The sequence below is a fragment of the Podarcis pityusensis genome (assembly GCF_964106645.2).
Source record: "Podarcis pityusensis genome assembly, chromosome: 1".
NCBI classification, from domain to species: Eukaryota; Metazoa; Chordata; class Lepidosauria; order Squamata; family Lacertidae; genus Podarcis; species Podarcis pityusensis.
The window spans coordinates 19,855,937-19,999,386 of NC_138028.1; the positions used below are offsets into that span (position 1 = coordinate 19,855,937).

The following is a 143,450-nucleotide window of genomic DNA, read 5'->3' on the forward strand; positions in this document are numbered from 1 at the left end:
AATACACATCCTTGACCCATTTTCAATGCCCTGGCTGAGGGAAGGAGGTGCTCACCCAAGATTTGACGATACATGGTCCTGTCCATCATCCCTTCGATGCAGTGAAGGTGTCCTGTCCCCTTAGCAGAAAAACACCCCCAAAGCATAATATGTCCCCCTCCATGTTTGACGGTGGGGATGGTGTTCTTGGGGTCGTAGGCAGCATTCCTCCTCCTCCAAACACGGCGAGTTGAGTTGGTGCCAAAGAGCTCGATTTTGGTCTCATCTGACCACAATACTTTCACCCACTTCTCTGGGTCATTCAGATGTGCATTGGCAAATTGCAGACGGGCCTGTACATGTGCTGTCTTGAGGAAGGGGACCTTGCGGGCTCTGCAAGATCTCAGTCCTTCACGGCGTAGTGTGTTACCAACTGTTTTCATGGTGACTATGGTCCCAGCTGCCCTGAGATCATTGACAAGTTCCCCCCGTGTAGTTCTGGGCTGCTTCATCACCGTTCTCCTGATCATTGCAACTCCACAAGATGCGATCTTGCATGGAGCCCCAGACCGAGGGAGGTTGATAGTTGTTTTTTGTGTTTCTTCCATTTGCGAATTATTGCATCAACTGTTGTCACCTTCTCACCAAGGTGCTTGGCAATAGTCTTATAGCCCATTCCAGCCTTGTGCAGGTCTACAATCTGGTCCCTGACATGCTTGGACAGCTCTTTGGTCTTGGTCACGGTGGCTAGTTTGGAATCTGCTGGATTGATTGCTTCTGTTGACAGGTGCCTTTTGTACAGGTACTGTAACAAGCTGGGATTACAAGCAAGACCTCTCCCTTATAGCAGGTGCTTCTAATCTCAGCTCCTTACATACAGTGAAGATACCAGGTAGCCTGACACCTGGCTGGTTGATAGGGGATCAAATACAGTGGTACCTCGGGTTACATACGCTTCAGGTTACAGACTCTGCTAACCCAGAAATATTACCTCGGATTAAGAACTTTGCTTCAGGATGAGAACAGAAAGCATGCAGCGGCGGCGCGGCAGCAGCAGGAGGCCCCATTAGCTAAAGTGGTGCTTCAGGTTAAGAACAGACCTCCAAAACGAATTAAGTACTTAACCTGAGGTACCACTGCATTTATTTCACTCGTTATAATGCACATCAATCTCTGACTTTTGTCTTCTGGGTTTCTGGAGGTTTTCCTGTTGTTATTCTGTCTCTCACAGCTACAATAAACCTACCATTACAATTATGGACTGGTCATTTCTTCGTCAGAGGGCAAATGGGAAAATTTAGCAGGGGATCAAATACCGTATTTTTTGCTCTATAAGACTCACTTTTTCCCTCCTAAAAAGTAAGGGGAAATGGGTGTACGTCTTATGGAGCAAATGCAGGCTGCGCAGCTATCCCAGAAGCCAGAACAGCAAGAGGGATTGCTGCTTTCACTGCGCAGCGAGATTCAGAAATTCAGAATATTTTTTTTCTTGTTTTCCTCCTCCAAAAACTAGGTGCGTCTTGTGGTCTGGTGCGTCTTATAGAGCGAAAAATACGGTACTTTCCCCCCTCACTGTAAGAGGGCTCCAGCCTTTCCAATATCTTGCTCAAATAGGGAAAGAAGGGGAAAGCTGTATGCAACCAGATCATACTTAAACTCACTAAAATTGATGACCATTGAAATTAATGGGTCTACTTTTCATATGACTCTGTGGCAATTGTCCAAGATCATAGATGGTTTAAGCTTGATTTTTTTTCTTTTATCAATCCAAAGTACACTTGCATTGAGTAAGTTCCTCTGACCAGTGAGAATTACTGCTGAATAAAGTCGCATGGGATTGCACTGTAAAAAGAACTTGTAGTACGACGTGAAAGGGAATTGCAAAGTCTTCATGCCCACTACTTCTGGAGCTTAAGTACATGCTACATATAAGCATGTGCAACCAAACATTGATCTTTTCAGGAAAAGGGACTTTCATATTTAGAGCAAATAAAATGGTGTGGAGACAGTGCTTAACACTTTATTGCATGTGGCTTATCTGCTCTAAATACAAATGTGGGCCTTCTTATGCTATCAGTTGTCAGAGCACTTTTGAGGGTAAGAGGATAATATGAAACTAACCACAAATCTTGAACAATCATGAAACTTTTTATTCCAGTATTATTTTACAGTGATAAAGAGGAAACATAATAATCTGAAACTACACCTGATATTGCAATGAGGTTGCATACTTCTTAGTCAAATTCAGGATTATTCTTGAAGAGATATTCTGCCTGTTGATTTAAAATTTACCAAAAAGAAGTCACAAATTTTTCATACCGTAATATAGGTTTGTTTCTGTACATATAGCACTGAACAGTGGCTTATACTAACATCATTGTATTTATTGAAACCCTCCAAAATTGTGCGATTGTTCACCATTTTCCATTGCTGTGCACTGCTTCTTGACCGCTGGACTCACTATTGGTCTCACCCACTCAATCCGCCAGAGCGGAGTGCAGGGTTGGGACCAAAATAATACTAATAATAATGTCAACAAACTACCCCAGAAGGAGCACGACATGTTTCTCACCAGAAGTACTACCCCTCACCTAAAACCCATAATTAGAATGATATTGCAACACTATGCAGCCAGTTAGATTTGGCTAAGTGACAGCGCTATTGGGGGCAAAGAAAACTGATTGGAGAGTGAGCCAAAAAGAAGCAATCTGGAATCAACTGTAGTGCACAGTTTGATTTTTCACAGTTGAACAAATGAAGCAAATGTCAAAATTTGGGCTTCAAATGAGTTTTACTGGTGAAACTGTAGGTTGCCCACAGTGACTGATGGAATAAAGGCAAGACAGTACAAAAATCTTTGTTGGGTTTATGACAACAATGTAGCATGTCTAGAATTCACAAGTATGTAATAAAAAATGGGACATACTTTTTTTTTTTTACTATAATTGAAAAAGACAGACAGACAAATACAGGGAAAATGCATTTCCTTACCAAAAAGTCAACAGGGTCATCTGGCCTAACCATGCAGCAGTGATTCAAGCCTTGCATAAGTGTTGGCATGACATGCTTCATTAAGTAGTTTCTCAATGGAATGGACTGAGCTTCCAGAAGCTCTTGTTCTTGCCGCTTCACTTCCTCCAAACGTTTATTCTTAAAAAATGCAGAGATAAATATATATTTAGGCTATGCTTAGACAGAATACAAAACTCAAAACAAATTTAGGTCCAGGAAATTTGACTTTATAAAATGCATTCCATTTTGTATTACTGGTTCTTAGTTCTTAAATTCTAAATAGATCTAAATACACATTTCTGAAATTTAACACTGCATACCTAAACCATTATGCACGTGCCTCAAAGAAAATGTTAACACAATAACAAATGATTGAGGTCTGCTGTGATGTTTTCTGCACAAATGCCATTCCATGTGGAGAATTCCATGCCAACTGTAAGCGGATTGTTCCATGTAGCAATCACACATGTATGTGGTATTCTGTGTTCTTTGTAAAAAAAAAAAAGATAAATGTATATCAATCCTCATGTGTGATGCGATGGGACACACAGTTTGCATGGAGTTCTGCATATGAACTTGCTGTGTGTGTAATATCTTCTGTATGCACAACTGTTGAGCTATAGTTCCTTCCCCTATTCAGCTATTATTTATTCGTACCTTAATCTAAAACTTTAATATATTCCAAGTACTATGGTGTACAAAAAACACCATAGACTGAGGTAAGTAGACACAATATTAAGAACTTTTTAAGCCGGGGGGGGGGGGGCTGTTAAGTTTTTTGCTGCAGAAATGTGACATGAAGTTTAGAATTTATTTATAGCATTTATACCCCATTCAGCCATTCCCAGTGTGACTTACATACAATCAATTATAACAAAAATTGAAGGGTACATGAGAAGGAATTGGATACTTATATATGAGGCTGCTATTTAGACCAAACCGATTCATCTCAAAATAAACTTCTGCATTGACTTTAAATAGGAACTGTCAATATAGTTATGCAATCCCAGTGCAGCCTATTCATTGCGTTGCCAATTCTGCTCTTGAGTATATTTACTAGATACACAGAAGAAAGCCATCTAAAATCTTTCAGTAATCTATTACTGTATCTCTTTGCCTGTAAAGTTACATGAGAGAAGCAGTGGTAGTGCCTCATGTAAAGAATTCTCTCCCTCTCCTCATTTCTTCCCACCTGCAATGTGCGAATAGGCATTTGTGTGTGCCATGTTAGCATTTTTTGGTGTGTGTGTGGGGGGGGGGCAATATCTTTATATTAGAATTATCTAGCATTTGGGATTTACTTACCCATTCTTCCCAGTTTGCCAATTTTTGAGCCCTTTCCTCAGCTTCTTTTTGTTCCAAATCAGCCTTTTCTTTAGCTTCTCTTGCAAGGCGTTCTTCAGCTTGTTTTCGTTCAAATTCTTCCAGCTCTTCATCTGTCAAACCATAATTTCGAGGCTCGCCAATAGTTTTGATGATTTCTTTCGCTATAACTCTGTTCTCCAGACCTTCAAACTTTGATACATCTTTCAAGTATGGAGAGAGAAAAATGAGGAAACTTATTAGTTACACCACAGGCACAAGGTTACTTAGTTAAAATCGTTGTCCTACGTTATTATCTTAAACATGACAATAATTGGAGTTGTGATGATTCAAAGCTGGGCATTTTTTCAGCAAATTGAGGCTGTTTGGGACCCTGAGTTAACTGCTAGCACCTTGGGATTTACAGTCCTTATCTTGAGGTGGGTACTGAAGTCCCAGGGTCACTGTGCATTCTTAAGCCACAAGAGACAACACCTTGAGGCTGAGCCTGTCCTAAGGGTCCATCTCCTGATTAGTTTCTGGAATGTTCCAACAATCTTACCTTAAGATTGGTTGAAGAGCAAAAAGTATTCCAACCTAAACTGAACTATTTTCTTGTTATCTTGGGGTGTGTGCTAAAATTATTGACTTAAAAAAAATCAAAAAAATCTGCATTGGGTTACAGGATCTTTGAACTGGTGCTCTTTTTACTATCTCAAATAAATATTGCTCCTATAGATTTCAGTGTGAGTTGTTAGAAATTGCCCTGATTGTTAGTTGCAGTACTTTGGCCTCTTGGTTCACTGAAGCTACCTTTGCAGAGATTTTCCCCCTCCCTTTTTCACTGGGGGATTTCAGGAGAGAGAGCTATTGTGCCTCTCGTCTCTTGGTTTCTCAAAGAGAAAGGGAGATTAAGAAATTAAATGCACTTTCAACTATACCAATATACTGTGGATGTATTTCTATTTCATCGAAATAGTTGAGAACAGTTTCGTCTTCTGTGTTTAACTCCCTGAAAAGATTCAGGGATCTCAAGTACCGGTCCTGAGCATAATGAGTTCCAGCAACAACAGATTCAGGGAGATTCATGATACGATTTTTCAGGAATTCATCCGAAGCATTCAAGGAAATTACATAGTCTGTGGAGGAAAACATATATGAGAATTAATCTTCTGAGAATACCACACGGCTAGTTAAGTTAGATAGAGAAGTTGCAGAAAGGGGGCTGTACTTTCCATCAGTGTACCTTCTTTTGTTGTTAAAAATGGGACACTTTCAACCACCCTCTTATATAACCAGGGCAGATTTTGGTTTAAATACTTGGAACTGCCACCATCACATCTAGTTTGGCCTTAAGCAAAGCAAACTTACCAGAAATTATTACTTTGTCATAGTGATGAATTTTGCCTTTTAGATCATCCTCTTCCTCCTCGTCTTCAACTTTTAAAAAAATGCAATTAAGATGTCATCAATAGAAACTTGCACACTAAAGATTACAGTACTAAAAATGTCTAGTATCACTCAGCAGAGATAGGACTTTTCTATTATGCTCTCTAACCATGCCCCAAACACATCCTACCCTGCAGGCTCATAGGATCTTTCCTCCATGCTCCTCCTCCCTCTCCTTTTCATTTTTGTACCTAACCATGACGTACAGCATTTTCACAAACCATGGCATTTTCACAAGTTACAGATATCTCTCAACCAGTTTGCTACCATATGTAGTTATTTTAAATGAGGTCTGATCTGTTGATTTTCCCCATACAAGCAGACACTCAACCACCCAAGATCCTCAAGGGAGCTCTGCAGATTCTCCCAACTAGGGTTTGTGTGTACAGGGCACAATAGTGTCCTCAATGCATTGTAATACATTTCTGGGGGGAAATCTGTCAGAGGGCAAAACAGAACAGGATGAGGGAGATCCATGACTGGCTCTCCTGCTTCTTTAAATTTTGGCAAAGAAATTGTAGGATGTACAGTAAGTTGTGAGTTGACTATATTTGCCAAAATTTAATGAGATGGGAAATGTACTCACAGATCTCCGCCATCTATTATTTGTTCTCACCCTTCCTGCCCCTAGGAATAATCTTTTATTTATTTTTCATAATTTATCTCAGAGCGGGAAACAGCAGCACAGTATAAGATACAGTCAAAATAATCAATTTAGGAGAGGGGGAACAGCAAAATAGTCTTAAATTGTTTACGCTCCCCACCCCAGAGTTGCACTTTTTCATTATATTTTCAAATATCATGATTTCTAAATCCACTTGCAAGCTACAACACTAAAGCTAGAGAACAGGGAAACAAAGGCAAACAATAAAAGATGTTAACGTAGTTGCAACTCTCCAGTGTTTTCAGTGTTGCCCTTAGTGCAGAATTTGTTGTCTGTCTTGATCTTCTGGATTTTCCTAACCCTCGTATCTCTCATATATGAGCTGCTAGTAACTTAAGAACACTAGTGATCATCAATGGAGAATAGATATTTCAAGTTATAATCATGAACACACTTGTTTCAGCATAATTTCACAGTTATGATAAAACTACTTTATTGTAAATGTGGCCACTAGCACTTGTTACATAGTGCAATGTACAGTAACGACAAGTACAGTAGAGGACTCTTACTTACGATTAAAAAGATCCTTTGCCAAGTCGTAGGTCTTTGGAAACCCATCCAAAACATATCCTTGGTTCTTACAAGGCATAGACATTAGCTTTTCTTTCATGAACCTAACCACAAAGCTATCATCCAGACGACCTAGTTTTACAGGAAAACATTATTAAATTTGCATAATCTTTTATAATTGGGCACGTGAGACATCCTGTTTTTTGCTCCCCTTCCCCCGAATTCACTAACAGGACACTGTATGTCATGCTGAATATTGGACTGGAAATCTCATGGACTAGGTTTAACAAGATTCAGAAGGCAGACATGCATTTCACATAAGCTGCATGCAAATAACTAGACTATCTTTTCATCGCAAACAAGATTCACCTGCATTTTGCTCCATGTTTTCTTTAACTGAATCTAATAATTCCTGGGCTTCTTCTATGTTCTCCCCTTCTTCTTCTGCCTCTTCCTCCTCTTCTTCCTCCTCTTCCACCACTTCAGGCTCTACTATTTCTTTAGGAGCAACAATTTTCTCCTAGGGGTGTAATAGGAAAGAAAATGCCACTCAAATTCTGGACAAATTTTGCCTCAGTTACACAAAAATGATAGCAACTAAGCTGAGCCCCTCTGAATGGAACCACAAACCTGCCAAAGTTACTCTAAAGCAACTCCAACTTCGATTTCTCTTTCCTCCTATCCCACAGCATGACATTGGTTTTTTAGCTTATGGTTTCTATACTCGATTATGTATTTGAGTTAATGAATTAATCTAGTACTTATTGTAAAAAAAATAAATAAATAGGAATGGGCAAATCTGTCAATGCTAGTTTCTCTCTGTTTATCATTGTTCTGCACTTAACTCAGTTCTTAGGTTGTTGTTTTTCTGTTAGACCAACTCAGCAAAACAAAATTCCAGTTTATTGTTGGACAACATTGTTTTCACACATACATCAAACAGGCAAAAATAAATAAAAAAAAATTTTTACAGCAGCTTTGTAGACAAAAGAACGAAAAAGGAAAAGGAAAAAAAAGAAAGGCCCTTTTATCTTTGACGTTGCCATCTCATACAAACCCACTAGTTATGCTACAGCTAAAGTACATATACAGAAGAGAAAGAGAAAGAGTTACTGGAATGCTCAGAATAAAGACTTGACTTTTTTGCGTTTTTTATTTTTATTTTTACAAGGTTGTGTTTTTCCCCCCTTCTCCTTTTGAGATAAATGTTTTTGGACAAGTAAAGTCAGGAAATATTTCAAATATTTCTTTTTGGTTTTTTGTTTTGTTTTTGAGGAACACAGAGACAGAGAGAGATATTTTTAAAAACCCACCACACTTCAAAGCTCCCCCCTCCCCCGCTTTGGTCAACCAGGGACTGCATTATAAATGGCTGACCTCGTCACAATATATATAAAAATAAAAATTGTTAATAAAAAATACAAACAAATTATCCTTCAAAGTCACTTTTAAGAAAGCAAACTGGGCCTTGAAGTTTTCCGTGGGGAGAAGAGGCAGGGTGGGGGGCAGTACCTTAACTTCTCCGCTCCCCCCAACCCTGCCTCCCCCCAAAAGTGGCATAATGGGTAAAGTAGGTGGAGACCTTTCCCCACTTTCACTCCACTCAGAATTGGGAGAAGGGCTGCCCCCCCACTCTACTTGATGACAAGTGACCACAGCAAAAAGGGGTAGGGGGGAGGAAGAGGAGGGGACATTTTACTACAGGAGTTTCAAAGGTGATCTGGTCATGCTGGCATTTTAAAAAAAAATCCTCTTAAGTTTTTTTTAAAAAATGTGTGTGTTTTTAATTTACTCTGCCTCCTAATCGTCTCCATTGGTTTTCTGCTTCTTGAGATCACCGCTTCTTGAGACTAGAACCTGTTATTACTTAATTCTTCTTTTCATAATATTGCTTTACTGTTTGTTTCTGTTTTTATGATACTGTTTAATTGTTTTTATGTTGTATTTTTAAATACCACTTAAGAGATTTTTGAATATTAAGCAGTTTAGAAATGCTTTTAAATAATAAATAAAGTCTTTCCACATCATTTTAATGCATTGTGACAAGATCTTCATACACATTTTCACTGGAGCATCAGCTTTCCAGTCAATGATGACTGAATGAATATAATCCATGAATACTGAATAGCCATACGGAATTACCCTTTAAGTAGATCTGCAATCTGGACACGTCTTTGTTATGACACTTGCCATGTATTAAAAATAATGCACTAGCACAACAAATAATTTCTTTAATTTGATATTCCTTGTCCTTTTCATTAAACTGACATCTTTGTTGGTTGTTCTTGGCAAAAAAAAATTTAAAAATCCCCTTTGCTTTTTCGTTTTTTGTTCCACTACAATCTTACTTCATCTTTCTTATTCACATGCAGTCTGCTCCTGCAGCGGCTTGGGAGGGCCATCCCAGTGGACCCATGTCTTGTGGAGGACCTATAATCTTAGGCTTGACCTTGTCAAGCGTCAGCCCTCCATCAGGAGGCTGAGAAGGCAGATGCACCCAGTGTCTAAGCCAAAGCCTAGTTACACCTGAAATCAGTAAAGCTGTGGCCAATTTTAAACTAGGCTTTCGCTCCTTGGGGTGGGGTCACTGCGAGTGGATCCACAATGTCCCAAACTTTCTTTCTTTGATTTGCCCTAGGGGGCAAGGCAGAAAGGAGGAGTTTCCCGGTACAGTAACAGCACCATCATCCATATTTTATACTCAAAAGCACATCTCACTAAATTCAACTACTCTCGGTAAGTGTGCAAAGGGTTACAGCCTAAGTTGGAAATTGATGACAGAATCAAGTCAAAATGAAGCCTGTTTCAGCACAATTAAGTTAACTTTTGGTGGACCATGTTCATAAATGTCTATAAGCTATCTGAAATTGGATCAATATATTATCTTTATGATCCTTGTATCGATAAGGCTAAGAACGGCACTATAGTGAAGTTTATTATTTGACAATAGGTCTGTAAATATTCTAATATTTCTACTGAAATAGTGCAGCAGAATACCAATGAGTTGTTTACTGGAGGAAGAGATTATATCAAACATCAGAACAAGAAAGATAAAATGCACAGTCTGGAGCTATGTAATGAACCGTAAACAACTTATTTTTAACTGCATCCAATGCTAATTATGTCTCCTGCCCACATTTTGCTAACAACTTTTCAGTTTATTTACAATGAAACAGTGACCTGCTTACCAAATTTTCTATGGCTTTAGCAATCACGTCCTTTATTTTAATATGGTGCACCTTGTAATGTTTACACAGTTCTTCTGCAATGGAAGTTTTTCCTACCCCAGGAGGGCCAAGAATACAAATCTTGACGGGCTGAAAGAGAAGACATGGAAATGTGTTTATTAAAATAGCTAGTCTTTGCATCCCATGGCCAGAAGTAAAACGAATGGCAAAGGGTACCACCCTATACTCAAATATGGCCAGTTGGTGAAACGGAATATATAGTGCCACCACAACAAATATGCCAGTGGAATTGTTGATGGAAAACAATGCTGGTGGTGTTGTTCCACAAGTGGAGATGTGGCGGTGGAATGGTTAAAGCACAGGGAAACGGGACACTAAGTTGTACCTTATCCTCCTTGACTACAACCACCCTTCCTACCATCAACAGCACTACATTAGCCTCAGACCTGGCACAAAGTATCTCTCTCCCCCACCCCTGATTTTAATGAAAGGAAATAGCCACTCTGCTCAGTAAGCCCTACTGAGTCCAATGAAACTTACTCCCTGCTAGCAACATTTTACAATATATAAATAAATAGTAAAGGTAAAGGAACCTTGGATGGTTAAGTCCAGTAGAATTTGACTAGGGGTGTGGCGCTCATCTCCGCTTTCAGGCCAAGAAAGCCAGCGTTTGTCCGCAGATGGCTTTTCTGGGTCATGATGATTGCCAGAGTGCACAGAAACGTTGTTTAACTTCCTGCCACAGTGGTACCTATTTATCCACTCAAGCTTGTATGCTTTCAAACTGCTAGGTTGGCAGGAACTGGGACAAAGCAACGGGAGCTCACCCCGTCACGCAGATTCGAGCTGCCAACCTAACAACTGTTAAGCCAAAGAGACTCAGTGGCTTAGACTGCAGTCCCTCCAAAAAACAAATACTATGGTTTCCTGGGATATTTCACGTTTCCTCTTGTAAGAGCATACATTGCACCACCTATGGATTATAAAATAACATAAAATATTATTTATTTACCAGTAAGCCTCGACTTTGCTTGTATTCCTTCACTACTTGATCAATATGCTCCACTATTCCTGCTTGAGCAACCCACTTAATGTTGAAATTCTCCTTCAAATATACAGCTTCCATTCGCAAGTTCACAAGTAATTCATCCAACTGTTCTTGCTAAAGAAAGTGCAATAATTTATTATAATGATGCACTCTTATTAACAGTATTTACGAATGACCTTTCAACACAGCATTGATGAAAACAATACAAAGTATAACACCACAATTGTAAAACTAATTAAAAATAGTAAAATACACATTAAAAGAAATGGAAAATCTCAGTTTTGAACTGCTTGGCAGCATACTTATTTACGAGTATTTCTAAATAAGAGTATTTCTACATCACCAGCTCATGAGAACAGTATCATGACAGTGCACATAAAATCATTAAAACACCACAAATATGTTTTAAGCTGTTTCCAAAACACAATCAGGGAAAAAGTTAATGAGCTTCTCAAGTGTGAGCATATCTCCATGCCCACCTCTGAGAAGGCCCTGTCCTTGGTAGATGATAATCCAACCTCACAAGAGAATAAAACCTAGAATATGTGGGAAGGTGCTGCTTGAAATAATCAGGGCCCAGATTCTATAAGGCTTTACAACATAAATTTTAAAAAAGACCTTTAACTGGACCGAAAAATAAGCTCATAAAGTATGAAAGCCATTCATTTATTTTGACTCCCACATTCTCTCCAGTAAGTCCACTTCTTCTCTCTCGCATTCTCCCTGTTGATTAAAAAGCTTGACTACTGACCTGATTTTAAACATATAATTTGGCACTGCATACATCTTTTTAAAACTGTAACTAGCAGTTGCTGTGACTCCCAATCCTAACCCAGTCCTGTAAACACCTCCCCGTAAAAAAGAAAAGCAGTACAAGGCAGTCGCCACTAAAGTCATGTCAGGGTTCTTTAATCCATTAGCATTAAAGAGTGCTGTTATCTTCTCTGGCAGAAAATATTGGAAGATTAAACAAATACCGTTAAATCTTTGTTTAGTAAAGCATTTTCTCTTGGAACCTTCTGTGTTTTTCCTGGACCAACATTTCTGCTGATGCACTGTTAAAGAAAAATACTGGGTAAGTTTTAAATGCAGCAGTAATTAATATCACACATACAGAAAGAAGAATAAAAATAGATTATTAATTGTTTTAAGCCATAAGGCCATAACAATAAGAACCAATTATCGAGTAGTCAGGTGCCAACAAAAAAAGCACAGTACACCAAAAATTAATATTTGTTCAGAACAATCCCTGCAACATCGCATCGTATTCCTTTGTACAAAATTGCTGCAAATTTTGGAAGCTGTGATAGTGGACTGAGCCACCTGCTTTGCAGTTAACATATTTTTCCTATTCAGCAATGCTGCAATGCTGTGGCCCTGAGGGGGCAAGAGGATCCATTGGAGCTCCTTTTTTGTAGGTGGAGAAACAGGCCCACATTAAGTAGAAATCTAACTTTGAATGCATCTTATGGGAGGCTGCAGAAGGGTTTGCAGGTGGTTCTTCTCTAACATCAGGGCTCCAAGGTGATCAGTGAGAGGTACAACTGTTTTTTTTTTAATAATGATAATAATAATAATAATAATAATAATAATAATAATAATTAAAAAATAATAAAAAAACACAGAAAGAGGAAAAATGCAGACACTCCTTTCACTCTGCTACACGAAACTGCCAAAGCACAGGAAAACACTGTTCAACCACCTTCAGTTTTCCTTTCCCCTCCCTTTCAGATTGCACTCCATGTCAACTTTATATTACAAAGGCCAATACGAAACATTTTTTAGAATAATCTCCAACAGCCCTTCTCTGGCAGTTTTGTATAAGGGGTATTCACTGCCCACAAATATTGACCTGCAAATAATTTTTCACATAAAACTGCTTTTAGGAATTATTTCAATACAGCTTGGGAAGCTTGGTGCTCATCATAGACCGTTAGTTAATCGAGTAATTCATAACATAATGAAGGTGTTACACATATTCTAGCGATCAGTGTATAACCCCAGGACTACAGGGCTCAGCCGAATTTTGTTATGCATCCACAGCAGATTAGCCTTAATGTGGCTGGATGCGACCCACCACTCACTCCTATGCATACAGACTGATCAAAGACTAGGGATGTATTTGCTAAATATGTCGCAGCCCTAGGTTAAGGGGACAATCAGACAGTGTAGATGTGAGAACTGTTCTTCCTTCAGTATATATTATATGCCACATATTGGCAAGCAGTTGTTCCTGGAAGGTAGGTCATAAGGGAATGTGGCTTTTAGTCTGAAAAAGGTTCCCTGCCTCTGATTTAGGACTGCAGTCCTCAAGATTTGTTGCAGAGGTTCAAAGTCTTTAAGAAAGAATAATAGACACATGACAGTCAAAAGTCTTAAACTGCTTTACCTTCACTATTTCACTAAAAGTTTGTATTGATTCGTCCACTGCAATAAGGTAATGTGTTCTTGGCCTATGATCTGCTATATTCTGTAACACTCTGCAGGGGAGGAAACAAAAGATACAGTTGTCAGTCGCTATATATATTCTATATTAACATTAATATAGAATAAATATACAGAATACAAGTACTATAAGTCTCAGGGAGACAAGTTTATATGATGCCTCCTTCCTTCTGCAACTAACTAAAAATCTGCTCCAGAAGGTTAGAATGGGAGGGGCTACAGGAGAAAAAAGTTGGCAAAAGTTGCCTTTCCCTTAAATTTCTGGAAGAATCCGTCGCCATACTGTGAATGGAATGACTCATGCAATTTGCAGAAGGGCATTTTGGATCCAACCCAGTCAGTCTAAACTAGCTGGCATTAAATGTAGATATCCCTCACATGTCACGGCTGAGACATACCCATGCAGCTGGAATATCAGGATGGCCCAACCCTTTCAAATGGAAGGTTTGCCAAGGATCTGGTTGGACTCTGCCGCAAGGAACTTGGAGGGAGCACAAATGTAAAAAGGTATTTCCCCAAGCCCTCCTCAATATGTAAGGCAGGAGACTTAAAATACAAATTATATGGAAGGAACAAAAATCAGTGGATGTAGTTGTAGTCAGATAGCAGCTTGTGGTGAAGCATTGTTTTGTTTTTATTATGTATTTCGTGTTTCTATCTTGTATTTTTATGCTGTGAACCACCCCGAAATCTTCAGATGAAGGGTGGCATACAAATTTAATAAATAACAATACAGTGGTACCTTGAGTTACAAACACCTCAGGTTACAAACTCTGCTAACCTGGAAGAGTTACCTCAAGTTGAGAACTTTGCTCCAGGATGAGAACGGAAATCGTGTGCCAGTGGCGCAGCCGCAGCTAAAGGCCCCATTAGCAAAAGCACACCTCTAGTTAAGAACAGTTTCAGGTTAAGAACGGACCTCCGGAACGAATTAAGTTCATAACTAGAGGTACCACTGTAATGGCTTCTATCTCATTTTTAAGAAATTTATCTTGCTCCATAGTAACTAACTGCAACTATTATATGGAAGAGACATAGCTCAATGGTGTACATGCTTCTTCAGGCAAAAGGCCCCTGATTCAAGACCTATTATCTCCAGGTAGGGCTGGGGAAAACTCCTGCATGAAACCCTGGAAAGTCATTGCCAGTCAGTGTTAACAACATTGACTAGAGGGGCCAAGAGACTGACCAGGTATATGGAAGCTTCCATGAACTTATTATTTAAAACATAAAATGAGAAAGGTACTAATATAGTTCATGAAAGCTTGCCTCTTGCTAAGGACAATGAAGTCTTAGTTTATTTTACAATATTAGGCATGATTCCTTTTTAGGATGTCTCAAAAAATGAAATCAAATTTAAAAGTCATCCTTCCTGGAACCTGAACAGATAGGCATACCTTTGGGTAACACTGATTCTCATTAAGGAAGAAGATGGAAGCTGAGATTCCTGCTTTGCAGGGGGTTGGACCAGACAACCCTTGGGTCCCTTCCAACTCTATGATACTATGATTCTAACCCCGAAGTGAGGCATGGCTAAGAAGTATACTTACGCTGCTAAGTCAACAATGTGAATGGTTGGAATAGCATTTCGTCCATCTCCAAAAATTGGTATTGCCGGAGTCTCACCAAGCCAAGATAACTGGAAAAATAATTGCAGAGTATCCTAAGTTGGTAACTTTAGTATATGTGAATGAGGAATCACTCACTCCAGTTGCTACCTCATCAGCTAGAGGAGTCAAATTAACAACATGTTTTATAGGATCTGAGTTCCACAGCTTTGCAAGTTTTCACATACTTGCAAAAGAAAATGCAAATGAAGGTGAAAGAGTTCATGGATAACTGCCTTGTTGTGGCGAAGGGGCTTGAATAACTTAGAGAAGCTATGAGCTATGCTGTGCAGGACCCAGATGGATCATAGTGGAGGGTTTTGACTAAACGTGATCCACCTGGAGCAGGAACCGGCAAGCCCTCCAGTATCTCTGCCAGGAAAACTCCATGGACAAAAACAACAGGTATATACAAAGAGTTCAATTGGTGCCTAATGAAAAAGCACATGTTCCTGTGACCTGTCACCACTGATGCATCTTCACCAACGCAAGAGACCGCATATTTCACTGCATTTTTAGGACGCAGAACACATATGCTAATTAACACTGAACAAATTCTTTTGCAAAACTCCTAAAGCCCAGTTTGAGGGGGCCCTGATGGACCCCTTCCTCAGTTGCTAAGCTCTGGTAGTGACAGCAGCAGTAGTTCAATTATTTGAGTCTAGCTGCCATTATAATTCCTCCAGTGCCTCTGGTGTAATGTCACTTAAGGGCAATGTAGAAAATTACAATGGCAGCTAGACTCAGGTGCCCAGTAGTGCTTGAAGCATTAAGCCAGAATATTTTAAAGGGGGGAATCAGTAATGGCTCCTGCTGGGGTCCTGGCCTTGCTTAGGGCTACTCATTGCTCCTTCATTAAATTGTAACTTAGCATTCCGATGCTGTTTAGTGTTTTTTCCACACCTGCCAAATTTTATATTTTAAAGGAGGCAGATTTAGGCCATACCATACTTGGCCATAGAAAGTCAACTTGTGAGACATGGGTACAAGTTCTGCCTCTACCATGGAGCTATTGTGCGGCATAGGGCAAGTCTCCCATGTGCTCCATTGCAGTCCTCCATTCAGAAACATGGAATAGCAGCACACCTCCAATATTTCAAAGAAGAAAATAGGACACTCTTGGGGCACTCTTAGCACCCAAATCTCTGAGAATGCCAATTCCAATAACTCAAATTAAAGACGTTCTTCAAAGGCGTTCTTCAAAAGTCCCCTTGGAAGACAAAATAGGGACTATTCCTGTATAAAAAGAATTGGAACATATCTAATAGTGGTGGTCTTGATCAGATTTGCTGACCGAGGAACACAGTAAGAACTGCAGATTTAAAATGCTCAACGAAAATAGCATAGATTCCATAGAGCAACTCATTTAAATTATTTCCCAACTCGAACACAGTGCTTGCCACAACATTCTCCTCTCCCTCTTATCTCTTTCCGTATTTCCATGTCTACCTTTATTTCTTCCTAGGCTGACTGTGCCTTCTTTAGTGACTGATAAGTAAGCTGGAGAACAGCCTTAATGCACCCAGTAGCACGATCAGGAAAAGCTGATATCTACAGCTCAACCACTTCAGTTCTTATGCTGTTCCTTCATCTGTTACACAGAGGGGAGAACACTGTGGCTGCATACACACCACACATTTAAAGCACATTCCCTCACCCCAGCATCCTGGGAACTGTGGTTTGTTATGAGTGCTGGGAATTGTAGCTCTATGAGGGGTAAACCACAGTTCCTAGTTCCTTTTCTTTCTTCCAGATGCAATATGGTCAACACTGGTGTCCAGGCAGCTGGAAGTCTGCACCCTGCTAGTTATATTTTAATAAATTTTCATATCAGTACATGGTTTTCTGAACCAGAAGTAAATCCTCTGCTAAACTTGTAAAGACCTAATGCCATTTCATTTTACTACATAAGAAAAATTTTGCTGGATCAAATCAAACATCCATCTAGTCTAGCATCTAATTCCAATAGGGGACATCTTTCCGCATGCTCACAGATTTAAGAATGTATTAAATCCACTTTTTGACGAGTTCTGCAATATTAACTATAATCTAAATTACCTTGAAATATATCTACCTTAAAGAAGTAGTGTAAAAGCTTTTCTTCAGCTCCATACTGAACACCAGAAGCAACAACATACGTATTAAATTTGCTTTTCGCCTGTTGATAAGAGTAAAAGTTATTGTGTTAAATAATGAAAAACATTTTACAAACCTAATTTAAGACAAGTTATTCATTTTCTTATTTATTTAAACCATTTATACCCAGCCCTTCCACAACAAGTCGAAGATGACAAATAGCATAAGAAAAGGCAAAGGAGTAAACTCTACACAAATCTGGAATGGAGTTACTAAGGCTATTGGAAGGCATCTTGTACGCCTCCTTCCAGCAACTCCTGCAACCAAGCTGGTATCAAAATACTGCTCTGCTTTCCTTTGGTCACATCAGTGAGGCCGAGGGGGAGGGGGGGCTTGACGTCTGGGCAGCCCAGGACCTCCATAAACACTGCCAAGGCTTGCGCCCCAGGAAGGTAACTTCAGTGCTAACACAGCGGTTTCACTTCACCCTGGGGCATACTCCATTGTCTCTCAAGACAGACAGATGGCAACAAACCTAGGTTACAACTGCTCAGCCACCATGCAATAGTCCACTGTTAACACTGCAGGTCATAGGATTAGGTGCCAAGGATTAGGTGTTTTGCCTCCTTTCCTTATACAGAGAGGGAGATAATTTGGATTGTGGTGTTCAGAAACTGGCTGGTGCCCCCCCCCCCCCAAGTCTCAGAATCCATCACAAAATGTATATAATTTTGTAGTGTAGATACACTCTCCATCTTTCTTTTTAAAAGCCATATTTAATTTATTTTCCATTAACACTTACAATTTTGCCAAGTTTGGTAATAGTTTTTTCAGCATTAGTGTGTTCTATAAAATTAGGATGGGGTTTTCTTCGACGATAGTCTTCTTCAGTGAAAGGTATTTCTGGATCTTCCTGGGTGGAGAGAAGTAAACAGAAAAAATAAAGATTTCTAAAACTGTATCCTTTGGTATCATTCAATTTTTATTTTGACAAAGCAAAATGATTTTTTAAAGTAAATAATTTCATTCCTAATATTAGTTAATTGAAGAGTCATTGTATGGAATAGTAAGAATTAATCCCTGCTTCTTGTGCTAGAAACTGTCAGGAAAAAGCACCAAGGCAAAAGCCAGCTCCAGATGGCTGGAATGCAAAACAGGATGTTGTGGTTTTGCAGATGTACTGTTGGAGAAAAGGTGGAGCCTATTCTCTGTACTGAGCACCGGATGTTAGCTCAGTGTGTCATATGACCTGTGCTGGAAGTACAGGGGAGGAGTGTGACTCTTCTGATGGAGTCTGAAGGGAACAGTCACATTTCTATGTACTGTTGAGTGACAGGAATAAAACATGTAGAAAGGACTCCTGTCTGTCTTTCTTCCCCTCCCTGGGGGAGTGCAGGGAGGGAGAGAAGGAGGAGGGTGTGTCCTGCTCACGTTTGAGGAGGATCGCCGGTTTGTTTACCTAGCCTGCCGGGAGTCGCAGACGGACGGTAAACAACAGTATCTCGCTCAATTGCCTCGGGGGAGGCCAGGTACCTCTGCCTGTGGGCTGATGATATTGACATATGGCAGCCTTCGGATGGTTGCGATTCATCGGACATCTGCATGAGAGGCTGGTGGATTGTCCTCCTCTGCTCCAAGGAGGAAGAGAAGCGTCTGAAAGAAGCCAGAGGCTCCACAGACAGCTGGTGGAAAGAAGAGGTGTTTTCCAGAGCAACAAAGTTTAAGGTATGCTGCATTTCGGGCTAAAAGTGTGAACGCAGATTGATTGATTCACTGGTTCACGGGGAGCTGCGTCTTGGAAAAATACAGCTCCGGGAGAAGAGGCCTGCATTCCACAAATTCTTGTGGTTAAGATAAGAAGTCCTATTGAAATGCATTGTTGCTAAGTAACGGAAAGTTACTGGCAAAGGGGCTGGACTGTGAGTGTCAGCCTGGGAAAGCGAAACAAAACAAGAGAATGTTTTGGCTACAAAGTTTACGTGCCCTTGGAAGGGACTTTCAATAGCAGCCTGAGTTTAGCTGCCAGGTGCAAAAGACCGTAAACAACTTGCAGTTTGCTGCGTGAGAAAGGAAAAAACAACTGTTGGATTTTACAGCTTGTTTGACAGTGTGAGCTGGAGGCTTGGCTTCAAGATGGATGCCAAGAAAGGGGGAGGTTTGCCTTACCCACCTCCCTGACCAGAGACAGTTATTCATCAGGGTCTGGATGGATAACTACCCCAGAAGGGGTGAGCCAAGATGATGCTGGCCAAGTTCCTAAGAGCTCAACGAAAGCTGAGGAGAGCTTTGACCCCAGAGGGGAGAGTGCAGGAACTGTGGCTGTTGGAACTGTTGGTGTTCCTGAACAAGGTGCAATGGGTGTTGCTGACAGGGGGAGGGAAGAACAGAGTTCAAATCTCCCCACTGATGATGCTACTAGGGAGCATGGAGTAGCATTGAGTGCTGTCCGATGCTACAATTGTGGACAGACTGGGCATCTACAGCGAAACTGTAAGAAGCCGCGCCAGTCAAGAAGAGCAAAGAGCAGCTCTACGAAGCCTGAGGCGTCAGGCAAAAGCCGTACCAAGTACCAGGTGAAACCTGCAAAGGCTATGATGGCGAAAGGAACCACGCCAGATGTTGGGAACTCGTTCATAATTGACACGGGCTCAACGGTTCATATGTGCCCGCACAGAGGACTATTTACGACGTTGAAGAAGCAAAGCTTCACTGTGAAACAGGCCAACGGTCAAGAGTTGGAAGCGACTGGAATTGGGACTGTGTATCTTGAGAGTCTGAACTTGACTATAAGTGATGTTTTCCTGGTTCCAGAACTGAGATTTAATCTGCTGAGCGTGTCGCAGATTGCAAAGAAAGGACTGAAACTGTCCTATGATGCTAAAAGCTGCAAGATCTACAAAGATGGAGAACTGTTTCTTACTGCCAAAGAGAAAGATGGACTGTATTTGTTGACTTTTGATCAAAGTGATTACATGAAATGTAATTCTTCTGTTTATAACGAAATCTCTCTTGCAGGTGTGACCAGTGTGAGCACCAGAAACCTGACCAAGAAGGTCGACAGAGCATTTCAGCGGGTGTATGCTGATGTGATTGGTCCTCTAGAACCATCTAGGGGCAATGCAAAGTATTACCTTTTGTGTGTGGATTGTTTCACTAATTATTCTTGGGTTTATATGATGGAGAAACCGCAAGAAACTTTAGAAAAGTTTCAGGAGTTTTGTGACTAGGTTAAAAATATGCATGATGCTAACATTGATTGTCTTTTCACAGATGAGAAGCAAGTTTTTCTGTTACAGAAGTTTCAGAAGTTCCTGGATGGAAAAGGGATAGACCACAAAGTTGCTGTCTCGCAAGAAGCGTGGAACGGGGGGGTCTGTGTGAGAGTGAACAAAGAATTGCAAAAGGGGATGAATGCGCAATTGCTGAGTTCACATTTGCCACATGAATATTGGGCCGAATCGCTAGCGTCCTATCTTCATGTGTGGTTGAGAAAGGTCTCAACAGAGTTGGGATGTTCTCCTTTTGAGAAGCTGTTCAATAGAAAACCTTCTGTTGCCTATTTTAAGGTTTTCGGGTCTCAAGTGAGAACAGAAGCTCCAGGTGGAGTAAAGAATGCCAGAGGCATTTTTGTGGGTTATGAAAAGGGTCTCTACAGAGTAATTTTGTCTGAATCTGGTCAGGTGATTCTCACAAAGTTCCTAGAGAGTGCTCCAGAGCAAGAGCGGGTAGTACAGACATTTTCCACAGGTGACAATTCAAATGATGATGATGATTTTTCTGATGTCACAGATTACAGTGGTACTGACGATGACAGTGATAGCTCAGAGAGTTCAGTTGTAACAGTCATTGAGAGGAAATCTCACACAATGGATAGACCTTCACAGGTGAAGGAAGAACCACTGATTGCTACTGGTTCTCAACAGAGTCCAGAGGTTGAACCAGTGAGCAGAGAGGATCAGAACCTCATACGCAGGTCTGAGAGAGTTACAAAGGGTGTACCACCAAAGAGGTACTCAAAAGAGTTTGCTAACTTAGCTGTTGCATGTGTTGCTATTGTTAACAACTCAAAGCAGGTTGAAGCAGTGCCTAAGTCAGAGACAAAGACACAACAGAGGGTAGCTAGCCAAGGTAATGCAGAAGCACTCATTCCTTGGAAGCCAGACAACCAGAGAGGTACACTGGTGAAACCAGTGGTGGGGAGTTCCAAGGGTGGAACTGAAACAACAGGGGACTGTTATATGTATAACAACTGTTTGTTCTCTTCTCTGGATCATGTTTTGCCAATTGATGCTTTTGGGGGAGGATGTCAGGAAAAAGCACCAAGGCAAAAGCCAGCTCCAGATGGCTGGAATGCAAAACAGGATGTTGTGGTTTTGCAGATGTACTGTTGGAGAAAAGGTGGAGCCTATTCTCTGTACTGAGCACCGGATGTTAGCTCAGTGTGTCATATGACCTGTGCTGGAAGTACAGGGGAGGAGTGTGACTCTTCTGATGGAGTCTGAAGGGAACAGTCACATTTCTATGTACTGTTGAGTGACAGGAATAAAACATGTAGAAAGGACTCCTGTCTGTCTTTCTTCCCCTCCCTGGGGGAGTGCAGGGAGGGAGAGAAGGAGGAGGGTGTGTCCTGCTCACGTTTGAGGAGGATCGCCGGTTTGTTTACCTAGCCTGCCGGGAGTCGCAGACGGACGGTAAACAACAGTATCTCGCTCAATTGCCTCGGGGGAGGCCAGGTACCTCTGCCTGTGGGCTGATGATATTGACAGAAACTATACATATATAAAAAGGAAATGCAGTTCAAATGGAACTGTGCCATGCAAGTTTGAGAAATGAGCCTGTACCATATATTCTGTCACTAAAATTTATGGAAGGCAAATAATTCAAGTGCAGGTTTACCTGCTGAGGTCAATAAATGTCAGAGGTTTCTTGACTTTTTCTACCACTCACCGGATCAAGAGGTTTGCTTCTTGCCCAGGTCATTATTGTTGAAAGCAGAATGAACACTTTCTGCTTCTCAAACTTTGATGATTCCGCTTGTATTGCTGTGTAATTACATTATAGTGTATATGTTACTAAATGTTTTTTAAAAAAAAATCCTCTACTTACATTTTATGACAATGTTCTGCAGGCAAAATGTTTTCTTTCCCCAAATTAAGGTTAATGCTGTACAAAGACTTGCACACACATATCAAGACTTCTCACTTTCACCCCTGATAGCAATCCATTGTTATGCATCCAAAGATATTTCAGAAGCCTGTGGGTGGAGGAGGCTCAGAATGGGAGACATCGAGCTTTTACACACAATTTCGATCCAGCTAGATGGTTCAGCATGTGGATCACTATCTAAATGAGTAACCTGCTTTGTAAACCACTTTGAGGTTTTTTTTACAATCAAGCGTATATAATTTTTATGAAAAAACAAAATAAAATGAATAAAAACCAGATGTGCAAATGGAAGCTGTGTATAGGATTCCTCCTATGATTCAGCTAATAAGATTATATACATGTGGCCCTGTAAGAAGTTCAGTGATAGCACAGATCAGCCATTTGGAATGGTTTATTCTGAGATTAGTCCACACACAGCCATTTCCCATCCAATGGCAATTGCCCATGTTTTCCCAGGCTCTACACCTTGGTTGCTGGGATATACACAGTCAATCCCAGGCAGAGTCTTTTGGATTAGGCCACAGAGATGGGCATAAACTACATTAGAAATCGGCAAATCATCTAATTTCAAATTCAGATATTGTGCACCTATTCAACTTGACCACACCATTTAAACCAGCACAGTCATTTGAGCAAACATTCACCCAACATGCATGATTAAATATGTATGTGTGAGCTAAGCCAAACTATGCTCTTCTAACAAGAGGATAAGAAACTGAATTCCCCCAATACCACCAGGTAAGTCCAAGGCTGAGGGATTTGAACTCAGGTAGTGCCAATTTGAGGTCTCAATCTGCTGAATCACACTAGATCTACTGCTTCACTTCCCAAAGTTGATGAATGTGTCATGCCCATTTCAGATAAAGAACAAATTGTACTAACCAGTAGCTGCCCAGACTGCTTCCTCAATCTGTTTTACATCTTCAGTGATGTTATAAATAATAATGTCACACTCTAACAGGCGAGCTAGCAGCTCTTCTCGAGAAAATGTCTAAAAACAAACAAAAGCTATAAGGAGGAATTATTTCCCTCTATTTAGTAATAACTTTTAGCAATCAATCCTTCGTTTTTAAAGAAGAAGAAGAAAATCCTCTATTTTTTTATCCTCTAACAATTTTAAAAGAGTGGAAGCTGGGGTTGGGTGATGGGGATTTTTGTTTATTTGATTTATAAAAAAGGTAAAGGTAAAGGACCCCTACCTGGACAGTTAAGTCCAGTCAAAGGCGACTATGGGGTGCAGCACTCATCTTGCTTCAGGCCAAGGAAGCTGGCGTTTGTCCACAGACTAAATCACTTCTGGCACAATGGAACATCATGATGGAAACCAGAGTGGACGGAAACACCATTTACCTTCCCACTGCAGCAATACCTATTTATCTACTTGTACTGGCATGCTTTTGAACTGCTGGGTTGGTTTATAACTACCTTTCACTCCAGGAGGATCCTGAAGGGACCTTACAGTATAATTAGATAGGGCCTGCTTTTATTCCCTCCAGCATATATACTCCGTCAAAAAATCAATTTCTTATTAGCTCATTGTGGCTTTTATCTCCATTGCCATTTCATCCCATCTAACTTCCCTGACTGCTGGCACTTGGATATTGCACTGACTGGGTAAACTTAAGCAGTGAATAAAGAGGGAGAGATAAGCAGGGTGAAGCAATGGATAAAGATGAGGTGGCTGAAGGTTCTTCTTTTACAGTGTGAGAGATTGTGATCCACTCTAGTGTTCTGACTGCTGGCTTAACCATGTTCGGAATTCTCAAAAGGTAGACTCAGGCTGTTCTCACATGGCAAATGTCAAAGCCAGGCTCTCAGTCATGATGACTTCCTTAAGTCTCATTGGTTAGCCCTGACAAACTTTAGCTACTGTAGACTGTAGCTTTTAGGTTTTACAGAATTACAGTTATCAAATGTTTATGTGGCTATACATTATACTACCTTCTTTTGATTTATTGATTTCTTTTCCTGCCGTTTAATAAAGGTGACCACCTATATCCCCAAGTATTTTAGTAAATTAAAGAAGTGTAATACTCACTCCATATGCTTCCACAGCAAAATCTGGTTTTGTACTAGTCTCCTGTAAAAGAGTTCCCACTACTTGGTATATTCCTTCCTTTGGTTTCAGAGGTGAAATTTCAACAGCTGATCTACCTTCATCTTCTTCTTCCTCTTCCTCTGCTACTTCTTCCAGAGAGGCTCCAACAGTACAGCTCGCTAGATACTTGAAGTATACAAGAAATGACCAGTGGGATAGTGTGAGAGAATTCCATTCATAGTGATATGGTAATCAGTTTTCTGTTTCATAATTGTGCTCATTTGGACATAACAACATACCATGGTGTGTTGCTATGACAACATGCTGCCGTGAGCTATGGGCTTGTCCACTCCCCCTTCATGTGTAAAATGAGAGAACCTGAATCCTTTTTGCTGTGTCCAAATACAGTGCAAATCAAAGTTTAGCTTGTTAAATGATGATCAGAGCTTCAGTTTCCTTACCATGCATATGAAGCAGGGGGAAATGGGAGCAGACAAACCCAAAGCATATTGTGACACATTCTGGAAACAATAAACCATTGTTTATACCTCTGTCCAACCTTCCTCATAAGATGGCTGTGAGGGCAAAATTAGGGAAGGGAGAAGAATCATGAAAGTTGCTAGAAGCTCCATAGAAGAATGAAGGCTGGGATAGAAATGTAATAAATGTATATATTTTAAATGACCTTTAAAGTCATCTCAGGATAGACATTTTATTTTGAAACTCCAACATCCACAGCTGGACAATATTTTCATTAACAGGACTAAAAGGTAAAGGACCCTTGGACGGTTAAATCCAGTCAAAGGCGACTCATCTCGCATTCAGGCTGAGGGAGCCGGCATTTGTCCACAGACAGCTTTCCGGATCATGTGGCCACCATTACTAAACTGCTTCTGGCACAACAAAACACTGTGACGGAAACCAGAGCGCACGGAAACACTGTTTACCTTCCCGCCGCAGCAATACCTATTTATCTACTTCCACTGGCGTACTTTTGAACTGCTAGGTAGGCAGAAGCTGGGACAGAGCAACAGAAGCTCACCCCATTGTGCGGATTCGAACCGCCAACTTGCACACACAGTTTCATGTTCTCCAGCTGTGGGCTTTGGGATCTGTCCACCCCCTTTCTTTTACAAACCAACATGTTTCACGTGTGTTGCATTTTATTTTAAACGACCAGGCGTAACACCTCATGTTCACTTTTTCTTACCTCCCCCAAAGCAGTTGGAAAACACAAACGGGTTCTTTTTGAGTGTGTGGAGGGGAGGAAGTATTAAAAGATAAAAAGTAGTTTCTTCACACATCAGATCAGCCCTTCTCAACCTTGCCCACCCCGCAGTGTAGCTGGGAGTACAATTCCCAATGCCTCTGAATGAATACCAGCTGCTGGAAACCACAGGTGGCGAGAACACTCCTGCTTGTGTCTGGCTGGCCAACTTGGCCCCACAACTGCCGGTGCCCCGGGGGCTGTGGCTGCATGCGGTGTGCAAGCACCGAAATGTGGGGGTGCCATGGATGCTCGATCACCCAGGGACTTGGCACCTATGTTGGCCACTGCGAGAACAGGATGATGGACCAGGTGGGCCACTGGCAAGGCTGGCCCCAAGACATTTTGACACCAGAGGCAAACCACAAAAGGGTGTCATTCCAGGGAATAATAATAATAATAATAATAATAATAATAATAAATTATTTATACCCCGCCCTCCCCAGCCAAGACTGGGCTCAGAGCAGCTAACAACCAATAATAAAAACAAGTTGATTAAAATACATTTTAAAAAACACGATAGAAGAATGGCAGATGAAGATGATGGATTTTTCGGAGCTAGCCGACCTAACCAGAAGAGTCCGCGACCAGAAGGAGGAGGAGTATCAGGAAGAGTAGATTAAATTTAATGATTACTTAAATATGTTAAGTTAAATTAACTAAAAACAGCTTGCAGATACTTAATTGGCTTAGGATTTTATTTATGTTAAGTGATGAATTAATATGTTTAATTTTATAATGTGAAGATCTAAGGTAGTTAAATGTTTAAGTTAAATTTTATAAGAACTGTGATGTGGAAAACCGTTAAAAGGATATGCAATGAAATTCAACCAAGGGGAAACGAGGAAGTCACTTAACAATGTTAATAAGTGTAATTTTCAATAAGGCTATGATTTATGTTTGTTTGTCTTATGTGTTTGTTTGTTTATAAGGTTGTGAAAACCAATAAAAAAAATTTTGGAATTTTTTTTTTTTTAAAAAAGATTAAAACACAACATTAAAACATTAAGAAGAAAGGGGTGAGTGAAGATATATATGAGGGAAAGAGGGTGGGGAATAAAGAGCTACATCAGGAACTGCGGAGAACCTGCTACCCCTGTGGGTCCTGCACGCCCGAAGCGGTTGCCTCAGCTTCCCTCCTGGGCGAGGCGGCCCTGGCTACCGGGCCGCGTCAACCCACCGACGCTCTGCGACTATCCGCCTCCGGCCCTCACCCTCCCCATGTTGCTGCCTCCGTAGGTGTCCAAGTGGTTCAGGAAGATCCTCTGGCTCCGAATAATCTCCTCCGCCTCCGCCACCGCCTCCTCTTCCTCCGACATGGCTGCGGTTGAGAAGGAAGCGCAGGGGTTGCTAGGCAACCAGGGAAAGGAAGGAGGAGGAGGAAGAGGCGGGGCCTTGGGGAGAAAACAGAACGCAGGAGACGAACAGGAGGGCGGGGCGGGAGGAATCTGGGCGTGGCTTCCTCCTCGAGGAGAGGGGGCGTGGCCAATGGAATAATGTGAAAACAAAGAGATTGCGCGTTGACTTTTTTCTCCCCATTTATCTCTACCGCTGCTTTAGGTTTTAGTTAAGTCAGCAAAATCTGCGAGTTTAGTGCAGAAATCCAAAAACCCCTCTGTCCACTGTTTTATTTTATTCTGTATTTTAAAAAGCAAACTCATTATGCAGACCACTTTGCTTCTTTTATTTCAAGCGTATAACTGCTAAAATAAACACGGCTGCCTTATTCAAGGAAGTACAGTTAAAATGGACAGAACACATTTTCTTCATGTATTTTCCTCGTTTTCTTAACTTCCATGCTATAAATCCAGATTGTAAGTGCACATGTACCCAGTTTTCTTAGAAAATGAAATGCACATTTTAGTCTAATTTTCTATATATGGATAAAGCAAGACATTTCAGCGTTTAAAACAGTAAGAAACAGTCAATGTTTCGTAACAGGTTTTACTATAGATTCTTAGTTATCCTATAATTAGCTGAAATAAGACAAAGCTGTATTAAATGCTTCAACTAAAGCTGGTACTCCTTCAGTTCCTAGATCAGGTTCTCAGCAAGGTTAAACAGCATCACTCATGTTGATTCAGGTTTGCAAAATATAAATTTACATCCATCAAGTAGCTGACGATTGTGTAAATTCACTCACTTTGAGAATTAAAACATCTGTTAGTATTATCTATCACAATGCACAATTACTATAGCTTTGTGAGTGGTTGTTTTTTTAAAAACCACCTTTATCCCAAGAAAATATACTGAGATTACAGCACTGGAAGGTAACTAGTATTGTACTTAAGACCACCTATTATTCTCCCAATTCAAATACCAATTTCCTTCTTTGGTTTTGAATCAATACAATGAACCATTGTAAGTTACAGCATAGTTGGGGCTTTGCAGAAATACTCATGTAATATAGTAAATAAAGATTCAAAAATACTTTTAGATATACTGTACATTATGTAAACATTCAAAGCAATGCAAATAGTTCTCTTTACACAGTATTAATAGTTTAACAAAAGCAATGCAGGATTGGGCTTTATGCAGAATGTGACTTTTTATTTTTTCATTACTGTGCTTATCCCATTTGTATTTCAGCTGATGAATACATTCATTATGCCAACAATGTATCTATTGTTTAGCACTGCTGCTTGCTACCCTCAAGACTACACCAAATACTGCACACTGTTGTTCGGTTACTGAAAAGTACTGGCCTAACTTTTTAGTGGATCATATCCTAAGAGATGTTTTATTTAATGTTTCGTCTTACCACTCTAATGAATGAGCTAGAAAATGTCTAAATCCACATACAAGAAGTTGAGCTAAATACAAAACTTTTCAATGAAACAAAATCCATTTCATTAAATTAGCTATGGCAAATATTTGGTTTTCTTAAAACCAAGTTACTTGTGAAGCACACTACTGAACAAATACAAAAGTTGTTAGAAGAATTTTAAAGTTAAATATCAGAGACCAAAACTATACTGTGTTACATTGTAACTATCTAAAGGAAAGTTTAATAAAGAACAGTAACTCTATATGTGACTTTGTTACCTTAAAAATAAATTGGGTAACTAACTCCGAACAACAGTATCAAGGACATAGTTTACAAGTTGGTGTCACTGCAAGTCATGGAACAAGGGATTTTTTGAAGCAAAGAGTTCAGGTTAATAATTTTTTCCTCTCTGCCATCAGGCCTCAGAACAAACTATTTAGATCCAGCAGCAATTTTTGTTGAAGCCCACTTCGATTGCAAATTCAATCACGACTGCCCATCACTTTTCAAAGCCTCTAGTCTTTGTAGCAAAGCATTTCCAAATGCTTCTCGATACGCTGGGCTAACAGAGTCCAACAGAGAGTAGACAGTCTCGTGATAGGGATTTTGTACGCTGTCATCCACCTGGTCAAAAGCATAGCCAACCACCTGCAAAAAGAGAAAATTTAAGTGACCAAGTGCACACAAACAAACAAAAAGGTTGATAAAGAAACCAAACCAGCTGTTATGCGAAAAACTGTTCTAGTGAGTCGCCCTTTTATGGGGCTTGTAAAGTTTATCAAGATCTTACAATCCCAAGAACTATTTACAAATGGTCCTGAATACATTATACCTGAAAGTTATCGAGTAAAACTTGTCTAGTAAAACTGGTGTAGTAATATTGATACATCGCCCAGGACCAGTATGAGGGCAAGAGCGTGATGGTGGCTTTTCCCAGAAATATCACAAGTAAACCTACCACCACTCCTGAATCCCTCCACTGGGCACTGGGGGCGGAGGAACTCCCAGCTCTTGGTGGGAGGAACAAGCTATCTTGGTCCTGGCCCATGGGGTGAAACCGCCTCACATCCCTTGGCAGGAGTGGCAGTGTTTTCACCCCAGCGCCTTACAGCTTGTTCCTTCCTCCGTTTCAACATCACAATGTATCACCTAATCATGATATTTGGCTGGTGATACATTGTGATGTTGAAAAGCTGACATCTCCCAGTCCTATTTTGATATTAATATTGGGGGGAAACTGAGTCAAAAAGGAAACAAGAACTCCATATGTGTTATTTCAGCTAGAGTAACCATGACAGTTGAGATGCACACTAATTGTATATGATTATAGTACTACAGAGTGATTAGTTGGAAAAAAGACTTGCATTATGATTGCAAGTTCAATTCGTGCAGTTCACAGTTAATACTTACTGTACACAAACAGGCACAGACAAGACTTCAGTTGCATTCCTAATAAAAACCTTCATGGAGAAAAAACTGTCTACAGTGGTGGATATGTATGGAAAATATATGTTTTCTTTCACGGGTGATCATTATGCAGTTTGTTTGCAATGGTTTAAAGCTGTGGATCACCAGAGAAAGAAGACTTCATTTCTTTAATCAAGGATGGTTACCTCCTGTGGTCCTCTAGATGCTGCTGGAGTACAGTCATTGGCTATGTTGTCAGGGCCTGATGGTGTTGGAAGACCAACATCTGCAGGGCCACAAGTTCACCACCCTTGCTTTAATTCATGGATGGCTAGCTTTCAACATAGAAGTTCATGTACATTTAAAAGTATTCTGGCAGATGCAGATGCCCATACTCCTTGCAGAACCATGAAATCACAAGTTGCACCTGCTAATATTTTCCCTTCCAGTATAATTATATGTTGAAAGACTGTTATCCATAATTAAAAGATGAAGTAAAGGATTAAACACAGAATCTTTCAATACATTAATCATGAAAAGAAAACGGAAGTTTTATTTAGGAAACTATAGATAGCACCTTTTAGTGAAAAGGCATCTGGGACAAAAAAGCTGCCTAGTAATCAGAAATTCAAGATTTAGGGCCTTCCTACCATGAACCAAGTGACATGGAACACCTTATCTGATGCATTTCTGCCAGTCAGGATCCCTGCAAAGTTTAAAAAAGAAACTGTATAGAAACCCTATTGCAGAAGATTGGAGGGTCAAAACTGGTAACTCCAAACATCTTTTCTCTTAATTAGACAAACACACACACTGTGTGTTCTTTAGATTCTGTTGGAAGATGCCCAGAGTAGCTTGGGAAACCCAGTTAGATGGGCAACTAATTAATTGTTGTTGTTGTTATAGTAGGTTTGTTTGCATCTTCTATATAAATATAAACATTCTGAAACACTCGGTACAAAAAATAAAAATTGAAGAGAGCTGCTTTTGTGATAAAGTAGATTACTAAATAGCCTTTGGCTAACATTTCTTTTATTACTAATCTTCACAAAAGGAAGAATTACCCTAAGTCCCGCTTCTGTGAGCTCTAGGCAATATCTGTTCCTTTCCCTAGTTTCCACGTTGATGTACGCCACATCTTCTGCGCATGGGAGGCTTTTAGAGACAAACATGTTGCTCACAGCAAACAACACATCATTCACAACAGCTTCCGCTTCTAATCTCATGTCCTTCACGTCTGTTCCTTCAAAATCCTTGAATTCAGAATTGTCTTCAACCCCTGTGTTATTGGATAGGTCCATGGGATTGCAGTCCATCTCCATTCTGCACACACAACACAATTTTTAAAATAAAAATATATTCAGAACTATGCTCAGCAAGACAAATGCTCATACACACTGGGAGTTTGTTGTGTTTTAATCATGTCAATTGTTATGAATAGCAACCCACTAATGTAGTATATCAATATAAAAAAAATAAAAATACAGACCCCCACCACTACCAAGTGAAGGCACTGAAACTTCTGCATATCAGGCTTTAAAAAAAAATGCAAGGTAAAAGATTCTACAATACAGCAATGACAATGGGATTCTGGAATTCCAAGATATATCTAGAAGATCAGCATACAGACCCCTCAAAAGCATGGGTTCTTTAAATATATTATTAATAATCCAAATCAATTATCAGGCCTAAGAAGTCCAAATGGCTAACACTGCATTTCATGCAGCTGTCATTTTACTTATACTCTGTTTTTCTTCTTTAACCAAAGGGCTGCAAAGTAGTTTGTAACAAAATACCGAATTGCAATATAATTCTTCAAGTTACTATAATTAAAACCAGCAAACTCCATAGACGAGAAGTCCTAGTGGGAAAATAAAACTTTTCAGACATAATTTTAAATGCTTCATTTGGGGACCTATTGGATCTCATTGGGGAGGGAGTACCATAGCAGAAGTGCAAACACTGAAAAATTATCTGTTCCTGGTACACACTCAGCTGCTGGTACTAGTGACACCACGAAAATCCAATTTTTCAAATGATCTTTAGTGTAAATTATGTGTGTAAATCCCACCCATGTAGATTTCTGTTAATAATATGTGGATTAACACAAGCAATCATTAAAAAGGGCTAGATAACAGAAAAGTGAAATTTATTTTATTCATTTATTCAATTTGTATTCTGCTGTTCCTCCAGAAATAGTCCAGGCAGCTGACACAGCAATGATAAAAAAAACTTTAAAAAAACTAAAAACGGTTTAAAAACATTTAAAAGTTAAAAGCATTCTCAACCAGTGATCTAAAGGTTGCCAGAATAGTGTCTTGCCATCAAATGCCTGGACAAACTGAAACGTTTTTAATTACCCCCCTGAAAGTCAGAGTAATGAGGGAGAAAGAAGCATCTTGCTATGATGAAAAGGAACCAACACTGAAAAGGCCCTATCACAACTGATACCCAGTGGCGGAGGCATCACTTGCAGATCATAGAATACAAGATTACTGATAATGAGTATGGTGCTCTTTTAGATACTTGGATTCCAAGCCATTAGGAGCCTTAGATGCTAGTACTAACATCTTGAATTTGACCAGTGCAGAGCTTTCAGGACAGGTGACACATGGTCCCATTGAGCTGCCCCACTTACCAGCCTAGCAGGTGCATTCTGCACTAGCTACAGCCCCCTGCAGCCTGCATTACAGTAATTAATACAAATGCATAATGCTTAGTACTTCTTAAAGGCCAATTTAGCTTTTTTTATATAAAAAATTCTGTGCTTTCAATATGCATCTTAAGAAGTTAGAATAATATTATCATCACCCTCTGCCTCTGGGATGCCTTTTACATAATAAATATAATGTATAGCAATGTCAGCAGGAAAAGGGTTCTGATCCAAACAGTATTGACAAGCTGCAATACCTTGGTATAGAAACCGACTTTTTTAAAACTTAGAAGATGAATACACATCTCTGATTGTTAGCCATTTTGTCTAAAATGAGAGAGCAAAAGTCCCAGAAGTTCTGCACTCTGTCATGCTCAGCACCATCGATGCATGCTATAATTTCTCCCTTTCTGCCTTACACCATTTCACACATCTCTACAGTACCACTAAACTCCATACCCTTTCTCCTTGCTTTCCCCTCTCCTCTTCAGCTAGGGTCGCTCTGCCAGGCATTGGCAGTTACAAACCACCATCACTCCAGAAAGCATAATGGAATATTACTTGAAGAAAGGAACATCTTGGTACCCGTTTTGATTCTGAGAAAGCTGATTTGCCAACACTCTACTCAGTGCCTCTTCCTCCTGTTCAAAATTATCTTCTACTATCAGTCTGCATTTCCACCTATGCATGTCAGAAACATCTTCCCCCGCAAACACAAAATCACTAGATGTTGTTGGCCATACCGTTTCGTAGGTTGGATAAGACAGACATCTGATTCGGGTGGTGTATAAATAAATGATGAAGATTCCTTGTACAATCCATTCCACCTGCTCTCCAGATTTACCTAGTAGACATACATCTCCTGCCCGCCCCCATTTCAAAACAGGATTTATTTTTGTTCATTTTGTTCAAGTTTATGCCTGATGAGTTGCCTAAGTGACCGTACACAGTAACAGGACCAACTCTTGCGGGTTCAGGCAAGCACCCACCCACTCACCCAGGGGTGCCAACTTGAATAAAATATCGGGTGGGGGGACAGGGAAGCACCACATAACCGATCACAAGATGTGGCAATTCGAATGGCAATGCCTATCAACTTTGAGGTGGGGAGTGCGGTCCCCTCAAATATTTTATGGGGGGGGGAGAACCGAAGGGACCTCAGCCCTTAGGAGTTGGCTCCTACTCCCCCACCCATAGAACTGTCCTAGAAGAAATTCAAGACCCAGGATTCGCCGCCCCTCTCAAAACACCCACGCGCTGCTTGCTTGCTTCCCTCCCTCCTTCCCTTCCCTACACGTGAGGATGCCGCAATCCCACGACATGCAGAGAAGCACGTCCCCGTTAAACAAGCGCAGGCCATGGTTCCGAGAAGGGAAGGGCTGCCAACTTCCCAGCCGGCCTCTTTTAAACAGCAGGAAGGGCACCGTGCTCACTTCCACGAGAAGAGCTTCGCCCGCTGCTGGTTTTAATTATTATTATTATTATTGCGCCTTAGTAAGCTGTCGCCTGACAGGCACAGGCACAGGCTGGTATGGGGGTCAGTTGGCAACCTTCACCCAGCCCCCCCCCCCCCGCTTTCTCGTGAGTCTTTCAGAAGCTTTTCTCCCACACAACCCGAGGCACGCGCGCACAGCTCCACCTGCCAATCTAACAAGCGGAAGAGCAAGAGAAACAACGGACGCCGACGACGTACCTGCCCCTACTCCATCCCGTCCCTACTCTCCGGCTCTTCGCCACCCGCGAGCCGCTCTATCCCGTCCTTAAATTCTCGCGAGACGAGAGGTTGAGCAGCCAGCCCTGTTCCTCCCTCTCTCAGCTGTTTTGCGCCCGGCCCCTCTCGCTCTCTTTTCCCTCCTCCCACTCGCGGCCTTTTCTCTCCCCAGTCACGTGCCGAGGCCCCGCCCACGATCGGCGGGACAGGCGCCGGGGCAAAAGCGCCTAGAGACTCGCTTGAAAGCCACACCGACACTTCCGGCTCTCGACTGAGCGTGCGGGGCGAGGCGGAGGGATGCACGGCCGCAGGGGGAGTAGGGGAACCCTCGCATTTACTGTTGCTGTTTTACAGAGATCAAATAAACAAATGTTTCTCATTGCAACATACGCTGATGCTTCTGTATGCCAGTTGCTGGAAACTTCAGGAGGGAAGTGCTGTTCTGCTGCTTGCATGTTTCACACAGGCAGGACCCGGCCCACGCATTAGACAAATTGAGGCGACTGCCTCAAGCAGCAGGATCCACAGGGCAGAGGATCCCGATGTAGAGCTAATGGCATGGCTCTCCCAACTCGAACTTGCCTGGACCCTGAGTTCATTTTCTAAAATCTTCCGCCATGTATCCTCCTCTTTGGAGATGACGAGAGGGCTTTTTTGATTTCCCCCCGTCCCAATGCTCTCCCCAAGCTCACCCGGTGCCAACAGCAGCATCTTTTCAGCAACAGATTTAGGGTTTTTGAGGAATTATAATAACACCGCTGCTTCTGCGTGTGTATGGGAAGGGCGATGGATATTGTTGTATTGTTATATTTCATTACTTTTTCTTGTGCATGTAAGCCCCATGGATAGGTTTTGTGTTAGGCGGCAAGTAAATATTGATGATGATAGCACGTTACTGAAGTTACTACTGTTTATGCAAATGATTTAATGATAAAAGTCTGAAAAATCTATTTCAAACCGCAAAAAAGCCACACAGCGAGACAGCGTGTAATGAAATGCGAAAACGTTTCTATACAGAAAAGTTGGGCGACCCACGCGCAGGCTCCCCAACTTCGCTCAGAGGAGAAAACCCTGCGTCATTTCCGCCTCCTTCGCCCCGCCCTCCCTAACGTTTCTGTCCCTCCAGCGCCGGAACGAATGACGACGCTCTCCCGTGGGAGGGACGTCCAGCCGAGCGTAGTTACGGTCCCGTGGGCGGGGCCAAATGAGCACAACAACCAGCCAAGCTCCAATCTGCGCGCTGATAGGGAGGCGGAGTGCGAGTGGGCGGGGCGAGAAGCGGGCCCCGCGACGAGCTCAGTCGGAGGAGACTGTGAGGGCAGCGAATGAAAAGCGAGAGAGACCCTCGTGGCTGTTGTGCCGCCGTATGCCCCGCCCCTTCCCTCCCTCACTCGGGAAGGCGGGGTTGCGCTGACAAGATGGCGGCTGCGGCTGCTGCTGCGTGAGGAGGCGGTGGTGATGGAGCCTCTTGTTATCGTCCGCGCGGGAATTCCTTCAGGACTTGCCGCTTTCCTGGACGGCGCTGAATAGGAATTGTGGGAAGAGGAGCCTGGCTCACTGCGGGCCGGGCCTCCCCTCATTCTTCCCAGCCCTCACAACCAGCCTTTTCTTTTTGGAGGAGGGCAGCCCCTTCCTCGTCTTCGCCCAGCCGGTGGCTCCTTTCCCTGCGGACCCCGCAGCTCCGTCCCCTCGCCTGCCAGTCCGTGGATCGCAGCCGCCATGCCTTGGCCCTTCTCGGAGTCCATCAAGAAGAGGGCCTGCAGGTACCTGCTGCAGAGGTACCTGGGCCACTTCCTCCAGGAGAAGCTCAGCTTGGAGCAGCTCACCCTGGACCTCTACCAAGGCACTGGCTCCTTGGCACAGGTGCCCCTAGACAAGTGGGTAAGTGGTGCTTCATGCGTCTCTTAGGAGCAGTAGGGTCGTGGAGTTGGAAGGGACCCCAGGGTCACCTGGTCCGACCCCCTGCAATGCAGGAATCTCGGCTAAAGCATCCATGACAGGTGGCCACCCAACCTCTGCTTAAAAACCTCCAAGGAAGGAGAGCCCACACCTCTCGTGGGAGTCTGTTCCACCGCCCAACAGCTCTTCCTGTCAGAAAGTTTTTCCATATGTTTAGTCGGAATCTCCTTTCTCGTATCTTGAATCCATTGGTTCAAGTCCCACCCTCCGGAGCAGGAAAAAACAAGCTTGCTCCGTCTTCCATGTGACAGCTCTTGAGATATTTGAAGATGGATATCATATCTTCTCTCATAACCTAACTAAACATGCCTAGCTCCCTCAATTTTGTGCTTTGTAAGGCTTGGCTTCCAGACCCTTGATCATCCTCCTCTGCACAAATCCCAGCTTGTCAATATCATTCTTAAATTGTGCCCAGAACTGGACACAGTACTCCCAAGTGTGGTCTGACTAAAGCAGCATAGAATGGATCTGGACACTATACTTCTGATGATACAATCTGGAATAGAATTAGCTTTTTTTGCCCCTACGGCATGACATCTTCTCCTGCCTACCCCTCATATATCCCCCCTATCTGTCAAGTGTCAAAAGCTGTCTTTTCACTTTGACAGACATGCCCTAGCCAACTGTTTAAACTTCCTGTCACGGTTACTGCTGCAATAATTGAGCAATTTTCAATGCATGAGGGTTATCTGGGGTGATCCAAAGTTGACAAGTAGTCATCTTTTTTTCTGTGTGAACACTGCATTTCACTTCCAAACACTTGGACTTGTAACCTAAGTGCTTCTCCCTACCCACTCCAATAACAATAATGAAATTCCCATTGAAGTGAATAGATCGTCTACGGCAGCATTCCCCATCCTGATGTCCTCTGGATGCTGTTGCATGTCAAATCTCATCAGCCCTGCCCATTGGCCATGCTTGCTGGAGCTTATGGGAGTTAAACAACACATGGAGGGCTTTGATCAGATTTTTTTTTTTGAGGGAAAGGGAAAAGCAGAAGATAGAAGGGAAAAGACTGCTCTTCTTGGCAGGAGACAGGTGTCTTATTCAGTCTGTAATCTTAAACATGCTCATAATCTTAAAGTTGCTAATTCATTGACACTATAGAAATTTCGGGTCCATATGTGTCAGCAATTAACTTCTAGCTAAGTGGCTATTGGGGTATGGAGTGCTATTTGTACAAACTAGCTTGTCTACTGCATTGAAGTGTCAGGAAGCACATTATTTTGGTTATGTGGTTGCTTTCATCTTGGTAGTGGTCAACTCAGTTTTCCACATCACTCCCACCCCCCAATATTTTGTTGTTGTACAGTACTCCCAAAGTTTATATGTGTGTGTATAAATATATACAGGTAGGTAGCCATGTTGGTCTGCCGTAGTCGAAAGAAAATAAAAAAAAAATCCTTCCAGTAGCACCTTAGAGACCAACTAAGTTTGTTATTGGTATGAGCTTTCGCACATGAAAGCTCATACCAATAACAAACTTAGTTGGTCTCTAAGGTGCTACTGGAAGGATTTTTTCTATTTTTTATAAGTATATGTTTGTGTGTGGGGGGGGGTGTAGTCTGCTCTGTTTCTCTCCAGGTGATCTGGAGACCAATTTAAAACATTTTTTTCTTTACCATTTGAAGATACTTAATTTTATGATGTTCTATTTTTCTGTGTTCATACATTTTAAAAACACTGGCTAGCTGTGAATCCTGATAACAATTTTTATATGGTATGTTCAGCATTTGTGTAAACAGTTCGAGTTTGGATGTAACTGACTTCGTAAGCATAAAGGTTATTCTTATATGACCCTGTGGCACAGTTCAGTTTTTATAGCCATTAGGTAGCCTTGAATGTTTTGATTTAAATATCCTCTAGTGGACACCCCAGGACCTTTGCTCCCTTCAGCAAGCTATGCTAGAAAGAATAAGTAAATTAGTAACTGCCTTTTAAATATGCTGATTCTTCAGTTTTGAGTTGACTATTTTGCATGCCTCCTGTTTTCTAAATAGTATAAATGTTTCTCTTTCTAAATAGTACAAATGTTTCTCTTTATAATGTATAAATGCATCTCATAAAGTTTTAAAAACCAGAAGTCACCCCCAACTGTGAGGAAACCCCCCCCCCCCGCTGAAGTAGAGGCATGTGAATCAGGGCAGAATAGATTACTCACCTGTTACCTTCCATATCATCTGGGGCATCTCTGTCTGTTTCTCTACAGTTACTGTCTGCCATGTCTGCTATGATAGTTTAGCTGGATAATTTCATTGTGATAATAGAGAGCTGCACCTGAATGCTACAGTCCTGGAATTGGTATGCTGGGGGGGGGGATTTTTGATTATGTCTCTCTCCAGGTGTACCCATTGTTTTGTTTTGTCTTCTGGAATGTATGGGGATTATGTGGCACACTTGCTTGTAGATATTTGAGGTTTATTCATTGTGATCACATTTGACCCAGATTACTCAAAGAGATCGTTGGTAGGATCAGCCAACAATAGGTTGTCTCTTGAGCATTTTTTCCACTGTAGTGTAAAGCAGTGCTTAGGAAACCAACACATTGGAACCTCCCTATTCAGTATTTTAACAGATGTTACTTAGTTTCTTTCTTGAAAATCTACAGCCTGCACTAAATGGGAAAGGCCTTTTTAAGAAAAATATAATTGAATTAAAATCTAGTATTTTCTGCATTGTGATACAGATGTGAAACTGAATGGGGACGTATTGACAGGTACCAGTTGTGTTCAAGTTTGTTCATAATCCCTGTCACTGAGAATTAAATAATATTACTGCTCACTTAATAATGCTCTCTGGAACTTTATGCATGGTGAGATAAGGAGCAGGCTTCAGATTTATATATAGTGCCCTTAATTTTGGTGTAGCTAACATCCTCTGGATGTTGTGGAGTAAAACTCTCATGAACCCCGAATGTTTGCCATTCTTGCTGGGGCTGATGGAGTTATAGTGCAGAATGCTGGAGGGGACTGTTTCGGCTACCTGTGCCTTAACTTTCCCCAACCTGATGGCTTTCAGATCATTTTTACTTACAACTCTCAGCATCCTTGGCCATTGAACATCATGGCTGGGGCTGATTGGAATTGTAGTAAAAATAAATAAATCTGGAGGCCACCAGCTTGGCCTATTGGCTTATTCCTACCCTGTCATAGCATGTGTAGCAGGAGTGACTAACTTGTGGTTCTTCAGCTGTTGTTGGACTCCAACTCATATGAAGCTCAGCCAGCATGGGCAAACTTCAGAGATGATAGGAGTTGTAGTGTAGCAACATCTGGAGAGCCATTCCAGATTTCAAATGTGAACTTTATTAATGCAAGCATATTTCGGTGAGGATGCTATTGAGCCCAAAACTCATTCCAATCTTGCAACACTTAAAGGTTCTGTGGTTTATGTATTAGCAGATCTGTAGTCAGTATAGTTTAGTGAAGTGCCATCATTGTCATATGGAGGATGTTCCTACCTATATCAGTGTTGTTTGGATGAGGGAGGTGATATTGGTCTCCGTCTCCCCCAGCAGTGCCCAAATGGGTTTGTAATTTGGCATCAGCATAGACTTGATAGACAGGGAGCCAGATTTCTGAGAGTTTCTCAGGGTAGCATCCTCTCTTTCTGTGTTCTCTGGATAGATATTTGAATTCTGTTACTTTGTATTGTCTATCTACCCCGCTTCCTAACATAACTTTCCTGCTTGGTAGAGGTGGTCTTGGACTTGATGACTCCAAAATTTTTAGGTCTTGGGAGATTCCAGCATCCACAGGGGAGCAGTTCAAGCCTTAATGGCTGCCATGAGGCTACCCCAAAACATTTTGGACCCAACACATGTAGCTGTGTGTATGCCCAGTCTGATGCCATAGAGTCTGCCATAGATCTAGATTACTACTGGTAAAGTTGAGGCTGTTAGCAGCTCTTAATGCTTGGTGGGGGGCAATTCAGTTGGTCCTCTTGGGGAGGCTTATGGTTTTGGATGATTTCCTGGTGTCTCTGCAATAAGACAACAGCATGTGTGAATATCATTGTTTCTAGGTGTCCTTCCACACTGACTAGGGATAAATTGGCAGCATAGTATTTCAGGGAGTTTGGAGTGATGAAATAGTTGAGGTGATAACTTGAATGCAGATGAAGGAAAATATGGGAGAAAACTGCCAGATGTAACCTGGGAAGTGCAGATTGCACACTTCTGAACAAATAGGGAAAATGTAGTGTTCCCTGGAGACTATGCATACTGACTGGAGAATGTGCATATTGCCAGAGAATGTACAAAATGCAGCCAAAGTATGTACATGCCCCAAAGCCTGTTGTAGGTTATGCATAATGGCTGGAGAATGTACAAAGTTCATCTCAGATATGCACTTCCCCTAAGGCTTGTTGGGGATTATGTATAGTGACCAGGAAATGTGCGCAGTTCATGGAAGGCTTATGTGCACATTTCCCATGAGGCCTGGGGAATATGCACATTGGCCAGTTATTATGCATATTAATTACTCAAAATACATTCTCTCTCTCTCTCTCTCTCTCTCTTTCACTCACTCACACACGCACACACACACACACACACACACACACAAATATATATGACATATAACCCCTTTTCACCAAAACCATGGACCCACAATTCACTTTAGTATTTAATACTAAAGGGAACTTACGTTATTTTTGATATAAAATGTTATGGGCATCAACAAAAATTGATCATATGCTGCTTATGTAATATGCAAAGCAATTCTTTATTCTTTTTTCTCTTTGTTTCAGAGTCTTAATGAGATTCTTGAATCAGCAGATGCTCCGCTGGAAGTCACTGAGGGATTTATTCAGTCAATTTCTCTTTCTGTGCCCTGGGGTTCGTTACTTCAAGATAACTGTGCGCTTGAAGTGAAGGGCTTAGAGATGGTCTTCAAGCCAAGACCCCGACTAAGTAAGTTAAGAAGCATCATTGACGAAAACAAGTCATGCCTATTTAATTTTCTGAAGAGTGGACTATTGGGACATCCCACAGTGAGTACTGATTTCTTCAAAGCAGCAGGGTGACCCCAACTTCAGCACATTATAGAGAAGCAGATACTAGTTTCTTCCTGGGGAGGCTGATACTTCTGTTGTGAGTGTTGCCCACAGCTCGGAGGTACCATTCACAGAATTTCTCATTCTTGTATACAGAAGCTGGGCTTCTAATTTATCCCTGTATTCGTGTGCTTTGGTTATGGTTGAACATTTGCTGAAGGCCATTTATGACAAAGCACCTGAGGCTTCTCTCTTCTTTTCTAGCTTCTGGTTCAGAGCCCATGTATTGGTCAAGCTTCATGACTAGTAGTATGCAGCTTGCAAAAGAATGTCTTAGCCAGAAACTGACAGATGAACAAGGAGAAGGTTCCCAGCCTTTTGAAGGGCTTGAAAAGTTTGCTGAAACAATTGAAACAGGTACGACGGACTCTTTGAGCTAACAAAACACTATACTGTATCAAGATGTGCTACATAGAGCTGAGGGATCTTTTGCCAACTGAGTTGACCTTGATAATTTATTCCATGTGCAGTTTGCTCAGGTTAGAAGAGTTCCCTGTTTGATGGTAACAGTAGTCAGCTTTAAAATTTGAGCCATGATGTACCAATATGCAAATCTTGCTGTGTCCACAGTGGAAATTGCTTGGGGGAAGTGAGCCCTCTTCCACCAAGTCTGCATGCATGGACCAAAATGCATCAGTCATTATCTAAAAAGGAAAACCAGCTTGTGTGTTCCCTGCAATGTTTCAGCAGTTCTTTCTCTCCCCAGCACCATAGTCCCAAGTTACTCCTGTCCTGGGGAGGAAAAGAAGAGCTGGGTAGTTTCAGGGCTGCACATACCAGCTGCTCCTTCTACATAATTTCTTGCATACGTGAGGAGGGGAAGAGGGCTCATAGTATTTTATGTTAATTTCTCTTTATTGGTATAGCCAACAGATATCTGCATAGCTGAAATCATATTTTATATTCATGTTTCTATGTGACACGTCCCCCTCCATTTTGCTTTCTTCACTATAGTTTTAAGGAGAGTGAAAGTCACCTTTTTAGACACTGTTCTACGAATTGAACATGTGCCAGATAACTCAAAAAGTGGGACAGCACTTGAAATCCGCATTGAGAAGTAAGTAGTATTGTTCTTCTAAGTAGAGTTTAGAATGTTATCTTGTCCTTGTGTGTGAGAATTTGTTTTTGTTTTATTTATTTGATATCTGTCCTGCTCTTTCTCCCTAAGGAGTCTAAGCTGGCAAACAGTAAAGCATTTTAAAACGGCCAAATCTCCTGATTCATGGTTGCTAGGAGCAGTATATTTCAGCCCCCAAATATGTGGGTGAACAGGAATGTTTGTAACCTCACCAGGGAGGGCATACCATAAATGAGGAGCTGCTACTGGGGAATGCATGTGAAGAAATGGGCTTTTGGATGCACATCAGATCAGGTTCTGAATGGACAATAGCTACCGCATGAGTGAAATAGGTTTCTAGCACTCAATTCTCTATGGGGGTGCTGGATGCTTGGGTCACAATGCTACAATGGATTTTAAGACTGCAATTCCAATTAGAGAGCAAGGCTCAGTGAATTTATTTTTAAGTAAACAGGCTTAGGATCATGCTGTACATACTCTCACTGTGGATTTTAAAATTAAAAAAATACTTTTGAGTAATTGAAGTAAACAGCAACCAAATTATTGAAAGGTAATCTTCTAGATTTACTAGTGCCTCTTTTAAGAAAACCAAGAATGGAACGCTGTCCAACATGGCTGTAGAAGTATTTCATTATTTTATTTCCACCCTTCTAGAACGATGTACTACGATGAAACCGCCGATGAATGCTCTGGAATTAATGTGCATCAGCCCACAGCTTTTGCTCACAAATTGTTACACCTCACAGGTGTTTCTTTCTTCTGGGATGAATTTCTGGCATCAGCAAAATCCTCTCCAGTGTGTTCAGCTACACAATTGGTAAAAAAAATTAGATCTACATACATGCATATATATATATAGCTAATGAAACGTAGAATATATTTTAAGGGACGCGGGTGGCGTTTTGGTTTAAACCACTGTGCCGCTTGGACTTGGCTATCGGAAGGTCGGCAGTTTGAGGCCCCGCGACGGGGTGAGCTCCCGTTGCTCGGCCCCTGCTCCTTCCAACCTAGCAGTTCAAAAGCACGTCAAAGTGCAAGTAGATAAATAGGTACTGCTCCGGCGGGAAGGTAAATGGCGTTTCTGTGCTCTGCTCTGGCTTCGCCAGAAGCAGCTTAGTCATGCTGGCCCCATGACCCAGAACAACTGTCTGTAGAAGCGGACAAACGGCGGCTCCCTCAGCCTGTAAAGCGAGATGAGCGCCGGAACCCCAAAGTGGTTTGTGACTGGACTTAATTGTTAGGGGTCCCTTTACCTTTACTAGAATCTAAAATTGCTACTTGGAGGTCTTTAGAGGAAAGAAGATACAAATGTAACAAAGTAATGCTGTGAGTTCATCAAGTGCAGTTTGACAATCAGTATGTTCATTAAAATGAGATGACATATTTAAGAATATAACATAGTCAATTTGTGTTATGGAATTAATGCCTTTCCTTGTATTTCTTTCAAAGGCAACAGAACCAAAGCTCTCACCTAGCTGGAACCCAAAAATTGTGTATGAACCACACCCACAATTAGCAAGAAACTTGCCAGAGGTTTCTCCATCTGATCCTGTGCAAATATGTAAGCTGATTGGAAGGATGGAACTGAGCCTTACATTAAAACAAAATGAAGTGCTTCCAGGAGCAAAGGTTAGTTGTAGCTTCATGCATTACAGGTAAAAGACATGTGATCAGATTGCCAGGGCAGGAGTTCAGTTGTAGACAAAAACTGCAGTCATGCGTTTTCCCCTTGTTATGTGTTACTCCAAGGCTTGAGGTGATACCTTGCTTTATTCCCTATTCCTCTTTTTCCTTGATGCACACAGCTGAACTCTCCTTGCCAATTTGGTGGGCCTGAAAAAGGGAGAATGGTAGGCATGTTTAGATCTCCAGGCAATTGCACAACTGACATTTATAAGCATCTAGAAAATTTTCAGAGCATGCAAGCAACTACTGCATGCTAGTTTTTGCTTCCTCTCTCCTGGATTCAGCATAAAGGCCAGCCCAGGACAGAAGCAAGGTAACTGTAGTGTGGGCACCTGGAAGCTGCCACTCTGCCACTCTTTATGCAGGTGCTCCTGCTGCTACTGAATGTTCCTTTTAGTCAGTGGATGGCCAGGCACAGATTGTATTCACCCTGTGACCTTTGTTTTGGTTTGATTTCCTAATACATCAGTGGCTGCATTCTGATAGAAAGCTAAGTCATATTTTGTTTTGGCCATGATACATTGAAGAGGCTGGAATCCAGCTCACATTCAAGCAAACCTAATATACAGCTGTCGCCTTTGGTGGTTTGTTGTCTTCCACTCAACCCTGCACTGCCTCTGTGAATGGACAGCTGCTATATGAAAGTATTTTATGGGGTCCAAAGGATCGCCAGTTCTCTAACCATTGGCCACTTGCAAAAACAGGGCGGGGAAGTAAAAAACTCATCTCCTCCGAAATCCGTGGTGGCTTGCAGCATGACCCTAAGGCAAAACAAAGTCAAAAAATGTCCCTCTCTTCCCCATTCATAGGTACCTCCCTATGAAGGATTGCTAGCTTTTTGTATTCTCCTTTCCCTCCAACAGTCCTGAACAAAATTCCTTCATTTTGTGCCTGCTCTTTCAGTAATGGTTCATTTTTTTCAGTAGTCAAATTACTGGTGAGCAAGCAAAAAATAACTGGAGTCCTTGGGATCTAAAAGGAGGTAGACGGGTTGCTGCAGAAATACTTTAGTGGGAAATGGGTATGGGGTTGGCATTGGTGTTTAGGGGAAGCTTTTAGATGAAACTAATTGTATCTGTTGAACTTCTGATAACAGCTTGGTAAGAGAGGAAGAACCCCAGTTAATATATATATCATTATTAGAATTGGGAGAAAGTGCCCTTCATCCTTTAAGAGAAATAAGAATAATTTCCTCAGAAGGCTACTGTGGAACTAGGCAGCTAAGATGCAGAGAGAGAGCTTGTGAGTAAAGAGGAAGGTGGGGAAAGGATACCCAGGAAGAATCTCTTAGCCATGTGATGGGTTTGATTTTCTCGTCTCTCTCACATTCCATTTCTGTAGCCAGGCAGAGTTCAATTCCCCACACAGTCATGAAGCTCACTTGGTGACCTTGTCCAGTCACTATCTCTCAGTCTAATGTTCCTCACAGGGCTGTTATGAGGATAAAATGGAAAGGGAGAGAACTATGTACACCACCTTGAGCTCTTTGGAGGAAAGGTGAGAAATAAATGAGTAAATACAGAGGAATAAATTTGGATGCAGAGTTCAGGCATAATAACAAACCACAGTTAGTGCAAGCCAAGATTCATAAACCAGTGTCAAAGCACTGTATAGATCATGAAGTATTTTTGTTCCTAACAAGTTATAATGAACTTGATTAGGTTTGGATGAACAGACAAGTCAGGATTTAGCTCATCGTGTAAATCAACCAAAACAAGAAAGCTTCATTACATAAGTCTACATGTAACAGGAAAGCGATAAGGCTTCTGATGTAAACGTAAGCAATTCTTTGAGGAATTGCTGCTCACAGACAACTAATGCTGTCTCTAACATACACACAGTTAAGTGATCCCTGTTGCTTAAAGGTGGTGAGATGAAATGTTTTGGAAGCCATTTGGAAGGAATTGGTTACTTTTTAGAGCTTCTTTTGGGCTTCCTTTTGGCAGGATATGCTGCCATTGGCATCTGTCGCAGGAGCAGGCAGTAAAAAAAGAAATTACTGGGTCAAAGGAAAAAGAGAAACAGAGAATTTATCCTATCATAAAGACCCAGAATATTGTTTGTTTTTATTGTAAAAAGTCTGTTGGTATTAGAATATGTTCTGATTTCTACAGAGTGGGAATGAGAGATGGAATTCTAAAGTTGAAGAGGAAACAATGGTTTGCCTCTGTGCATCTTCATACAATTTTGTGCTATGTCTGGCAACTTACATATACTGCAACTGCCAAGAGTTTTATATGTCAGCAATTGGGAACTGCTGCAATGCTGTTGTAATATAGAGCATATTTTACTGTTGAATTGAAAGTCCAGGCCTTTTCAGCATGTCCAGTACATTTTGTAACATTGTCAATGCCATCTTAGCTACCAGGGTTAGTCAAGTATTCTGCCTTGGTTTATTTTGAATGTTGTGTTTTTAATTTCATTACTAATGATTGTATGGCTGGCCTGTTTCATGTGTTGTATCTGTCTAGCAGGTTATAAACATTTTAAAAAGATGAATTAAAAAACTTACAGTGTGAATCGGCCTTTCAAGCTCACCTTTCTGTGGTAGTAGGCGAGGATCTGGGAAGAGATCTCACAGGAGTCCAGTCCAATGTTGAAAACCTCAGCTGCAGATTTAAAATTGTCAGGCAATTGTACAAACAGGCCCAGAAACACAAACTGCCTTGTAGATTCTGAGTATGCAAATGCCCCTTCAATGCAGAGATGTCAAAGTAAGCATTATAAGCATCCAAGTGTGGACCTAATACTGGTATCCAAAACAATTTAAATGCTGTGTTGTGATACCCTATCAGTCTTTGGGTGAATATAGTGTGTATACAGACCAATAATAATAAGGAATTAAAGCTGGGAATGAAATGTCTGTTTTGGTTCAATGGTGAGACAGTACATAATCCGAGAAATGGAAAGAAAGAATTCTTCTGATCCGTATTTCTTGAATATATTCTTTATTCTTCTTAAGTTGGATGTAGATGGAGAGATAGATTCGATACACCTATTCCTGTCACCCAGACAGGTACATCTTCTGCTGGATATGTTAGCAGCTATCGCTGGACCAGGTGAGCCAAAGTTGCATTGCCTTGTGTGGTTAGAAAGAGTGTGATCACTGCATTAAACACGTTGCACTATTTCAAGGTTTTGAATAATCTCTAGACTTAGGGCAGTATCAAAAGTGTACCTTTAAAGTTAAACACTCTTAAATCCCATATGTTGAACTGCAGAGGAAAGCACACCCTTAGAACTCCTCCTTTGAAACCCAAGGGTTTTTAAAACGCTTTGACTAGATTGGCCCTAAATTACTGAAGCTTTACTTTTATTTCAAAAAGTCTAAAGAAAATCTTACGTTGGGGGGAACTTTCTCGTAAGTAGATTTGTATTGTTCCTCCTTCTGAAAGCAGCTAATAAGAATTGGAAATAGCCAAAAGGATCTGAAACCAGTTTAGTAGCTCCATAGTTGTGATTAATATTAGTAACATATTTTTCTCATGCAGATTTTATCTAGTCTTCATCAGTTAGTGTTGTTGTGCTTTTTTGAAAGTCTGTAAGGGATGATAAATGTTTGTTTCCCTTTCTCCTTCCTCATACACTTCCATGCAAAGGGCTAGTTGTTTAGGCCACGAAAGAAGATTCAAGATGTCTGGCCAAAAAGTAAATAGTGTATTTTAAAGTAATGCTTAATAGATTTTTCTTAAACAGAGAAATTCTCAAATCAGGAAACTTTATTCCCTCCTTATATGCCATTGTTATATGCCATTGTTCCTTTTGTACAAATTTCTAACATATTTCTTCCTATATTCTAAAAAAAAAATCCAAACAAACCTCAAAATAGCCCTTCTGCTAATTCAAGGCAAGCCTGAAATTGAGAGAAAAACATTTCAACCTAAAGTGCTCAAAATGTTCACACAAATTCTGTTGAGTGCCTTTCTTTGTGAAATGGAAATGTTGCTTGGAGTTAGTTTTCTTTTAGGTAGCATTTTTTTAAAAGTGTGATTTTTTTTACAGCTAAATGAGTTGTTGTTTGGGGGAAATTATTTGGTGTTTGGATGTCTCTGGGGCTTGGGAATTGAATCGGAGGTCAAGTTGCCACACCCTGTTTTCAATTACAGAGAATCCTAGCAGAATAGAATTGTGCAATAAAGATAGGAGAAACCGGCCAATGCAGCAGGAAGATGAATATCGGATTCAGATGGAGCTCAACCGCTACTTAAGAAAAGACACATTGCCAACAGGAGCACAGTCTGATCCGAGTTTCTATGAGACGGAGGCAGCCAGAACTCCTTCAAGCCGGGGTGAGCAATTGAACATCGTAGGGTGCTTTTTGGTTTCCTCTTTGCTTCGGAGCAAGATTTGCTCTTGGTTGCAGTACTGCTCAACTTAAAGCAGCCTTTCTCTACCTGTGGGTCCCCAGATGTTGTTGAAATACAACTCCCATCACCCCTAGCTGGCAAGGCCAGAGCTCAGGGATTATGGGAGTTGTAGTCCCACAGGTTGAGAACTGCTGACTTAGAGGATGGAGCAGGTAGGTGATGGTCACAGATTCTCCCTTCTCGCTGCAGCACCCTGTAAATTTGCTCTTGAGAGTGGGGGCGGGGGCGGAATGAGAGGTGATGCAGGCACCTTCCAGGGAAAGGTGGGATAGGCAAAAGAAGCATTACCATCTCATTCATGCTTTGGTGTGCTGTAGTTGACCTAAATGTTTTTCATCGTGAACAAATCACACAAGATGATATCTTTTTTTTTCCTATTAGAAGAAGAAGTGTTTTTCTCGATGGCTGACATGGAGATGTCTCACAGTCTTTCCTCTCTGCCACCGCTTGGAGACCCACCAACTATGGATTTAGACCTTTCTTTAACTAGTACATACACTAATACGCCTGCAGGATCTCCCCATGGCGCTGCGGTGGTAGGTTGTCTTTAACTGTCTTTGGGCAAATGAAGAGGGGAAAGGTTATAGCTCAGTGGCAGAGCAGTTTGCTTGTATGCAGAAAGGCCCAGGTTCAGTCCCCAGGATCTGCAGGAAGGGTGGGGAATGTGTCATGTCTGAAACCCTGGAAAGCAGCTACCACCCAGTGTAGATAGTACTGAGCTAGATGCACTTCTGACCAGGCTTTGTATAAGGTAGCTTTCTATGTTCCTATGATTTTTATCATATGTGCTTTTTAAAACAGTGGCACTAATCACTGTTGTGCATGGTTGTCTGCCTGCCAGTTTCATACCCTTGTAGCCATCATCCCAAAGAGTGTCTGCTACAGGATGATTTTTTTTTAAACAGCATATCAGTGAAGGCACTATAGCTACATTGAAACCTCACATCTTTCCCCTAATTCACCATGACACTATGATGTCATGTGTGACATCATTTGCTGTGATGTCAATAGGTCCAGTGCCGGTGGGTGAGATAATTTGACAATGCAACCAAGAAAGGCTTCAGTTTAAAGCTCTGTGAAATTCGATGTATTGACTATATTTGACAAAATGAAAAGTAGCATTACACCAAGTCAGGCTATTGGCTCATCTAGTATTGTTTACACTGACTGGCAGAGGCTGTAGGATGTGTCAGGCAGGAATCTTTCCCAGTCCTGATAGAGAGATATCAGGGATTAAGTTTAGGACCATTTGCATGCAGAGCCTGCTTTCTACCACTGAGTTTTGACCCTTCCCCTTTAGATGTACATATTTGATCTCACGGTGGCAACTAGTATCCTACATCCTCCCACAGTTATAAAGCTAATTTTCCTATGAAGCCTTTGGCACAGCCCCCCAATTCCCATGACCTACTGAAACTATTTCTAAGTACATATTACTGAATTAACTAAATATTCTTCCCCTGCTTTCCTTTCTCTAGACCCAGGGGGAAGCCATGTTAGGGTACAAGCTTCTCGGGGCAAAAACTTGTCCTCTGCAAATTGCTGTGCACATCTATGGCACTAGGTAAAGAGGACCACTGATCTTTCCCTGTAGGCAACATGTAGCAACCTTTGAGTGGGTTTTTTAAAGTATGGAAACAGCAGAACTACAAAATGACATGTCATAACGATAATATGCAGTGGTACCTCTGGTTACGAACTTAATTCATTCTGGAGGTCCGTTCTTATCCTGAAACTGTTCTTAACATGAGGCACCATTAAGTGAAAGCGCGCCTCCCGCTGCACGTGCGCCTCTGGCACACGATTTCTGCTCGCATCCCGGGGCGAAGTTCACATCCGGGAGCAACTACTTCCAGGTTAGCGCAGCTCGTAGCCTGACGCATGCGCAACCAGAAACGTTCATATCCAGAGGTACCACTGTATGTTGAAGTTCATTTTCTGTTACATTAGATAAGTTGAGGTGATGTACAGGTGTAACAGCCAGCTCTCTCTTTTTCATTTTAGCAGCAGCCAGCCTGGGGAGACTGTTTTGATCAAAACAAACAGGAACCGCCACACGTAAGAGGTTCATCCTTTACACCTAGTGTCATCCACTCAGCTCCACTGCGAAGGACTTGTAAGTAAACAAGTCAAGGTGGTTGGGGCCAGAAGCAAATGTGACTTTTAGGTAAAGGTAAAGGGACCCCTGACCGTTAGGTCCAGTTGTGGCCGACTCTGGGGTTGCGGCACTCATCTCGCTTTATTGGCCAAGGGAGCCAGCGTACAGCTTCCGGGTCATGTGGCCAGGATGATTAAGCCGCTTCTGGCGAACCAGAGCAGCGCATGGAAACGCCGTTTACCTTCCCGCCAGAGTGGTACCTATTTATCTACTTTCTCTTTGACGTGCTTTCAAACTGCTAGGTTGGCAGGAGCAGGGACCGAGCAACAGGAGCTCACCCCGTTGCGGGGATTTGAACTGCCAACCTTCTGATCGGCAAGTCCTAGGCTCTGTGGTTTAACCCACAGCGCCACCCCTTTTTACCTTAGTATAATAAGACTGCTTTCCAGGAATGAGTAAGTCAGTGGTTACCACTCACACCGGGCAACTAAGAGACATTATCAGTTCAAGGACACACTTCAGCCAAGCAGAAGCACTTTAGGAGGATGTAGAGCAGGAAAGATGTCCTTACTGAATAAAAGGAAAGTTTTGCCAAGAGATAACAAACAACCAGCCAGTCGTTTTTCACCAAACGCTTCTCAATCTCAGTCCTTTTGCCCCCTTCGAATCCAAAATAGGCAAGGGGACTTTAGATTCCAATCCCAGCCCTTTCGTCAATGTTTTCAAGGAAGGCAAGGGTTCCAATGGTTCCTCAAAAGCAAAGACAACCGAACAATGAAATCAAAGACTGGTCCGTGTCCTGGGTGGGGTGGGGGTCGTGTCTCCAGCTTTCTTCCCGCCTGGCAAAAGTCTGCAGGACCAATAAGGGTGTGGCAGACCCAAGGGCCAGAAGGAGAGGCCCATTTTTGGCCCCTGGGCCTGAAAGTCTCCACTACTTTACGTGGCTTTGGTTTAAAAGGAGAGTATTACTTTTGTGGGAATACATTCAGAACAGAACTTTAAGCAAGAAGTCTGTTTTAATTTTGCACATTTTATTATCTGTAATCTGTAAGGAGATCTGAGCATATTGAAATCCACCATATGTTTGAAAGTGTTGTTTTTATTTCTAATTTGTGCCAATCAAATCGGAGCAACTTATTATTTTAAATGGAGAGGTTTTTTTTAAAAAAAATTGTATCTTTGTAGCAAATTTAATACTTAACAACTTTTTTACTAGTCAGAGATACAATCCTTCATACACTTACCTGAAAATTAGTCCTATTGAACTCATTGAGACTGCACTATATATAAAAAAGTGTGTTTATACACATACATACACAACACATACACTGAGACCTACTGTATATTACATTTCAACATGTTTTCCCCTCCCTTTAGCTCTTCCATCCAGATCTGTCTCAGTGGATGAATCCAGGCCTGAACTTCTTTTTCGACTAGCAGTGGGTGTTTTCTCAGTATCGGTACTTCATATTGATCCTTTGCCACCCCCTGAAACATCACTGAACGCCAGTCCACTTACACCAATGGCACAGGATTTTTTTACCCGCATAGAAAAGGTTGATCCAGTTAAGTTTCCAACAGAAGATTTTCTGTCCTTCCGAGAAGTATTTGCAAAGGCTTGTTCACATGATCACCTTAGGTACAACTTTGCTTATTCATCTGCTAACATAGCAAACAAAATGCATAAATTCTGTGACAACTTGAGCTTGCTCAGTAAATATTTGATATGAGTGTTGTTGGAACATACTTGAGAGGCTAAGGTATACTTGGTAGATAAGGGGATAGTTACCACCATCCCTTAATTATTGCAGCAGCAGACACTGTGGGTTAGTGGGGTTGTGCCTGGTGCACATCAAGTCACCACCACAAAATAAGTTAGAATTCTTTTTCTCTCTATGCAAGATTAACTATTTATTTAAAAGCATTTATAAAGCACTTAATATTTGTAAGATCTCTAAGCAGCGTACAATGCAAGGACAATTAGTGTCATTCAAACACAAATACAACCTAAAGCCAGTAAGACAGCAGCAGAAAAGCAAATGAAATCTAATCATACAGGAATATAGGAAATTTACACACATTAAACAGATTCCGATCGTATGGATCAGGGAAAGGATGAGTCTTTGCAAGATGGCTAAGTTAACTGATGGTTGCTGCTTTGTGTAAGCACAGCTGTTATTTCACTATAGAGTCGTACCTTGGCTGCTGAGCGCCTTGGAACTCGTACGTTTCGGCTCCCAAACGATCAAAAACCAGAAGTGAGTGTTCCGGTTTTCGAATGATTTTCGGAAGCTGAACGTCCAGCACGGCTCCCATGGCTTCCAGTTGGCTGCAGGATGCTCCTGTAGCCAATCAGAAGCCGTGTCTTGGTTTTTGAACAGTTCCGGGAGTCGAACCAGAACACATTCTGTTCAAGAACCAAGGTACGACTGTATAGGCTTCTATATAGGCATTAGAAGATTCGTACTGAACCATGCAAAATATAGATTGGTGTGGTCACGAGCAGATCTCTTTCTTGAATAATTTCAGATTCAGAAATTCATTTGCCCTCCAATGTGCACACAAGTCCTACAAGAAGTGAGCTTTGCCGTTGACTTTAGTAGAGGGTTCAGCATCCTGTAGCATTCGCTACAGGAAATTAATGAATAACCTTTGTGTGTGCATCAGCTGCCAGAAAGCTGGTTTAGGGCAATGTTGTATTGGAAATCACTGCATTTAATTTCAAAAGTCTTCTACAGTGGAGGAAGGACATGGATGTTTGTTTGGCAATGCGAATTAAGATGTCAGTAGTGATGGGGGGGCTATTACATAAATAAGTTCATTATTTATCTTCTGTTAACGCATCTTTGTATGTTTGGCAAGGAATTAAGCATTAGCATGTGTTGGAATAAGATTGCAAAATTGCATCTTTCTCCTTGTTTTATTTCAGTGACATTGGCAATTTAATGACTGATGTATTTTAATGATATTTTAAATAATTTTCAATGCAGAATGACTATAGGTGTTCTGTTTATGCAGTTTTATACCGTTGTTTCTCGCCATAGGTTTATAGGCACAGACATCAAAGTGTCCTATGAACAGAGACAGAGATCGGCTTCCCGTTGTTTGAGTACAGATTTATATATTGGACAGATGGAACTTCTGGAGTGCCTCTTTTCCATGGACTCTCATTCTGACATACCTCACTATACAGAGGTAGAAATCCTTATGACTTAACACAAGCTATTGAAATGCATTGCAAAAACTCTTAATGCTCCTATAGTACTGTCCTATGAATATTTGCTTTCAAGTAAACCGAGTTCTGTGGCCAAGTGTTCCATAGGAATGCTTATTTGGGGAGGAATTCAATGTCACACTTTTCCAGATGTTCAATCAGCACAAGCATTTCAGCTTGGTGTAGTGGTTAAGAGCGATGGACTCGTAACCTGGTGAACCGGGTTCGCGTCTCCGCTCCTCCACATGCAGCTGCTGGGTGACCTTGGGCTAGTCACACTTCTCTGAAGTCTCTCAGCCCCACTCACCTCACAGAGTGTTTGTTGTGGGGGAGGAAGGGAAAGGAGAATGTTAGCCGCTTTGAGACTCCTTCGGGTAGTGATAAAGCGGGATATCAAATCCAAATCCAAACTCTTCTCCTCTCATGCTGTTCTGGAGGTCCTTTTGACACCTCCACACTGGGCCAATTTTGCAGGGGGGGGGACAGACCGCATTGCACTAGTGGCAATCCTTGCATGGGCTTCAACTAGTGGGACCAGTTAGTTGAACCTAGCACTTTGTGCTACAACTGGAATTTTTCAATAACTTGAGCCGTTCGATTAGAAATTTCACTTTAAATTAGGCTCGGAGATTAAATATCTCTTGCTTCAGGTTGTGTGGGAAGGATCTCGCATATTGCAAGCTTTTGTACTATGTGCGGGTACTGTTTGTGGAATTGGGGTCACTCCACGTTCTAGTATTAAAGGAGCAGTTGGATAGCCTGAGTGCATGTTTTATCAGCACTGTAGCTCAGCAAGTGTTTCTCTTGTCAGCTGCAAATGATATATTTTCATCCCAAGGGCTATGTCCAGTGTTATCGCCTGTGCTGACAGAAGGTTCTTTGCTCCCGCAGAGGCTTCTGTCAACAGAATGGAGAGAGGTGATTTTTGCTGAGTTATCCTCCGCCCGCCCGCCCCTTCTGCGTGTCCCCAAAATCTGCTCCAGAGTGTTGGGGACTATTTAGAACAGTGTGGCAGGTGGCACAGCAATGCAGGTGAAGAGGAATCAGCAAAAAAAATATTAACCTCCCATTTCTGCTGGCAGAAGCCTCCGTTGGATCAAAGGGCCTGCTGTCAGCGCAAGGCTACAGCTACTAGGATATAGAAAAGTTGGCTCCAGGTAAAGGTCAATTTTGTTGACCCTGGTGATGGGGTTTAGGGATGCCCCTGGTGCATAATACTCCAGAATTACTCCATCCCTTCCTGGACGCTCTTCACATCACTGACCAGAGCATGATAAGAAGACCCCTGGTTCTGCTGGACTACTTCTCCTTTGTCTTTTAAATTTCCCAAAGCTCCATATTCTCTCTTTACACATCCAGCTTGTAGTGTAAAGAGAGATGGCATCTTGGCAATACAATTGTTGCGTCACTGCAAGTTTCTCTAGACGACTCATAAAATGTCAAAAAATACCGAAGGTCTGTAATGGATTAGACCACAGCAGATCATCTGGTAGAGAAACAAATTGAATGAGGTGACCTTCTAGTAGATAATTTTGTCTTCCTCCCTAATCAATGTATTTGCTTTCTGTAGAATTGTAGAGTTGGAAGGGACCCTGAGGGTCATCTAGTCCAACCCCCTGCAATGCAGGGATTTTAATTACTTGTGAAATATACTTGCATTTCACCACTGCCTTTTATTTTGCTATAGCTGCTAATGTTTAACTCTGAAAGACAAGGAAACAAGCTGCACCCTCTCTCCTGCCTTCAGCTCCATTACAAGCACTCGGATAACAGAGGGCCTCAGGTAGATCAGAAAATATTTTGAATAAAAACAATTGAAATCTTTATTCCAAGTTGTGTGTATGTAGCTCTGTAGAAAATTCTGTATTTTGCTGCTGACTTTTTATTTTTATTTTTTGTGTGTGACAGGGTAGCCAAGGGAGATTGAGCTCTGTCCCCCAGAAAGCAGATTTGCAAATCAAGTTGAGTCCAGCTTTCTGTGAATTAGATATCAGCATTGTGGACAGACTAAATTCACTGCTTCAGCCGCAGAAGTTAACCACAGTGGAGATGATGGCATCACACATGTACACCTCCTACAACAAACACATTAGCCTGGTAAAGTAATTGTAATTTTATCACTGATAAAAGGGAAATGACAAGATGGCATGTGGCAGCTTTTATCTGTCAGGTTCACACTTCCATGTAAATAATTTAATAAATAATTTTACAGTGCAAGGTTTTGTCCCACTCAGAAGTTGATTAATTGCAACTCAGTGTGTGAACGTCATTGAAAAGTTTAGGGAGGCGAGATGGAACAAAAGTTGTACCAGTGTTATTTGATCTATGATGAACCATTTTTTGCAGTATAACAGCTATTTGCTTAGACCTTTGTTAATTGGCTTTAGCCAGTGCTCCCACATTAAACAACAAATACTGTTAAGAGTGCTTGAAATGTACAATGAAGCATTAAAAATGACTGTGACTTTGTATAATTTATACTAATTTGTACATGTTTGCTGTAATGCAATGGACTGTGGACATAACTGCTTTTGACTGCCGTGCTTGAATCCCCATCAAAGCGTCTCTTGAAGGTGGGAGGTGATCCAAAACCTTGTGAGATGTGAAATTCAGCTGTGTCTGTTAGCCAGCAGAATGGACACCATTGCCGGAATAGATTCTTCCTTTCCCTGCACACCTCCAAAATCCACTCCAGAAAGTTTGGTGTGTGTGCTCCAAAGAAAATTTGGAAGGGGTTGCTCATGTGACATTGGATGTTGCCCCTTAAGTTGTGTTTTTTGCCCCTCAGAATTGTTCTAAAAATATTTGTTTGCCCTCCCCTTACTTTGCAATTGTTTCAGCACAAGGCATTTGCTGAAGTTTTCCTGGACGATTCCCGTACTCCTGCAAATTGCAAAATGTCGGTACAAGTGACTGCACCAGCTTTGAAGCTCTCAGTTCGCTTCCCAATTCCTGACCTGCGGTCAGACCCAGAACGAGGACCTTGGTTCAAGAAATCGCTTCAGAAAGAAATTCTTCATTTAGAATTTGCAGATATGGAACTCAAAACCGAGTTTACAGGAGGACCAACTCCAGAGCAAGTTAAATTTGAGCTCACTTTTAAAGAGCTAACTGGTAAGCGAAGGGATCTCTATTGGTTGCAATAGATGGTTGTAGCCAGTGCTTTTCGTTTGAGGTGCCATATATTGATAAAAGTGCAGTGGATGCCAGCACAAAATGGCTGGCATGGGAAGTGAAAAAAAGGGTTGCTGGTACTCAGCACCACTTAGTACTGTTGCACCTACCCACCCAAAATCCTGGTTGTAGCTACGTTGTTCCTGGGCAATATGAGGGACCTATTAGTAAGATGATACTTATTTATTGTTCCAGTTTCTATTATTATAGGAATATGCAGACTTTCTTCGGAGAGAATGGAAAGGAAGACAGTTTTCATATATATAGCATATGAGATTACAGGGAAATTTGCTTGTTACTACTTTTTTTGCAACTTTAGACAAAGCCCAATAAATCTTTGGCATTTGAGACACAACTGTTACATGATAGTTAGGGATATTTGGTCTTGAGTAATCATAGTAGTCTGCAATCCTCTTTTGATGCCGGAGGAGTTCACTATCTAAATTATTTTCAGAGCTAACAAGGAGCTACTTTTCCATTCTTTGTGATGGAAAAGGAAAAATTGTTTCCAAAAGGCTGATTTTGTGTCACTGCTAAATGAAGAAGCTAATCTCTTCATGATTAAATGGCTATGCAGTTAGTCCTAGGCATGCACAACATAATCTTCTCCGGTTTCACCATAGCATCATTTCAAGAAGGCAAAGAGGAATCAGCTGTACAATTTTTTCAAGTTTCCAGTGGTGTAGTTGGAGAGATGATCTCATCAGACAACTTTGACTGGCCACGGTAAAACAAAATACTATTTGTTCTCTGTGTAAATCCTAACCGCTTATGATGTGCTGCTGCTGAAAAAACTGTAACTGTTTAGAGCAGAGTTAAATCAAATCTAGGTTGTGTTGGTCTGGTAATTAAGTACTCTTGATGTTGGAATGGTGTTTTTCTCCCATCAATGATTATGGCCTGAATGTGACCGCTCTTGCTCTTCCATAGACCCAAGGCCATCATAACCACTACTAAAAACATCTATAATATGTAGACATTTAAAAACTATTTTTGACAGTACTTAGCAAAACAGCAGAAATAACAGAACTATAATGAAAAGACGACAGTGTGGGTCTCATTTGGAAAATATATTTAATGTCTGAGATAAAATGAGAACACTCAGGAGGAGGTTTTATTAATCCAGCATAAACCCATGCTTGTCTCTTTCTACTGTAGGACTAAGGGTTACTAAAGGTACTCTTATTTCCCCCACTATAAGCACGTCCAGTTTGTTAATATCAGTTATATAGTCACTTCCAGTGTTTCAGTGCTGCCCAGGAGACTGGTCTTCCTCACTCTTAATACACAGGGTTCGGAACTGCAGAAAGCTGAGAAACAATTCATGCTTGACACATATTCTGTCTACTTAGGGGAAGTACATTTATATAACATGGAAATAGATTTTGTGTGTGTCGGAAATAGCTGTAGAAACTTTTATGAGAACCTTTTCATTGCCACAAAACACGTAACTATTTCTGGAATTAGTCACAGTTTCCTCCTTTTATTTGACTATTAGGATTGTACTTAAAATAAACCCACTGGCTGTGCACTCCATTCTGGAAAGGATAGCTCCTGAGGATGAAGAGGAGGTTGATGGTCATTTTCAAGAAGAGGAAGAAGGAGGATCTCACTCCCTGAAGGACGTGTGTGATCTTAGAAGACCAAAGCCATCTCCCTTTTCCTCTCGTCGAGTCATGTTTGAGAATGAAGAAGTAAGCACAAAGGGCTTATCTGTATGGCATTTTTTGCATCCAGTTGCTGTATTCAGTTTCAGCAAATAATTAGCCATCGTAAATTGCTCAACTTATGCTGTTTGGTTAGTTGGTATGGTCTCAACAAATCACTGCAAACCATTTCCCCAAGGCAAGCCTGTGTAACTTACATGAGCATCTAAAAACAATATGAAGTAATACGTTGTTCTTTACTCTGTTGTTATTTCCTGTGTTGTTTTTAGTTGCTCTGTCATTGCATTTTGTACATTGCACTGAGACATGTTTGAGGAAGGCTAATAATAACCACAGATTATACCTGAGATGATGTTTTTATTTCTAGATGGTGATGCCAGGAGACGCACTGGAGATGACTGAGTTTCAGGATAAAGCAATCAGCAATTCTCATTATGTACTGGAGCTCATGTTACCAAATGTGTATTTAGCATTCCCAAACAAGACGTTTTATGAAAAGCTATATAATCGGTAAGTATAAGCACAAGCTTTCATGGTTTGCGTGACCCATGATTTGGATCCAGAGGAGGCCTTTTTTGAGCAGAAGGCAGGGGAAAGCTCTTTCCACCACTTCCACCCTACAGCTAATGCCACCTCTCACTTCCCTTTCCTGCTTTGGGCTAGGATCACCACTAGCCCCTTTACAGGTTCCACATACAGTGGTACCACGGGTTAAGTACTTAATTCGTTCTGGAGGTCCGTTCTTAACCTGAAACTGTTCTTAACCCGAAGCACCACTTTAGCTAATGGGGCATCCTGCTGCTGCCGCACCGCAGGAGCACGATTTCTGTTCTCATCCTGAAGCAAAGTTCTTAACCCGAGGTACTCTTTCTGGGTTAGCGGAGTCTGTAACCTGAAGCGTATGTAACCCGAGGTACCACTGTAATGCCTGTTCCATAGCTGTAATAAATCCAGACAGTCAAACCTCGGTTGTCAAATGTAATCCGTTCCCGAAGATCGCTCGACTTCTGAAACCTTTGACAATCGAGGCGCGGCTTCCGATTAGTTGCAAGAGCTTCTTGCATTCAAGCAGAAGCCACGTTGGGCGTTCGGGTTCTGAAAAATGTTTGAAAACCGGATCATTTACTTCCGGGTTTTCGGCATTCGGGATCCAAAACTTTCGAAAAGGGAGCCTTTCAAGAACCAAGATTTGACTGTATTCTAGTCTGCCCAGCCTGTTGACATCAGGCAGGTGCTTTTAATGTAGTCTTTTGGGTGCCTGCTTAAAGCATTTTTGCTTAGGCAAGCCCATCCAGATACATAGTAGTTGATGTGCTTCAATCTTTTCCTGTTACTTTTAATTCTCTCTTAAATATTTTTATGTATTTGTTTTCACCTTTGCATAGGTAATTTAAATATTGCTTGTAAACCACTTAGGTGTTTTACTGTAATCAAGCATCATATACATTTCGTTAAGTTAAATAAAATAAACCCATTCTCAGTTCATTTTTCCAGATCACAGACCTGCCTTTGTTCAAGTTCTTCCAGGTTCAAATTAATATATGCCTGTATTTCCCTCCCTTTGTAGGATCAGTAATGATTTATTACTATGGGAACCCACAGCTCCATCTCCTGTAGAAACATTTGAAAATATTTCTTACGGTGTTGGACTTTCAGTGGCCAGCCAGCTGATCAACACATTCAGTAAAGACAGTCAGTTCAAATCTACTATTCACTATGGTAATATACTATAAACATCTTACTGAATTATTATGTTTAAGCATATAAAAGTCCAAGTGTATCTCTAATACAGCTGAAGCTACTGAATTGATAGAGGGAGAAACTATACATAAAGGTGTTACTTACTGTTCCTGAAGGAAAATTTAAAATCTGCTTATTTTTTAGCATCCTTATTTTTTAAAAAATGTGGTTTCACTTTCTATGATAAGCTGTTTCTTGTACATGGTTAAAGATTCACTTGTTTTTTGCTTTGCCTTTTGTAGATGATGATAGTGGGTCTGAGGAAGAAACACTCCAATATTTTTCCACCGTTGATCCAAACTACTGTTCCCGGAGAAAGAAAAAAACTGAATCCCAGAACAGGAACACGCAGAGTTTTCTGTCACTTCTTTTGAACATTAACCATGGATTAGTGTCAATATTCACTGATGTCAAGGTATGACATCTAGGGTCAGAGAACCCATAATAGCTTGACTAGAGTTGTTATTTTGACTATACTGCATAAACCACTATGGTAGCACGTTGATCGTTCATAGTATGTTAGGGATGATGTTGTTTTTTGTTTTAAAGGATGGGATTGCTTCAGATAAAGTGTGGACTAAGCAGAGGAATCTTTTCAGACAACCTATAATTCTCTGATTCTTTCTCCAGCAGGACGATGGGAGTGTATGTGAAGACAAACATGGGGAATTTTGGTTTGAGTTCAGTAGTGGGTCGCTGTTCTGTGTGACAAAGTATGAAGGCTTTGAAGACCAGCATTACATCTGTCTCCATTCCAGTAGCCTCAGCTTATATCATCAAGGTATGAAATGTCAGTGTAGAAATAATGTTTGTGTTCCAAGCTATAAAAAGGTAAGGGGTTGAGTAAGGGAGAAAATGAGTGATTGTCATCTAGCAAGTTATACAAAACCTTGACAGCTAGGGTTTGTGGGCCTTACAGTTTGAAGATCAGTGAGAAGCAACTCCTCCTTCCAATATATGTTCCTCAAATAATTTTGATTTGATTTGATTTGATTTGATTTAATATTCTAGAGCACTTGCCTTTCAGTCCCCCCCCCCCCCCATTACAAATATATGAATCCAAATTGGGAATTATTACTTCTTTACAAATGTAAGTCTGCTGCAGTCCAATTTATCCACCACTACTGCGTTCCTTAAGCATATGGAAAGAAATGTACTCATAATATGTCTAAGGAGCTAGTCATGGTGCTTATGTGAAACACAGGAGGGTGAATTGCTAATAACAACCAAATCAGAGCTGACATATAGAAAGTTTTTTCTAAGTACACCTATGGTTGCGAAACCTTCTATTTGTACAGTAAGAAAGTTGTGTTGGATGTCTGCAGGTATTTCTGAAGGCTGCCTTTCCTAGAAGAGAACTACTCCAAAATGCATTGTTCTGTTTTTAAAATAAGTATAGTATTTCTGTTTGTCAATATACATAACAGAAGAAATTGCTGATGATTGATAAGATTTTAGAAATCTTCCCTGCAGTTTTACTTAACGAAGTTTGGGTGTTTAGAGCATCAGCCAGATGTTAGCAAGTTTTAGAGTAAAATATGTGGATTTTTTGTACCTCAATTCAAAATGTCTTTGAAGGACCATCTAACCACAAAGCCGTCTTTCTGCAGGCGTGGTGGATGGAGTTGTCTGTCCATCTGAAGTAAGGCTGCCAAGTGCAACGCCACCCCATTGGTTAGAGCCTACTATTTACTTTTCCGAAGAAGAAGGTCTCAGTAGGGCTTCCTCAGATGGTGTGGGAGTGGACTGCTTAAGCATGTTGTCTGTTGCAGTTAAGATACAATCAAATAAGTTGGAGACCAATACAAAGGTTTGTATTTAGAAATTAATATCTATATATCTATATCTGTATATGCTCTGAAAGTATTTACATGAATACTTTGGATGAACTTGTTTTTGTAGGAGTTTTTAGTTGCTGTTGGACTAAGAGGAGCCACTCTTCAACACAGAGTACTTCCTTCAGGTTTAAGCTGGCATGAACAGGTATGTTAATTTGCTAAATGTTCTATGGTCTATCTGGAGATCATTCTCGGGGGGGGGGCTATATGTTCTAACGTAGAGTATTCCTACTGAGTATTGCAGTTGCTGTAAGCTTGCTTTGTGTGGCTCAGTCCTGTATAACTGGGAATCCCCGTACTTCTGAGTAAAATATGCCTTTACAATAAATATATTATCCATCTCTTCTCCTTTTTATATAGTCTGCAAAATCTTTCAGTGACAGCTGATGTTACCTTACTTGATTAGAATACAGTGGGCCTATCTTTACACTTTTGTAATTGTAGATTTTGTATTTTTTGAACATTTCTGATGAGCCTGTGTTGGGATATAATCCTCCAGCTTCTGTTACAACTTTTCACGTCCATCTCTGGAGTTGTGCCCTGAATTATAGGTAAGCTAAACAAATAAAGTGTTTGAATCAGCCTATTAAGTCAACTGTTGTCCTGAACCAGTTGCTTTAATATTCAGTTTGTCAAATTTATTTATGGTCACTTGAATTTCTGAACTACTTGCTTTCCAAATATGTTTCAAATAATGTTTTAATTTTATTTTTGGGTAGGCCTCTGTTTTTGCCAACTAGATCACTTCTTACCGTTGAAACATTTAGCATTTCAAGTAGTGTGGCACTGGATAAATCATCTTCTACTCTCAGGTAAAGTTTGTTAAGAACTTTAACAAATCCCACATTTAACTTATATTTCTTTCAACATTTACAAAATTGTTGGAAAATATAATTCCTTTAAAAAACATCCTTTTTGTTATAGAATAATCTTGGATGAGGCTGCTTTGCATCTGTCTGACAAGTGTAATGTTGCAGTGAATCTCCAAAGAGGTAAGTGCATTTCAGCTTTTAAAGGGATTCATACAATTCCAAGTAACTAGTAAGGATATTAAAAGGTGTTTTTATGTTAAGCAACTGTTAGCTGAGCTGGACATGATTGTCTGATGTAGCATGATGGAGGAAAGAAGATTTGTCGTTTTGAATTTCCCATGCATGTGATTCTTGTCTAGTTATGGTCAACATATTAGAATAAAATAGCCAAACTGCATCCCAGTATATTAATGAATTCTGGATTTATTGCTGGACAACTGTAAAGTTGTCCATGGAAGCACAAGCCAAAATTGGCCACTAAAATAGTCATTCTAAAATCATTCCCATTCATAAGACACAAAAAAACAACTGCTGTGGTGGGGGCGCTGTCTACTCATTTTCTGTAGTTTAGAAAGGGCTTGAGCTTCAGTCGTAAAACAATCCATCATCATGAAGGCATTTGAGGGCTTAAATATGAGGCATAAGCAGCAATTCAGGAGTTTAGCAGATAATTATTTTGTTTTCTTCAGATTATGTTCGAGTTATGGACATGGGACTCTTAGAACTGACTATAAGGGCAGTGAAACCTGGATCTGATGGAGAGAGAGTAAGGAATTGAGTTAAAATATAAAAGCTAAATTATGTCTGGTTTAAGTTTTGGAGTGTGTGTGTGTGTTTTCGGTCCCAGCTCCTGCCCACCTAGCAGTTCGAAAGCACCCCTAAGTGCAAGTAGATAAATAGGTACCGCTTTATAGCGGGAAGGTAAATGGCGTTTCCGTGTGCTGCGCTGGTGCCGGCTCGCCAGAGCAGCTTCGTCACGCTGGCCACGTGACCCGGAAGTGTCTCCGGACAGCGCTGGCCCCCGGCCTCTTAAGTGAGATGGGCGCACAACCCTAGAGTCGGACACGACTGGCCCGTACGGGCAGGGGTACCTTTACCTTTACATTTTTATAATAAAGCTTTGGCCTTTGAGATACTTGTTCAAAAAAGTGTGATTGAAATTAACTTTGGCTCTTAAACATACTGGGTCATTTTCTAAACACATATGTCTGGTTCCTTGATCGTACATTCAGGACTGACTTAAGAAAAGTGCATCTTCTGCTGGTGTCGGACATGATTTTGAATTATTGTCTGTTTAGAGTAAGCCACGTTTTGAACTCCATTGTTCCAGTGATGTGATCCACATTAGAACGTGCTCAGATTCCTGTGCTGCGTTAATGAATCTTATCCAGTATATTGCAAGTTACGGTGATCTGAATCCGCCTGCGAAGATGGAGAATACTTGTGGAGCGACCAAGCAAAATGTTAAGGTATGAAAAGGCATCTCTCTCTCTCTCTCTCTCTCTCTCTCTCTGTTTCCATTCACCATAAATTTTTATGGCCTGGCTTTGTCCACAGTTGTGAAAACTGTTAATTACACAAAGCTTTTGGGGGGGGGGGGAGATTATTATCCCTACTAATTCACAATAGGCTATGTCTTACCTTGCATGGGCTGGGCTGGCTTTCAGATGTCATTATTTGTATTGGTAGTCAGAATATTTTGCAAATATTCTGAAAGCTGTCATATGGGGTAGCAATCACAATTTCAGTTAATTTGTTTAGCTTGAAAAGAAATACAGTGGTACCTCGGGTTAAGTACTTAATTCGTTCCGGAGGTCCGTTCTTAACTGGAACTGTTCTTAACCTGAAGCACCACTTTAGCTAATGGGGCCTCCTGCTGCTGCCACACTGCTGCGGCGCAATTTCTGTTCTCATCCTGAAGCAAAGTTCTTAACCCGAGGTACTCTTTCTGGGTTAGCGGAGTCTGTAACCTGAAGCGTATGTAACCCGAGGTACCACTGTAACCTAACATTGGTTCCCAAGTGGATGGGTTGGTTCCTTCAACTGACGGCATTGGCTACTAGGAGGGTTGATTATTAATAGCTAACCTCTGGACCGGAGCATTGAATCTGTCTAGATCAGTGGTGGCGAACGTATGGCATGCATGCCAGAGAGGGCACTGAGAGCCCTCTCTGTGGGCACGCGTGCCATCATCCCAGCAGGGCCATAGCTTCCGTGCTGGGAGTGGGGGGGGGAGGAGGAGGAGGAGGAGGAAAGGGCTCACGGGGAGTGGAGGCAGGGATCTTTCAGAAGTCGAGTGGAGGCTTCACACAGAGATCCCCGCCTCCACTCCTGCTTGCATGCAAGTAGGAGCGGGATTGGGCAGCTCCTGGCTGCCTTCAGGTGGTGCGGAGGCTCTCAGATGCAGCTTCCGGGCTGCCTCCACCTTCCCCAACGCCAGCAACTATTCCGCCTGGCTGCCTTCACAGGGTTGCAGGTGATCTGATGCGGAGGTGGGGGCTCCTTTCAACTTCTCCCTTGAGTGGAGTGCAGCCGTGAACCCCTCAACAAAGTGTGACAGAGCCTGCACCTCCCCATCTTAGCAGCCCCGATCCAGCTCCTGTTCCCGTGCAAGCAGCAACGCTGCCTAGCGGAGCAGCCCAACCCCACTCCTACTTGCCTGCAAACAGGAGCAGGCTGGGGGGGGGGGAGGGTGACGGCAACATCCCTTGCCTGCTCACTTGCCGCCCTGGCCCAGCCTTCTTTCACTCAGCGCCGGGGCCGCCAGAGCTGGAGGATGGGGTGGTTGCTGTTGTGCTGGCGGCAGCGGGACCCAGCGCTGGAGGGTGGCAGGTGCCTGCTTGGTTGCCGCCCAGCCTGCCTTCCCTCACTAGGAAAACAGATGTGTAGCACCCCAAATGGAAGTTATACTCAGAACAGAGCATGTTCGGCTTCTGAAAAACGTTCCAAAACCAGAACACTCATTTCTGGGTTTGAAGTGTTCAGGTTCCAAGTAGTTTGAGAACTAAGCTGTTCGAATACTGAAGTACCACTGTATTTATTTTTCCCAATTTGAACTGTATTTATTCCCCACCCCCACCCCAGTGGTGATTTTATTGAGTCAAAATGAGAGTACCCCTAAACATTTTTTTAAGAAAAAAAAAAGCACTGAGTTATATCATAAAATTATATATCAATGGAAAGATAATTTAATGAAGAATGTAATGCAATAACTTTTATGGAGGATTATTTATTACAACAGCAGTCATAAAGAAGAAACGTGAAACACAGAAAAAAGAGAGATATACAGGTTAAATTGCCGTGTTGGCACTTTGCGATAAATAAGTGGGTTTTGGGTTGCAGTTTGGGCACTCAGTCTCTAAAAGGTTCACCATCACTGATCTAGATCACTTTTGTAAAGTTGAGAAACAACACTCTTGTAGCAAACTAAGCTAGCATGCATCATAGCTACAGATATTTATCAAGAACTGCACTGTATTTCCTTTATAAGTTTAGGTTGGTGTATTCCTTATCTTCCAGGCAGATTTCTCTAGCCGGCCATCATCCCAAGGTCCAATCCTGGCAGAAGCTGACCAACAGATTTTACGTGATTTAATGAGTGATGCTATGGAAGAGATTGAAACCCAGCAGTTTACTTCCCCCTCTAAGCCACAAGCTAATGGTAGATCTTTCCAGGTTTCTTCTGTTTTTAAAGAGATGCCGTTTAAATACAGTATTTCAAATGAATCCTGTTAAATTAGGGTTGCCATACGTCTGGAATTTCCCAGACATATGCGGAATATTGCTATCTCTAGCAGTGTCTGGGTGGAAATCAGAAATATGTCCATGAAAATCTGTGGGCAGTGCTGTTTTGCTGATTTTTCCTAAAAGTAGCTCAAAAACGGTTTTTGCGGATTTGCCAAAGAAAAGCTGAACAACTTTGGGCAAAACTTTTTCTGTCCTGATTTTCACTTTTTGAAATCTGGCAACCCTATGTTAAATGCCTTCTTCTCGTACTTCACCTGCTTAATCTTGATAGATGTGTCTTGTTTCTCTTCTCCCAGGAGTTTTGGATGAAAAGACACAAACGCCAGCACCAACTTGCTCAGATCTCTTCCTGTTTCCTGATGAAAGTGGGAACCTCTCTCAGGAGCCAAGTCCTACTTATGCTTCATTCACTCCCCATATGATTAATGAAGCGATAGGAGATGTACCTTCCGAAAACGATGACTTCTGTATTCTTTTTGCACCGAAAGCTGTTGTCTCTGTAAGGAAAACCTAATGTTAATAAGAAATCAAATGTGAGGGGGAAAATACCTTTTAAAACTCATAGGTTAACTGATTTGGTTAACAGCTGTTGCATGAAGACAGTCTTTTGGATCTGGAGAGCTTCTCACTGGGTCATCCTTCTGGAATGTGACATGACAAATCCATGCAGAGCAGGTTGATAACGCAATTGCTAAACGACCTTAAAGGCAGTTGCTCAAATTGGGCAATAACTCCAGCATGCTGTATATATAGAGAAATGGGTAGTTGCCATTTTGTGCAAAATATAGCATGAGGTCTGCTGCTATGTATTATATATGCATTAGAAGTGCTGTTTTTCGTATTTTGATTGTTAGAATTTGAAGTTATCTTTGGGCAAGGGAAACGAGCCCTTCTGTTTGATTAAAGCAGAGTCAAGCTAAATCAATAGAAAATGCTAGCCCCCAAATTTTACCTGTGTTAGTCTCCAGCTACCTTCTAATTAGCAGAATTGGTCATTTTGAAAGCCGTTCTTTCTTGCCACTGGCCACAGGCAAGTGCCTATTTACAAACCTGCAGTAAACCTAACAACTCGGAGCCAAGCAATATTTATAGTTTTGCCACAGAAAAACAACAACAAATGGATGAATTTTTTTTTAAAAAAAATAGCATTTAATGTGCATGTACTTAATATCCTGTAACTTTTTAGGATAAAGTAGAAGAGCCAGTAGTGAAAACGATGGTTGATGATGCGATCCTGATAAAAGAGAACCATTTCAGTCTGCCAGTAAAGAAGGCAGACACAAACAAAGGTCCGTTGAGATTTCCTATCCCCTTGGTGCGCTACGTTGTGAAAGAAATCTCACTCATTTGGCACCTTTATGGGGGAAAGGACTTTGGAAATGCACCCCCTACATCTCCAGCTAAAAGTTACATGTAAGTACTTCTGGTATTAGTTTATTAAATTCATACCATAGGGAAAAGATGCATTTGTCTTCAAAACATAAAACTGAACCCCATGTCCAGGTGAGGGGTTGTTTTGCCCTTTCTCATTTACTCTCCCTCAGAATAGTCCATTGCTTTTCTCTGCATTCCACCTCTTAAACATGGCAGAAAATTGTTTTTTACCTTCTTACATAGGAAAAAGATGCATTTGTCTTCAGAACATAAAACTCGCTGGGCTAGTGCATAAAGGGGGGGGGGGGAACTGCTTTAGCTTAGTTCCAGCTAGACTTTCCCCTCCTCCACACCTTCAGACAGGGTGTTCTGCGAGGAACTGGATTTTTTAAAAAATGATACTCTTTATTGCAGCTTTTATTCTCCCCCCTCCCCAACATGGTTTACGATTTCTTATATGCTGTCTTGGGAGATCTTGTATCCTAAAAGCAGGATATTAATAATTGCAATAAATAAAATGGCTATTATTTATCTGTGTCAGGACATCATCTCATTCAGTTTGCCCTGGAGCTCCATCTGAGCAAGTAGAAATGGCAGCTTAAAAGTATGCACTCAAATGTGTGGTTTTTTTCCTTCCTGGCTGGCATTCCCTTGAAGCATGTCATTAATTGTTGGTCAAATCTAAGGTGGTGAAAGCAGGCAATGTACTTTCAGTGAGTGTATTCTGAAAGGTTTGTTTTTTAAAAAGCCACTTTACATTTTCCTAATACTTATGGAATGCTTGTCCATCGAGTTCTTTTGAAGAGGAAAATGCAGTCTGGTTGACAGTGGCAGCAAGTTGATTTTCTTTTCTTTTTTTACTCTTCAGTTTGTTTACTATTTATAGAAGCATAAAAATCATCGCCTTACAAAATGTCAAAGTAGTGTTGAGAATACACTGAGAATAAAAGTTATAATAATACAGTCATACCTCGGCTCCCAAATGCCTTGGGAGTCGAACGTTCCGGCTCCCAAACGATAAAAAAACCGGAAGTTTTTCTTTTGGAAACAGAACGTCGGACAGGTCTTCCTAGGCTTCCGATTGGCTGCAGGAGCTTCCTGCAGCCAATCAGAAGCCGTGCTTTGGAAGTCGGAACATTTCAGAAGCTGAACGGACTTCCGGAACGGATTCTGTTCGACTTCCGAGGTACCACTGTAATACAGAACCAAAAGATGACCAGTAGAGCACTGAAACAGTTGTTGCAAGCCAAACTTAAAGTTTAAATGGAAAAACAATACCCTTTCTCCTATTCCAGTAGTCCTCAGAGCTCTCCTTCTCACACACCGACAAGGCATGGACGCAACACAGTCTGTGGTGGAAGAGGAAGGAACCCAGATTTCTTGATGGAAATACAGTTAAGTAAGGTAAGAATAACTGAAATGGCGACAGTTGTTCTTTATTGTTGGGAAGTTCTCTACAACTGATGAGGACCGTATTTGCCCATTTGTTTGGCATGCATAGGATATGAAGCATTACAAAAATACAGAGGCAATGTGACCTTTTCCTCAGGCTCTAAAATCTGAGGAGCTTTTTGTGAGCCATAGCAGTATATACTTGGACCTTTTGAACTTAGAAAGGGCAGAGAGTGGAATGGCCATAGCTGGTGAATGGGCCACAGCTGGAAACAGGCACTCCTTGCCACTGAAGCCAGCTAAACTTATAAGTGACAACTCTGTATCAAGAAGCATTGCAAATGCTACAGGGGGTGGGTCTTAATAGACTTCTTGCCTTTTGCCTTTCCTGGTTATAAGGTCAAATTCCAGCATGAGGTATATCCATCTGGCGAAGCAGAATGTGAGGTCAACCTGCTGGAGCAACCCGTGTCTCGTCAAGTGTTTGTGGTTCAAGATCTTGAGATCAGAGATCGCTTGGCTACATCACAGATGAATAAATTTCTCTACCTCTACTGCAGTAAGGAGATGCCTAGGAAGGCACATTCTAATATGGTAAGGCCGTGTAACAACTTGCTAAATGTGGAAATGATGGGGCTGAGAATAGATGCGGTGTCCACATGCAGCGTAGAAGTATGTGTTCTACTAAAGTTGTGTCTGACCTCCACTGGGACTTGAAAAACAGTCCATAAAAATTCACATACGCAATGGCTACAACTTTTACTGCATGTTGCATTGAATTAGAGTGACAGCAATTTTGACACAAGTTCAAAACACCCAGTAAGAAACATATCAGTAATGATTCTGCTGTAAAGATTCTTTATCTTTTATATATGCTCTCAGAACAATTCACAAATATACGTTCATTTTTATTCAGCTTTTCTTTCTCTCTTCACTTGTTATTTCAGTTGACGGTCAAAGCTTTGCATGTTCGTCCAGAGTCGGGCAGATCACCCCAGGAGTGTTGTTTGCGAGTGTCATTAATGCCACTTCGTCTCAACATTGACCAGGTTGGTTTAGCAAGCAACACTTCTTAGGAAAATATATAGAGAGAGAATTTATGCAGTGTAATGATTCCTTAATCACTCGTTCCTATAATCTGTTGTAAACATTTTGTGGGTATGAATTGCAAAGTTGTGATTTGATTAAGTTTGCAACTATAGTTGTGCAAAGTTACCGTTATTGCATAAGTAGCTTGCTTCGGTGGAAGAAAGAGAACCATTTATGAAGTACAGATGGTTGTTGTTGCTATTTATTGAATTTATTGGTTGTTTTCTTTTGCCAAAGGTAACCCAAAACAACTTATAGCCAAAATGTTTTTGTTAATCATTGGAGAAAATCTCATAATCATGGTGGGCAGGGTATTTATGGATGGAGGCTCCTCCAGGGATGTATGTATGTTCAGTGTGTATTTTTCCGCCTTGTGCACAGTGCATCTTTGCACCTGCTTGTGTGGTCCACTCACTGACAGGTGGTAAGGATCTTTTGCCTTCATTGCAACAGTGCTTCTACATGCAGCACTTTTATTTTCCTCAATATGAATGGAAAGCATAGGAGAAAGTAAAGGGGGCTCATGGGAAACCACTGCAACTCGACTTAACCCTGCCACTCATGGAGACAGTACCTGCGTGAGGGCCTGTTTTGCTCTTTCTCAACTTGCCTGGCTGGCAGCTCATTTATCAACCCATAGGTGTTGATGGGAGCCATTGAGAATTGAGCCAGCCTGTGTCAGAATCATCCATTCCTTTTCTCTGTATTCCCCTTTTTATCATGGCTGGCTTATTATAGGCGTGTGTGATGTATATAAAAATGTGAAAACACTTTCTCTTATCCCTTCCTTCTGTTGAACTCAAAGAAGTGTCTTAACAGGGATGGTCAAGCTGTGTCTATCCTGACGTTGCTGAACTACAACTCCTATCAGTCTCAGGCAGCATAGCCAATCACCCAAATGTAATGGGAGTTGTATTTCAGTAATATCTGAAGGGCCACAGTTTATCCACCCCTGGTATATAAGGTGGTTTCACTTGTTTGTGATTTATATGCTACTTTTATGTTTCAGGATGCCCTGTTTTTCTTGAAGGATTTTTTCACTAGCCTGTCTACAGAAGTAGAAGTCCTAATGACTCCAGATCCCGAGGGTAAATAATTTCTCTCTCTCTCTTTTTTTTTTTGTAATGAATTCATAGAAACATATACATGGACAGCAGAGCTACAAACAAATAACTCTTTCATTGGCAGGCAGCCTTAGATTTCAGCATTCATTTATTTATCTGTTTGCAGTTAAGAAGCCTCCTGGTGCAGAAGTGACATGTACCTTGCCCAGGCACCACAGCAGTTTCAAAGAGCCAAGTCCAGTCATTTCTTTCTCCTTACACAAGCGAGCGAGCCAGAACGGAAGTGTTGATTCTGTGGATATGCTCAACGGGGATGACCATAATTTTGCACACGAAGAGGCACCATTCAGTGACCAGCCAATCTTTTTCAGGTACCTTGAGAGGTAGATCACAGGTGGCTTCAGGTGTTGTTGGACTCCGGCTCCCATCAGCCACAGCATGCATGACCAATGGGCAATAATGATGGGAGCTGTAGTTGAGCAACATCTGGAGGACCACAGATTCCCCCCTACCACCACCTTAGATCCATGAGATGCTCTAGTCTAGAGAAGTTACAGTTACCTCTTATTTCACTCATTTGGTAAACTCTTAATTTCTGCAGTCCAGAAGCATCCATTTTATAATCAGTGGACTTCTTCCATCTGTAGCCCCAGTCCAGAGCCCTATATGTGTAGCAAAGCATATATGCATGTATATATAAGGAACCTCCTGCATATGTAAGGCTATCCATGGGAAGTGGGGTAAAGATCACGGTCCTTGCCCTGTTAATAGCATCCCTGATCTTGCCTGCATTGATAGTGAGTGATTAGTGGGTGTTAGTGGGTGAAAAAGAGAGAAGTGGGAAGACTGTGTGTGCGCACGTAAATGCACCTGCATGTAAGGGGGTAGTTGTTTGTCTTTGTGCCTTCTGTGTAAGGTTGGGAAGGATGTGTGTATTAAAGAAACACTCATTAACGCAAAAAGGGGTGCAGGGGATTTCAGCCTAAGCCACACTCACTACTGAGTCTGGTCCCATCCACTGGAAAGTAGCTCCTGGGAGTAAAAAGGTTGCCCATCTGATGTTTAAGCTCATCATATTCATACTTCCCCCACAGTGTATATTATGTGACTGTTTTCATCTGATGCTAAACTAAAAAGATAGTAGGAAATACAAGTTTCCTTCACAGGACCAAGCCTTGCTTGCATGTAGTACCGTCGTACCTTGGAAGTCGAACAGAATCGGTTTCGGAAGTTTGTTCGACTTCCAAAGTGTTCAGAAACCAAAGCACAGCTTCTGATTGGCTGCAGGAATCTCCTGCAGCCAATTGGAAGCCTCAGAAGCCCCGTTGGACATTTGGCTTCCTAAAAAAGTTCAGAAACCAGAACACACACCTCCGGTTTTCAGTTGTTTGGGAGCCAAACGTTCAGCAACTAAGTCGTTCAAGATCCAAGGTATGACTGTATTCTTAAAAATGCTGCACGGTAGAACTGCACTTTAATTTTCCTAAAGGTGACTTTTCTGAGTATAAACATTATCAAAAAGAATAGAAGTATGAGACTGGATCTTGTGAGATTAAGATGACCAGTAGGTCTGGCAACTTTTAAATCCCCTAGAAAGTTGGGGATTTAGCAAATTTAGTGATCCTAACAAAAAATATGGAGCCCAGGGATGTTAGTTTTACTTTTTACCATCTTAGGTTTTATCTGTTGATCCCAATCTTCCAACTGTGTTTTTGTTTCTGTGTAGCATGTTATCAACGTATTTTTCCTTTTAGAGAATTTCGATTTACATCAGAAGTTCCAATACGTCTTGATTACCATGGCAAGCATGTTTCTATGGATCAGGTTTGTTGACTTTTGTTGATAAAATTAGCCTTTTGGAGTGTCACATTCAGTAGTTCTTTATTTTGGAAAGATGATACATTTATGCTCAAAATCTTCAAATAAATCAAAAGATTGCTAAACTTACAGTCTTGCAAATAAGTCCAGAAGAGCTGGTAGCCTGCAAAGATTCTTACCACTCCATTCGCCCACACATCCATTTTGAGGGTCATTTGTGGTTTAAAAGAAAAAGTCACCAACTTTCTGCTTTGTCACCTGGAGGAGATTCTTGTTCACTGCAGGCAACTTGCATTAATGTTTAACTTTCATTAAAGCATCCAGAACCCAATATGCCATCAAATTTCAGATGGCATTCTGCAGTAGGTAGTAGTGAAAGACCTTTTGGTAAAACTTACATACCTAACTGCAAAAAAGGCATAATTTTATTGGTGGCCGCTCATAGTGATGGCTGTGGAATACTTACTCTAGGAAAGCTAAAGTTGTCCTTTCAGTGCCAGGCCTAGACTGCCTTTGTTCTCCCAGGCCATTTAAGATCATGTACTTTAGTCCCTGTTGTTATGGTTGGTGGCTTCTAACCTCCTGTAACTTGATGGTGATGCCAGCTTCTATGCTTTGGGTTGTATTTTATTCCGTTTTTATTATATTTTGTGTTTGACTTTTGCTCCAATCAACTTTCTGAAGCTTATTGTGAATTCTTATTCTAGCATTTCCTTTCCGTTTCTATACAACACCCAGGGACTTTATTTTGGGAGGAAAATTATAAATACAGTTAGCAGTCAAGAATACTTTGGTGTTTATTTGCTGCTTATGAACTGTTTGACCCGTTTAACTTTCAGGGTACATTAGCTGGGATTCTGATTGGGCTTGCTCAGTTAAACTGCTCAGAATTGAAACTGAAGAGGCTTTGCTATAGACATGGGTAAGTTTCTCCAGTTGTTCTAATCGAGTTGCTGTGTGTTAGGCTGTCCGTTCCAGGAAAACCAACACCGAGCATTGTAATGGTGGGTGGGATTCAGTGTTGCACTCTTCCAATGGTTCTATCTGTACAAGCATTACAACTTGCTATACAGAACTATCCCCACTCGTCTCCCCCTGTGCACCGTTCTGCAGGTTCTCTTGAAACCACTAAGACAATGGGGGGGGGGGGGTGCACAGGGGGAAGAAAGCAAGAAGGCGGAAGTCCTTGCGCAGGACTTCTGCTGACAGGGCTGGTGAGGTGGCTCCTGCCCTGTGTTTGCTGTGAAAGAAAGACAAACAGAACAATTTCACTAGTTCAAGCACTTTGGGCTGCAAAGCTGAACTTTCCCTCCCTCTCCTGTCTCTGTGAAACCCCTGTGTGCCCCCTAAATTGCCCCAGAGAGCTGGGGGAACCCCAAAACATATTTAGAGGTGCACATGGAGAGGGAAGGAAGTTCTGTAGTGCAGCCAACGGTGCTTGCTCTAGCAGAATGCTTTGGTTGGTAACTGGCCAAAGTAATTCACAGATCTTAATAGCAAAAAGTGACGTAGTCTCTCCATCATACCTTCCTATCATTCTTTAGGTAACAAAATGTTACTTTTGTGCACACACAGGTTGCTAGGTGTGGATAAGCTTTTCTCTTACGCCATCTCAGAATGGATTAATGACATCAAGAAAAACCAGCTACCAGGTATTCTAGGAGGAGTCGGGCCAATGCATTCATTAGTTCAATTAGGTACGTTCCTGCAGTATTTTTTAAGCCTCTCTGTTTTTTTATTCTATGTGCATGCATTCATATGAATGAATATTTTTCCTGAGCGATTATCCATGGCATGCTATCTTTAATTACAGTGCAGGGTCTAAAAGACTTGGTGTGGTTACCAATAGAACAATACCGAAAAGATGGCCGCATTGTAAGAGGCTTTCAGAGAGGTGCAGCTTCTTTTGGTACATCTACTGCAATGGCAGCGTTGGAACTGACAAACAGAATGGTTCAGACCATACAGGTATGTTTTCCCTTTATCAATGGGGAAGGAAAGGAAAGGAAGCCTAATCTTATTTGAAGCAAACAAGGAAGCCTAATCTTATTTGAAGCAAACAAGATTTTGGGAAATGGTTTCAGAAGTCAACTAAAGCCTACAATTACATAGCCAACTGAGATCTCTCTTGTTTCATCCTTAATTAAGAGGAGGGAAGGTGTGGCCTGTGATGTTTCTGTAACTTGGTATTTGGAGTAGCATTTTAAAGAGTTAGGCATGAATGCTGAAATCTGAACACTGGGGTTTTTTTTCTTTTGGAAGTCATGTCTATTTATTGCTGGCAAAATATCTGTAGAGGCAGCAGGCATTGTATGAGAGAGGAGGGGTTATATACTGTAATGAGACTGTGGGGATGCATATTGCAGCTCTCCGTGGGAATCATGTCAGCAGAGCCCAAGTAGCGTAGGGTTGGAAATGAAATACTGATTTTATCCACACCACAGTAATAGCCCCAAGAAATATTATATCCCTACAGAAGTGAATGTCAATAATTAACTTAGTTGGTAGAAAATGAAGGTGTACTCTAATTGGTCCCTTTGAATGCCATAATTTGCTCTTTTTTGGACCATGCCCTAGTGTATGTTGGGAACCGGCAGGGGTGGATAGCTAGATTACAAGGAGCCCTGGGAGATGAGAATGTATTCTTAATATTTAGCATTGGCTTGTGTTTTAAAAAGCTAGGAGGCTTATCATAATGTACAGATAATTGGATATTATGGCCATATCTAGGTTTTTACTGGCTCACCACACGTGGTAAGAGAATGTGTTTTTGATTTATTTATTGAAATTGATACTTAGGCAGCTGCAGAAACAGCTTATGACATGGTTTCCCCCGGGCCTAGTTTAATTGAGACAAAGAAGATCAAACGACTTTCTCGCTACCGCCTGGCTCATCAGCCTGTGGACCTTCGTGAAGGTGTGGCCAAAGCATACAGTGTTGTAAAAGAGGTAAGGAGCGTTACCATTGCCTTCTGGACATCTGCATTGCATTCACAGAGGCAGGGAGAGATGCCTTCGGAATGGGTATTGAGCGCCATTTTTAGGATATTGGTATGGCTTTAATGAGGCTGTATATCCCTCATTTTTCTGCACAATAATTTTAATTCTCCTTAGGGGAGTGGTATTTTCTCCATGTTGGTTTCTCAGGTGGACACCCAAGAGAGGGTTGAGGTTGCTTGGCATCTGTGGAATGTGGCATTTCAGCTGCCCTTTGTGACGTGCTGGAACCCCTAACCACTGCTGGCTCTGATTGCTTTGTCGTTGGTTTCTTTCCAATGACTAGGAACAGATTTAACTCCATGCTTGACATTTTGTTTCTCTGCCCAATGTGCGGCCCAGCAGGCCGCACACTGCATTTCACCACTGGTTGTATCCACTCGCTTTGAAACCAACTTCTGGAGCTTAGTCGACTCACATGGGCATCAAGCTACTTAGCCAGTGCGGGTCTGCAAGAACTGAATTCACCGTTTTGCTGCTCTGGAGGAAGGGCTTCCCTGTTTCATTGCGGTGAATGATGGGATGTAATTGAGAGGGATTCTGGGGCTTATAAAGACTGATGACCCAACCCACCGCCCCACCTCCCCCAAGCAGTTTACTTCACTAAAGGGAGATGGTGCAGTTCTTAACACTCTGTTTTGTGTGTCTGGGACTCTCTTAAGGGGATTACAGATACAGCGCATACCATCTATGAAACTGCTGCTCGAGAACATGAGAACAGAGGAGTCACTGGAGCGGTGGGAGGTGTCCTCCGCCAGATCCCGCCAACTGTGGTGAAACCTCTCATAATGGCAACGGAGGCGACGTCAAATGTGTTGGGCGGCATGAGAAACCAAATCAGGCCCGATGTGCGTCAGGAAGAGTCCCAGAAGTGGCGCCTTGGAGAGGACTGATAGCTTTAAAAGCGTGTTTGACGTACAGACACTGGGAAACTGGAAGCATAAATCGTTTATCCTCATGGCAGCTTTAGATGGGACGTATCCTTTTAATATGCTTATCTCAGGAACACAAGAGATTGGAAAGCAATTTGATGGCAAAACCTGAAAGCAAGTTTGGTCAGTGCCAAATGGAGTGGCACCTTCAAAAAAAAAATTACGGCCAAATCCAGGAAAATGCTGGCTTTAGACTGGGCGCTATGTCCTCCTCGGTATCTTGATATTTGTTGTTGGCAGGGTATTTTTGTCCTTCTTTTGAATCAACCACACTTCCCATACTTATCAGTCTACATGTATATAAAGGGGTTCCCCAACCATGGTTGAAATATGTTTAAAAAAGCAAAGGGTTACATTAGTGCCCTTCTGTAACAGGGTTGATGTCTGGTGTGAGACATGGACACTACAGGATACTAAAAGGAAAAGGGGATTTCAATTATTTTGCTAATTGTGAGTGTCTCACATGTGGCACTTAGCAACAAGGACAATCTGTCTTGACAAGCTGGTCAGAAAATTGTTTTCAGACGACTGTGGACACTAATTGTTTCCCCTTCATAATGAATTCCTCCTTTTGTGGAGATTTGAGCAATCTGAATGTTGCAGACATGTTCTGTTGTGTTGCACTTTAAAGAATTTTGCCTGTATATTGCCTTTTTAAAATAGTTGTTAATAAATGTGCATTTTGTCCTTACGTAGTTTTAAAACTTATGCAAATCACTTAAAGGGGCAGAACACTACAAGATCATCAATGACATTAAAAATGGATTGCAGTGCTTGCAGTTATTCAGATTGCTGCATAGGAAAAAGGGGTCTAGTGAGCGGTTGGTTCTGAATACACACAGAGAGAATACAGTTTGTGGGGAAAGGTGTCTCGTGAAAGGAATATTGGGACTTGTATATGTTGACATGAGTTCATCATTCAGTTTAAATGCTATGCAAGTTACATCTTGGTAGTCATTTTTTCCAATTTTCACAGCAAAGTTATTTAAAACTTGTTCAGATATCAGAATATTTTTTGATTGATTTGACAAGCTGCTGTTCTACTGTGATCCTAATTTTCTTAATTGATTCCAAATCCTAATTTGTGTACACTTTTTCATTGGAAACAGAGCTCAGAAATATTGTACCCTGAGAAGAGTATGCAGATTCATATTAAGCTTCTTTTCTGACACACAGTGGCAACTGCAGTTTCTTCAAAACAAACTCTGCATTTTGGGGTTCTTCATGGAGACATTCAGCAATGAAATAAGTTGCTGTCATTTAAAAGCTGCTTTCTTAACATAGTTGAGAAGCAATGTATACATTTGAATAAAGGTCCTCTGGGCAGAGGTAGCCAACTAGTGTTTGAGTGAATGAGTGAGATATTTGGAGATAGGTGCTAATAGAGCAAAGAACAACCACCAGTAAGCTAAGCAATAACATTACAATCAGCTGTCTCTAAACCAGGGGTAGGGAATCTTTGACCCTCCAGATATTTTGGTTCCTCACCCCTGCTCTAATGCACAAGGGAAATTGCAATCTACCCCTGCATTCATGGCTCTGTATGCATGCCATTTGACACTGTGACCCTGGGTTATTTATTTTTGGTTCAAAATACTGCCCATCCCTAACCTAAGTTACTTACGAACTTCACCAAGCTATTAGGATGGATGTTCTGGACACCTTGTCTAACAGCACTTAATGCAAAGTAATCTTTCTCCACTTCACATTGCTGATTGCTATGTTAACATGATGACAATGAGTTGAGAAGAAGTAAAGTCAATACATTTACTGATGTGTTGGGAATAAACACAGTTTCACTTGTCCTGAGTGCACTGTTGGCAGTATTTTGCAGCTTAAATAATGGTAGTAATTGATACAGATGGCTGGACCTAGAACAACTTAAAGATTAGACCCACAGTGCATAAGAAGAATCAGACTGCCTGCTTTGTTGGGAGTACTTCCATTAACAAGCAGACATTACTACGAAGGACTTAAATCAAAATGCTAATCGATATTTATTGCAGAAATAGCACGTTGGTGTGTTGCTGCCTTTTTTGCAAAACAAATTCAATACCTTGCTATGCAAATACAGTTATCACAATACACAAAGTGCAACAGGCTGAACAATAATAACTGTAAACATTTTATTGTATATACCGTACATATGAACTGTATATATTGCACATACTGGGCTAGACCTTTACATTAGAAAATAACCAATAAAATGTTTACGGTTATTATTATTCAGCCTGTTGCACTTTGTGTATTGTGATGCCTTTTTTGCAAAGGCAAAGCAATGCTGTTTCTCATTTGCCAGTTTCCCTTTAGGTCATGGGTAGGCAAACTAAGGCCCGGGGGCCGGATCCGACCCAGTCACCTTCCAAATCCGGCCCGCGGATGGTTCAGGAATCAGTGTGTTTTTACATGAGTAGAATGTGTCCTTTTATTAAAATGCATCTCTGGGTTATTTGTGGGGCATAGGAATTCGTTCATTCCCCCCCCCCAAAAAAATAGTCCAGCCCCCCACAAGGTCTGAGGGACGGTAGACCGGCCCCCGGCTGAAAAAGTTTGTTGACCCCTGCAGGTGCTTTATCTGCTCTTACATCACATGCACTGAAGATAAAGGAACAGTGGCACTTACAGGCTTCTCGTGCAGTACACAGGCAGACCAAACCATCCCATCATAAACATCCTTTAACATGTCCAGCCAATAAGAATACCCCACATTTCTCAAACCAGTGCTGTGCAGAAAAGGCAAAAGAAGATGCATTAATCTACGCTGGCTGTAAAGTACACATTTTAAATAAGTGGTGCCACTTGGTCTAGATCTGTCCTTAATCTCTTGACTGTGTGACACAAATGGTCAAACACAGAAGAGCCAGGGTTGAAAGCTAATTTGTGCCGATTCAACTCGAGAAGCTTCCCATCGGAGCTCCTTTGTTAGCCTCTAGCCAACTATGCCAAAGTCTTTGTGGTAGTCTAATGTCTGCAAGATGAGAAGGAAAACTGGTAATGAGTCAGTGAGATTTTAGCATGGTAATAGCCCATTGGGTGCTAGTAGCAGACCGCCAATCTAGGTGTAGAAACAGATTTTGAACCAACTTTTGAAAACTTCTCTAGAGGACAAGAAGCTACAAGCAAGCCCTTGCATTTAGAGCCCAATGCAGCTGGTTTGGAGTGGTTAACTCGTGCAACCATTGTTGTGTATTCAGTGTCCTGATTCAGGCAGGTTGCAATATGTGTCTACATCCTTCTGGCAGATGCTGATACCCTGTCTGGTTCCCTTGATCAACAGAAGGAAGTGTCAAGAACGTATTTTCTTCTGGAACATATAAGAACCAAATAACTAACATTTTGCAACTTGCTACTTTGCAGAAGGCAAGGTGTTCTATGTCGGTGTAAAATAATATGTACAATTAAACGCAGTTGCTTCACATAGATGATCTGTGGGGTCGTCTGTTTCGCAATGGCAGAGGAACATAGGAAGCTGCCTCATACCAAGTCCATCTAGCTTTCGAAGAGTGGAGATGCCAGTAACTGAAACTGGCACCTTCTGCATGCAAAGCAGATGTTCTTATGCTAAGCTATGGCTCTTCTCCAATGAGTTCACATCAAAAGTCTTGCACAGTCCCAGTTTTGCTCAGGCATCATTTGCACACAGTTGTGGTATCCTGTGAATGTGCTTTCCTAGCTAGAAATCCCACTTTTCCTTCTAAAAACCAACTGCCACCACAGTCCTCCTTGACTATGAGAAAGGTGGCACAGAAAAGGTTTCCTTTGGCTTGCAGGGCTGGTAGAATGGGTTACGGCGCCACGTTCATCTCAAGGCAGGAATTAACACTTTGAAAGTGGGCCGCTATCATGACGCTCTAGTTTGCTTCCTGCCTTTGACACTTTCAGTCAACCATCCCTTCAGCTTCTTCAGCTACTTCTCAAGGTTGGTTCTTTGCTATTTTCCCTCCCTCTTCGTCATATGCTATCTTTCTTGCCTGTCCCTAATGCTTTGCTGTGAGCTGGTGTTCTTTTGATTTTGGGTTAATAATACGTTGCATTTACCACCATTTAGTGAACATTATAAACCGTAAGCTGCATCCTTGAAGCTCTATATATCAGCAGCAGCTGACGTAAAAGTAGCCGAATCTCTTGGAAACGGACTTGAGCTAGACAGCCTGCCAATGGGACACCTCATTCTTTTTCTACGTACTGTATTTGTAAAATAGCAAGACGCGGTTAATTTAGTAGAAATCAGTTTTACATGTGAAACATGCCAGGCCTCGTAGCAATAGAGTATTTTTCAACAGTAACAAACATGCGGGTATACGTTCTCTTGAATTGCTGTTGTATATAACCTTGCCTCATCCATCACCAGCCTTCTACAGCTTACGATTCTGACAGGAAATGGAACTTTTTGCAAATGCTGGTTTGTGTTTACATTTTGAAATCAAGTTGAACTCATTAGTACACATGTACTTCACTTTCTGTGGTATAATTTTGTATGTAGCCTGATATTGTAAAAAAAATGCGAAACCAAACTGTAGAATCATATGAAAACTAGAAGCTACTCTGGAAGAGAGCTGCTGTAGTCCTTTTTCCTCTTTTTCTTTTTTCCTTATTTGGCTTCAAACACTGTAGTTCCCCCCACTCCCAGCTACGCTTCCAGCATAGTTTCTTAGTACCAATTTTGATGTATATTGACTAGTAAAGGCCTTACACAAATACGGTGTTCTGTTCGATGCAATTAATTCATGATTTCTGTCAGCTGCTGTCATCAAAATAAACAGTCTAAACTGATGTTTTGTGTGGGTTTTCTTGTGTCGACTTATCATTGGAACTGTAAAAAGGTCTGATGCACACAGCCAATCTTTTTTTCCCTTTGTTGTTCTTTAGTCGTTTAGTCGTGTCCGACTCTTCGTGACCCCACAGACCAGAGCACGCCAGGCACTCCTGTCTTCCACTGTCTCCCGCAGTTTTCTTTGGTAGCGTCCAAATCAGCAGGAATGCTACAATTATATGATAAGGAAACCAAAACCAGCCCTTTGACTCTTAGCAAAAGTCACCCCAAATACTAGATCCCCAAATAAAGTCCAGGCCCACAACGTGCCCAAAGGACTAGCACACTGCAGAATTGGCTGGATCCCACATGTGTGCCTTGGTCCATGACTGTGCCATCAGATGGTGACAGGAATGTGTAAATGAGACATTGTAAAACACCACTGAGTTTCCACATCCACACAGCTGCTAGTTATCAATGAGAAATTAAAGTAGCCATGTCTGAACCAGTTCAGTTAACTGCACTCAAGCAACTGAGGTGATCACCCTTAAGGCACTTGATTTTTTTATATTATTTGGAGGGGGAAATGCACACAACACAGCTATATCATTAACTGAGAGAGCGAAGCCTCATCGCTGTGCTTACTTATATATATATATTTTTTTAAATAATATTTATTAAGATTTAAAAGGTTACAAAAAGGAAAAATAGAAAACAGCATATTAAGCAAACACAGAACATAATAATAATAATAATAATAATTTATTATTTATACCCCGCCCATCTGGCTGGGCTTCCCCGGCCACTCTGGGCGGCTTCCAAAAGAATATTAAAATACTATAATACATCAAACATTAAAAGCTTCCCGAAACAGGGCTGCCTTCAGATGTCTTCTAAAAGCCTGGTAGTTGTTGTTCTCTTTGACATCTGGTGGGAGGGTGTTCCACAGGGAAGGCGCCACTACCGAGAAGGCCCTCTGCCTGGTTCCCTGTAACTTGGCTTCTCGCAGTGAGGGAACCGCCAGAAGGCCCTCAGTGCTGGACCTCAGTGTCCGGGTAGAACGATGGGGGAGGAGACGCTCCTTCAGATATACTGGACCAAGGCCGTTTAGGGCTTTAAAGGTCAGCACCAACACTTTGAATTGTGCTCGGAAACGTACTGGGAGCCAATGTAGGTCTTTCAAGACCGGTGTTATGTGGTCTCTGCGGCCGCTCCCAGTCACCAGTCTAGCTGCCGCGTTCTGGATTAGTTGTAGTTTCCGGGTCACCTTCAAAGGTAGCCCCACGTAGAGCGCATTGCAGTAATCCAAGCGGGAGATAACCAGAGCATGCACCACTCTGGCGAGGCAGTCCGCAGGCAGATAGGGTCTCAGCCTGCGTACCAGATGGAGCTGGTAAACAGCTGCCCTGGACACAGATTTGACCTGTGCCTCCATGGACAGCTGTGAGTCCAAAATGACTCCCAGGCTGCGCACCTGGTCCTTCAGGGGCACAGTTACCCCATTCAGGACCAGGGAATCCTCCACACCTGCCCGCCTCCTGTCCCCCAAAAACAGTACTTCTGTCTTGTCAGGATTCAACCTCAATCTGTTAGCCGCCATCCAACCTCCAACCGCCTCCAGGCACTCACACAGGGCCTTCACTGCCTTCACTGGTTCTGATTTGAAAGAGAGGTAGAGCTGGGTATCATCTGCATACTGATGAACACCCAGCCCAAATCCCCTGATGATCTCTCCCAGCGGCTTCATGTAGATGTTGAAAAGCATGGGGGAGAGGACAGAACCCTGAGGCACCCCACAAGTGAGGGCCCAGGGGTCTGAACACTCATCCCCCACCACCACTTTCTGAACACGGCCCAGGAGGAAGGAGTGGAACCACTGTATAACAGTGCCCCCAGCTCCCAACCCCTCAAGACGGTCCAGAAGGATGTTATGGTCGATGGTATCAAACGCCGCTGAGAGATCCAGCAGAACTAGGAAACAGCTCTCACCTTTGTCCCTAGCCCGCCGGAGATCATCAACCAGTGCGACCAAGGCAGTTTCAGTCCCATGATGAGGCCTGAATCCCGACTGGAAGGGATCCAAATGGTCCGCTTCTTCCAGGCGTGCCTGGAGTTGTTCAGCAACCACTCGCTCAATCACCTTGCCCAAGAATGGAAGATTTGAGACTGGGCGATAGTTGGCTATCGTGGCCGCATCTAAAGATGGTTTTTTAAGAAGCGGTTTAATAACCGCCTCTTTCAGCGGGTCTGGGAAGGCTCCCTCACGGAGGGAAGCATTCACCACCCCACGAAGCCCATCGCCCAGTCCTTCCCGGCTAGCTTTTATAAGCCAGGATGGGCAAGGATCAAGGAGGCAAGTGGTTGGTTTCACTCGTCCAAGCAGCCTGTCCACATCCTCGGGGGTAACAGATTGGAATTGATCCCACACAACTTGACTAGACAGGACTCTAGCACTCTCCCGCCCCGGCCCTGCTCCCACGGTGGAGTCTACCTCTTCTCGAATCTGAGCGACTTTATCTGCAAAAAACTTTGCAAAGTCATTGCAGGAGATCATGTGGCCGCTACTGGGCCCTGATGGAGCAGGTGGTTCCGCTAAATTGCGAACCACCTGAAAGAGTCTCCTGCTGCTGTTTTCCGCAGATGCAATAGAGGCGGTGAAGAAAGTCTTCTTCGCCGTCGCTATCGCCACTTGGTAGGCTCGACATTGAGCTCTAACCCGTGTCCGGTCAGATTCAGAATGGGTTATCCGCCACCGGCGCTCTAGCCGTCTCAGCGATTGTTTCATTGCCCTCAGATCCGTGGAAAACCACGGGGCTGTCCGGACTCCATGCAATCGGAGAGGGCATTTTGGAGCCAAACAGTCAATAGCCCTGGTTAACTCCACATTCCAGCGGGCCACCAGGGAATCAGCTGAAAGGCCATCAACATGGGATAAAACATCCCCTACCACTCTCTGGAAACCATTTGGATCCATTAAGTGGCGGGGGCGGACCATCTGAATCGGTCCCGCCTCCCTGCAGAGGGGAAGGGTCACGGAGAAGTCCAGTTGCACCAGGAAGTGATCTGACCATGGCACTTCTTTGGTTTCGCTTTTACTTAATGTCAGATCACCAACATCCATAGAGGTGAACACCAGGTCTAAGGCATGCCCGTGGCTATGAGTTGGGCCAGACTTATTCAGGGACAGCCCCATGGAGGCCATGCTTTCCACGAAGTCCCGAGCGGCCCCTTGTAAGGTCGTGTCAGCATGGATGTTAAAGTCCCCTAGGACAACCAAACTAGGTGTCTCCAGGAGGACATCCGCCACGACCTGAAGCAGCTCGGGCAGGGAATCCTTGGTGCAGCGGGGAGGTCGGTACACCAATAGGAATCCTGTACTGCCCCTATTGCCCAACTTCCAGAACATGCACTCAGAGAACTGGGTCTTTCCAATAGGACGCCTGGTGCAAACTAATGACTTCCTAAAAATCACTGCAACCCCCCCTCCCCGCCCACAAGGCCTGGGTTGCTGTGCGTAAGAGAAACCTGGTGGACAAGCAGCGGCAAGGACGGGCCCATCTGCTTCATCCAACCAGGTCTCTGTCACACATGCCAGGTCAAATCCTCCATCCACAATCAGGTCATGGATGGCAGAGGTTTTATTCATCATTGACCTGGCATTGCACAGCAACACTTTCAGGTCATGTGGGTTTCCCTTGTTGATTCCAGTATCCTTCCGGTCAGGACCAGACCTGGAGGCAGGGATAGTCCTCAAACAACGACTAAGCCTGCTTCCTCGGTAATGACATGGTCTGGTCTTAGCGTAACTCCTCCTCCTACCCGTGATCACTGAGATCGGTTGTCCGAGTGCATCCCCCCCCTGTGGAACCTGCCCCAGCCATTTTGTTTGCTGGGACCCACTCCCAGGCAGCCCTGACCCCTCCCCTTAAAATCAAATTAAAGCCTATACAAAAAACAAACTAACAGAACAATAAAACTATAAAAACAAAAAACAAAGTTACAAACACAACATAATTAAATTAAACAAATTCCCACACCCAACTAAACACCCACCCCACCCCACACACCCGAGGCCTCCCTGGAGCCCCATAAGCTGCGGAGGCGAGTATGGGGCCCGCCCCCATGCCCAAGGTGGAAAATGGGCTTCAAGGGGGAGCGGTCCTCTCCAAGACTCATAGGCAGAGCGGCAGCAGCGATGTCCCGAGGCCTCCTTGGAGCCTTATATGCTGTGGTGGAGTATGGGGCCCGCCCCCAGGCCCAAGGTGGAAAAAGGGCTTCAGGGGGGAGCGGTCCTCCCCAAGACTCACGGCAGAGCAGCAGCAGCAATGTCCCGAGGCCTCCTTGGAGCCTTATATGCTGTGGTGGAGTATGGGGCCCGCCCCCAGGCCCAAGGTGGAAAAAGGGCTTCAGGGGGGAGCGGTCCTCCCCACAAACTCACGGCAGAGCGGCAGCAGCATCACAATATGGAAAAGAAGAGGGAAAAAAATATATAATAATAAAAGCAACAACAACAACAATAAAAAAAAATAAAAAATAAAAAAAATACAATGAATCTTCCCATAACTTATCTTTCATTTACTTATTTCCTTGACCTCCTCACACCTCCCTTTTTTGTATTCTAGTTCAGTTAGCTATTTCAGCAAATCCTTTCCATCTTTTCCAGTTTTTGTCCTATATTTTATCTTAATATAATGTAACTTTACTTTCCCTCCTTTCACCATTTAAGGATCTATTTTTTCTTAATCCTCTATAGCATTTCTGCTAAAACCACATTACTTCATTCCAACATCCATCTAACATTCCTTAATTTTACAATGTTTCTGTAAATAAACTTTAAATTTCTTCCAATCTTCTTCCACCGACTCTTCTCCCTGGTCTCGAATTCTGCGAGTCATTTCCACCAGTTCCATATAGTCCATCACCTTCATCTGCCATTCTTCCCGGGTGGGTAGATCTTGTGTCTTCCAATACTTCGCAATGAGTATTCTTGCTGCTGTTGTAGCATACATGAAGAAAGTTCTATCCTTTTTTGACACCAATTGGCCAACCATGCCCAGGAGAAAGGCTTCTGGTTTCTTCAAGAAGGTATATTTAAATACCTTTTTCATTTCATTATAAATCATCTCCCGGAATGTCTTAATCCTTGGGCATGTCCACCAAAGGTGAAAAAATGTACCTTCAGTCTCTTTACATTTCCAACATTTATTATTGGGCAAGTGATATATTTTTGCAAGCTTGACTGGTGTCATGTACCACCTGTAGATCATTTTCATTATATTCTCTCTTAAGGCATTACATGCCGTAAACTTCATGCCTGTGGTCCATAACTGTTCCCAGTCAGCCATCATAATGTTATGTCCTACATCTTGTGCCCATTTAATCATAGTTGATTTCACCGTTTCATCCTGTGTATTCCATTTCAACAGCAAGTTATATATTCTTGACAAGTTCTTAGTTTTGGGATCTAACAGTTCTGTTTCCAGTTTTGATTTTCCCACCTGGAAGCCAATTTTTTTAATCCAAATTATACGCCTCCATTATTTGGTAATAATGAAGCCAGTCTCGCACTCTATTTTTTAGTTTTTCAAAACTCTGCAGTTTTAATCTGTCTCCCTCTTGTTCCAAAATTTCCCAATATTTCGGCCAGTTGGCCTCCATATTGAGCTTTTTCTGAGCCTTCGCTTCCATTGGTGACAACCACCTTGGGGTTTTATTTTCAAACAAGTCCTTATATCTTATCCAGACATTAAACAATGCTTTTCTGACAATATGGTTTTTAAACGCTTTATGTGCTTTAACCTTGTCATACCACAAATATGCATGCCACCCAAATACGTTGTTAAAACCTTCTAGGTCCAGCACGTCAGTATTTTCAAGAAGCAGCCATTCTCTCAGCCAGCAAAACGCGGCTGATTCATAATAAAGTTTAAGGTCTGGCAGGGCAAATCCACCTCTTTCTTTGGCATCAGTTAATATCTTAAATTTTATTTGAGGCTTCTTGCCCTGCCAGACAAATCTAGAAATATCTCTCTGCCACTTCTTGAAGCAATCCATTTTATCCAAAATTTGCAATGTTTGAAACAAAAACAGCATCCTTGGCAATACATTCATTTTTATCACAGCAATTCGGCCTAGGCGCTGCGCTTACTTATAGCCTCCCATGTCTTGCGCTTAAAAGCAGGCACTACAAGGTTACACCTTTCAGGAATAACCAGTTTTCATTGCCTGAAGACAGCCACTAAAATGCTAAAGCAGTTATCCAGAGTGCTGAACTTCAGAGTAAGTTAAAGTGTGTTGATAGATACTGTTTTGATTTTGATTATATATTCTGTGTTTTTATATTGTGGTTTTATTCTGTGAACTGCCCTGAGACCTGTGGGTATTTATTAAATTTATATGCCACCTGAGGGTGGTATAATAAATAATGATGATGATACTAGCCAGTGGATTAGAGTTGGGTTTTTTCTTTTACTCTCCATGAAAGCGCCCATGTGCCCCAAAAGCCTTTTTTGGGGAACCTTCAGTAAAGGCCTAGGATGTGATGGGGAAATCTGTGAAAATCAGAAGGAGACACTTTTCATTTAAGCAGTGGAAGTCTACAATAAAGAGCAGTTGGTGTGTATGCCTCATTGGTGTGAGCTGACTAACTTTTGCTCGGGCAACTGATCCAAACCAAAACAATTCCTAAATTTGTATCCTGCAACTTCTTCCCCAAGAATGGGACCACCGAGGTGGCGGATTCCAACTTTATTTGTTTTAAAAAGGGCAATGCAAGCCACAAGGATTGCAAAAAGCGGTCATTTTTTTTGGGGGGGGGACGTTTCCTCGGCATTGTAGCTTGAACTGGGCCCTGTCTGTTTGGCCTAACCCAACTGCTGGGTTGACAGGAGGCAATTGTGGTGGATTGTGTTTCCCTGCATCCCCTAGTGCAGCCCGCACAACATATCCTCAAGCTCCGTGTACCATTTAATATGACGATCCGTGCTGACATCCAGAGAGTGGGCTTTCAAAGGCAATTTGCTTCAGAATCGTTCACATCGTCATCCGAGCCGAGGTTTGTTCGCCGATGCTGCTTCTTGTGAAGTGTAAGCTCCAAACGCCTCAGAATTGCTGCAGAAGCACATTGGGGGCTGGAAGCAGAAAGACCGGTTCATTTAGCTAAAGAGCCCCCTCCCCCCCACCCCAGTTCCCTCTCTTGTCTGTGCTATTTGATCCATAGCTCGGTCACTACAGCAGAAAACTCTTAATCTCAGGGTTGTGGGTTTGAGCCCCGTGTTGGGCAAAAGATTCCTGCAGGGACCTTTCCAACTCTTCTCAATTTGCTGTTTTTTGTGGTTCTTTAATGTACAAGTTATTTTACGATGCTTTCGATACACTTCCGTAACCCACCCTGATCATGTGTACGAAGAGCAGGCTGGAAGTTCAAATAAGGAAATGAAATGAAAATACTGTACCAATCTTTGTATCCTAATTTTGAGGAGTTCTTTGTAGCTCTTGTATGTGTCTTACACAACAGTTTCCCTGTGGAATCTCTACAATTTCCACAACCCTAAAGCGGCAAAGTTTCTACAGCAAACAGCCCTCAGATCTCTGGCACCCGTTGTGCCGCTAAGAAACTTTGATTTCCATTTTTTTCCTTGACAGCTAATGGTTGTAGTCAGTAGAGGGCGCTCAGTAACCGTCTCCTTGGCTCAAGCCTCCCTATGCTCAAACTGACTACTGGAACCCTCTCCAACAACAATATGAAGAAACATATTAAAGTTAAATGAAAATGATCTCCATCACACAGCAGTGATAAGCATACGAAAAGCGTTAACTCTGAATCTGCAAAGGTCATGGTTGCTGAACTCATAGAATCATAGAAGGGACCCAAGGGCCATCTAGTCCAACCCCCTGCAATGCAGGAATCTCAGCTAAAGCATCCATGACAGGGGACCATCCAACCTCTGCTAAAAACCTCCAAGGTTGGAAGAAGAAGAAGAGTTTGGATTTGATATCCCGCTTTATCACTACCCTAAGGAGTCTCAAAGCGGCTAACATTCTCCTTTCCCTTCCTCCCCCACAACAAACACTCTGAGGTGAGTGAGGCTGAGAGACTTCAGAGAAGTGTGACTAGCTCAAGGTCACCCAGCGGCTGCATGTGGAGGAGCAGAGACACGAACCCGGTTCACCAGATTACGAGTCCGCTGCTCTTAACCACTATACCACACTGGCTAATCCATCACCTCTCGTGGGAGTCTGTTCCGCTGTCGAATATCTCTTGCTGTCAGAAAGTTTTTCCAAATATTTAGTCAGAATCTCCTTTCTTGTACAGTAACTTGAAGCCGTTGGTTCGAGTTCTACAGAGCAGGAGAAAACAAGCATGCTCCTTCTTCCATGTGACAGCCCTTAAGATATTGGATGGCTATCACATATCCTCTTTTCCAGGCTAAATATACCCAGCTCCTTCAAGCGTTCCTTGTAAGGCTTAGTTTCCACTTTCCAGATCCTTGATCATCTTGTTCACCCTCCTCTGCACACGTTCCAGCTTGTCAATATCCTTCTTAAACTGTGGTGCCCAGAATTGGACACAGGATTCCAGGTGTGGTCTGACCAAGGCAGAATAGAGTGGTACTATTACTTCCCTTGATCTGAACTGTTGTTTGCATTTGCAGAGCAGTCCATTCCTCACTGCAGTTCCTCAAGATTGGCTTTATTCTGGTTGGAGCCTCTTTGCCTTTTCCCCTGAGTCTCTGCTTGCATTGCAACAATGCATGAGGCTGCTCATGAGTAATTCATTCTATAAGCACTTCTTGTAGTGAGCCAGTCATTCTGTGCTTGGCATTCCTGCTGATGAACCAACCTTGTATAGATTTATTTCATTGACTTAAATATGTTGGGACACTTACTTCCATACTCTTTTGGGCAAAGGACATTTGCTTATTTATTTTAGTCTGCTATATGAATGGTTATGTCAAAGCAGGAGTCTGCAGAGTGAAATGACAGCTATGTGTACAGAGCATTTTTAATTATGTTTGGCAAAACAGAACATCCTATTCTTCCTTTCCAATCCATATTCTGCTGTGAATCATGAAATGGGACGAGTCGTGCATAGTGGGCCAAGTTTCTTGACTCAGTTTGATCTGCAGATGTTAGCAGATTACCTCCCTGTGAGAGTTCTCAAAGAACTCAAATGTGAACAAACAAAAACAAAAAACGTAACTTGTCCATGAGCTTCCATACCTGAGAACTGGGAAATAGTCTGTGTAACACAATTTTTAAAAAGTGATCCCAAGAGATTCCTGGAAGTTATAGGCCTGTTGGTCCAGTGAGAGGTGGCACCCCATCATGCCATCCACTACGGATTAGTGCTCCACCATTTATATCAAGCATGGGGAGATGAACTACAACTCCCATCAGCCACATAGCTCATGGCTAGGGATGATGGGAGTTGTAGTCCAGCAACAATCTGGAGTGCCAAAGGTTTCCCCACACCTGAGACTCAGCTATACAGCTGCAAATACAATGTTTACAAGTGTGTTGTAAAGTGCAGTCTACAAACGTGACACTAGATGCCGATGGTGAGCTATGGCAAATTCAATATATTTTTCAAAACGGTTTTTAAAAAAAAGCATTTTCAAAGCATTTTTTATATGTATGTAGATTCCACCCTGGTCTACATGAGACTCTCTTAGCACTTTACCAACACTGGCATTGCGAGCTCTGCAAATAAATGATCTCTGCCTCTTTTTCTATTTCACCACAGTCTCTCTTGATTTGACTCCGGGGGGTTGGGGAGGCTCAAATTATAGTTCCTCACAACAGTCAACACCCATTGCTTCTTTATTCAGCTTCAATGGTCTTTTCTCAGAAAGACACAGTGCGTCCAGGACACAACAAGAAGCCAAAGCAATGATGGAAAATGCTAGGTAATCTGGGCTCCTTTCCCACTCTTTCCATACTGATTTCATGCTTGGTCTAACTAGCCCTTTTCAAATCAGACGGCTGCCTTAAAACACTAATGAACTACGGTATAAAGTGCATTGCTGCCCTCTGTTCTTTGACAGAGACTCTGTCTCCGCCGACTTCAATTTGTGTGAACTTACAGTGACTGACATGCCGATGCTAAACCTTTTATTATCTGAGGATTTGTGGCAGCGAGAGGAGCAGGTGACCCACTAGCTTGGAAACAGGAGCTCACAAGCTGTGATGCTGACAGGACCACTCTGCACACTAGGAAGAGCGCCAAAATCTTAGAGTGATAATATAAGGAGGCTGGGGAGAGTATTTGCATTTACTTTTGGACAGAGGCACATGAAAGTAGCTTTGCTGGCCAGCTGCTTCCTCACTGCATCCCAGAGAACATGGCTGAGAGCCCTCTCATCTTGTATTGAATGTTAAGGGCACTGTGGGTTAAACCACAGAGCCTAGGGCTTACCGATCAGAAGATTGGTGGTTCAAATCCCTGCAATGGGGTGAGCTCCCGTTGCTCAGTCCTAGCTCCTGCCAACCTAGCAGTTCGAAAGCGCATCAAAGTGCAAGTAGATAAATAGGTACCGCTCCGGTGGGAAGGTAAACGGAGTTTCCGTGCGCTGCTCTGGTTCGCCAGAAGCGGCTTAGTCATGCTGGCCATATGACCCGGAAGCTGTACGCCGACTCCCTTGGTCAATAAAGTGAGATGAGCGCTGCAACCCCAGAGTCGTCAGCGACTGGACTTAATGGTCAGGGACCCCTTTACCTTTTTTTACAATTGTAAAGCGGAGAAAGGAAACTAGGAGCAGTACTTATAAATGCGCGTGAGAACTGTTATTCATTTATAAATCCATCTACATGTTTCCAAGCAGCTGCACAAAGATTAAAAAGGTAGTTCCTACCCATGGAATTGCAATGTAAAAGACACAACACAAAATTTTAAAAAGGGCATGGGGGAAAGAGGAAGAAAGCAGAGAGAATCTAAGATGGTGATTGCGGGCTACAAAATCCACTCAAATTTTTCTGTTTATCATTTTCTGTTTATCATTTCAAGCCAGATCTTGCCTGCTTCTTGGTTTTCAGGGCAAGGAAACTTTTTCTTAATCTTTCGGCACTCACTAAATGGAGGCTACCAACTTATTCCCCCCTCGCCTCACACACAGAAACACAAGTATGCATGGGAAAGCAGCAAAATAATATTAGTCTAACTAATAACCCCTTTTGTTAGTCTTTGGTTATTAAAAGACTAAGGATTCTATTGTTAGTCTTTGATTATCAACAGACTAACAATTATTTTGTTAGTCATTTGATAATAATAGATTGACACATTTATTAGTGTACTATGGTCCACTTCATCAGATTCAATGAGCTGTAGGCATACATACACGTGGCTGGGGCTGGAAATACTGAGGTCAGAAGGAAACAAAATGCAAAAGAAAGCACAGCAAGTGATAATTATATTAGTAGCAATTGCTATTCACCAAAACAAAACACAGTTGTTGATAACACAGACATTCTGGCATTGGTGAGCCAGTGAGCACATGAAGTGTTATTTTAACATTTAAATGAAAGCTTTGAGCTGTTTCAGTCTGTCAGTAATAACACTGAGTCCTTTGATGAATTGTAATGCAGCAGTTTCATGTTACAGTCTCCCTTTGAAGTTTATTGTTCCCGTATGGCTGCCTTAAGGTCAGAGAGAAAGAGGGAAATGAGCACCAACACAGACAAGGGGTCCAGAGAGGAAAGAAGGTTCAGGATAGCCTGGTCGTGGTTGCAGGTTTTCCCACTGTAGCTATATAAGGAAAGACTATTCAGTCAGCCTGTGCGAGAGTTGATTTTCAGATCCCAGTGCAGAAGAATGCCAGAAACTAGAGAAGGATTCATTTATCTACTCCATAAAAAAAATAATATTATTCCAGTATTGCAACTCCTTTTCCTTCTGTCTTTGTGCTTTTTAATTTTATTTTTAAAGAAATGGAATGAGAATTGTGGATTCATTCATCATGGTCACAGACAGAAGCATTCTAGCTGAGCAGGGCGGGTTGTTGCTCACAGATGACTCACTAGAATGAGTATTGCACATCAGAGGGATTTTCTGTTCACATTCCTCAATTCCATCCAAAAGTGCATGTGCAAGTTGCAAAAGGCTTTAACTTCAGCACTCTGTGCCTCATTTCCTCCATGTCTCAGTGATTCTGGTCTTAGGGCAAAAAAAAATTCAGGCATAACATCAGGAGATCTAGCATTCAATATTCTGCAGGTGGGACAGCAGTATATGTGTGTGCTGAATCATATCAGAATCACAGTGCTAGATGACCAAAGTGTCACCCCCTGTAGTCACTATTTACCTTTTGATGGAAAGCATATAGGTACTGCTATGGGTTTGCAGGGAGCCAGGATCCCCTAAAATTCTTAGGTGCCAGATTCTGCCCATGATTTCTGAAACTAGTGAACATGGGGTTTGAAGTCAATCCAGCTTCCCCAAGAGCTAGACTTTGAGAGGTGCCATCCAAGAACAAATACAAGCGATAGCAGAGTTATTACCTGGACAAAAGGTGAGACATTCAGCATCAGACAAGAAAGGGGGAGGCTGCCAAGATTGCAGGGTGTGTGAAAAAAGTGCCTTTTCCAGGAGGCTTTTGAAATGGAGCCCACAGAGAGAAAGGGGGAATGCTGGATGCGAAAGGGTTGTTTTTCTGCAAAGGCTGCTGGGAAGATGATGGAGGAAATAGATAGAACACCTGGCAGAGGCCATGAGAGCCAGAACCATCTTGGTGCTGGCTGAAGGAGGATGCACTGAGAGAATGGAAGCCATGACTGACTGCTGCTTCAGACCCAAGCTTGCTGAAGCTATGAGAGGGGTCATCAGGAAGGAAGGGAGAGAGGGAGAGAGGGAGAGAGGGAGATGACTGAAGAGCCATCATAGAAACATTTCCACCTTGGTTTATGCTCAAGGACATGGGTAGGCAAACTAAGGCCCACGGGCCGGATCAGGCCCAATTGCCTTCTAGATCCAGCCCGCAGACGGTCCGGGAATTGCCACATGGATCGCCAGCGCCCATGTTCTTTCCCTCTCCCTCACACGGCGGTGCTTTTCTCCTCAGGGATGGAGCAATCTTGTCCCACCCTGGGCGCCATCGACGGCGGGAGTCGGCTGTGAAGGGGGCGTGTGACGCCAGTTACTGGCTGCTGCTGCGTTTTCCTCCTCCTTCTCCCTCAGTTCGCCCTTCCTTCCTTCTCCGCGCCCCTTCTCCAAGCCGCTTCCTCGCATGCTTTCTTTGTCACCTCCTGCCTCCCTCCCTCCTTCATTCCTCCCATGGCATTCAGGCTGGTTGTTGCGGTGGCTGCGGCCGCCACTTGCAGGTTGGTGGGTGGCTCTGTCTTCTTCTCTGAGGCGCCTCTGGGGCAGCAGCAGCAGGTGGTGGGTAAAAGCTCCTGTGACGCCCGGTTCCCCTCTTGGGATGCATCGGGGAGACGGGGCAATTGGCAGGGCCCCAGCTGGCTCCAGCCCACTGGCCAGCAGCTGGGCGAACTCCGGTTCTCGGAACATCATCAACACTGCGACTCAAGCCTCAGAGACCTTTAGAGACTGAGCACGCAAGCCAGCAGAGATAAGAACTCTTTGCAACAGAAGGGCAGACAGAGGCATATGTAAGCATATTTAGAAGCATTTTATTCAGCAACAGGACAAAGGAAAAACATGTCTGCTTCCCTTCGTGTCCAAGCAAACAGCATAAGCAAAAGCTATATACATTGGAAGTTCCCAGCAGGCTGTGCTGGAAATAAACAGACAACAACTCCACATGCCTGTTCTAAAGGTGGAACAGAACAATATCCTAACCTCCGTCCACAGCCCCTCCGCCGGGGCTGCTACTTCTGTCTTCACCAGCCAACGAAGCCTCCTACCCCGTAACGGCGGCTGGCTGGCTGGAGCCCAACTGCGGCTATTAGGACAACAGCTGGGACACATAAAGCGAAGCATCTTCAGGCCTTTTTCCGGGTGGGTGAAAATAGTTCATTCCCCCTGTCCAAAATATAGTGCAGCCCTTCACAAGGTCTGAGGGACAGTGGACCGGCCCCCTGCTGAAAAAGTTTCCTGATGCCTGCTCTAGGGGCTTATGCCAAAGTGCCGCTCTCCATTTTGTTAATCTCCTTCAATGGCCACCCTATTGAGACAGCTGTTTGTAAAAGCCAAGCATGCAGAAAACCTGGTTGCAAAAACAAGCAACTTCCCCCATGAAAGTCCCTCAGCAGCTTTCGTACTGAGCAAGAAATCCAGGGGAAAGAACAGACGGGAGGGATCTCAGCACGGCAGGAATGTAAGCAACTCAATGAAGGAGATAAACAACGAAGTGGCACCAGGCTCTGGGCTTGTGTGACTTCTGAGCACTTCAACTTTACTTGAACTCTGAGAGACTGAATGGTGCAACCATGAAAGATGACAACTCCCGCAGATGGCAAATGCTGAATCTGGTGATGCTGAATGGGAGGTCATTGGTCCTCTGCTGAGTTCGTGGGGAGCAAGCTTGTATGCAAGGAGAGAGATGCAAGTTTGACAGGTCTTCTACAGGTTGGAAGGAATGTTTACTCTGAGTTACTACCCTTGTAGCCCCAGTTAGGGATGATTTCCTGTGCAAAGGAGAGCTCCAGTCACATAGCCCATCCACACGCAGGGCACTTCCAGACAACCTGTTTATTGAGCATTCATCCTGATCTGTTTGCTGGGAGTTTAGGTGACACCATATCAAAACAAGTGTTAACCCACACATTTACCTGTAATTTTCCTTATAGCATAAAGTCCGAACTCCTGAGGAAGAGGAGTTTTGCAGGGGAAGCACAAGGCTTCCCAACCAACGATAATTGCCCAACCTGAATTTGCTGGCACGTAAATAAATCCCACCTGCAGAATTGTGGCAGCACTTAAAGTGATGGAGAGCAAAGAAAGGAGCTTCCTTCTCAGTTTCCCTACATACAGTGGTGCATTGAGTGTTGAGAAGTTTGTCCTTAGTGGTAACCAATAACTGAAGAAAGAGGTAGAAGGAGGAAGAGAGCCTGAAAACAGGAGTGTGACTGGAGGTTATCAATAAAGTCCTCTTTAAGGATTGTTAGAATCTTTTTCTTCTGCCTGAAGGGGTAAAAGCAAAGGAGTCCTTCCCAGTCTTACGTGGTGATGACAGGGGCTGAATCTCGGACCTTCTGCTTGCAAATTATGTGCTCTGCCACCCAGCTTCCATCTTCCGGTAAGCACTGGATGTGCTCTTGAATGTAGTCTCAGTTCACACAGAGCAAAAGGCCTCTACATGAAATGTGTGCAGCCTAGAACATGTCCCATAGCAGTCATGCACTCACATGGATCTGGGACAGGTTCCTTTAAAACTTTGGAAAAACACTTGTTTTGAAGTGATTTCTGTCGTGCATCATGGAAACCTCCAGCACAAGGTGACTGACTACCACTGCACAAGCAACAGCTTTGACTATGGGAAAAATCCAACTCACCTTTTCAGTTCTCAGAATGATGCTTATCCTCAAGAGCTATGGTGGCAGTACCACCGTGTTCTAGTCGTAGGTCTTCTGGCTACAGGATGGATTCGTGATTGATGCAATTGCTTCATCCCACTTAACAACTCATACAAGGCAAGCCTGGCTAAAGAGGAGGCCTTCGTGAGAAGGCTTGCCATGTCTCCCCATCGCCAACACTGACTGTTAACATTCCTGCGCTTAGCAATTATTCCAGGTTCAAAGATATTTGTACAAAAACAACCTGTCTTATTTGAGAAGACTTCTGGCCTCCTTTTGGAATAAAGCATTCCTAGCCGGGAACATTCACCTGCATAAGAATCATGACTGAAATATTTCAGCTGTGCCTGGGGTTTTCATGAGGGAAGGGGGGAATTACGGGGAATATTTTCCACTATAAAACTCACATAATGCCTGATGCTGGGCCAAAGAAACAATGGGTGCAAAATCTGACCTTCTATGGTGCAGAGGCTCCTATCCTTCTCGTTTTATGTGACTAGGTCAGCTCTGTATTTACACTCATACAGCTGCTGCTGTCCTGTCTCGTTTGGTTCTCAGGTAGCACATGAGATTAACAAAGCCAAGACCTGAAAACCTAAGAAGAGCACTGCTGGATCAGGCCAATGGTCCATGTTATCCAATCTCCTGTTGTCACAGCAGCCAACCAGCTGCCAGGGAAGCCCAAAGGCAGGATCCAGACATCCCATTCTGCAGTTTGCAGCAACTGGTATTCAGGAGCGTTACTGACTCCCACTGTTGAGGCACAGCCTAAGCATCATTCCCCCTAATAACAAATTCAAGCTATTAGTGTGTAACATTGTTCCCTATAACAGCACAAGCTCCTTCCCGATAATAGCAAACTCTGTTGGAACCATGGGATGGAAAGCCAGCTGGCTTGGCCCCAGCCAGAGTGTCTTCCTTCTCGGAGATCCATCAGTTATCCTCCTCCGACATGTGTCTGCAACTCAAGCTGCTGTGCATGCAAGAGTACACATTACTCAGCAGAGTAAACGCACAACAGATCAGGCTCGAGGCATGGATACAATACTAAACTACGCATTTATTATACATAAATCAGGGCAAAGAAAACATGGCCTCTCTCCTTGTCGTTCTTCTCAGGGAGAGAGAAAACAAAAGCAATACAGAGCGGATGTTCCGCTCACGGGACTCCAGCTCTCTGTGCTGGAATGTAAACAAACGTGAAATGTAACAATCCCACATATCTGCAGCAAGGGTGGAATGGAATTCCTAACAAACTCAAGTGGTGAGTCCCAATGGCCTAACCTCCTACATTCCTCAGATGAAAACAGGGACATTTCTCACTCCTCAACTGACCCTCCTCAACACCCAATTTTTTGTCCCATCATGCTCAGGGGGAGACACCTGAGGCTTGCAATAAATCATATAAGGAACACCCTAAGTGAGCAATGCCTTTCTCACACACATCCAGTGAGGACTGAGCATGCTCAGTAGTGATGGTTGTCAGTTGTGAGCAGAAAGATGGAAATCTGAAGTGAGGTGAAATTTCCTAGAAGAGGGTGTGGCTAGAAATGAGGAAAAACAACAACACTCTGTTGCAGGTTTCCCTTTGCATTTCACTGCTGAACTAACCACCTTTTCTCCAATCTGCTGCAGTAACAAAACAAATGCTGGACTTCCAGTTTAAGCTGCACAAGAGTTTTATTCTGTAGAAGAACGTATTTTACAATACCATACAGCAAATGTCCTGATGATATATTCGTACATATGCACATTTTGGAGAACATTCCCGTTTATTTTGAAGTTCAGCTTGTGTCTAAAATCCTATGCGATTTTAAAATGCACTTGCCCTGTTTTGTTTTGTTTTGAAGAGCCAGAGTAGTGACTGAGCTGAGCAGAGAGCAGGCTGCAGGCTGAGAAGCTGAGCCAGAGCCATGCTTGATTTGTGTTTAATTCCTAGGCTTTGACTATGGGAGAAGCAAAACCTTTTGGGGAGTTAATGCTGTGAGCCCCTCCACCTTAGGCTCAGGTTATACATGTGTGCAAATAAATCATATATCCTAAATACACCACAATGTCCGCCATCCCTCATTACAAGGAAACTCAACCTTGGCTAATCCCTCGCCTGGAACCTGTGGGATTTCTCACAGAGACTGGGGTGGCATGTGACAATTGCCATATACATAGCACTTCAGAAACGGCAAAGCATTTCCCATACATTCTCTCAGATCAACCCTGTAAGACAGGGCAGCTTATTATCCTCATATTTTAGATGCGGTGAATGGGGGACAGGACTACGACGAAGAGAATTGTGGCTTGCCTAATTCCACGTTGTCAGTGGGTGCAATATTTTAATCAGTTGACTCTCTTATCCCCTACTCTATATCCCTTTCCCCCATATTACAAGGAACTTATGGAGGAGAAACCACTGACCATTGCCTATGCTAGCTGGGACTAAGGGGATTTTGAATCCAACAATATAATAAGTGCTACAGGTCCCCCCACTCCTGCAGCAGTCAATGGCTGCCGTGTCCATGGCACAAATGTGCAAATGTCCCAGGACAAAAGCATGGGGTGCATCAGGACAGAATGTCCTAACTTTGCACCAAGACACACTTCCAGGGCTTTTTGCTGTGTATAACTTTCCCAGCCAGGAGCAATGGGGTGCTGTTCTTTGGATGAGCCCTAGAATCTCATTCCAATAATAGCCATGCATATTTTTCCCTGAACAAATATCTCATCTGAATGAGGTCTCTGTGTTGCAGATCTGAATAGTGTAGGTACCAAGAGAAGCAGGATAGCACCAAGGACCAAGACTTTGATCAATGACACACCGAAATCACTCCCTTAGCTTGAGCAATTGCACAAGTTCAAATGATAGAAGTAGGCCCAAGATAGATCGCTCCTGGAAGTGCAAATGTATATGTATACAGAATTCAGTCCTAGAAATAAAAATAGCATTCATTCGTTGGCTGGAGAAGGTGGTCAATGCAAACTTTACAGCTGATACCTGTTTTCTCCAAAGTTTCCTCAGCAATGAATTAATCCACCTGGTTCAAAATGTGGGCACCATATCAAACCCTCTGCTTAAGCCTGCTACATTCATCACTTTATGTATGTTTTTTCCTTATGGTAACAAGCAAGTGGCGCTATCGCAAATTAACAGCAGACTTTTTCCGGTGGTTTTCGACTGAAAAGGATGTTCGGAGAGTTTCCAGGGTTGTCACTATCTGGATGGATGGTGCTGCGCTCGGTCTTCTCTGGAGCATTCCACAGTAGACCTCCTTGGATTTCCTTTGGAAGTGTTTGCCTACCAGGACAAACAGAATTGGGTTAAGGCAGCTGTTGCTGAAGCTGCAGTAGACGGCGATCTGGCTAGCCACGTCAATGGCTTGTTCAGCCCCACAATCAAGAATAACCCCAATGTGAAACAACGTATCCAAGAACGTGGTGATCTGGAAAGGAAGCCAGCAGACAACGAAGAGAAGAAGGACAAAGAGAACCAAGGCAGTGGCTTTTTTCTCTGTCTGGATAGCTCTGATCTTTTGAAATGTGCTGTTTTGTAAAGCATGGATGATTTGCGCTGTGCAGTAGGTTATGACGCAGAGAGGCATCACAAAGCCCACTGTGTTCAGCAAAGTGTTTATGATCACTGTCCATTGCACATCTGATGGATAATTCAGAATGCAGGCGGTGACATTGTTTTCTTCATCATCTTTCAACGATCTAAAGAGGAGAGCAGGAGAGCTCAAGAACAGCGCAGAGACCCAAATGGCGAGGCAGTTCCACTTTGCACAAGAAGGCCGGCGCAGGCGTCCCAGAGACATTGTTTTCACCAAGGCCAGGTAGCGATCAATGCTCACCATCACCAGGAAGTAAATGCTGGAGTACAAGTTCATAGAAACGATGGCATTGACGGCTTTGCAGAGGGGCAGCCCAAACACCCAATGGAAGTTATTGCTTATCGTGATTGCCCAGAAAGGCAAACCACAGAGGAGGAGGAGGTCAGCGGCTGCTAAGTTTGCCAAGTAAACTTCGGCCACCGTGCAGCGGCTCTTGTGGAAGCAAAAGACACTGAGGATAAAGATGTTCTCCACAATTCCCACCGTGGCAAGAAACCAGAGGAACACTGGCTGGATTTCGAGCAGCCAGTTCCATTCCTGCGGCCAGCCGCAGGAGGAGTTGTTTGTCGTGTTGTGCCAAGCAGACTGGCTCACCCCAGAGTTCCAGGCAGTTGTGACACCATAAAGAGCTGTGTTGTTTTCGGCCATGACAGTGGTCCACGTGGGGGCTGGAAAACAAGGAGGTAAATTTAGACCAGTCTTTGGCGCAATGTGCAGAAGCTCAATATGCAATTAAAAACCAAGGGCCAGATTTTTGAAGAAGAGGAGAAGAAGAGTTTGGATTTGATATTCCGCTTTATCACTACCCTAAGGAGTCTCAAAGCGGCTAGCATTCTCCTTTCCCTTCCTCCCCCACAACAAACACTCTGAGGTGAGTGAGGCTGAGAAACTTCAAAGAAGTGTGACTGGCCCAAGATCACCCAGCAGCTGCATGTGGAGGAGCGGGGAAGCGAACCCGGTTCACCAGATTACGAGACTACCTCTCTTAATCACTACACCAAGCTGGCTTTTGGGGTGCATAATCAACTAGCAGAAGCCAGTGCAAGGATTTCCACCAGTGCAACAGGAGTCCTCCACACACACACCCCAGCTGCAGACACCTTGCACCACCCCCAATCTGCTGTGGAAGGCTAGGGGACCCCATCAGAACAGATTGAGGAAAGCGTTGCGTTACAGCCAGGCTGGGCATCTCATTAAAAAGATGAAAAACTGCTGCTAAGATGAAAGATGCATTTTGTTGCGGGACTGCTAGCGCCGAGACATTTGAGATTGATCAGGGTTTGTAGGCTAGGTCCCCACACGGCGATGTGTTGTGCATAGGTGACACACTCCCAGCCAACAGTCAATGTCGGAAAGGGACAGGCATCTATCAAAAAGAGAACACTGTGAACAAGCCTTGAGACAACCTTTTTAAATGTACTGCAATGGCCTTCCCTAAGCAGGCTGGCTGGGGCTGATGGAAGCAGCGGTTAACTGAGGGGTGGGAGAAACAGGCCTGGGGGGGGGGCAAGGCACAAAAATCACTTATGAGACTAATGGGGTGTATGATGTGTGGTGACACACCACCACTGCCACAACGAGATCAAACACAGGAGAAGTGGCTTTCAATTTGAACTTAGCCTGATCTTTTATTCCCCTTCCTTCTCTCCCCTCCCCTTTTTATGAAGATTACACGCTCTGGGATCCCACAGTTAATTCTCCCCTGGTCTCCTCGCTGGCCCAAATAGGACTAATTTAGCCAGCTAGCCCTGGTGATTATCTAATGTTTATTGGATGGATTTCCCCCCTAAATTGATTTTTGAATTCTGAATTTATTGTTATTCATGTTTTATACTGTATTTTATGCTGTTTCCTGTTGCATCAGTTAAGTGTTTTAAATTTGTTGCTAGCCACCCTGAGCCCGATTTTCTGAACCGAGAAGGGCGGGGTATAAATAAAAATTTATAATAATAATAATAATAATCAGCCTTCTTTATGTGAGAGCTGGACCATAAAGAAGGCTGATCACCGAAGAATTGATGCTTTTGAATTATGGTGCTGGAGGAGACTCTTGAGAGTCCCATGGACTGCAAGAAGATCAACCATATCCATTCTGAAGGAAATCAGCCCTGAGTGCTCACTGGAAGGACAGATCCTGAAGCTGAGGCTCCAATACTTTGGCCACCTCATGAGAAGAGAAGACTCCCTGGAAAAGACCCTGATGTTGGGAAAGATGGAGGGCACAAGGAGAAGGGGACGACAGAGGACGAGATGGTTGGACAGTGTTCTCGAAGCTACCAGCATGAGTTTGACCAAACTGCGGGAGGCAGTGGAAGACAGGAGTGCCTGGCGTGCTGTGGTCCATGGGGTCACGAAGAGTCGGACACGACTAAACGACTAAACAACAATTATTATAATTTATTATGGTAAAGATGTGTGGTAAAGTGATTTTTTTCCCCAGGGGGAGGGCAGCAATACAGCTCCTTGCCAAGGGCACAAGGGACCCTAGATATGTCTCTAGATGGGATTTGTAGAACAAAACATATGGAAGACACCATTTTCAGGAAGGCACGCTTGCACATAGCTGTGAATCAAAAGCTGCTGTGCTACAGACATTTAGCTAACAATGCTGTCACTACTTCTTCCTTCTTTTGGGGAGTGAAACATCCCCCGGATGCTTGCTTTAGGTGGGAGAATGTTAAGTGGCCTTGAGGGCACTTCCTTTCCCAGAAGCTGGAAAGAGAGAGGCATTGCCAGGAAAAGTGAATAGCAGGCAGCCAAGTTTTGTGCCCAATTTTGGGTGCAATTCAGAGTTCTGGCCTTAAGCTTTAAAGCCCCAAACAACTGGGGTCCAGATTAGTAGTGGGCCAACTTCACCCATTTAATCCTGCCCATATGCTCTTCTTGAGTGTCCACCATCAGTTAGGTTGGAGCACAAAATGGGCAGGACCGTATTGATGGTGGCCCCAAAGCCACATAATTCCTTTCCAATGGACTTCTGGTTTGCGCCTTCGATTGTGGCATTTAGAAGTCTCTCCACTTCACAGCTGCCCAGAGCTGACAATCTAAATAATTTCATACCTGCAAAGTGCCCCAGAAAAAAATGGGACATCCTGTTTTTTCACAAAGGATCACTGCAGCCATTTTGGGTGCCACGATTTTGGGTTGCACTCTCACTCCGAAAAAGTGCTCCTGGTCAAAATAGTAAAGCAAGTTTCTATTTGCTACCATGCTGCAGTCACATGTGCCTTAAAAAGCTGAGATTAGAAATTGTTTCCAGAGGTACTTTAAACAATTATACACACAAGGGCCATTGAAAGAAACTGATGTAGATAGATTTCTGCAAACAAATGGATTACAAAAAATCTCTCAAGAAAATAAATTGATGTTGAACTACAAAATAACTGAACAGGAGATAGAAGGTGCCATTCAAAATATGCAATTGGGTAAATCTCCAGGACCGGATGGACTGACTTCTAGATATTACAGATCCTTGAAAGAATGGTTAGTACAACCTTTGAAAGAGGTCTGTAATGAAATAATGGAGGGGAAAAGGGCACCGGAGTCGTGGAAAGAAGCTTATATTACACTTGTACCGAAAACAGAGACTGAAAAGACGCAGCTTAAGAACTATCGTCCCATATCATTACTTAATGTGGATTACAAAATTTTTGCAGACATTTTGGCTAAGAGACTGAAAAAAGTGTTGTTGGAAGAGATTCATAAAGACCAAGCGGGCTTTCTCCTGGGTAGACATTTGTCTGATAATATGAGGAACATAACTGACATTTTGGAGAAACTAGATGTGAATATAAACACTAAAGCAGTTTTGATATTTGTGGACGCGGAGAAAGCCTTTGACAATATTTCTTGGAGTTTTATGAAGAAGAACCTACAGGGTATGGGGGTAGGTCAAGGCTTTGAAAACAGTATAAGTGCAATTTATTCAGAACAAAAAGCTAAATTAATTGTAAATAATGTGGTGACGGAATAATTTAAGATTGAAAAAGGGACACGACAAGGTTGCCCAATCTCCCCATTGCTTTTTATTTCGGTCCTGGAGGTTTTGCTGAACATGATTAGAAGGGATCAGTTGGTTAAGGGTATACAGGTTGGAGCCAAACAGTACAAATTGAGAGCATTTGCAGATGATTTAGTATTGACGTTACAGGAGCCAGAATCTAGTACCAAAAGGGTTTTAGAATTGATTCAAGAATTTGGTCAAGTTGCAGGATTTAAATTGAATAAGGTAAAAACTAAGGTTTTAGAGAAAAATCTAACACCAATAGAGAGAGAGAGGTTTCAGAATGAGACAGGTTTAACAGTGGTTAAGAAAGTTAAATATTTGGGGATTAACTTGACTGCAAAAAATGGGAACTTATTTAAAGATAACTATGAAAAATGTTGGGCTGAAGTGAAAAAAGATTTAGAAATTTGGTCAAACTTGAAGCTTTCACTGTTGGGTCGTATCGCTGCCATAAAAATGAATGTATTGCCTAGAATGTTGTTTTTGTTTCAAACATTGCAAATTGTGGACAAAATGGACTGTTTCAAGATGTGGCAGAGAGATATTTCTAGATTTGTCTGGCAGGGCAAGAAGCCCAGAATAAAATTTAAAATACTAACAGATGCAAAGGATAGAGGTGGATTTGCCCTGCCAGACCTTAAACTTTACTATGAATCAGCAGCTTTCTGCTGGTTGAAAGAATGGCTGCTTCTTGAAAACACTGACATTTTGGATTTAGAAGGTTTTAACAACGTATTTGGATGGCATGCATATCTGTGGTATGACAAGGTCAAAGCGCATAAAGCATTTAAAAACCATATTGTCAGGAAAGCACTGTTTAATGTTTGGATAAGATACAAGGATTTATTGGAAAATAAAACTCCAAGGTGGCTGTCACCAATGGAAGCGAAAGCCTTGAAAAAGCTCAATATGGAGGTCAAATGGCCAAAATATTGGGAAATTTTGGAACAAGATGGAGACAGATTGAAATTGCAGAGTTTTGAAAAACTAAAAAACAAAGTGCGAGACTGGCTTCATTATTATCAGATAATGGAGGCATACAATTTGGATAAGAAAATTGGCTTCCAGGTGGAAAAATCAAAATTAGAAACAACTGTTAGAACCCAAAACTAAGAATTTGTCAAGAATGTATAACTTGCTGCTGAAATGGAATACTCAGGATGAAACGGTGAAATCTGCTATGATTAAATGGGCACAAGATGTTGGACATAACATCATGTTCGCTGACTGGGAACAGTTATGGACCACAGGTATGAAGTTTACGGCATGTAATGCCCTAAGAGAGAATATTATGAAAATGATATACAGGTGGTACATAACCCCAGTCAAGCTTGCAAAAATCTACCATTTGCCTGATAATAAATGTTGGAAATGTAAAGAAACTGAAGGTACATTTTTTCACCTTTGGTGGACGTGCCCAAAGATTAAGGCTTTCTGGGAGATGATATATAATGAATTAAAAAAAGGTATTTAAATATACCTTCTTGAAGAAACCAGAGGCCTTTCTCCTGGGCATAGTCGGCCAATTGGTGTTAAAAAAGGATAGAACTTTTTTTATGTATGCTACAACAGCAGCAAGAATACTCATCGCAAAGTATTGGAAGACACAAGAGCTACCCACACTGGAGGAATGGCAGATGAAAATGATGGACTACATGGAATTGGCGGAAATGACTGGCAGAATCCGTGACCAGGGAGAAGAGTCGGTGGAAGAAGATTGGAAGAAATTTAAAGATTATTTACAGAAATATTGCAAAATTAATGAATGTTAGAGTGATGTTGGATTGAAGTTAAGCGGCTTCTAGCTGTACAGGTTTTAAAGTTATAAATATATCAAGATTAAGGATTAGGATTAAAAAGGTTAAAAGAATGGAAAAATTACCTTATTATTATTATTATTATTATTATTATTATTATTATTATTAATTTATTTATTTATACCCCACCCATCTGGCTGGGTTTCCCCAGCCACTCTGGGCGGCTTTCAACAGAATATTAAAATACTATAGTCTATTAAACATTAAAAGCTTCCCTAAACAGGGCTGCCTTCAGGTGTCTTCTAAAAGTCTGGTAGTTTTTCTCTTTGACATCTGATGAGAGGGCGTTCCACAGGGTGGGTGCCACTACCGAGAAGGCCCTCTGCCTGGTTCCCTGTAACTTGGCTTCTCGCAGCGAGGGAACCGCCAGAAGGCCCTCGGCGCTGGACCTCAGTGTCCGGGCAGAAGGATGGGGGTGGAGACGCTCCTTCCCTCTTCCTTTTGACAGCTCGGGGGAGGCTTCCCCCCGGAAGCAGCCCAGGAGCAGGGGGCAACAATGCGCCGCCCCCCGTGACTCCCAAGCCTCCTCTGAGCTGTCAAAAAGAAGGGGGGAAGGATGCTGGCAAAGTGGCACAGCTCTGGCCCTTCCCTCAATGGCTCGGGATAGGCTTGGGAGTCACGGGTGGGCAGCACACCAAATGTCACCCCTCTCAGTGATGACACTCAGGGCAGACTGCCCCCACTGCCCCCTTCCTCTTCCCCTGGATCTCTCCCTCCCCCATGCTCTCTCCCTCCCTAAATCTGCTCCAGAGAGTTGGGGCAACAGATTTAGGGGACATGTGGGGGGAGAAGAGGAGGGGACAACATCTTGTTGCACAAGCAGAAATCCTTGCGCCGATTGAACATTCATGTACATGGGATACAACCCAAGGTTTTGGGAATATAAGGATTGGTGCCCCAAGAATGAGTTTTTAATTCAGAAGTATAGGATTAACCACATGTGCTCCATTTTGTTACTAACATAGATGACAAATCAACTCTCAGTTTCTATTATCTGTTGTTTCAACATGAGGATGGCTGAAGTGAATTAAGGAGTAACCAGTTTCCACACCAGCAAACAGATATTGCTTTTCTCATTCGATACTTGTCTTCTCTCGTGTCATTATGCCTTTTCCCTGTATGTGTTTATATTAAAATTGACAAACACAACCCCAAAAGAAGCAGTTAGAATATAAAAAAGCAAAACAAAACAAGCTGACAGGGAAGGACTCCCAGTCTAACCCCTGTATGTTTACTCAACTCCAGCTGAGTTGTGAGGTTAGTTTTGTTCAGGGCAACCAAAAAAAGCTGCCGACAATGTTAAGTGGAGTGTTCCTGCCATTACATCATTTAAGGGTAGTGAGTCTATAAAAAGCCGGTCCTTTCAACCGTTTGGCAGGGGCAGTTACTGGCTGCTTGTAGTAACAAGTTTTGCGTGCCCAGGTGCCGAGGGCCCGTCGCCCTGACAAGACCACACAAGACAATGTTCTACGGTTCAAATTGTTGTTGTTGTTTAGTCGTTTAGTCATGTCCGACTCTTTGTGACCCTATGGACCAGAGCACGCCAGGCACTCCTGTCTTCCACTGCCTCTCGCAGTTTGGTCAAACTCATGCTTGTAGCTTTGTGAACACTATCCAACCATCTCATCCTCTGTCGTCCCCTTCTCCTTGTGCCCTCCATCTTTCCCAACATCAGGGTCTTTTCCAGGGAGTCTTCTCTTCTCATGAGGTGGCCAAAGTATTGTAGCCTCAGCTTCACGATCTGTCCTTCCAGTGAGCAAAACACACTGATCTCCCAGGTTCAAATTAGGCCACTATTTTATTGATTACAGATGAAAGGGGTTTATCCCCAGGCATTGGGTGTATCCCAAATCAACCAACCCGCTTGCTGGATGTTTCCAATGGGGTTGATTCTGAGGGAAGGAGGTCCTATGACATACAGACAACAAATAGGAGCGACCTCACCAGGATCGCCAGGACCCTGTGGCCCTAGCACCTGCCTGGGCGATTGGACAGAAGACCTTCTCCTGGGTCCCTTCAACAGGATACCCCGTTCCCTTGGAGGGACAGGCAGAGGCCTACAAACTCCCCTCTGATCATGACTAAGGCTCTACCCAATGCCTAATCTGCCCAAGTTGCGACAATTACTATGAGGAGGGCAAAACCCACAGACAGGCTCAATTAGTCTGAAGGATAAATTCCTCATCGGCCCAGAATACAGCGACAGGCAGAACCATAGCAAGGTGGTGGAGTTGAACATGGCAGGAATGCAGCTTAAATGGCCAACAGCTCATCTTCTCTTGCCCTCGGCCTCCTTCTCCTCCTGCCACTGCCACCAGCCAGTGGATGCTTCTCCCATCTTTCCCTTATGTGACAGCAGCAGCAGGAGGAACCGTTGACTGTTGAAGACACGCCCGGACTCCTCTTTTTCCTACTGTTGCTGCCACTGGCTGGAGGCTGCTTCCTCACTCTTTGCTCAGCCTTCTCTGCCCCCTGATCGTTCTGTCCATTAGGAGGTGGGGAATGAGCTGGGCTCCTGGGAGTTGGCACCTATGGATGCCTATAGGAGGGGGTTAGACAGATTCATGGAGGATAAGGAGATGGCTGCTTGCCAAGATAGCTATGCGGTACCCACAGTATCTCCATCTGGGAATGACAAATTCTGCTTGTGGGCTTCTCGGAGGCATTTGGCTGGCCACTCTAAAAGCAGGATGTTGGACTAAGTGGGCTTTTGGCCTCATCCTGCAAGGCTCTTATGATGTTCTTATAAATATTTAGCAAAGAATCCCAATAAAACTAGAGGGTTGTATGAAAAGAATGTCTCTGTGACCCTTATCCAGTAGCCCTCTTTGCTCTTTCTCATCTCATCTCATCTCATCATGGCGATTCCTTGTGAAAATAAATACTATTGCGGGTTTAATGAGAAGCAGAAACTTCACCCACTTAGAAAGAAGACACCTGGTAAGTGTAGAAGGATGTCAGAGCAGTTGTTTTTTCTTGCTTTCTCAAGGATGCACCGGCTACTTCGTCATGATGAATATGTACACAAAAATGGCTAGCCCCTAAACAAGGGTGAGAGTTAATGCCAAAGTACAGCCTGTGATTTATTTGTATGGTTATACATGAATCACTTAGACCAGAGGTAGCTAACACATGACTCTTCAGATCTTGCTGAATTCCCAACTCCCATCTGCCCCATTGTACAAATCCAGTTTTGCTTTGCTAATTTTAGGCTAGGAATGGGACTGAGTCTTAAACCCATGGAATCAAACTGACAGATAAAGTCTTGTTCAGATGTCTGCTTAACCGACCCGGCATTGTGGGATGGCGTGACACTTAAAATGATCCTCACGCTTCCCGGGGAAATGGATTGCAGCCTGCCCCCAAACTGGCCAATTGCGGGAGGGCTACCTGACTGGCTCTGCCTCTGGGGGTGGACCAGACTGAGCCTGTAGGTCTCACTCTGGTCCACCTCTTGAGTATTTAAATCAGGCCAGTTTCACCTCCTCGCGCAGCTCCTCGCCCCGTCATCCCTGGTCATTGGCCATGCTTGCTGGGGCTGATGGGAGTTGTAGTTCAGCAACATCTGGAGGGCCAAAGGTCCCCAACCTTGTCGTAAGATGGACAGGTCATAGTGGAGAGTTTTGACCAAACGTGATCCACCTGGAGCAGGAACCGGCAAGCCACTCCAGTATCCCTGCCAAGAAAACTCCATGGACAAAGGCAACAGACATATAAAGGTTTAATCCTAGTAGTTCCTTAAAGGCTGCATGCATGCCTTTCATTGTGCCTTCACAGACCTTGCTAGCACAGATCCAGTCTGTATGTAATTAACAGGCTTCGCCTCACTGTTCTGTTTGTTTTTTGTTTCCTGGAGCCATGCCTAGCCATATGGGAGTCCCATTTATCATCACAACAGTTCTGAAAGCTGTTGTGGGGGAGGCAAAGGTCAGTGCACAATTGCGTGCCGACGGCAGCTCAGCCCATCAATACGCTGCACTTCCTGGCATCAGCTAACTGTGGATGGGATTTCTTTCTGTCCACCTACAATTTTTTTTGGCCCGGATCCCCAGAAAGGAAGCAAGATTTAAAAACTGATCAAAGCGTTCAGGCCAAACTGGACATTATGGGATATATCTGATAGTAGTTACATTGATATATTTTTTAAAGGAGTAACAGCGAAAGATCACCCCATTTCTGAAATAAGACCATAAAACAGGAGAAAATGGATCTAATCCCTTTCCTCTCTTGCCATTTCCCCTAAGAAGATACCACCTAAGCTGCTATAAAGCCAAGAAGAAATCTGCTACTTGCACCCACAACAGTCTCCTTTCCAGGGCAAAAAGCAGGCTAGGAGGAGGAGGAGGTTAAATTTTTTAGAGCAAGAGCTTTGGATGAAGCGGGAGTAATGAGGTGATGTTGGCACATTTGCTATGATACTTTGCCACAGCAAGGTGGGGGAGGGTGGTATCACAAGCTTGGAATATTACAACTTAAAAGGAGATTTGTGCTGACCCATCTCTCCCAGTTCTGTTTGCTCTGACTGGCAGAAGCTCTCCAGGGAACTGAGCAGAGTCCTTTCCCAGCTCAGCTACCCAGGCTGCTTTTCAACATCTCCAGGCATGCTCTGGATTCCTCGCATAGCTTTGCCTCTGCACTGTGGCTTCCTGTTAAATGCTACCTGTTGTTTATTTTCTGACAAGTGTTATTATGGTGTGGAATCAGATCCCCCTCACCTTCTCAAAAAAATAAAATAAAAATAGCAATGCAATTTTGTTCATTCTAATCAGGCCAGTATAGGAATGGAATGGATTTTGTTGACTTTCTTTCCGTGCATTTTTCTGGGAGCAATCTCATGATTTGGTGCTTCAAATTTTCAGCTCCATTGCCTGTGCTTTTCTCTCAGCCACCGGCACAGACGTGAAGCCACAGGGCTTTTCGAATGATAGACATCAGCATGTTTTCACTCATTGATGGTCATTCTTTGGGGGCTAAGTAATGTGGATGTAACTATAAAGACCACAGTGTGAGATGTATCACTCTTCTTCCTCCCGCCTCACTTACAAAAGGTTAACAAGGAATTGGAAGCATTGTGACGATCAGATTACCCAATACCTGTCTGAGAACAGGTCAAATCTTCTCATGCCAATTCCATTAAATTTAGCAACGTATTCCTAGGAGCTGTGTATTTGCCCATAGTAGTTCAGGCTGGTCCAGGGGTTTAATCCACAGCAGGTATCCCTAAGGTAAGATGGCGCCACAGAAAGCATCAAGTAAGTAACTCAGATAAAGTTTGGCAGTAAAAACCTGGCCTTATCTATTATTACTTGATTAGTATGCCTCTTTATTGACCCACAACAAACATGCCTGACACACAGAGACCTCGGGATAACAAAAATGTTACTATGCTACTGGATTGAACCCAGTGCTAGATTTACGTATAAGCTAAACAAGCTATAGCTTAGGGCCCCACTCTCTTGGGGGGGGGGCAAAAAAAAATTAAAGGAAAAAAAACGCTGGATGTACATTTCCAAAATATAAGTTAAAAAACAAATAAAACCTACATACAGCAACAGTGTTTTGTAGGGTCCTATGGTGTAAGTAATGGGCCCTGCCTGCTAGCCTGCTCCCTAAAATATCACTGGTAATTATTTCACTATTAATATACTTCTTCTTAATTGTATTTCACTATTAATATACTTCTTAATTGTATATCAGTTCAACAATTACATTGATAAAATACATATTTTGTTATGTGCAAATGGCTTTAGATACCTATTAGGTCCATAAATTACCATATAGCATATATTCAAACAGAAAAAAAACAGCAACAAATTGTTGTTGACAAAGGACAGCTGGACATATAGGGGCCCCATTACCTTCAGTAGCTTAGGGCCTCATCAAACCTAAATCCGGCCCTGACTGAACCTTAAGAGCATTATTTAGACAAAATAAGGAAGGCAGAGCAGAGCTACTGTGGGGAAAACATCTGGGACTCACTGAATGGGGGAAAAACAGAATTGGATCATATGTCCTAGGTGGATAAGAACTGATGTAGCAGTTGAAAGCTGTGGCAGGCCTTGACTGTAGAAGAATAAAATTATGAAGGAATTAAAGAATTAAAGAAAGTTGAAATGGGCATGAGAAAGAATGAGCAAGTGAAGGTTGGAATTTGAAGATTGTGTTTGCAAGATAACTGTGAGAAAAGGACCAAACAACATGTGTGCAGTCGCAATTGCTTTAAGGGTTAAGGGCAAGGGAAGGCAGTAAAGATAAGAAAGTAGAAGCTAGCTAGTTATGACAAGATAAGGGAGTTATTAACAGAGTGGTTACAGTTTCACCAATTAAATGATATTTTTAAGATGGATAACAAGAACGGCTTTAGTTAAAGAGTGGTTAGAAAATAACATTAAATTGTTGTCAAAAATGTACAGTTTGCTCTTTGAGTGGCATACGAAAGATGAACAGGTTAAATCTGTAATGATACACTGGGCAAAGGATTTGGGACATAATATCCAGATGGCAGACTGGGAAAGGTTATGGAAAACAGATTTGAAATTTGTGGCATGTTGTACGCTGAAAGAAAATTATATGAAAATGATGTACCGGTGGTATTTGACTCCTAGTAAGTTAGCAAGAATGTATAGAACTAGTACAAATACATGCTGGAAATGTAAAAAAAGAGAAGATACTTTTTATCATATATGATTGTCGTGTAAGGTAATGAAAGCTTTCTGGGAAATGATATATAATGAAATGAAAAAATGTTTAAAATAACTTTTGTTAAAAAAGAAGCTTTTCTATTAGGAATTACAGGTACCAACATTCCAAAGGAAAAGAGAAGATTATTTATGTATGGGACAACAGCCCACGGATGTTACTAGCCCAGAGATGGAAAGAAGAAAGAGTCCCTACCAGAGAGGAATGGCAAACTAAGCTGATGGACTATGCTGAAATGACAAAGCTGACTGGAAAGCTCAGGACCCAAGAGGACAAAAACTTTTAAAAAGAATGGGGAAAATTCATAATATACTTAGGACAGCATTGCATGCAGATGGAAACATTAGCAGGATTTTAATCTCATTTGTAATGTAACAAATGTTATGGATGATATGGATGTTAGAATTCCTGCTCCGTGATTGCAGTCATGGGATTTTTGTCTATCACATGACGGCGTATATTTTGACTCCACAAAGTGGGAAGTGACGGAGACAGGATGTTTGTGTTACTGTGTTCCGTGAAGTGGGACTATTGTCCTTTGTTCTTTTTCTCTTTGCTGTCTGATGCTAGAGAGAGTGGGAGCCATGTTGCAGTGCTCCGTGTGTATTTATATGTAAATAAAATAGATTAGCCAAAATGCTGAGTTGCTGAGGTCTGTCACGCAAGCTGTGAAGACTCTGCAGATCCCTAAGTGTGCCAGTGTCTGTTGGCATCGGTCATTGTGATGTTCGGGCTGAAGATAGCTTTTGAAGCTCCTGAACGATTGACCAGGAGGGAGAGAACATGCCAGTTGGGCATGTGTCTCTGCCAGGGTCCTACTCGAGTGTAGGACAAGCTCCTGACAATGGATTGATATAAAATATAGATTAAGGAATAATATGCAGTTTCAAATGTTGGCAATAGGACCCATGAAGGGGATGGGGGAAGTCTCGAGATTCAGAGAATCTCCATATATGGATATGTATATGGATTGTTATAAAATTATATTTGTAAAACCAAATAAAAATGTTTAAAAAAGAAAGAAAGTAGAAGCTAGCAGAAGGAAGTATAACTATATGGACAAGGCTTTCCTATGCTTGTAAATGTATAAATGCCTGTGCTTTTTCATATTTGGTGAGTTCAACAGTGGTTTGAAGATGAGTTGTAGTTAAGGCTTAACCACATTGTCCATGTTTGGACAATACAACAAGCTGCAGTTGATCTAAAAGAGAAACAAAAGCATCCAAACTTGGCCTCATGTCCATGTCACGGGAGAGGGTAGGGGAAAGCATATGAGCTTGGGGCAAGACTAGGCTCATTCTCATGATGTTGAATCATAGTTAGATCAGGCATAGGCAAACTTGGCCCTCCAGATGTTTTGGGACTACAACTCCCATGATCCCTAGCTAACAGTACCAGTGGTCAGAGATGAAGGGAATTGTAGTCCCAAAACATCTGGAGGGCTGAGTTTGCCTATGCCTGGTTTAGATAATCTTAAGGGTTGACGAGATTCATAGTCCTCCTAAGCTGCCCTTTCTTAATACAATGCTTTCCAGGTATTGTTGGACAACACCTGCCATCATCCCTGACCACTGGCCATGCTTGCTGAGGCTCTGCAGTCCTGATGTAAAAAATATTGGACTACATGTACCACTGGATTTATTCAGTATAAAGGCAATCCTACAATCAGGTTATTGAAGGCCTGTAGGTCAGTACGCAACACCATTCACTATTTTGCAGCAAGGATTTCAGAAACCTCTAAGAAAAATAAAGGAGCCTATGCCTCAAACTAGGTTGTTTATGTTTCTGGGTCTTTTCTGGGGTTGTTTTTTTAAAAGAAGAAAACAGTCTTGATCCTAATGGAAAGCAACGTCAGCTTCATCTGATGAAAATAATTCCTGATCTCTTTTTAACAAGCAGAATAGTTTTTGCCTGCGTCAGGAAAGAAGCAGTAAACTGCAGAGATGCCACTGGCATCGTCTGATGAAGCTGCCATGCAACTAGCTCAAAAGATAAATTGAATACTGTAGGCAGTGGGTTTCTTGTACAATACAATTATGTGGCCATCCAAATGACCACATAACGTACCTTTCTGACAGCGTGCCAGAAAAATGTCTGTCTGCGCCGGAGATCTTTATCAAAGAGGGCAATTTCCCCTCTGACTTGTAGGACTTGTCTGCCTGCCATTTTGCTTCCCTTCACGTCATCCAATTTAATATATTTCTAATGTCTGGAGGAGCGGGGAGTGTCCAAAGGCAGAGGCAGTTCACTCACCCTTTGCAGATACCAAGGATAAGGAAATAAGGAGAGCCTTGTTGGATTAGACCAAAGGCCTGCCTAGCATCATCTTTCCTGCAGTGGCCAACTAGATGCTTCTAGGAAGCCCACAAAGATGATGGGAAGACAACAGCCCTCTCCTGCTGTTGTTCCCCAGCAGGCTGCCTCTGATACTTCAGGAAGTACATAGTCATCCTTATAACCTTGCCCTCCATACATTTGTTTCATCGCCTAGTGAAGCCATATACCATATTTTTCCATCTATGACACCCCCTATTTTGGGGGACTCAGATTTAAGAAAATGGGGGGAGGTGGCACAGAGTATAAGACGCCCCCTAATTTTTGACATTATTTTTAGGGGAAAAACCTAGTCTTATACACGGAAAAATACGGTAACTTGGTGGCTTCACTTGATAGGGCTGGATTTGACCCCTGCCCTAATACAAATGAGAATGAATGAATGAATGAATGAATATGTGTGTGTGTATCTTCCTATATACATAAAAATGTAAGGCTGTCATCACGCATGCCCCATTGGAGGTTTTGTAGTGCCACATCACAATCCTGGATTTGCATGAATAAATCAGGCTGGCAAGCTGAAAAGTGAACTTAGTTGGATGGGAAGGGAAAGTTCTAGGGATTTAATGGGGGGGGGGAGTGGCAGGAGAGTTGGAATGAGCTCCAAGTTTTATAGATGGATAGATACACATATGTGTCCTGACTGCATGTAACACTAAGCAAAGCCACTGCCATTTTCCTTAAGTCTCAATTTTTCTCAAATGTCAGGGCCTACTATAGTTACCCTGCAGATGTTTTTAATCAACAGGAGGGGCAGATAATTATCAAGACTATAGCAGTTGAGGAGTGAGAGTTACCTCTTTCCTCCTGAGGAAAACCCCTTCTCTGATTGCATTGGGAGTAAATACAAAGCATCATTGCGTGGCGATTCTCGCCCCCTCTCACAGATGGAATAAATAAAGACACAGGACACCAGAATTTAGGTTAATGGGCGAAAAATGGCCACAACTTTATTGATTACAGGTAAGAGAGGTATTGGCTTTAGGCATTGGCCCTATCAGACTAACCGGTATAACCGGGAAGGGTTAAGCACCAACAGGGGGAGCCCCCGAGATGCACATCCCTAGGCGCTCCCCGAGGGGTTACCGCTGGGGAGCGCGCTTTAGGCCCTAGCCTCCATAGGTTTCCGACGAGGCGACACCCCCCGGAGTCCTTTAACAAACTACCCTTCAACATTTGGGGGAGGTGATGGCGTTCCTCCCCCCCAACTCATTTGCATAATAATACCCCTGCCAATGCCTAACCGCCAAAACCAAAGGTGTTGTGACGTTTTACTACGAGGTAGGCGAAAAAACCAAGTGGCTTCCAAAATACAGCCAATTAGCCAAATGGAAAAACTCCTACCAGGCCCCTTGCGGCGACCAGCCGAAGCCCATAGCAAAGTCCAAATGAAAACCTAAAGGGCAGGAGGGTGGGAAACCGCAGCTGCTGAAAGAAAAGAAAGGGGCGAGCATGGGGTTCCCCCGACCTTAAATGCCCCCTACTAGTCTTGCCCCCGCCGCCAGCCAATTGGCTGGCGCGGTGAATGATGAATGCTAATGAATCCCGGGATTCCCCAAGTCCTGCGGGGCTGCAGCCAGCCCCGCAAGGGTGTGAATGGGGCGTGAGCCCGCAACCCCCCCCCCGTATGTCGGGAGTGGCTTTCCTGTAAAGGAGGCCGAATGGAAACAAGGACTGTAAAGCACTTTGTACTGTAAAACATGCTTTAGAAACAGTCCGTGATAAAAAGACATGTTCTGAAGTTTTAAAAAACATGCTTTTCAAGAGTGAGCTGAGTAAAAAAGAATGGAACAAAGCAACTTGGGGCTTTGCTTTTTAATACTTAGAACCAGTGCTATTTTTCTAGAAAAAGAGGTGCCGGAACTCACCATGAACACCTCCATCATTCTCTTAGAATGGCAATGATGCCCACCTGAGATGTGCCAGAACTGAGTGAAGCAACTTATGGATGCTGCTTCACATATTAGGCTTCTCATCACAAGCTAAGCTGTTAATCACCAGCTTCATAGGGGGAATGAGCTATGCCAAGGTTAAAGGGAACTCATCATTTTCTCTTTTGCAGGATATGACCTACACCACTTTATTGCCTGAAATTGGCAGGGAGCGTGTCCCTTCTCAGTGCAGTTTTGTGAGCAATTTCCCCTGTGCGGCAGGCTGCCCCTTCCCAAATAAGTGCTACTTGATAAGTCATCACATGAAATTAAAAGCCAGAGATAGAAAACCCTCCTTCAGGAGGTGGAGAATGGAGTGGTCAGGTAGACGAAGCAGAATTTTCCGGTTACAACTTGCATTCTTCTGCCAGAGAGATTCAGCTTGTGGCAAAAAGCAGAACAAACATCTGCCTCTTGTTTCCTGCCTAAAGTCACACACGCCAGCCTGTTAGAGTCTCTAAGAGAAAGAATGTTGTCTGTCCTTTGACATCTTCCACTGGCCAGCATTAACCAGAGGGTCTCTATTGTATTCAGCTCCCATTAGTAATCTCAAGCAGAAAGTTACGTTCATTGGTTTGCACAGGTGTGAAGCCTGGTTATGGCTCAGAGGCTTCAGCCCTGGAAGCACCTCAACTCCAAAACAAACTTTCTGAGCAAGACTCCCAATGTTCTCTGCTAAAGAGCCAAGACAACAGTTTGGGTTCTATAACTCAGATAATATTACATTGCCTCCCATTAGCAGTCCACACTCCCCAAAGAGCCTAAAGTTGGAATTTGGGAAAGTATTTGGACACATCTGCCAAGGGGTGGTGTTGACCATTTTTTGTATTGTTCCCGTGTCTTTAATAGCTCCTTGATGTGCACATACAGTGGTACCTCTGGTTACGTACTTAATTCGTTCTGGAGGTCCGTACTTAACCTGAAACTGTTCTTAACCTGAAGCACCGCTTTAGCTAATGGGGCCTCCTGCTGCCGCCACGCGATTTCTGTTCTCATCCTGAAGCAAAGTTCTTAACCCGAGGTACTATTGCTGGGTTAGCGGAGTCTGTAACCTGAAGCGTATGTAACCCGAAGCATATGTAACCCGAGGTACCACTGTATTGCCAAGTGAGAATGTTTATGTTCATGCATTTAAAAGCTTCCTGTGCTGTGCTGACGGGTATGTCCGTAGCAAAAGGAAGAACAAAGAAATAGTGGGGTCACTCAGAGGAGAAGATGGTGAAATGCAAACAGGGGACACAGAAAGGGCTGAACTCCTCAATGCCTTCTTTGCCTCAGTCTTCTCGGATAAAGAAAACAATGCCCGACCTGAAGAATTTGGAGCAAATGATTCAGCAGAGGAAACACAGCCCAGAATAACTAAGGAGATAGTACAAGAATACTTGGCTAGTTTAGATGTATTCAAGTCTCCAGGGCCAGATGAACTGCATCCAAGAGTATTAAAAGAACTGGCAGATGTGATCTCAGAACCACTGGCAGTCATCTTTGAGAATTCCTGGAGGACAGGTGAAGTCCCGGCAGACTGGAGGAGGGCAAATGTTGTCCCTATTTTCAAAAAGGGGAAAAGAGAGGACCCAAATAATTATCGCCCAGTCAGTCTGACATCAATACCAGGGAAGATTCTGGAGCAGATCATTAAGCAAACAGTCTGTGAGCACCTAGAAAGGAATGCTGTGATCACCAATAGTCAGCATGGATTTCTGAAAAATAAGTCATGTCAGACTAACCTAATCTCGTTTTTTGACAGAATTACAAGCCTGGTAGATGAAGGGAACGCAGTGGATGTAGCCTACCTTGATTTCAGCAAGGCATTCGACAAGGTGCCCCATGATATTCTTGTAAAGAAGCTGGTAAAATGCGGACTTGACTATGCTACCACTCAGTGGATTTGTAACTGGCTGACTGACCAAACCCAAAGGGTGCTCATCAATGGTTCCTCTTCATCCTGGAGAAGAGTGACTAGTGGGGTGCCACAGGGTTCTGTCTTGGGCCCGGTCTTATTCAACATCTTTATCAACGACTTGGATGATGGACTCAAGGGCATCCTGATCAAATTTGCAGATGACAGCAAACTGGGAGGGGTGGCTAACACCCCAGAGGACAGGATCACACTTCAAAACGACCTTGACAGATTAGAGAACTGGGCCAAAACAAACAAGATGAACTTTAACAGGGAGAAATGTAAAGTATTGCACTTGGGCAAAAAAAAAATGAGAGGCACAAATACAAGATGGGTGACACCTGGCTTGAGAGCAGTACATGTGAAAAGGATCTAGGAGTCTTGGTTGACCACAAACTTGACATGAGCCAACAGTGTGACGCGGCAGCTAAAAAAGCCAATGCAATTCTGGGCTGCATCAATAGGAGTATAGCATCTAGATCAAGGGAAGTAATAGTGCCACTGTATTCTGCTCTGGTCAGACCTCACCTGGAGTACTGTGTCCAGTTCTGGGCACCACAGTTCAAGAAGGACACTGACAAACTGGAACGTGTCCAGAGGAGGGCAACCAAAATGGTCAAAGGCCTGGAAACGATGCCTTATGAGGAACGGCTAAGGGAGCTGGGCATGTTTAGCCTGGAGAAGAGGAGGTTAAGGGGTGATATGATAGCCATGTTCAAATATATAAAAGGATGTCACATAGAGGAGGGAGAAAGGTTGTTTTCTGCTGCTCCAGAGAAGCGGACACGGAGCAATGGATCCAAACTACAAGAAAGAAGATTCCACCTAAACATTAGGAAGAACTTCCTGACAGTAAGAGCTGTTCGACAGTGGAATTGGCTGCCAAGGAGTGTGGTGGAGTCTCCTTCTTTGGAGGTCTTTAAGCAGAGGCTTGACAACCATATGTCAGGAGTGCTCTGATGGTGTTTCCTGCTTGGCAGGGGGTTGGACTCGATGGCCCTTGTGGTCTATTCCAACTCTATGATTCTATGATTCTATGATTTCTGCATGTCAAGCTGCTGTTAAGGGCACAAGAGTGAAGTAAAGCAGATTTTCCTTTTTCACTGGTGAATGCTACCTAGGACGGGTGAAAGACTGGCTCACTTGTAAGCATAATTGATTATATTTGCATTCACTTCCAGAATGCAAACATTTGATTGAAAGTGCTATAAGTCACCATGACATCATTTGTCTGGCATGGAGGAGAAAGGAATGGAGATGTCTCATCAACAAGTTTCTTTGCAGAGGCTTCTTGGATGCTGTAGAGACTTGACTGCTTCCAAACTGGCCATTTGGGGGAGCGGCGGTGGGGCCAGCAGCTGGGGGGGGGAGCAGTGGCGTAGCGTGGGGGGTGCAGGGGGGCCCGGCCGCACCGGGCGCAACATGGGGGGGGCGCTCACACTCGCAGCTCTCTGCCCTTACCTGGCTCACTCACTCTAGGGGGCGCAAATTACTTGCCTTGCCCCGGGTGCTGACAACCCACGCTACGCCACTGGGGGGGAGAGAAAAGATTCACATACTTTTCATGAGGCAATTGCAAGGTCACAAGGTGGTTAGATTGGTCTCAACTAGGGCCAGGGCCTTTTCAGTACTGGCCCCGACTTGGTGGAACGCTCTGTCACAAGAGACTAGGGCCCTGTGGGACTTGACATCTTTCCGCAGGGCCTGCAAGACAGAGTTGTTCCGCCTGGCCTTTGGTTTGGACTCAGTCTGACCCTTATGTTTCCCTCCCCTTATGGTCTTGATTTATGGGCTACTATTAAAATGAGGCTGCATTTTAAATTGCATTTTAACCTGTATTTTAAATTGGGTTTTTTCTTCTTTTTCTTTCACCCCTATCATGTTTTTTACTGTGATTTTATTGGTGTTAGCCACCATGAGCCCGGCTCTGGCTGGGGGCGGGGGCAGAGTATAAATAAAATTTATTATTATTATTATTATTATTATTATTATTATTATTATTATTACAAAACCTTCTGCTCCCATGTTTTCCCTGCTCAACTTCTGGGTTCCCCCTGACCCCCAGGTTCAGAAAATCCAATTTTTTATTATTATTTTACAGAGTGAAACAACTGGTAGAAGTTCTCATTATTGTAAGATCACTCACCCCAATATCATTAATCTCAGCAAGGAGCTAAATCAGCTCAGCAGCACTCAGCCTGCTCATTGATCAGCCAACTGAAGTGAATGAGCAACTTTTGCTGGAGACAATGTCCTTGAGTTTGCGTAATCCCTACTACCTGTCTCAATACAGTGGTACCTCAGGTTACAGACGTTTCAGGTTTCAGACTCTGCTAACCCAGAAATAGTACCTCAGATTAATAATTTTGCTTCAGGATGAGAACAGAAATCGTGCTGTGGCGGCGCGGCGGCAGCAGGAGGCCCCATTATCTAAAGTGGTGCTTCAGGTTAAGAACAGTTTCAGGTTAAGAACGGACCTCCAGAAGGAATTAAGTTCTTAACCCAAGGTACCACTGTATCTTGCATTGCTGGGATGTTAAAGTGGACTTGTTGGCACTAATTTCACTGAATGCTCTTAGGCCTGCTCTTGAGAACATAGGAAGTGCTCTTCCTTATCATTACATCTTCACATCTGGAATCAGGAGAAGAGGCTTCCAGGGCACAACCCGAGGTTTCCAAACAGCACTTTTTGCCTCCTGTGTTTATGAAACATGTTTTTGCTGATTGCATCAAGTGTTCCTGCTGCAGGCGTTTAAGATCGGAGGGGAAAGGAAATTATATTTAACGGGCAGTAACCCAGTTGCCCATTCTGTGGTCTGAGGCTTGTGATGACTTTGGAAAGTCCTTTAATTTTAACTGTGCTTTATGCCATGGGTAGGCAAACTGAAGCCCGGGGACGGATCCGGCCCAATCGCCTTCTAAATCCAGTCCACGGACAGTCTGGGAATCAGCGTGTTTTTACATGAGGGTTATTTGTGGGGCCTGCCTGGTGTTTTTACATGAGTAGAATGTGTGCTTTTATTTAAAATGCATCTCTGGGTTATTTGTGGGGCATAGGAATTCATTCATTTTATTTTTTCCCCCAAAATATAGTCTGCCCCCCACAAGGTCTGAAGGACAGAGGACCAGCCCCCTGCTGAAAAAGTCTGCTGATCCCTGCTTTATGCAGTAGTTTAATTGCATTGTAGTACTTGTAAATTCTCATTGTGAACTGCTCTGGGATACATTTGTATGGGTAGTATACAAATGGGACTGAAATAAGAAGAACACAGCCCAAGTGAGCCCACCTACAGGAAGTGGAAGCAAGGCCTAATGGCAGGTACCTCAGCAGTCTTTGGGAACTAACAAAATCAGAACACATCCACCATTAGGACTGGGCAAATCTGTCAATTTCAGTTGCTCTCAGTTTCTCATTTTTCCACCATTCAGTGCTCCACATTTTTACATCCGTTTGTGATATATATTACATACTGATGCAGAAATGAGGAGAACTGAACACACACAATTTATTCAATTTATATACCACCCTTTATCCTCTCTCTTTCTCTCTTCATTGACATTTCAATGAAAGTTTCTCACAAGATATAAATTTTAAAATTAAATTTTGCCCTATATACATTTTTGCAAAGAAATTTCCCCTAATATAATGTACTTTTGTATATTAATATTTTCCTACTATTTTTATGCACATTTTATTTCCCTACTATTTTTATGCACATTTTATTTTAGTGTATGCATTTTTATACACACTACTTGGCTGGAGACCTGCACTGCAAAATTTACCGACGTGGAAATTTCGAAAGACGGCTGTGTTTCAATTTATTTATTGGTTTGGAAAGTGCAAATTAAGTAGTTTTGCTTTTAAGTGTGAAGTGAAACAATTTTTCCCCTACCCCTGTCCACAGTTTCCATGTGGTTTAAAAATTACCTTTGTGTTTAAAACATACCTTTTGGAAATTTGAATAAAAGTGGGTTTTTGCAGCTTAATAAAATAAAACCTTTGGGAAGAGATAACTAAATATAAGGACCATATCTCAGTGGCATGGACCATATCTCATATGTTTTGCAGACACAGAGCAGTATTCAGCTCACTCATTCAATCAATGGAAGAGTTTCCACTTCTACAATGGAACTTCCCCCACTCGTCTCCCTGCCTTCTGCTATAGAAAGTTGGAGGAACTCACAGAACAAATGTTGCTCTGTTGTGCAAGTTGAAATGCTTGCATTGATGGAATGACTTAGATGGATACCACCTAATCTTCTAACTTCACTGCCCTGGCATCTTCAACTAGGACAATGAAAGTCCCTTCTCAAGCCCTGGAGAACAACAGCCAATCAATGCAGACAGTGTTGAGTTAGGTGTACCAATGTTCTGGCCTGGTATAAGGCTGCCTCTTATATTCCAGTGAGAGTTGAGGTCAATTGAAACTGTCCTTCTCATCAACTGTCTGATTCCAGAATCTCCCAGTTGGGACCAGTAGAATGGACCACCTTGGAAGGTGGTGAACCCTCCACCACTGGAGGTTTTTAAGCAGAGGTTGGATTTTAAACAGGGAATTTTTTAGCTGTGATTGTTGCTTTTCAGGGTGTTGGACTAACTCTGCTGTTCTATGATCCTTTTCGTAATCAAGCTTGAGCACATCTCCCATACTCCCTATAAGCAGACAAAGCTGCCAGGAAAACAAACCCTATCTATTTCTTCCTGCAGATTCCCTCAGGAAAGAGAAGCTTTTACGTAGGAGTTTTTCCCCTTACATAAAAGGTTATTTGCAGCTTAATAGGTTCTTTGCAGCTGAACATGCATTAGAGATTTAATGGGGTATTTATGCCCACCCTCATCAGGCCAGCCAAAGACATTTCAGTACCTCCAAACATTTCAGGCGGACCTCCAAAATGATGCCTCCCCACCAAAGAACATGGGGTGTAGGGAAGATCTACATCAGGAACAGAGAAGAGATTGACATCAGGATCTGCTGCCCACAGTGGACCCTGTTGCCTGAGGTGGTTGCGTCATCTTGTCTCATGGGTCCTGTGTCCCCCTCTTTCCATTTCTTTATATCAGTGTGGGATTTTTGTTTGTTTGATTTTGTTTTTCCTTCTAACAATTAAAAATTGGAGTAGAGAACCTGTGGCCCTCTGTTGGACTGCAATGCCTACCATCCTGACCATTGACCATGCTGGTGGGAGCTGGAGTTCAACAACATCTGGAGGGCCACAGGTTCTTCATCTTCTAAGTAAATGCTACTTTGCATGGGTTAAACCACAGAGCCTAGGACTTGCCGATCAGAAGGTTGGCAGTTTGAATCCCCGCGACAGGGTGAGCTCCCATTGCTCTGTCCCTGCTCCTGCCAACCTAGCAGTTCAAAAGCACATCAAAGTGCAAGTAGATAAAGAGGTACTGCTCCGGTGGGAAGGTAAACGGCGTTTCCATGCACTGCTCTGGTTCGCCAGAAGCGGCTTAGTCATGCTGGCCACATGACCTGGAAGCTGTACGCCGGCTCCCTCAGCCAATAAAGCAAGATGAGTGCAATTCAGGGAAGGGGAATTATGAGTTAAGGAATGGGACTTGGGGAAAGCTCACAGGACACCTAATGTCCTGAGACCAGGTAGGACTAGTTTCTGTAGATTGCATTGGGGAGCAAGCACCACTGTAATTTGTCACACAGCTGCCCGACACGAAACACGTATGCTGCAGGCAAATGAAGTGATGGTCTGGAGTTCCAGTGCTATTGCTACTGCCCCTGCCGTTAATACTACTACAACTGCAAACTCCATAAAATTTATTAGCCCACCTGCCCAGACACTTCTACTACTAGTAGTACTGCTGCTACTACTACAAACTTGCAAATATATTCATGAAATTTAGTTGCTCACCTGCTCAGACGCATGTACTAGTGCTATTGCCAACTTGCAAATATATTAATAAAACATATTAGTCCACCAACCCAGAGACATTTATATATGCATATACAGAGAAATAAAGTTCTCTACCTAGTTGTCACTTTGTTTCATAACATGTTCTTCTGCATTTTTATTCAGAGCTAAGTTCCAGTGAGGTCAATGAGACTTACTCCCAAGTACGCACGCTAGGGTATTTCTGCTCATGTCTATTCCCTATGTCACATTTCCTACAACTAGGAACCAGATAACTGTTGTTTCTTTTCATAACCATAACTGTCTTCCGCAGCCTTTTCAAAGCTAGGATCCATCTTTGCAGCCTGCAACTTGGGAGCCATTTCAATTATTTTTACACTTTTATCTCTCTGTTTTCCTCCTCTTGTCTCTCTCATTTGAAAAAACAAAAAACAAAAGCACAACAAAAGGAAATGGTCCTGGCAATGCGGCAGGCACAACCCATATGGGTCCTGATCCAGCAGTTAAAGATCATCATTCTACATGCATCATCCCAAACATGAAGGGTCCACAACTCCTTGAAACTGGCTGCCATCACCAGCCAATGACCCATTAGTAGCTAGCAGAGCAATCCTGTGCATGCTTACTCAGAAGTAAGTCCCCCTGTGTTCAGCGGGGGGGGGGGTTCTCACTGCCTTTTACAATCACGTTTAGAACTGTAACTTTAGTGACCCATGCCTCGGACATTTATGTAACCCACTGGTAAGTCCTGCCTTGGCACCCTAACTTTAATACTATCAAAATCAGCTGTGTGTGCACATCCATTGTTTCAGAGGCAAAGGGACTGTGTGTGCATCTGTGTGCATGTTGACTCCCAACAAGTAATTGCATTCATCGATAAAAGCTGTCACTGCAGTGCAGTAAGTAGAAATAACAAGCCCTTTGGGAACAAAGGGACACACTGAGGAAAGGCTGTAGCTCAGTGGTACAGCATCTGCTTTGCATGCGCAAGGTCTCCGGTTTGATCCCTGCCATCTCCAGGTAGAGATGTAGAGTGCTCCCTGTCTAAAACCTTCATGGACCCGTGGTCTAACTTGGGATGAGACAGCTTCCAATGTTTCTAAATAAAGCAGAATTTTTGTAGCACAGAAAAAGAAAAGTTCATTAGTAACTGCAACTGGGAGCTAAGAAAACTTTTGGGGAAATTCCACCGTTAACAAAGTTATGAAGTCAGAGAGAAGCAGAAGTACATACCTTTCTAGCAAAGACGTGGGTAGCTCTGGGAGCACAGGGGCTGGCTGCGGAGTGCCTTTGTGAATGTTTCTGAGGAGTTTTCTTGTGGTTTCCGAAGAGTACTGAAGCAGCTCCTCCCTCTGTCATTGAGACTGTTACACACTTCCACACCCACCCCTTTTAACGCAGCTGCTTTTGGCATGATGAAGTCACCGGCATTTGACTTCATAGGAGGAATAAATAACACCCAAATCACTCCCAGGATGTTGATAAACTAATTTGGCAGCCCAGTGTGGTCACTTCACTGTGCTGGACTAAGTATGCTCTGACGTGATTTTTGTAAAAAAAAATTTAAAGCAGAAGATAATAATAAAAATCTTTATTTATGCAAGCATCTTTTTCACTGTGGTTTTTCAGACAGACTTAAATGTAACTCTCTTTCTTTTCTCAGGAGAAACATAAAGGTGGCCGATTTTGCTTTTTAGACCATGCCCATAGAAAACCAGTGATACCCAGGTCAGTGGAACAATATAAAGTTTGCAGTTGGTGTGTGTGTGTGTGTGTGTGTGTGTGTGTATGTGTATGTGTCTGTCGGTTAAAGGGAGGGCTTATTTTTAGGAGTTTGTCCACAGACACCTTTCCAGGTCATGTGGCCAGCACGACTGATGAGCGCCGCACCCCATCGTCGCCTTTGACTGGACTTAACCGTCTAGGGGTCCTTTACCTTTTATCTTTCCAGGAGGAGGGCCAACCTAAGGCATTTTGGTCAAGATACCCCCTGCCACTATCAGTAAATGTACAGAAGCCAATTGGACAGTCAGCTAATTCTCACTTCAGTTTTGGCAATAGGGCAGTGAGCTGTGAACAGCAGCTGGTTTAGGAAACTGGGGGCAGACTGCGCAGCACACACGGCTCCATCCTTCAGTACCTCATTGCTGCTCCTTGACCCCCAGCATTTGCTGCCTTGAAGCAGCTGCCTCACATTATCTAATGACAGGGCTGGCCCTGGTCAGGTGTTCAATTCCCTCCCTTGACTGCTTAACTTTAAGATGCTGTTCACTAACCCTCAGTACTTGCTTTGATACTGTTGTGTTTTGTTTGTTTGTTTGCTTGTTTAAAAAACTGTATCTTCCTTCTACAGATAGTATTTCCAGCCTGTCGGGGATCCTGTGAATAGTATAAGGTTGCTATGGCATCAGATTTGGCTTTATGATGAGGCAAAGCTCATTGAGAGTGAGGGCAAAACATGCTGAAGGTATGAAAGCTTTCTGCCCTGGGTTATTGTCTCGTTGTTTCTGTACTATTTACTTGTGCTTTTATCTGGTGGTTTTTATCTTGTGAATCGCCCTGAGGCCTTTTGCTGATGGGTGGTATACAGATCTAATAAATAAATAAGTCAGTCTGCGGGGAGGGAATTCTGAAAGGGAGGCGTTATTTCCTGTGGAGAGGGAAGTGTTTCCGTTCCCTTTTGCTTCAGCCTAAGTTGTGACTGACTTGTTCCATTAATTTCAACAATATTTAAGTAAGGTCAACTAATTTTGACTAGCTAAGCCCCGCTGAAATAGTGGGACTTACTTCTTAGTAGATAGGAGGATGGGACTTCTAGTTTGTTTTTGTTGTTTTTTCAAAAAACCCTCACAAAATTGAGCTTCAGTTTGAAAAACTAAGCATTATTATGTGATGTTGACATAAAAATCCTTTATGGCATATGGCGGTCTTGGGAGCCATGCTGCTGTGTTACATAAATGGTAGAAATGGGTTTTCTTTTAGGCTTTGCTATAGACCAGGTGTTGCCACCATCCTGTCCTGTAGCTCCTGACTATTGGCTATGCTGGGAATGATGGGAGCTGTAGTCCATCACCTGGAGGTGAGGACTACAATGGCAGTGCCATTGGGGCAGGGCTTTTGGGTGAACGGCCAGGGCCACACTCAACAGATTGAGCAGGAGTGGTCCCCCCCCCACCAGTGCTGCATGGCTGGCTTGTTACATCTTGAAGTGAGTGAAGTACTACACACAATGAGACCATGAAGACCACTGTCTAAAATTACCTAAATGCACCACACTTACAAATTCTTAAGAGCTGGTGGGCAGTGGTGCAACAAACTCCATTTCCCCTTATTTAATGTTAATTCCTCTTTCCACTTTTTGCCTATAAATAGGAAAACACCCGTGTGCTTGTTTTCCTGCTAGACTTCCTGCTAGACTCCAAAAAGCCCATTGGATTTGAAGGAACCTGAATTGTTTCAGAGCCAGCTGTGTCTGCTATTGGACTCTTGACGTTTCTGTTCTCAATCTGTCCGTTTGCAGAGATAGACAGGTTATTATAAAGACAACAAACATCTCCACAGTGCTTTCCTCCATAGGAAACAAACTCTTGCCAAAGTTGCCTTCAACTTCCCACTCCTCTGGCAAGCATCATAGAAACGTTTCAAACATGTTGATAATTGAGAAAGGCAATACCAACCTTTGTGGAGTGGAAGCATCATAGATTAGTAGTTTGGACTACTGACTGCAACAAGCAAAAGGCCCCAATTCAGCTATGTGCATCTGCAGCTCTAAATTAATGTTTCCCTGTATGAGAGATAGGAATGTCTGTGCTAAATTGCCAAAATTAATTGCATGTTCAGACCCAGAAACCTCCCCCCCAAATAAATTCACACTTGACTCAAATTTTTGGTTTGGTTTTTGGCAGAATTTAGGCCACAACTTTATTGATTACAGAAAGTGACTGGTTGCATAGGCTCTGGTTCGACTAGCTCCCTGCCATGCAGGTAGCGCTGACCCAGGGTTCCAGCATAGGTCAGCCAAGAGTGAACACCTGGATAAGCGGAAAACTGGGCACGGGCTAACTCCACCACCCAAATGTCCCCCTGGACTCAGGCATGGGCACAATCCCCTCTCAGGGGTTGACCAAACCATTAAGTCCCTGGATTCCTTTAACGGAATACCCTTCACATAGGGATGGCGAGAGCGTTCTCCCATCCCTATCACCTGAACCAGAGCCTATCCACAACCTTACAAGTTGTGACGATTTGCTACGTGGCAGGCGAAACCCAAATGGCAACAGCCAATCAGCCAAGTGGGGAAAATTCCTGCTGTGCCCCTATCCCAACGACAGACGACACATGACGGCATAGCAAGGTCAAGCGCAACAAGCCCTAAAAGTCGGGAGAGGTGGGTGGGTGTTCCGAATGCATGTGCCGAAAGAGGACGCTCTGGGTCACGTGCATCAAACCGTTTGGACTGCATCCCATTGGCCAGATTGTACCCAGCTTCGAGGGACCTACCAATTGGGTGTTGTGGCTTACCAAATGTTCCCACCCACAACACAGGGTGTCGGTTGTCCAGGTCTCACCACAATACGTGCCCTCTTTAAGGGAGGACCTGATATACAGTCTTTCTTGTCGGGCAACTGGTGTCCAGTTCTAGGGGCAAAACTGAATGCAGCTGTCATTCCTAGATATTTGGCTCATCCTAGATGTGCATTGCTTCTATAGCAATCCCAGACTTGCCCTATGCTATATCTCAGACAAGGTAATGGCAGCTATTGATTATGGTGGACTGAATCCCTATGGCTAAGCTGGTGAAACTAGTCGAATCCATTTACAACTGAGCCAAGAAGAGTAAGGACTCTCCAAAGGACTCTAGGAATGTCTCAAGTTAATGTGGAAAGATGCCACTGAGAGAAAGAGTGGTATTGTGGTTAGTGTTGGACTAGAACCTAGGAGACTAGGATTCAAATCTGCACCCGGTCATGAAGGTGACCTTGGGCTATTCACTATCTCTCAGCTTAGCCTACCTCACAGGGTTGCTATGGAGATTGAATAAGGAGAGGGAGAACCATGTAGGCCACCTTCGAGCTCCTTGGAGGAAAAGGTGGGATACTAAAATATATATAATTAAACAATTGGTGGATATCTTTTATCAATGATTGATGCAAATTGCTTTAGTTTGTTGAATAGCTTCATTTGTACAGATCATAATCTGTAGGTCTATTACTCAGCAATTAATTAATTAATTAATTAATTAATTACCAGCCCTTCACTGTATGGTCCCAGGGTGGGATACAGCATTTAAAAGAATATTTAAAACAATTCAAAGCAACTCACAACCACAAAAAGGAGGCAGGTGAGTCTTAGAAACATCAAGTTTTAACCTCAAGTGTTAAAAGTCAGAATAAAAAGCATTTTTTAGCATTCGCTAAAAACTGTATAATGAAGGCATCAGATGCACCTCTGTACTGATATATTGTTCTTTTTCTTCTTTCTTTCTAAATAAAGTATCAAAAAATATATGGGGAAATTGCACCCTCACCCCTTTGGAATATCCCACTTGCTTGTTTAGCCAAAGGGTCTAATCCTTGCGGAATTTGATAACTGTTCCATTCCGTGCCAGGAAGGTAAGCCAACTGTGCAATCCCCGGCCCTCAATCACTGCAATCTCAGTTATTCAGACACATCTCTCCTCTGACTGGTTCTACGTATCTTTCTCTACATTCCACAAGTTAAAAAAAGAAAAAGGGCTTGCCTTCTTAAAAGCTTTGAGAGGTTGTCATGGCAGATCCATTAATTCCTTTTGGCATTGCGAAAGTAGGTTTCACAGCTTATTAAGTGTTGGAACACACGGCAGGCAACTTCAGAGTCCATTTGTCCCATATTGATAGGGCTATTAGTATTCTCCTGGGGCCACGAAGGACATCTGTGGACATCCGGCGATGCACATCCGATGGACTGTCAGATGCATTTCAGCACTGGTCCCTAACACACACTTCCCAATTGTTAGTAAGCCTTATTAGTAGAATATCAACCACTATTTGTCTAACAGCAACGGATGCGGTAATATTTTCTATGAGACATTATCTCATCGTAGCCAGTGTTGTGCACTTTGGACCTTCAAAATAATAATAAAGGAATAAGAAGTAGGCATAAAGAAGCAAAAGCAACCAAGAGTCTTGCGTCACCTGAAAGATGAACACATTTATTTACCATGGCACAGGACTTCATGGAATCATAAAACATAGGATGAGCTTGTTGGATCAGGCCAGTGATCTGTCCAGTTAAGCATTCTGTCCTCACAGTGACTGACCGGATGTCTGGGGGAAGCCTGCATGCTGGACCTCAGCACAACAGCACTTGCGATTCCCAGAAACTAGTCTTCAGAGGCACAATGCCTCTGACAGTGGAGATAGAACACAGCCATTGTGATTAGAAGCTGTTGATAGCCTTGTCCTCCACGAATTAGTCCAGTTCTCTTCTAAAGACATCCAAGTTGGTAGCTATCACTGCATCCTGTGGGGGTGAGTTCTATAGCTGTCAACTTTTCTTGAGAGGAATCCTATTCGGAATAAGGGAATTTCCTTTAAAAAAAGGGAAACGTTGACAGCTATGGTGAGTTCCATAGTTTAACTATGTACCGTACATACCCTCCAACATTTCTCCAATGAAAACAGGAACGTCCTAAGGAAAAGCGGGACAGTCTAAGAGCAAATCAGAAACCGGGACGGCTTCTGTACATCTGGGACTGTCCCTGGGAAATAGGAACACTTGCAGAGTCTGACCGTGTAATCAACATGGCTACCTCTCTGGAACTGCATGAAGAATTTCTCTACAGTGTGACCTGAAGAAGTAACATTTGTTTATTCCGGCTTGGATAATCATGGTGAAGGCCAAACATCTACGCACAAGACCTCCAGCAGCAGAGGCAGTATGACTCTGAATATTGGTTGCTGGGAAGCAATCGTGAGGAACAGGCCAAAGCTTGTGAGCTTCCCACAGGCATCTGGTCTAGATAGGCCATAGGTCTGATCTAGTTGGGCTCGTCTTAGGTTACATCCTTAAGGTCCTTGACCATGCAGAATTGCAAGCAGAGGCCATAGCCTGGTGGCAAACACATGTTCACAGAGTTAGTGAACATGGCACCTACCTGTTGTTCCTGGAAAACAGCTCTCATCTGCTCCTGTCAGCATGGTCAATGGTCAGGGATTCTGGGAGTAACTTGAGAGCACCATTTTGGATACCACTGGTATAAAAGTCATGACTAGATATGGCATACCCTCCAACACGATGCTGCCCAAATCTGGGACGCCATCTTCCAGGTCCAAAATCCTGCATGAGTCACGTGACCCACATGAGATTGTGGTCTCAGAAAAAGTGCCTTTTCAGGCATGCCACACACACACACCCTCCAAGAATTGTGTTTGGGGGCACTGCATGAGATTGCAGACAAAGTTTTTTCAATGAGAGATCTTGGTCCAAAATCACGTCAGAGTAAGGCACCCAAAATGGCTGCCATACTCTCGCAAGGGAAAAATGGGATGTCCCAGTTTTTCCCAGGGCAGTTGACAGGGATGGATATGGCTAGAAGCAGTCCATCCTTCAAGCGATGAAAACCTGGATTCGGAGCAGCTGTGCTAACTGTTCCTCACTTTCCTCAGTTTTTCGCCCATTGCTTTCCATAGAGAGATCCACCCAGAAGAAACTCCTGTTTCTTGTCACTTTTGAATCTTATTATTTATAATCCCCCAGATGAGCAAATTTAAATGTTGCTATAGGAATGGGGGGAGTTGGGGAAAGGAGGCAAAAACGAGTGTGTGCCCTTGCCAAGAAATGGTTAGCTGATGACACTGGAAGGTACGTACAACAAGAGAGCCAGATGCTTGCTTGTTCTTCCTACCTGATCAGCCCAGCTCATGTCTGCGGTGTCTTTCATTGTTTCCTTGAGAAACTTCAGTCAAAAGAACCCTTACCCCCGCCTCTTGCTTCCTGATACTTACTGTGTGTTTTAAAAGTAAACAAGACTTTAATTATACACCTGAGTCTAAGTCCATGCCAGCTCTGGGACGACTCTGAAACTCTTGGATTGTCCAACAAGCAGAGGAAGCATCCTTCATTTCCTTCCTTCTTGGTCTTCAACAAGAATTTCGAAGTCAGGAAACAACCCCCCTCCCTTTCATGGTCCCTCCAGGCAAAGAGTATTCCAAGCAGTCTCTGATGATTTTGTTTTCCCCATCACTGTTGCGAGGGGAGATGAGAGAAGGCAGCTGAAAACAGCCTGAAAATGGCGCGCTTCTTTGGAAACCTGCCAAAGGAAAGAGGTTGTTTTCTGAATCCTGCTGGAACACTTACGGCGGGTCGACTGTTTCCACTGCTTCCAAGAGGTTGAATGCCTTGTGCATAGCTGTGGCAACCAGCCTGAGGGAGTTATTCTTCAGTTTGCATCCACAGCCTTCCATTCTTCACTCAAAATGCTTCTCTAACTTCTTGGACAGGATGAGCCAGAAACACTGGGCTGCAAGACTCACATGACATAGATGTAGGAGACATTTATTATTGCCGGGCCAAAGTCAAGGCGTCTTGACCATGTAATTCATTATAAGTGATGTATTCATGGGTCTTGGTACTGAGAATTATGGAGAAGTTCAGACGTCAAGCACGTTGTCACTTTAGCTCCACACACATGCTAGTGAAAGTGTCTGCTGTTATTAGAGTTGGGCGGATCTGTCCACTTTTATTTCTCTCCATTCCTCACTTTTCCAATCTTCAATTCATCACATTTCCACACCAGTTTGTGATTTTCTTTTAGAAGTCCCCTTGCAAAATATGCATTTTGGTGCATATTTTCTCCAATACACACATTTCTACAATCAATTCCCTCATGTATTTTTGCATGTTATTTTCACTAAGAGATGAATTTCTCCATGCTTCCCCCAAATACGTGCATTTTCCTATATTGAATTGCAGGATTCAGAGAAATGGGAATTTCGAGAGATGGCTGTGTTTCAATTCACATATTTTAATTGCATTAAAACCCTAACTGAACCACTCTAACTCTTAATTATTATCAAGACATGGGATGTGCTGAAGGCAAGATTCCTGTATTGCAGAGGCAAGGCTGCTGAGGAGACTTCTGTGTAGGAAACAGTCAAAAATAAGGTCAAGAAGAATGGCAAGCTTCCTTTTTTATCTCCAAAAATAATGGAGAGAGCACAGGGGATTGGAAAAAAGAGTACTCCCTCAGGCGAGCCTCATGTTTATTCTGCTCATACAGGTCAAGATATCATCTTCCATATCCCATTTAGATTAATGGCAATGAACAACAGCAACAGGCTCTAGATAATGAAGGACTAGGAAACGAATTTGCTTCCACTTTAATATTTTTTACCAGAGGCCCTAAATAAAGGAAAAGAAAAAGAAAATAAATTCAATTATTGCTGTACTTGTTCAACATCTGTTTTTACACATGCAGGACCCTTGTTTTCTGGTTAAAGGCTTCCTGAGTGAATCAAATTGCAGCGATCTTTTTAGCCTGAACACAGAAAAGCTTTCGGTAGGTAAATGGAGAATCCTAGAATTGGAGAGTTGGGAGGGATCCCAAGGGGATCATCTAGTCCACCCCCTGCAATGGAGGAATCTCAATAAAGAAATGAAAAAAATTAAAAAATTGTCCAGTAGCACCTCAGAGACCAACTGTTTGTTATTCAGCAACTTCTCTTTCAAGTCTATGTAAGAGAAGTTGCTGAATTACAACTTATTACTAAACTGAAAACTATGGAGAGACCTGGTCTTAATAGAGATATTGGATTCTTGTCTCATTGTACATGCTAAAGCTATTTTTGGTCACCTGCATACCATCCCTTGCTTTTTCCTGTAGGACTAATTGCAGTCATTAACAGTCATCAACTGGTTTACCACGCCTATCAGCCATAATAATAATAATAATAATAATAATTTATTTATACCCCGCCAATCTGGCTGGGTTTCCTCAGCCACTCTGGGCGGCTTCCAACAAAACACTAAAGTACAATAACCTATTAAACATTAAAAGCTTCCCTAAACAGGGCTGCCTTCAGATGTCTTCTAAATGTTTGGTAGTTATTTTTCTCTTTGACATCTGGTGGGAGGGCATTCCACAGGGCAGGTGCCACTACCAAGAAGGCCCTCTGCCTTGTTCCCTGTAACTTGGCTTCTCGCAGCGAGGGAACCGCCAGAAGGCCCTCGGCACTGGACCTCAGTGTCCGGGCAGAACGATGGAGGTGGAGACGCTCCTTCAGGTATACTGGACCGAGGCCGTTTAGGGCTTTAAAGGTCAGCACCAACACTTTGAATTGTTCTCGTAAACCTACTGGGAGCCAGTGTAGGTCTTTCAAGACCGGTGTTATATGGTCTCAGCGGCCGCTCCCAGTCACCAGTCTAGTTTCAGCTGGAACTCACCAGAACTCAGCTCCGGCACCTCTCAGGTGGCCACCATGGCCATTCTAAGAGAGCGAGTTCATGATGACTTCTGGCACCGATTTTCCTAGTGAAATCACACTGGTGGGAACCGTTACATGACATGACCCAGTCTCCTTTGAAATGTTCTGTATATATTTGGCAGCAAGCTTGCACGCAAGTAGCTGATGGGCCCTTGCCTGTCGAGAAATTGATGCATTATTTATCCTTCCCAATGCACCACCAAATATGGAAATTTTTGCCATCACTGATGATTTAATGAGTTTACTAAAAGCTCATCTTTAAGGGGCATTTGAGTGTTGTTGTGGAAATCCACAGTCATGATTAATAACTGGAACCAACTACTCTACGGGCCTTGCAAAAATGTACCACCCACTTGCAGAGTACAAAAACAGTGGGCACCATGGAAATTCAGCGCCGGCAGAATCCAGGAGGAATCGGGTAGCAGTGGGATTAGTGTCTCTCCCACTCACTAGAAGGCTTCAATCTCAGTTTGATTTTCTTCCTGCTTATCCCTGTGGGGAAACTGGCAGACTATATAGCACAGAGAGAGCGCTAACTAGCAAGGGAGACAGCCTACATTGAAGGGGAACTGACACAAGGTAGAAAGTGAAGGTTTCAGTAACATTTCTTTCCTGTTGCTCGGCCTGAATAATAAACTGATGGTGGATGATGGCATTATATAGCCCAGGGATGTCCAACTTCAAAGAGACTGCGATCTACTCCCACTAAAATAAAACTGGCAGTGATCTACCCATTGTATTGACCAAAGTTGTTGAACTTTTTGGGGGGAGGGAGACCCCCAAGGTTGGTGATATTTTTTGGGGGGGCCATCAATCAGGATCACACGATCGACCAGGACTTCCCTGATATAGCCTATCTGGGTATGTTTTATGTTCCTTTTCCTGCATCTGAATATTGTTGACCCAAGTGGAAAGGGTACATCAACTCCTTTCAGGTCTGTTCAGACACGTCCGATGAAAGGCCAGTCTTTCTCCAGGGCTTCCTTCACATCCCCCGAGACTGAGCAAGTGTGTGCTGTGGCAACTGGCCACATCTGTTGCTTTAAATGTGCATAGTTTGTGCACATTGAGACTAATTTACTTATTTATTATTTACCGCAGCTGCTTATATACTGCTTGATTGTGGAAGTTTCTAAGGAGTGTATTAAAAGCTGGCTCCTGTGGCTTCTTCATTAAGAAAAATCATAAGTATTGCAGAGGGTTGGGCTGGATGACCCTTGGGGTCCCTTCCAATTCAACTGTTCTGTGGTTCTATGGTTCTAGACAAATCAGAACTGTTTCCATCAACATCACATTACTTTTAATTAATGACACAGAACTGGGTACTCTCTCTCTCTCTGTGTGTGTGTGTTTGTGTGTATGTGCTTGCGCACACTTTCACTTTAAGAGCAGGGTAGGTTTTATGCTAAATATGGTGCAGGAAGGGAAATGCATAATGGGAGTGGAAGAAGCACTGTCTGCCTTTAGCACAAGCTGGAAAATTAAAAATGGAGTAACAAAAAATAAGCAGATAGTTTCTCTGCATGGTACAGATTGGTACAATCAGGATCCATTTCAATCAAGTTTAAGGCCCACCTATGAAATGCCTCCACTGTGGGGAGGCCCAACAAGGTGTGGCCCCTCAAGATTTGGTATCTATCTATATCTATCATCTATCTAATCTATCATCTATCTATCATCTATCTATCATCTACCTATCATCTATCTATCTATCTATCTATCTATCTATCTATCTATCTATCTATCTATCATCTATCTATCTATGTATCTATCATCTATCTATCAATCATCTAGCTATCTATCTATCATCATCATCTTCTATCTTTCTACTATCCATCCATCCATCCATCCATCCATCTCCTTCACTTCCTTTCCTGTGCAGGAAATTCTGTGGCCTTTTAGAAAATGTCTTTCAATGCCTTTCCTTGAATCACACATCCAGAGACCAGTTGAGGGTGGGGGTGGGGGTGGGGGTGGGGCCATGCATGGCATCAGTGTGACTCACCAGGGCCAATTTGACTGCACAACGAGGACTTCAGTTAGAAGGTACAAACCCAGCAGCCGTAGCTATCTCATCACTTGTGCCATCGATTCCTTTTAAAAATAAATGCACATTATTTTTTCATTTAGTTTGCAACCTGCCAACCATACAGGAAAGACTAGGAAACTATTCAGGCAGATCAGGACACATTAATTCAGAAATACAAGGGTATTTAGACATACAAGTTGGAAGGTCATGGAGTTGGGGACATTCTTGGCTTGAGGCAAGTTAGTTCTGTTTAATGGTTGAGGGGAAAGGGGAGTGGAGGCCCCATTCTTGTTCCTTGGCAAAAAAAATTACCTCAGTCCCTTCCTATTTCATTTTCCTGTGAAACCTCACCACAGCAGAAAGAGACCCGTTTGCACAAGCCGAGATTCTCCTCTACTGTTCAACCCAGGAAAGAGAAATTGTTAATGAGGAATGGTTGTTAACAGGCCTGATTTTCCTCTCCGTTGGGTCATTTTTACACTGGCATAGCTCAGATGAATTCCACCGAGCTGTGCAGCGTAATGGAGTGTGGAGTGTCTGGCCCGAAGCCCTTTAAACAAGCTCAGTGCCATTTCTTTCGCTTGTATCTAATAAAATTAGTAAGATTTAAATCTGTGTCGGGGGGAATTCCTCAAGCAAAGAACACTGTAAGATGTTCGTCGCTTGGTTCACGGTTGCACCCAATAAATAAATGTTGCCTTACATGGGTCCTGCCAATGTTTCTGAGCTACAGTGGAAAGGCAAGGCTGGCTTGGTTATCAAGTTATTAATGGTCAAACGCTCATCTGGGTTTGCGACAGAGTGATGCAGGAGGCTGCCTAAGATGACAACACTTTATAAGGAAGAGAGCTCTTGTGCTCTGTTATCAGGTGGAAGGAATGCCGTGCTGCCTTGTTGCATCTGCTTTCATGGCTCAAAACCAGCATAAGAGAAAGAAAGGCAGGGAATCAGAGAGATGTTTCACGTGTACCAGTTGTACTTGGGAACTGATTTATCAGTATACAGTTTTGCACACAGCATTGCTTACAAATAGTACACATGTGTCTGAAATCAGAGAACCTGTGGTTCTCCTGATGTTGATGGATTCCATCTCCTGTCACCCCTGGTCATGGGACATGATGGCTGGGTCTCATAGGAATTGGCGTTCATCAACATCTGGAAGGCCACAAGTTCCCCAGATCTGCTATATCAAGATAGTAATGTACAGGTAATATGCAAAAATTAATATCTTTGGGTGGGAATTTTCATGGAAAGCTTGGAGGACATGGCAGTCAGGAAGCTAAGTAAGAAGGGGAAGGGCTGTAGCTCAGTGGCAGAATGCTTCCCCAGGTAGGGCTGAGAAAGATGCCCTGACTGATACCCTAGAGAACCACTGCTGGCCATGTTGACAATACTGAGTGAGATGAACCAATGGTCTGAATTGGTATATGGCAGCTTCCTATGCTCCAAGAGCTCTTACTCGTATTGCTTCTCTTAAACAAGACTAGAATTGGTGCAGGAAACTCCCAACTCCACTCAGATGCAATTAGGTCCAATGGCATGTTGATGGCATCCATCTGTCTCAAGGGACAATGGAGTGCACCTCTGGGGGGAGAAGTCAAACTGCTGGGTTAGCAACACCGAAGTGAGCTCCCCGGGGCCCAAGCCTGGGCATTGTGTATGGGGTTCCTGGGCTGCCCAAATGACAAGTCCCCCCTCTCAGCCTCACTGATGCGGTCCCAAGGAAAGGGAGCAATATGTTTGGCACCAGCTTGACTGCAGGAGTTGCTGGAAGGGGGTATACAAGGCTCCCTTGAAAATGACCCAGCTTACTCAATGACAGCCGTCCATTACTCCCAGATAAATGGGTTTTATCTGGGAGAAACCCACAAATGCCTCTCCCTCTTCCTGGCAGTGAAAAACATTACATGTAGTCTAACCATCTGTTGCCCTTGCATGAAACTCAAAAGCAGCTGCCCGGGGCGGACAGCCAACTCTGCCAAATGGTAGGGCCGGCCCTGGGCTGCTTTGAGACGAAGGGCAGGATGTAAATTTCATAAATAAATGAGAAACAATAGAAACCACCATACACTAGAGAGGATAAAGAAGCAAGCTCTTGAGCACACACTTGAAATATGAAGCGAATATATTTTTGCAAAATGGCCACCTTCAGAGGCTCTGAAGAGCTAGAAAGTGAAAGGTTGATGATTTCAAGGGAATTTAGGCCAAGCAATTAAGTTGCAATCCTTTCAGTCCTGAGAGGAATTTTTTTTTATAAAAAAAAGACACTCAGAAAATGACAAGTGGCATTTTAATTGTGTGGCAGCCAGCAGGGTTGACATACTAATAGATATTATTCTGAGGAGAATAAAGTGAAGCAGGAAAGTCAAGGGAATGTTGCCTGCAAACGGGGCTGTTTAGACAGCTGTTAAATTCAGCTGCTAACATCTTCTCTGAGCTTTGCAGGTTTCAACAACATGGGGATTTTATGACACAGCTGACAGGTCTGAGGAGTCCCTCTGTGCTCAGACGCTCTTTGAGGGAGTCCTGTTGGGCACAGAGTCTAACTCTGAAGCTCACAGCATTTCATCTAAGCTCCACTGTTCATAAAGGTGTGAAGGGAAAATAAGGGTTCTGTGGGCACATCGGCGGCACAGTATTTGCTTTGCATGCAGAAATCCCAGCTTCAATCCATGACATCTTCAGTTAGAGTTGGGAGAGATGTCTGTCTGAAACCCTGGAGAACTGCAGCTACTCAGAGCTAAACAAATCAGTGGTCTGACTCAGTAGATGACAGCTTCCTGTCTAAGAACTTTTACAGTCTTGCTGAAACAAGAATAGAACAGGCAAAGGAATCTCCTGGTTCCACTCAGAGTCCAGTGCCATCTAGTGACTGAACTATATAATGACATTATCCACCCAATCCCTATCAACAAAAAAAGAGAGACACACACTCAGAGGCGCCAGCTTGCGAGGGTGATTGGGGGATCTGACGTCGCGCATGTGTGAAGTCACCTGTGACATTACACACATGCAACATCAGGATGTCGGGAGGAGTCGGGGGCAGAGCCAAATGCAGTGGCCGCACGGCTTCAATGGCCAGTGGCTCCTCCTCCTCCTGCCACCACCACTGGCCGAGGGCTGCTTTGACCCTCTTTCCCCTCCCTGACAGGAGGAGAAGGAGTTGACCACTGAAGCCATGCCACGCTTGGCTCTCCGCTAAGCTTCCTCTAGCCCTGGTTTTTTTGGGACATTGCGGGGTCACGGCCCCCCAAAAAAGGCTCAGCCCCCATGAGTTGGCACTCCTGCGCACACCTATTTCATTGGGGCCCAGGTGAGCATCAGAATGTAAACACACAGTTAACGTAGATAAGGGGTAGGCATCCTTTTTGGCTCAGTGGGCCAGATCCTTTTCAGGATCAGCCTTGCAGGTCACATTTGACAGGTGGGTAGTGCCGCCTACCTTTCTGTTTCCATGGCATCAGAATGATGTCACATGCAATGTGCTTTGAAGTCCTGCAACAGGTTCGTGGCCTTCTTCATGTCCACTGTGATGGGCAAGCAAAACTCCACCCAGACCAATTACTCCCAGTTGCACAATGAAACAAAACTGACACGCATTAGAATTCTTAAGTGACATAATCTAGCGGTATCACGGAAGACTTGGAAGGTGGGGGGAAACAGGTTTACAATTTTTAAAATAGAACAATGCTGCAAATTGCAGACCATTGAATTTAAGACTGGGAAAATGAGGAAGGGAGAGTACTAAAAACGACAAATCCTGCCACCCTGAGCTTCCTGTTTTACCCCATCCTAATTAGTTGTTCTTTCCCTTTTATTCCCTCTGCCCACTCTGGCTTCCACTGAATTATAAGCAAGAAATAAAAATCCCAGAACCACTTTTACTTGTCAAGCTGAGAGGCCCCGGTCATCCATTAAAAGCTGTCTTCTCAATGTCAAGAAGTGAAAGTTTTAGGTGTTCCAATGGTAATTATGTTCCTTGGCTCTAATGAATCAGAATGGCAACTTTGCAGCAAGCTCTCCAAAATACTTTGCAGTGATGAGTGCTGTATTCACCAAAACATCCCTGTGGTAGGGCGCATCCTGTAGCTTGCATAAGTAAAGCATTAACACATTTCAAAAATAAGAGAGAAGAACATAAAACATCCATTAACAAGGAAATCTTGAAGATTCTAGCTTTTTATAAGTGCTGAGCATCACATTAAAATTCATGTGGCTGGGAGCGTAAAGGGAGGAAGGTGGAGTGCCATCGGACAATGTAATTGTCTGCAGAAATGCATATTGTAAAGGAGGCTAATGAGATCTCAAAGATTAAGCTAGTGGTGTCCCCATTTTTTTGTGAGGTTCAGTATTTGTGTTTGAGATGCCCAACAATAATTAAGATAGTTAGTCCTCTTTTTCTTTTCTTTTTGCACTACAGTTCCCATAGTGCTCCTAGTTTTGGCAGAATGATTTCATTACTATGATATCACTTGAGGAGGACATCATTTATTTAAAGGTGTGCAGTCAAAGGTATTCTCTTTTCTTCTTGCTGAGAGCGACGTTGGGCATAGTATTTGTTAGGGGTGTGCATCAGCTGTGTGTGTAACCCTAATAACTAGGCAAATTGGGGCAGTTCTGGGCAAACTCTCATGTTCCTCAGCTGGGCCACTCCATTAACAAGGCATCTCAAACTGGGCAAGGGAGGCCCCAACTTTTCAAGTCACTCAGTTGCCTTGGTTTTTCCAAGATGTCAAATGGTTGACTGATCTCACATTTTTGGTTTAAGTGTTGGTTGAGTTTTGTTGCTGCTTAGAATTTGCTTATTGTACTGGCATTTTTATCTATTACATTATATGGTTTTAGGATGTTGTTATATGCCACTCTGGGTACACTTAGTAGAAGAGTGGGGTATCATTTTGATTGATGCTGTTGTTGTTGTCATGGTGGTGACCCGCAGAGCACTGGGCTGAGTAGGTAAAGTTTCCTGAGTGTTAGGGCTCATCCACACTTACATTTTGCCTCACACTTTCTAGGCACAGGTCTGGGTTTTTCTGGTCTGTGTCTGAGTGCTCTATTGTTTGCCCTGCCACTTTCCCCAGGAAAACCCAATCTTTACCATTGAATTGGAGCAAACAGCAATTCAGGTTTTTCAGCAGATTGCTGTTTGCTCTGGTTCAACTATAATGAGCGGGTTTTCATGAA

At 42.8% G+C, this 143,450-nt stretch overlaps 4 protein-coding genes and 2 long non-coding RNA genes across 12 annotated transcripts; 3 read left to right on the forward strand and 3 right to left on the reverse strand.

Moving 5' to 3' along the window:
* Window positions 1-2,108: 2,108 nt before the first annotated feature.
* AK7 (adenylate kinase 7) lies at window positions 2,109-27,126 on the reverse strand. 3 transcript variants are annotated; one of them, XM_080973302.1, is made up of 18 exons: window positions 26,966-27,126; window positions 24,485-24,670; window positions 23,329-23,437; window positions 22,228-22,322; window positions 18,083-18,193; window positions 17,279-17,362; window positions 15,148-15,236; window positions 13,542-13,632; window positions 12,130-12,207; window positions 11,117-11,266; window positions 10,105-10,233; window positions 7,286-7,436; window positions 6,920-7,048; window positions 5,665-5,733; window positions 5,235-5,432; window positions 4,297-4,517; window positions 2,971-3,129; window positions 2,109-2,252 (listed from the first exon to the last, which is right to left on the reverse strand). In XM_080973302.1, the coding sequence occupies exons 1-18, from the start codon at window positions 27,068-27,070 to the stop codon at window positions 2,214-2,216; spliced, it is 2,193 nt and encodes a 730-aa protein (XP_080829428.1). In that variant the 5' UTR covers window positions 27,071-27,126; the 3' UTR covers window positions 2,109-2,213. The 3 variants fall into 3 exon arrangements, with proteins under 3 accessions (XP_080829428.1, XP_080829429.1, XP_080829430.1); XM_080973303.1 differs by lacking the exon at window positions 26,966-27,126 and adding an exon at window positions 25,033-26,138; XM_080973304.1 differs by lacking the exon at window positions 26,966-27,126 and adding an exon at window positions 24,784-25,006.
* Window positions 27,127-27,411: 285 nt separating this feature from the next.
* Window positions 27,412-34,427, reverse strand: GSKIP (GSK3B interacting protein). 2 transcript variants are annotated; one of them, XM_081004170.1, is made up of 3 exons: window positions 34,272-34,427; window positions 30,990-31,248; window positions 27,412-29,166 (listed from the first exon to the last, which is right to left on the reverse strand). In XM_081004170.1, exons 2-3 carry the CDS (start codon window positions 31,245-31,247, stop codon window positions 29,005-29,007), a joined length of 420 nt encoding a protein of 139 aa, XP_080860296.1. In that variant the 5' UTR covers window position 31,248; window positions 34,272-34,427; the 3' UTR covers window positions 27,412-29,004. The 2 variants fall into 2 exon arrangements, with proteins under 2 accessions (XP_080860296.1, XP_080860297.1); XM_081004171.1 differs by lacking the exon at window positions 34,272-34,427 and adding an exon at window positions 33,322-34,202.
* A 1,172-nt stretch (window positions 34,428-35,599) lies between these two features.
* Window positions 35,600-78,081, forward strand: ATG2B (autophagy related 2B). 3 transcript variants are annotated; one of them, XM_081003158.1, is made up of 42 exons: window positions 35,600-36,170; window positions 40,998-41,160; window positions 41,508-41,660; window positions 42,258-42,360; window positions 43,036-43,198; window positions 43,831-44,010; window positions 47,030-47,126; window positions 48,174-48,356; window positions 48,816-48,970; window positions 50,439-50,550; window positions 51,910-52,171; window positions 53,577-53,727; window positions 55,434-55,529; window positions 55,655-55,843; window positions 56,587-56,860; window positions 57,544-57,646; window positions 58,419-58,614; window positions 58,955-59,097; window positions 60,155-60,306; window positions 60,570-60,742; window positions 60,961-61,108; window positions 61,938-62,137; window positions 62,230-62,310; window positions 62,610-62,716; window positions 62,885-62,977; window positions 63,090-63,157; window positions 63,667-63,743; window positions 64,276-64,446; window positions 66,497-66,638; window positions 67,021-67,223; window positions 67,911-68,137; window positions 69,394-69,502; window positions 69,890-70,084; window positions 70,438-70,539; window positions 71,589-71,667; window positions 71,810-72,014; window positions 73,398-73,467; window positions 74,301-74,383; window positions 75,037-75,158; window positions 75,275-75,429; window positions 76,261-76,410; window positions 77,121-78,081. In XM_081003158.1, the coding sequence occupies exons 1-42, from the start codon at window positions 36,009-36,011 to the stop codon at window positions 77,349-77,351; spliced, it is 6,228 nt and encodes a 2,075-aa protein (XP_080859284.1). In that variant the 5' UTR covers window positions 35,600-36,008; the 3' UTR covers window positions 77,352-78,081. The 3 variants fall into 3 exon arrangements, with proteins under 3 accessions (XP_080859284.1, XP_080859282.1, XP_080859283.1); XM_081003156.1 differs by having other exon boundaries at window positions 35,602-36,170; window positions 60,958-61,108; XM_081003157.1 differs by having other exon boundaries at window positions 35,602-36,170; window positions 50,442-50,550; window positions 60,958-61,108.
* Window positions 78,082-99,441: 21,360 nt separating this feature from the next.
* Window positions 99,442-127,131, reverse strand: BDKRB2 (bradykinin receptor B2). Of its 2 annotated transcripts, none has more exons than XM_080991807.1 (2): window positions 127,008-127,131; window positions 99,442-101,881 (listed from the first exon to the last, which is right to left on the reverse strand). In XM_080991807.1, exon 2 carries the CDS (start codon window positions 101,859-101,861, stop codon window positions 100,740-100,742), a length of 1,122 nt encoding a protein of 373 aa, XP_080847933.1. In that variant the 5' UTR covers window positions 101,862-101,881; window positions 127,008-127,131; the 3' UTR covers window positions 99,442-100,739. The 2 variants fall into 2 exon arrangements, with proteins under 2 accessions (XP_080847933.1, XP_080847932.1); XM_080991806.1 differs by lacking the exon at window positions 127,008-127,131 and adding an exon at window positions 124,766-124,888.
* On the forward strand, window positions 113,205-114,372 carry LOC308470561. Its single transcript, XR_013982480.1, has 2 exons — window positions 113,205-113,640; window positions 113,823-114,372. It is a non-coding gene; the product is annotated as an uncharacterized lncRNA (long non-coding RNA).
* A 101-nt stretch (window positions 127,132-127,232) lies between the features above and the next one.
* On the forward strand, window positions 127,233-128,204 carry LOC308481073. The gene is made up of 3 exons (XR_013988441.1): window positions 127,233-127,304; window positions 127,438-127,502; window positions 128,128-128,204. It is a non-coding gene; the product is annotated as an uncharacterized lncRNA (long non-coding RNA).
* Window positions 128,205-143,450: the final 15,246 nt, after the last annotated feature.

Excerpts from the sequence above, each read along its gene's own strand:
- AK7 (XM_080973302.1), bottom strand. The coding sequence starts at position 27,070 with ATGTCGGAGGAAGAGGAGGCGGTGGCGGAGGCGGAGGAGATTATTCGG. Across the intron at positions 22,323-23,328 it reads AGCAGTCTGGGCAGCTACTG|CAATACAAGCGGAATCATCA; the intron begins GTTAGTACAATT and ends GTAATTACACAG. Across the intron at positions 12,208-13,541 it reads CTTTTAGTGAAATAGTGAAG|TGCATCAGCAGAAATGTTGG; the intron begins GTAAAGCAGTTT and ends TTTCTTTAACAG.
- GSKIP (XM_081004170.1), bottom strand. The coding sequence starts at position 31,247 with ATGGAGATGGACTGCAATCCCATGGACCTATCCAATAACACAGGGGTT. Across the intron at positions 29,167-30,989 it reads TCACAGAAGCGGGACTTAGG|GTGGTTGGCTATGCTTTTGA; the intron begins GTAATTCTTCCT and ends CTCTTTTTGCAG.
- ATG2B (XM_081003156.1), top strand. The coding sequence starts at position 36,009 with ATGCCTTGGCCCTTCTCGGAGTCCATCAAGAAGAGGGCCTGCAGGTAC. Across the intron at positions 57,647-58,418 it reads GACAACTTTGACTGGCCACG|GATTGTACTTAAAATAAACC; the intron begins GTAAAACAAAAT and ends TTTGACTATTAG. Across the intron at positions 63,744-64,275 it reads CTGGATCTGATGGAGAGAGA|AGTAAGCCACGTTTTGAACT; the intron begins GTAAGGAATTGA and ends TTGTCTGTTTAG.